This window comes from Hyperoodon ampullatus (assembly GCF_949752795.1).
Source record: "Hyperoodon ampullatus genome assembly, chromosome: 7".
Taxonomy (NCBI): domain Eukaryota; kingdom Metazoa; phylum Chordata; class Mammalia; order Artiodactyla; family Ziphiidae; genus Hyperoodon; species Hyperoodon ampullatus.
In genome coordinates this window covers 110,921,927-111,059,473 of record NC_136920.1, presented here as the reverse complement: position 1 = coordinate 111,059,473, position 137,547 = coordinate 110,921,927, and the positions used below count along the sequence as shown (strand labels likewise).

The window sequence follows — 137,547 nt, the reverse complement described above, 5'->3', positions numbered from 1 at the left end:
CTGATGGTATTATTAAGTTGGCAAAAGAGTAAAGCACAGGGTGTCTTAGTACTGTCTCCTTTTTACCTTAGTAAAATGAATATATAACTTACATTATTTTAATGGAAAAAGTGATTGACATGTATGCCCAAAATTATGATGGAGACCCTAAATGAAATGTTGAAACCTTGAGGAAGGGGCAAGTTTGGAATATGTGTTTCTGAGTTGCAGGAGTAAGGATGATTATCTTGGATTTGAACCTGTGATTGTATCTGGAAGGCAGCTGGAAATTTAGGTATACAGCTCAGGAGAGAGAGTTTGTTTTACTTCTAATACTTAGCACAATGCTTTGGCACATTAATTGTTTATTGAATGAATATTTTCCAGACATGGTCATAACATAGATTTTTTGTTAAATCATATAAAAAACATAAAATCAAAAACTAAAATGTCCATTTGCTACCAGTTTTGCCGCCTAACACACAGACCCCTACAAGCTGGGGACCCTCTCTTAATCAATAATTCTTTTTGAGTACCAGTTCTGTACAAGGCACTGTGTGATTTACTTTGGGGAAACATACACTCCCTATAAACCTAGTAGAGAACGTAATCTGTAAGAGTTTTTATAGACAGTGATTGTAACATGAATTCAGAGATGGAAGTAATCACTGTGAACTAGGCCTAGGAAGGGTTCATCTGGCTTCTGTAGAAGAACTAGTGGGGTTTCAACAACTAAGAAGGAAAGCAGTCCAGCCGAGTGGAGAAGCATGATGTGGCAGTGTGCTCTGAGCCTGGCCCTGGGAAGAACGTTCAGAGGCAAAAGATGAGAATGCACCTTTGAAGAAAGATTATGCAATTCTCTGTATTGAGAGGTATAATAACATAGTAACAAAGACTTTGGGTTGCAGTCAGATTGCCTGGATTTTTAATTCTGCCATTACTTTCTCTGTGACTTTGAGCTAGTTATAATCTTTCGGTGCCTTAGTTGCCTCATCTGTGAAATGGGGAAAATAATAGGACTCCTTCATAGGTTATTGTGAAAATTATATAAATTCATATGTATATTGGGCTTAGAATGGTGTCAAGCACACAGTTTTTTGTTTTTTTTTTTTTTTTACATATGTTCCGATATCCCCTCCCTTTTGCATCTCCCTCCCACCCTCCCTATCCCACGCCTCCAGGCGGTCACAAAGCACCGAGCTGCTCTCCCTGTGCTATGCGGCTGCTTCCAACTATCTATCTACCTTACGTTTGGTAGTGTATATATGTCCATGCCGCTCTTTCACTTTGTCACAGCTTACCCTTCCCCCTCCCTATACCCTCAAGTCCATTCTCAAGTAGGTCTGTGTCTTTATTCCTGTCTTACCCCTAGGTTCTTCATGACATTTTTTTTTAAATTCCATATATATGTGTCAGCATACAGTATTTGTCTTTCTCTTTCTGACTTACTTCGCTCTGTATGACAGACTCTAGGTCCCTCCCCCTCATTACAAATAGCTCAATTTCATTTCTTTTTATGGCTGAGTAATATTCCATTGTATATATGTGCCACATCTTTTTTATCCATTCATCCAATGATGGACACTTAGGTTGTTTCCATCTCCAGGCTATTGTAAATAGGGCTGCTATGAACATTTTGGTACATGACTCTTTTTAAATTATGGTTTTCTCAGGGTATATGCCCAGTAGTGGGATTGCTGGGCCATATGGTAGTTCTATTTGTAGTTTTTTAAGGAACCTCCATACCGTTCTCCATAGTGGCTGTACCAATTCACATTCCCACCAGCAGTGCAAGAGTGTTCCCTTTTCTCCACACCCTCTCCAGCATTTATTGTTTCTAGATTTTTTGATGATGGCCATTCTGACTGGTGTGAGATGATATCTCATTGTAGTTTTGATTTGCATTTCTCTAATGAGTAAAGATGTTGAGCATCCTTTCATGTGTTTGTTGGCAGCCTGTATATCTTCTGTGGAGAAATGTCTCTTTAGGTCTTCTGCCCATTTTTGGATTGGGTTGTTTGTTTTTTTGTTATTGAGCTGCATGAGCTGCTTATAAATTTTGGAGGTTAACCCTTTGTCAGTTGCTTCATTTGCAAATATTTTCTCCCATTCTAAGGGTTGTCTTTTGGTCTTATTTATGGTTTCCTTTGCTGTGCAAAAGCTTTTAAGTTTCATTAGGTCCCATGTGTTTATTTTTGTTTTTATTTCCATTTCTCTAGGAGGTGGGTCCAAAAGGATCTTGCTGTGATTTATGTCATAGAGTGTTCTGCCTATGTTTTCCTCTAAGAGTTTGATAGTGTCTGGCCTTACACTTAGGTCTTTAATCCATTTTGAGCTTATTTTTGTGTATGGTGTTAGGGAGTGATCTAATCTCATACTTTTACATGTCCCTGTCCAGTTTTCCCAGCACCACTTATTGAAGAGACTGTCCTTTCTCCACTGTACATTCCTGCCTCCTTTATCAAAGATAAGGTGACCATATGAAGCACACAGTTTAGGTGTTCATTCATTTTGGCTCTTTTCATTCTCTGTGGAGGAAATATAAAAAAAAAAAAAAACCTAGGAGCTAAACTCTCTGCATAATAATGTAAAATGCTGTCTTCCTAAAGGTCAAACTTGCTTTTCTACAGATTATACCATTATTAATGTGGTTAGACATCTGTAAGAGATGGGAACACTGTTTTTCCCCCCTCTCCCTGGGCCACAGAGAATGTAGAGGACCTAAAATTGTACTCCAGGTATTTCTTTGGCAGCAGTTTGCATCCTTAGAATTATTTTCTCAACTATTTGTAGTAATTTATTTTATGTCTGTCTTGAAAACAGGAACTGTGTGTATTTGGTTCATCCCCAGTGCCTAGCACACTGCCTGGTACTTAATTGACCCTCAGTATCTGTTCTCTGACTGAATGAGCCCACTTGCTGGAAAAAAGCCGGCCCTTGAAGTGTGACTGCAGGTGTGGAGAAAAAGAGAGAGAGAGAGTGGGGAAGGGTGGGTGACTAAGGTCCAAGAGTATCAGTAGTGCAGTAGTTTCTCTAGCTATCCCTAAGCCTGGTGTAAAATTTTGCCAACTATTATACTGTAATCTGAATTTAGCTGTACCGTGTGGGATGAGATATGCAGCCTGGGAACATGCCTGGGACAAAATTGTCTCTGGAGAGCAGCAGCAGCCTGTGAATCCAACTTTGAAAGAGCAAGCTGTAATCAACTGAGGGTGAGGATTTTTCTGGGGTGAAAAATCAACCATGGTGACAAGTGACAACAGAATGGTTTTCTGGAATTTGAGAGCATTCTTCAGAAATTCTGATAGTTACTTAAGGAGAGAAGGCTCACTGAATTATAATTTGGACATCCAAAAAAGGGACTTAGGCTGGAGACCAGAGAACTTGGAACTTTTAGGACCCATAAGCAAGAAAATAAATACAGAGGCATAGAAACACAAGGTGGTTTGGGGAAGACATAAGGACACCTGACTAGTTGGAACTGAGGAGTTCTGTCCAAGAGTTCTGGGTAATAACACAGGGAAGACAGATGAATGGGGTCCTGGTTACCGAGGGCTATAGGTACAAAGCTAAGAAATTTAAATCTTTTAAGTAGATGATGTATAGGAGTCAAAAACTTTTGAGCAGGGTAGTAGCATCATAAAAGTGATATTCTGGAAAGATTAGACTGGCAGTGATAAATTGGGGTGAAGAAAGACCAAGGTCCAGAGATTAAATAGAAGACTAGAGTAATTGTCAAAACACAAAATTGAGTAATCTGAGTTAATAGCAATGGAAACCTTTCTGGACATCATGAAGTATGTGACAATGGAGTGCTCATTGGGAAAAAATCAAATATGGCCCCCCAAATGGTTAACTACTGGGTAAATTATGAAGTGTTGGCTATTTGAGGTACTAAGAACTGGGAAGTGGGAACTGTGGTAGGAAGCTGTGGTCAGAGAGGGGAAATCCCTCGTTCTGCCTTTCATCCCTATCCCAGCCCATGCTCAACCAACTTTGATCCTTACAGCTTTGAAAACCTAGGTCTGAAGTTTCTGAAAACTGACTGAAGGCTTCTCAGTCATCCAGTTAATCAGCAAGTATTGCTAAGAACTAATATCCTTCATTTTTCCACAAATACTTATTGATTACCTACTATGTATGTGCTGGGTGGGCACTTTCTAGGTACTGCAGATACAGTGATGAACATAAAAGACAAAAATGTCTATATTAGGGAGTTTACATTCTAGAGCCCATAACACTTATTAGGCTCAGTGAAAGATAGAAAGAAACACCCAATTACTCTTAAGAAACTTGAAGTTTTGTTGGAGAATGAAACACTCATAATTTTTAATTTTTTTCAGTCTGACGGGTATGAAATGATATTTGTTATTTTAATTGTTCTGACTTTTTTATGAGGTAGAGCATTATTTTGCATATTTCCTCAAACATATATATTAATTCTAGTGGGCAGCTCCACAGTTGGGAACAACTGCTCTGCTCTCTACTTCTCTAGTTTAAAAAAAAAAAAAGAGAGAGAAAGAAAGAATAGATGAAAACAAAAGAACAAAGGGAAGAATAAAAGACAGGGAAGTATGTTGTCTCTTACAGTAAAAGCTGCATTAATTAGCACTAAAAAGCCGCATTTAGAGACACATTTAGCAGTGTCCAACTGGCAAACTCTAGCAGCTGGTATACCTGATATCCTCTAATGTAAGTCTTCAATCTCCTGACTTGGCACAAATGTTAAAATTCATTGGGATAGGCAGGCTGAACTGAGTTTCAGTAAGGTTGAAACTTATCATTCCTGTTTATCTTCTTTTTTTTGTGCCTGTAAAAAAAAAATGTCACTAGGCTTTAACAAACACTAAGAACCTGTAAATTATTTTTCTTTTGTTACTAGAAAGGTGTGTCAGAGAAAGTAAAATAGAAACCACCTATGACAATATAAATTAACTTTTATTCAACCAAATTTTTAATCAGGTGTCACCTTTCATCCCTTTAACATGTTGTAAAATAAAACACTTATTTTCCTTAAAACTACTTACTTCCTACATATAAAATAACTGCTTACTTCATACATATAAAATATAAAACTTAACCACTGAAGTTCTGAGGGAACCTGGAGAGATCAGAGTCAAGGATGATCCATAATGAAAGGCCTCCCTGAGAAGGGGATTGAGGTACATTTTAAAAGAAAGGACATCCAGCAATCCCACTCCTGGGCATATATCCAGAGAAAACCATAATTCAGAAAGGTACATGCACCCCAATGTTCATTGCAGCACTATTTACAATAGCCAGGACATGGAAGCAACCTAAATATCCATTGACAGGTGAATGGATAAAGAAGATGTGGTACATATATACAGTGGAATCTTAGCCATAAAAAAGAATGAAATACTGCCATTTGCAGCAACATGGATGGACCTAGAGATTGTCATACTGAGCGAAGTAAGTTAGACTGAGAAAGACAAATATCATATGATATTGCTTATATGTGGAGTCTAAAAAAATGGTGCAAATGAACTTATTTACAAGCATCAGAGATGTAGAAAACAAACTTATGGTTGCCAAGGGAGAAAGGGTTTGGAGGGGTGGATAAATTGGGGATTGGGATTGACACATACATAGTACTATATATAAAATAGATCATTAATAAGGGCCTACTGTATGGCACAGGGAACTCTACCCAATACTCTGTAATGACCTATATGGGAAAAGAATCTAAAAAAAGGGTGGATATATGTATATGTATAACTGATTCACTTTGCTGTAGAGCAGAAACTAACACAACATTGCAAATCAACTGTATCCCAATAAAAATTTAAAAAAAGAAAGGACAATTATGGATTGGCTTAGGGGAGGAAAGATTTCTAAGCAGAGAAAATGTTTCAGTCTGTGGTATAGAGGTAGAAAGTATCAGTACATGTGGGGTTACAAACTTCCTTGAATAGAGCAGCAGATATGCTTAGAAAAGTAGATTATTCACCTAATGTCCACTGTGTACCAGGCACAATGCTAAGCCTGTGGACACAGTGTAAACAAAACACAAAATTGCTTCTTCCAAAAAACATACAATCTAGTGACAAAAAATATGGTAAAATACATAATTATAAATTATGGTTTTTCTAGGGAATAAATCAAGAGTAGTTAGTCTGAGAATGTTCTCAGGAAAAATACAGCATATGTGAAAGCCCTGGAATGGAAATGAGTTTAGTGTGTTCTAGGAATTGACAGAAGTCATTGTGAACAGAGCATAGCAGGCAAGAAAGAGTGACATGAGTTGAAATTGGGAAAATAGATCACGCATATCTTATAAGCCAATAAAATGAGTGTGGAATTTAACGGTAGTGCAATGGGAAACTACTATAAGTTTTGAAGCAAGGGACTGATGTATATTTTCAAAAGATCAAAAGATCACCATGGCTGTTGAATGGTAAATGGATTTGATAAGAGGTGGGGAAACTACCACCACAGTCTGATGAGAAATGAAGCAGTGTGAGCAAGGATGGTTTTGGTGAAGATGGAGTGTTATGGGCTGAACTGTGTCTTCCCCAAAGCTTATATGTTGATGTCCTAACCCTCAGTACCTCAGAATATGACTGTATTTGGAGATAAGCCCTTTAAAGATCTAGTTAAGGTAAAATGAGGTCATATTGATGGGCCCTAATTCAATATGACTAGTATCCCTACAAGAAGAGAAGATTAGGACACAGACAGACACCAAATGAAGACCATGTAAAGACTCCAGAAGAAGACAGCCATCTACAAGCCAAGGAGAGAAGCCTCAGAGGAAACCAACCCTGATGACACCTTGATGTTAGACTTCTAGCCTCCAGAACTGTGGGAAGATAAATTTCTGTTATTTAAGCCATACAGTCTGGAATACTTTGTTATGGCAGCCCTAGCAAACTAATATATGGAGGGAAGTGGATATATTCCAGATGTTATTCTGGACCCAGAACCAACATTACTTGCAGATGGATTGAACTGGGGGATGGGGAATGGGAATTGGAAAAGTCAAGGTTGACTCTCAAGTTCCTGGTTTTAAAACTTTTAGAAAAAAAATCTACTTAAAATACTTAACAAGAAACAATCTTTTGAAATAAAAGGGCTTGAATTCTAGAAAGATGGGAATAAATTAAATGGGATAATGTGTGGGGAAGGCTTTGTGTATGCAAATGTAAGTCATAGCTGTTGTTAGTGTATGATACACACTAGGAATCTACTACAGTTTTGAGTAGGAGATCAAGGGTGAAAATGGCACTTGAGGGAAATGGGTTTTGAATTATAGACAATTGATTGAAGCAGGAAAGGCCAAATGGAGCCTAGGCGATCAGCCAGGAATGGGCTGCAGGAACTGAGGTGTGAGCTGAGAAGTGTCCGCTGTCTCTGGGAAAATCACAGGGACTGAAGATACTTCAGTAAACATTCAGTGAATGCACATTTGCATACATATACAGTGGACCCTTGAACAACACAGGTTTGAGCTGCTTGGGTCCACTCACACCCAGATATCTTTCACTAAATACACACCATGGTATCGTACGATCTGAGATAAGTTGAATCCTCAGATGAAAAATCAAGGGACAAGTGTAAAGTTATATGTGGATTTTTGGACTGCCCCTCCCCCTGCGTTGTTCAAGAGTCAACTGTAGACATTAAATAGCCGGAGGCCAGAAGGAAGATGTAACTAAACCACCTCCCATTTTCTATATAGGCAGTAAGCCCACCTAAAGTAATTTCCTTCAAACCTTCTTGGGGTCAGGATCCATGCCTCCCACAATGCTTTTTATAAAACTTAATAAGCATTGTAGATAGGATAAGTAATCTATTATATTTTGTCCTTTTAAAAAGGTAGAAGTAGTATGGTGGGATATCTCGGGACCAGGAACTAGAAGCTCTGGCTCTGTCACACAGAAGCTGTATGGCTTTGGGCAAGTCGTTTACCTAGTGCTAGCCAGTAGAACTTTCTGAGGTTAGGGGAATGTTCTATATCTGTTCTGTCTGATACTGGAGCTGCTAACCACATGTGTAGCTACTGAGCACTTAAAACGTGGCTAGTGTGACCAAAGGAACTGAAATTTCTATTTAATATGCAGCTAGTGGCTACCATTTTGGACAGTGCAGAATAACTTCTCAAGACCATAAGTTCTTGTGTAAAAGAAGGGAGTTGGGCTAAGTGATCTCCTTTGCCTTTTAGTTCTAAAATGCTGTCATTCTAATTCAGCATAAAAAATTCATGTGCATGTTATAAGGGTTCAAATTTTGACTTCCTAAAACTATATTTCTAAAGAATAAATTATACCCTTTTACACATAGAAAGTATGTAAATAATGACCTTCACAAATTTAAATCAAATGTGTATAAATGATGTTTGGGACACTATGTAGCATATATAGTATCTTAACAACTGAAGAAGAACATGGGGTACTTGGAGAAGAGTCAGAGGACTACAAGAGGAGAATAAAAGTGTTGAGAAACAAGACATTGAGTAAAGGTTAAGAAACTGGGATTGTTTAGAAGAAAAAGACTGTCAGGAGACTTAATAAATGAATTCAGGTATATGAAGAATTATTAGAGATGGTATCCAGATATTTCCCATTAGATAGAACAGTAGAAAATTCAAGAGGAAATAAGTTATAAATTAAGAGGCACTTTCAGAGTTTGGTATATCAAATTCTCAAAAGACATTTAGATTTTAATTGTTTTAAAACAATTTTGTGCCACATCATTGAAGGTATGCATATGTCAAAGTAATAGTCACAAGATGTTAAAACTATAAACAAGTTGGAATCACTGCTTAACAGAGCTTTTAAAATAGGATTAGTGGTTAACTTTCAGGTAAGAATCAAGACATCACTTTCTGAGATCCTTTACAACACGAATATGTTACCAAATAAATAGATTTTTTCAATTCTCAAATACATATTATATACTAGATATAGATACTTCTAGAATAAATGATGAAATTAAAGGGATAGTTATCTATAAATAGTGAAGCATAATGTTTACAAAACATCATATTTAATATTTATAAAATAAAAACAGAATGTGGAATATCATATAGAGTAGTGGTTCTCAAATGTTAATCACCTAACACTGGCTTGTTAAAACCCAGATTGCCGTTTACCTCCAGAGTTTCTGATTCAGTAGGTCTGGGTTATGGCCTAAGCATTTACATTTCTAACAAGTTTTCAGTGATGCTGATGCTGCTGATTTGGGGACCACACCTTGAGAACAATTGCTAGAGAATATATTTAGTATTTTTAGAAGACACCTTTCCATTTTTAGTATAATTCAGAAAAGTATAGTAAATGAGGAGACTAGTAACCTTTACGTTCAAGCATAGATGTGGAAAGTACAAGCCTGAATTTGATAACCTGTATTGCATACAGCACTGGAGAGGTGCTTTGGGGCCTCCATTACACGCCCCACTTAGTTCTGCCCAAAGTCTGAAGGGCTTCATACTCCAAAATTCTTCACAGCCAGATCTCAGACCAAACTTTAATTTCTCCCATATGGATAATTTTAGCTAGATTTTAGAAGAAAAAGAAATCTGATTTTAAATGATTTTTTTACTGCAGTATATATGACTTTACATTAAAAAAAAAAGGAGCCTATTAACCAAAATCCATCTATAGTGCTGAAATATGAAAAAATATATATAATATATATTTTGAAAGGAGTGGTCCTTCTGTAATAGGCCTGACGTCCTCTAACACAAAACAGGATTGAGCAATTTACTCATGCCCCCAACCCTTTCTGGATGGTGTCATACCTTTGGCATATTGTTTATTAGTTTAGGCAACCAGCTCACATGGATAGGAACCGGGAGTATAGTTGCTCATAAATATTTTTTCTGCTATCAGAGAAAAGTGTCCACTATACAACCAGTATCAGAAAAGCCCATTGAAATAAGTGAAAAGTTGGCATTATAAATTTTACAAAGAAATATGGTCACATGCTGTGGCTTATCTCTTTTCTAACCCCAGCTCCCCAGCTCTCTACCCCAACTGATACTGTGTAACTAAACAGGGGTGAACATGATTTGGGTTTTTAAAATAATTACTTGCATATAGATGTCCATTTTTAAAGTGCTTTAAGATGGCCTGTTCTCTAAAATTGGTAAACAAATGACACTTTGTCTTTCTTATTTGCTTAGGCTTATCATAGCTGAAACCTAGGGGAAAAAACCTCAGTCTAACACCGCTTATTGTCACATACCTCAAAATAATGGATTCCGAATTAATGAAGTTCCCCCGGCATTGCAGCATATACCCTTTAGCTGAGTATATAGCTTTGCGGTGACCTGCCTTTAAACACCTGTGTGCTAAATCCCTTTTCCAATTCTGCTTATATCTGTTCAATAAGAAGATCAGTAATTTGTACTAGTTTTTGAATTTCTTTTTAAGAAGTGGGTAGCTTACAGCTCTAAAGTAGAGGTAGGGCTACAAGATTTGGGAATCCCTTCTATCCCCAACTACACTGAAACAGTGTTCAAAAGTAGCCAGGCTCCTGGTCATTATCATATCCACTTATTGTTCACAGTTGTTTCTTGCTATTGTACAAGAATCTCCTTCAAGCCAGAGACTTATAATTATTGATTAGTGTCTAATGTGGAACATGCATAACAATGAACAAAGGCTGTGGTGATAAACATTTTATATTTGAGTATTTAGAACATGAATTAGAATAAAAGAATAATTTCAGGACTATGTTAATTCACAAATACACACAAACTATCTTCTAAATATCAAAGTGGAGAACTCTGAAATAATGTCTCTGAGTTGAATAATGAAGTACTGTCAGGTCAAGCAGAACTTTCTTCAGCAAGCTGTTCCTTAATTTCTCTTCATGCAATTATACCAAGTCAACTATATCTTGGGCCTTCTTAATCCTCATGATGCAATAATAAAAACTTATTCATACTTATTTAATTTTTGTTATTCTATGAAATAGGCACCATTATACCAATTACTACCAATGCCTGGCACATAATCAGCACTCTACAAGTACTTACACAAATGTTTCATCTCAATTTCATCCACTCCTATAGTTAGCAGACAGTAGGAAGATCCAGAAACAGAAGGAAATAAGCAGAAGCTTTGAGACTATTGAAGCCATGAGTGAACAGAAATCATGAGGAAGAGATGGAAGGAAAGAGTTCTCCAGTTTTAGACAAGAGAAGCTGAGTCCCAGTCCTGGGACGCTATGATAGGGAATTTACAAATAGACAGTGATGGATTCTGCAGGATTAAGACATCCCCACCAGTAAGGTTAGGGCTACAATGAACCCCGAGCAAGGTATAATGCTCCATGACGCCAAGCTCCAGGTGCTAGAGCTGTTTCTTTCTCCCTTAAGAATTCTTAAGTTAGACCCTCATTAACTGAGGTAACCTATGTCCCTTGCAGTATGAAAACCCCTAAGAAGTATATTGTCCAGTAAAATTTTCCCAAACATCTCCTCCTTTGGGACAAAAGACTTTGTCTCTTTACAGTTTGAATTTGACTTCCCCAAAATCAAGCCAGCTTTGTCCTTGACATTTAACACTAAGACTTCATAATCCTAAACCAACACTTATTAGTCAATAGAAATAAATAGAATATTCCTTAGGTGACAGGGTTCCTTTTCCCTCTTATCTTTCTATATGTATAAATTTGTCAATAACCCTTTTGAATTATCTGAAATTAAATGTAATGTACCTGATTACATGTAATGTACATTTGTCCCCGGGAGTTTGAGCTCTGGAATAGAAACTGTAGATTCAAATTCAGCTCTACCATCTACTAGCAGTACACCTTTGGGCAAGTTATTAAACCTGTTTGTGCCTTGATTTCCTCATCTATAAGAGGTTGCTTTCAATTTTAATTTTTAATTTTAAAGAGTTGTTATAAAGATTAAATGACGTAGCACAGTGTCTGGCATAATGTTACTGTTACTTTCATTCCATCAAGAACATTTGAAAATTCAGGCAAAGTCATTAGCATTTATTAAATTTTGTAAGTCTTAGAGGTATATGCTATAGAAACATCTGTCCTGTGGAGACTGAATTTTCAAAATCGGAATCGTGGCAGCAAACCCATATCTTTACTTTTGAGTTCTGGGATCCCTCCTTACCTCTCTCCCTTACTTCTTTTCTATATTTACTGAGCACCTATTGTTAAGCATTGCTGGCATAAGAATAAAGAGATGGAAGATATTGCTGTAGAAGCATCCAGAGTGGTGTTGGGGACACAGAAACATAAAAAAATTACAACTATGGTAAACGCCATGATGGAAGTGGTGGATGGATTCTGTGAGATTCCAGAGGAGAAGCCTCTCACCTACTGTGGAGTAGAGACCAGTAAGAAGGGGAGAGCCAAGGAGGACTTCCCATTAGAGAAGCCTTGCAATTTTAGTACCAAGGGAAATCAGGTGAAAAGAAGAGTAAAGGAGCTCCAAACAGCAAGAATAGCATCTGCAGAGGCCAAAGGGTGAGAGGGAAAAGGCTTATTCAAGGAACCACAAAGGCCTGGAAAACAGAACTTATATAAGTGAGTCTATACCATGGTAAGGGAGTCTTGAATGATATCACACCATGATCAGACTTGCCCATTGGAAAAGTCACTCTGAATCAGAATAGATGTCTGATGGAACCATGTAAAACTAGAAGCAGGGACATGATTTGGGAAGCTCTGCAGAAAGTGATGGGAAGTGAAGTCAAAGTGGAATAGACCTGGAGTTGGGCAGCAGACTTTCAAAGATGTGAAAGAAAATTAACACATGTTATCAACTGGTTGGATGTAAGTGACGGTGAGAGGGTGGTGATTAAGAGGACACTCAATTTTCTGTCTTGAACAAGTGGCTGGATCCTGATGCCATTAACTGAGATGGTAAATCAGAAAGAGGATGTGGCTTGGGAGGGTGTGTGTGGTAGAAGGTGGAGGAGCGTAGGGGTAAAGAGTTTGGTTTTAGGTATGTTGGGTCAAAGGGTAAATGAACAAAAGGTGAAGAAGTGAAGAATAGGCACGTGGACTGCTCTTTCCAAAGATGTACCTGTGGAGGGAAGGGCTTGTGAAGTCATATACATGTTTCTGAAGGTTCAGGGGAAGACTATTAGGGCTTTTGTGTATGGTGGCCTCCATTTCCCTGAGCAGTTGGAGGTGATGTGATTTTCTGAAGGGCAGGGGGATGATGAATAAACATGACGAGAAGAGTGGTAAAGTTTAGAATATCATATGAGTGAGAAGCTGGCTCTGGACACAAGGAAACATGGTTAGAGACTATAAATATGGAGGGGCACCAATCTACTAGCCTGTGAGATTACCTCCATTTGTCCCCAGGAACCAGGGTGTCAGCTAGGCTTTCCAGAGGCTGGCAGTGGGAGAGGGCTGGATACTTCCTCTTTTCAAGCCCCCAGTATATTCAAGCATGCTGGGATGCCAGGAGTGGGTTACAAAATCAGAGTATGTTTCAAATGCTTACAACGCTTAGCAAACTAATAACTTTAACACACAATCATTACAGTGCAATATAATTGTGCTATTCATTAATTACAGAATTTACTTAAAATATTAATTTATAATGTGTTGCAGACAGTGTCATTTGGTAACAGGACAAAGTTTAAAGTTCCACAGTGAATGCTTTCTTGTAATCATGCAGGTATATCGGTGGGATGATAGTATAACTTCATTTGGACAAACTGTCAAAAGTTTTGATTGAAGCTTTTAATGAATGTGGGGTCCAGGCCCCCATAAGCCTTAGGTGTTAGAATGGAAACGACAGACGGCTGGATTAATCCAGTTTAATAGATCCAGTTCATTCAAATACATGGGACAATAGAATTGAGGGCACAGATGATTATGAGAGGCTGAAGCAATGAGTTATGATTTCTAAACTGAATTGGGAAAGAAGTGAAAACAGGAGTGATAGGTTCGTAGAAGAGAGAGAAGTTAATAATAAATGAGGTATGAGTAATTAAGGGAATAGTATAACATAGTTTGATTTCACAACTGGAGTATTTCTGGATAATGGTGGGGTGTGGACAGATAAAGTAGAGAAGAGGGTCCATTGTAGTTGAGAAGGCAAGTCATTGTAAGACTAGTGTTTGCAGATAGTGATCTACATGGACTTGAAAATGATCCAGGATAACCTGGGTCTTTGTATGAAGAAGGCAACTCCTTATCTCAAGGTGCCTTGGATTGATAATTGCTCTAAAAGTGGGGCTGGAGAGGAAGAGAGGGGACGAAGGATTGAATCTATGTTATCTCTATCCCTTACCAACCTGTGACTGAAATTTTTGTAGATCAGGAATATTCAATTACAAAATCTTGGTTGATGCTACAGAGGTGCTTACAGAACATAACATCACTCCAAACAGCCTTTAAATCCACTTATCAAAGTCATTTTGTTCTCAGTTGAATGGCAGGTGAAACAATATTGAACAAAGCAACCTCTGCTGCACCCTAAGCCCTTTAATTATAGTGTTCATGGTAATAAATACTCTAGTGAAGGCACAGCTTCCATTACAATCCCAGGTTTTCAAGCACTTTGGTTCTTAAAAAAATTTTTTTTCAGTTGGAAATTTTAATGCATAGTTTCTGCCCAAAGGCTTTGTTTGTGTGGATTGATTATTAGATGTGACAGGAAGGGACTGCCAACAGGGTCCCTGAGGGGGACTGCTGCAAAGGAGAGGCCATGTCACTACATGTGAAGTAATCTGTGAACACGGCAAGACAACGATAGCTGACGTTTACGCGGATCTCACCACACACCCAAAACTGCGCTAAGTACTTGCTTTATGTCCATTGACTCATTTAATTGTCTCAACATATGAAGTCGGTGTCATTACCTGACCCCAATATTAAAGAAATTAAAGAATAGGAAATAAGTAACGTGTCCGATGTCACAGAGCTAGTAAATTGTGGAACTGGGATCTGAACTCAGATCTCTGGAACTCCAGAACCTATAAATCTGGGGTTAAACGCACTTGACATTTGGGGATGGGGGTGGGGATAAATATAAAAAGCAGTCATGGGCATCACGGAGGCAGATCCCTTTCTTCAGATGAAAGTGTAATCCAGAGCAGTTGATGAGAATCTTGCCGTAAAATCTTGAGGCTCTTTCCCTGGCCTCCCCCACCACACCGAGTGATACAGATCCCTCTTCAGATTTATCCAGGGCATGTCCTGGCTGGAGGAAGAGTTTATATTTTTGCTCAGGGGACCTTTTCTTGTTTAATCCTGTTTACACATCTGTTTCACTAGCATTGCAGACAAAATCATTAAAACAGGAAGCTAGTTTTCTTTAGAATGAACCAATGGATTTACAATCAGAGTGATGTTGCATAACCCTTTTAATATATGAAAAATACTGGATTGCTTGAATGGACGCATTGTATGGTATGGAATTATATCTCAGTAAAGCTGCTTTTTAAAAAATCAGAATGTATGAATTAAAAAACAAATTTTGGGGAATTCCCTGGCGGTCCAGTGGTTAGGACTCCGTGCTTCCACTGCAGGGGGCACGGGTTCGCAAGAGGCGCCGTCAAACAAAACAACAAAAAAAACCCAACAAATTTTCATTGCTTTTGAGTGATTTCAAGTGGACTCCTCGCATATATGACACTGCCACAAAGAGAACCAGGTGCCTGGGGTGAGCTCCGCACCCGTTCATTTCTTATTCGGTCAGCTTTCAGAGAATCCACCCTTGTGCCAGGCACAGGGATAACAAAGAGAGGTCGGCTCCAATCCCCTCAAGGATGAAAGACAGGTACACCGAGGAATGCTTGTAACCGAAGTTCAACACCGAGTTTTTCCGTTGAGGTTTTCAAGACTATGTTTCAAGTCTGAGCACTGAAAAGGTTTTCACTTTTAAAAAAGGCAATTTTTGGTTATTTAGTAAATCACACTGAGTCACAGATCTAGTCTTAAAGCTTCAAATCACAGAAATCGTTTATCCCTTTCAAGTGGGTTTTGAATATTGAGTGGAAAAAAATCAAGTTAATGTTAAGAAAAAATGGACCCTTACTAAAATCAATGTCTGTTACGGGTACCATTTTAAATCCAACCTAGTTTGAGGATTTGAGCCCACACTGACACTCCAGTTGGTCAAGTCGGGCTAACGCGGGGAGGGTTTAAGTGGATCTACACGTCCCCTCCCAACTTCTTTCGGCCTTGGCTATTTCGCATCTCGGGGCGAGCTGGAAGCCTTTCAGCCTTTCCCGAGAACTGGCGGGGAAGGGGCCGGGCTGGGAGGGAGGACTTGCTGGGAGGGAGGACTTCCTGCGGCCAAGGGCGGCCGCGTTCGCCGCAGAGATCAGAGCTCCGACCCAGACCAGACCCAACGTTGGTCGTCGGGCCGGCCGCCCTCCCGGCGCGGGTCGCCAGGCACGCTCCCTGCCGCGGCCGCCCCCAGGCCCTAGCCCCGTGAAGCACTGTGGAGGCCCGGCCCGCTGGCGGGCTGGTCACGTGCGGCCGGGAGGGGCGTTGGAGGCCGGGAGTCTGCAGGAATGTAGTTAACTTGCAGGGGAAAGTTTCCCTCCGCGGACGGCCGCGGATCCTGTGCGGGCGGGCGCGCAGAGGAAGGAAGAGCCGGGAGGAGGCGGAGCCGCGAGCGGCTCGGGCGGGCGGTTCTCTCAACTTTAGTTTTGGCGTCCGAGGCGAGTTTCTGTCTCAGTCGGGCGCAGCCGCCGCCGGGGAAAAGAAAGGGAGGAAGGAAGGAACAAGAAGAGGAAATAAGAGAGAAAGGGGGAGGGGAAAGGCAACTAGCTGTCCGGCATCCGTCAAGGGCGTGAAGGAAAAAAAGTTCTCGGGCGCGCAGGTCCGGGGCTCTCGCAGCCCCTCCCGAGGCGCAGCCGCCAGACCAGTGGAGCCGGGGCGCAGGGCGGGGGCGGAGGCGCCGGGGCGGGGGATGCGGGGCCGCGGCGCAGCCCCCCGGCGCTGAGAGCAAGGCGAGCGCCGCTCCCGCCGCCCAGCGCCGCCGGCCCGCCACCCTCGCCGGTTCTCCCATCTCGGCCCGTCGAGCCGGGGCGCCCGGGCGGAGCCCTCGCCCGCCTGGTCGGGGTGCGCGTCGGGGGAGGGAGAAACCATGGATCCCGGGCAGCAGCAGCCGCCGCCTCAGCCAGCCCCCCAGGGCCAAGGGCAGCCGCCCGCGCAGCCCCCCCAGGGGCAGGGCCCGCCGTCCGGGCCCGGGCAGCCGGCACCCCCGGGGTCCCAGGCGGCACCGCAGGCCCCCCCCGCCGGGCATCAGATCGTGCACGTCCGGGGGGACTCGGAGACCGACCTGGAGGCGCTTTTCAACGCCGTCATGAACCCCAAGACGGCCAACGTGCCCCAGACTGTGCCCATGAGGCTCCGGAAGCTGCCTGATTCCTTCTTCAAGCCTCCAGAGCCCAAGTCCCACTCCCGACAGGTAACCTGGCCGCCCCTCTCCCCACTTTCCCGTCGGGCGGGCCCCAGGCCCGGGGGCGCTCGGGAGCGGCGGCCGCGAGCCCTGGCCGCGGAGGGGGGTTCCGGGAGCGCTAGTGAGGTGGGGATGGGGGCTCGCGGAGAGGCGGGGGGACTGGAGGCGCCCCGCCGGCCGCGGCTACGGGCTCCCCACTACTCCTCCCGGAGTCCGGGGCCGAGATTTGTTTTTCCCCTTGTAGTTTCTCTCTGCGGTTGCAGCCCCGGGGGGCGTGCTTTTCCCTTCCCTTTCTTTCTTCCTGGGGTTCCCGGGAGGTTGGCGGGAGTGGCAGGGGAGGTGGGGAGGAAGGAAGGGGGTGGGGAGAGTCGGGCCCGGGCCGCGGTGGGCTTGCACAATGCGCGCGCCTCCGCGCTCCGCACCTTCGCTCCCTCCGCCGCCGCCGCCGCCGCCGCGGGGCCGGGGGGGGGAGGGGGGCCTCTGGCATCTGTGTGTGGGTGAGCTGCCAGCGGCGGCCGAGTTTGTGAAGTTGAGCCCTGGGCCCCCTTTCCTTCGGGGCCTCTCGGTCCACTTCAGTCTCCTGGGGAGTCAAATAATTGTTCTCTTGTTTTCCAGTGTTGATTAGGGATGGGGGTTGAACCAGTCCATTTAGTTTCTCGCTCTTTCTCTCCCTCCCCCTCCCAAAAGCATTTATTTTCTTCGCGGCCCCGGCGCTTTCTGAATACAGGATCCAGACTTTCCTGGAAGTTGTTTATGGAGTTAGTGCTTTCACTCCTGCCCTTAGCTAGCGCCTTGGAAGTCGGGCAGGCTTACTCTTATCAAACTTAGTTGGTTCACGTGTTGGCTTCGCCGTTGGAGACTATTATTTACAGTTTGCCGAAATGCTTTTATATTAGCCACATCTACACGTTGCGCAGGACTTGAGTTGAACTTTACCGTGCTTTGGTTTTAACAGAAGCCTTTGATAACGCACTGCAGGTTGACTCATAGGCCGAGTCCTGCCTAGTTCAACTGTGATTAGAAGTTAATGTTTGGGAAGTGATGACTAATTCGAGGCTCGCCATTGCTCTTTAATTCTTATTGAGGATATGAACATGGCTGTTCCACATACACAACGTTCGATTATTTTGTCAACGTGATCCAACGTTAAAGTGAAACTATTATGAAAGTGTTAACATTCTGACCGGTCCCAGAAGATTTGTTTAGTGTAGGTTTTTCTTTCTGTCCTTCCTTTTTAAAAACGAGCTTGCTTGAGGCTAACCTTCAGCATAGGAACTTTGTCCAGAAGTTAATTGGTTTTCCACATACTGCGGTGTAGTTAGTCCACTCGGCTGTAACTTGAGTGGGAAGAACAGTTATCGTCCCACTTCCATCGCCCCTCCCATTTGCAGCAGGCCTGCGGTGTGTTCTCCTGCCTCAGACCAAGGGGTTTTGGAACTCAGAAAAACTCACTTAACCTGCTGACAAAAACCTGGGTTAAGAAAGAGGAAGGAAAAACAATTTAGCAGCTTACCCCAAATACTTCAATTGGTAAGAAGTAGACTTAGGTATGCTTTTTTCTCTTACCCCTGGAAATGAGTTTCTGGACTCATTATGGGTTAAAATGTGTTGGCATTGCACCCCACAGTCTGCACGACTATGCTGCTAGTTAATATGTTTTGAAAGTATAGTACCCATAGGAGATTGAATTCCCCATTTTGTGGCATCTATAAGCTGTAAAGAATTGCAACTAAAAAGTGCACTTATTTTTCTAGTAAATAATTGCACAGTAATTTATATCAGCAGTTTATGGATTCATACTATGCATAATCTACTGTAGTTTTGTTTGTTTTAATGCCTTTTTTAACCAAGTGTCGTGCATCTATAAGTTTGACTTTTATTTCTGCTAATGAGTCCCAATTCAAATTTATTCTGATTGGAAACTCAGAATGTACATGATTTAACATCAAGCCATAGATGCGTCTGCTGATTGCTTTTAGTCTTCCTTACTTGCCTATATGAATCTAGGAAATGCAAACTTTTTGATAATCAAACCCTAACTCTTCAGTTAAGGAATTTAAATAACTGTACTAGATTATGAATGCTACAAATATGGGTTGTAAATACTATTGTTCACAAATTATTGGATATAAATTCATATACGCATTTTTCCATCATGAAAAAAAGCTATTTAACAAATGAGAAAACTTGAGGCTCAGAGATTATGATATTGTTCAGTGTCACACTAGCCAGCTTGGACTAGAACCCAGAACTTTAGGGTCTGAGTTCAGGATTGTTTTCTGCTACTACACAGTTGTAAATATGTTTGTAAATTCTTAAGTTATATTGTAATGGAATTGTTGGCATCTTTATCATCTAGGTACAAATATATGGCTGGGTTTTTATTTCATTCATTAGGAGGCTTTTAAGAATATTCGGATGTTTCTGGATCTTTTGTATTCCTTAAAAGTTGTATAAATTTTGATGGTTGCTTTATTGATGACATTTGTCCATGGTGAGAAAAAAATGACAACTGTTGTGTGTTTAGGGCTTGGCTTGGAAAAAACATTAACTATGTAAAACCTAGTTTAAAAAAAAAGAAAGAAAAAGAATCCATAGTTATATTCCTTGGGTTTTGTTTATACCTAGAACATTTTAGAACTTGGAAAAGCACCCACACTGCCTTGGCCTTCACGTAAACATTTAAAAGTATCCATCTGCAAACCTATATTCCTCTGTGTCAAATATTAAATGTTGAAATGTGCCTTTGGATTTAGAATTTCATTGCAACCAAATATCTATCTAAGAAATCTAAAGGTTCTCTCTTTGAAAACAAATTTTAAGAAATCTTTGTTTTAATATTCCTAATAGGCCAGTACTGATGCAGGCACTGCAGGGGCCCTGACTCCACAGCATGTTCGAGCTCATTCCTCTCCAGCTTCCCTGCAGCTGGGAGCCGTATCTCCTGGGACACTGACACCCACGGGAGTAGTCTCTGGCCCAGCAGCTACACCCACTGCTCAACACCTTAGACAGTCTTCTTTTGAGATACCTGATGACGTACCTCTGCCAGCGGGCTGGGAGATGGCAAAGACATCTTCTGGTCAGAGATACTTCTTAAAGTAAGTGAAAATAATGGTAGGAGATAATTTTCTGGTACCAAGATATAAAATGTCATTCATTTTTATATTGTACTTAATATTTATGTCAAGCTCAGTTATGTCTTCCATAATTTTTTTTTCAGTTCAGTATGAGCTAAATACCTTCTTTAAGTAATGTTTTGAAAGCTTTATGGGTTCCTGGTTCATAACCTTTTAATAATCTTTATTTTGTGGCCATTTGGATGTTGTCCTTTTGAGTTTGTGCCAAACCTGTTAACTAGCCTAGCTCAAAACTGAAAGGATACCATGAAGAATTTCAAATGGTGAGAGTTTTGGGGCTGGCATAGGTTTATGAAATATGTGCAGTACTACTTACCTTTTTAAATAGACATTTTACTGGTAGAAAAGAACTATAAAAATAAGGAGGAATTCCCTAGGAGTCTAATATTATAGTACCTATTTAGGTTGTGAGATGACAGACCTTTAGCTGCAGTTTGATGTGATTTATCAGTTTGTTTTTCCCTCAAAGGGTAAAGAGAAATATGAATTTTCCCGCTTGATATACAAGCGCAGTGGCAAACTTCTTCGAGCTAGCAGGTCTTCAAAACAGAATCTCTCTTCTCTGGGAAAACAAAAACAAAGCCATTGGATTATTTGTTTTTATCAGCCCTGTTTTTTGTGTGTTTAAAAAAAATGGCAAAATTTCATTGAGACTGAAAAGATCAAAATAGAATTTTGTCCCTTCTTGTTTTGAAATTATAGGTAGGACCTTAATATTTTTATTTGGTGTGTTTGGAATAAGTATATACAAAATGTTTCCTAAAAGTAATTATTATAGACTGAAATTGATGTTTTCAAGAAGTTGCTTACTTAGTACTGTTTAATCATGTTGAGATAATAAAGTAAAAAACAGTCCAAGTTTTGATTGTGATCTGCCCTGACAGTCTACTCCTAAGGGAAATGTAACATTTATTCATTAGATCAGATAATACAATAATGATATTGTTTTGTTGTGTGATTTAGTATTTTATATTGATTGTCTTTTGGGGCAGATTGTTACTTTGCAGTGTAAGATACAGTTTTGTGACAAGCTTATTTAGAAGAGCAGAGGAAAAAGTTTGATCTTAAAAAGTTTCTGCAGTTTTTTTGCCCCTTTTCCTCCAACTTTTTTCTTATATTTTAAATTCGTTTTCTGGTGTCCTGGTATCCATTTCAAAGGGTCAGGTTTCAACCAGAACAATAAAGGGCCTGAGACTGGAAAGTACACACAAGTCTGGCAGTCTCATCTGCATGAGCAAGATTATTTGTTCCCAAGCAGACATCCAGAGTAAATGATTGAAAGAGCTACTAGCTGTGAGGGATGTGTCTTGAAGGGAAAGGAGTGGAAACAAACCAGGTTGTTAGTAAAAAGAAAGGCTGTACTTTTTTGAACCTCTCCCTGCTGGGTCACATGCTGACCTGGGGAGATTTTTAAACAGCTTAATAGCTGGCTTGCCCCTCTCTTCTTTGGTTGATGTTATAGCTGAAAGTCTATGATTAAAGAGCAACATTTATGCTCCTCTTTTAGTCTTTTGTATCTTGTAATAATTGCTTCTAGGTGACATGGGCCTACATTTTTATTATTTTGAATGATCTTTTTGTTTTGACCTGAAATGTTCTATACTTTATTTTTTAGTTTCCAATGGTTCTTCCTTTGAGAAGTGTTTCTCTCAAAGATGGATTAATGAAGGGTATACACACACACACACCACACCACCCCAAGCACCCCGCTCAAGTGAGCCTGTAGCAAAGGTAAACTAGGACAAAATGATACAAAAATTATGCCATATGGGTAATGGTTACCATGGAAATGAAACACTGGGAAGAAGAGAGATAAATATGATTATTCTTTAAGATTTTTGAGGGACTCTCGTGTGGAAGTAAAATTAGATTTATTATATGAGAAACATGAAGATTTTTGACACCATGGAATAATTTTCTCATATCAAACCTTCAGGAATAGAAATGTTTTCCCTGTTAGATGGATCTTGGTCAGTAAAAGCAGGCAAAATCATGGATTATTTGGTACATGTCAGGAAATGTAGAGAAACAGCTAGTTGTTGTCTTGTGACCTTAGATGAATGACTTTGAAGTCAGTTGGCCCATCCTGTTGTTTCAAGGCAGCATAATTACTGAAGGATTATAGGTAGGCAACTATTGGGATTTTTAAAGCCCTGCCTAGGTCAGTGAGATTTTCTGAGGAAGACTTGTACCTTAGGTTGGCAAGTGATAAGGAGGAAGTATGGTACTGGCTACATTTATCAATGACACATATTCAAGTTCTGGTATGATTCTGAAGTATTTTTAAAAAGCTTAATCTGTATATTGGGTATATTTGTTCTACTGAATTTACTGTTTAAAACTAATTTCAACATTGTGTATTGAGCTTTATTTTAAAAGAATTCTTTTATTGCTCTGAGAATTATTGCTTTCTTCATCTGTCTTATAGTTTTCCTACAGGAAATAGTTCTTCAAGTAGTTGGTCAACAACTTCCTATTTCTTTATAAGCTGCTGAATAACTTCCTGAATTAGTATTCTATAATATTTCTTGTTACAAGGAGTGCTCTTACTTCTCAGATTTATTTTATTGACTCTGATGCCTTGCAGCTATTACCACATACAAAGAACTTCTTGTGTAAAATGTACCATATAGGACCTTATAATTTGATTTAAGAAATCTCATCCAGCAATTTTAGAAGTGTGGAGATATGCATTGTTTTAATAATCTTCTAATTTTTAAGAAGTCATTTATGTTTCATTTCTATTATCTATCATTTTCTGAATAACTGGCCTCAGTGTTTTTAATCCTTGAAGATTCAAGGTTTCTTGTGGCTGGGATTTTATTAAGTTATATTGAGTATCTTGATTCACAGTTTAAAAAGGTATTTTTTTTCAGAGATTTTTTTGCATTCCGCAGCATATAACTTAGCCAATATTCCAACATTAAATGAACTTACCTTGCAGGTGTTATTAATTGCTACAAATGGTTTGATTCTTTTTCTTTTGACCATGTGTCTTGTTTCAGAAATGAATGCTCCACTGCCCTAATTAAAGCTACTTCAGACATGTATCAATTAAAGGAGATGAATTAAACTGTTTCTTGTTATAGTAATTTGGTCTTGCTGCTTCTCCCAAACACTTGCCCAGCAGGAGACTATGAACACATACAGTGTATACATTGTTACCGTAATAAAGATTAGATGTTTTAAAAAGTAACAGTTTCATTGAGAGTAAGGCTGTTTTTTTTTGTTTGTTTGTTTCCTTCTATATCAAATGTAACCCAAATGATTTCCCCTTAAAAATGAAACACTTGGGGCTTCCCTGGTGGCGCAGTGGTTGAGAGTCCACCTGCCGATGCAGGGGACATGGGTTCGTGCCCCGGTCCGGGAAGATCCCACATGCCGCAGAGCGGCTGGGCCCGTGAGCCATGGCCGCTGAGCCTGCGTGTTCGGAGCCTGTGCTCCGCAACGGGAGAGGCCACAGCAGTGAGAGGCCTGCGTACCGCAAAAAAAAATGAAACGCTTTTAATATTGCCCTTAACTGTTGATTAAGCTGCCAAAAGAAAAAAAAAACCCATAAACAGTTGAAATTGCAATCACAAAACATTTCCCTTATATAATAAGTCAATAATACTTCAGTTTTAAAAATCCGAAAGCAGAGTATTTCCCTGTTTGAGGGAAGGACTGTCCCTGCCCATTTATCTTGCTGATTGAGGCTGAGTGGAGAAAGAAGATAAAAGTACGCCCTCAGCTCTCAGAAAAAAATGCTTGCTTCTGCTCGGTGGGTGGGCACCCCGGGGAAGAATGGCCCATGGTGCCACAGTGATTTAGGTAGAAAAACGCTGGCGAAACTGTTGGATACAGTGGTAGAAAAAAAAACAAAACAGTCGGAAGATAGTGGATGTGACAGTAAATAGAACATAGAGATTAGTTTATTTCCTGGGGGAAATAATGAGTATTTTTAGAGTGAACTAAAGTACTTAACGTTTATCAAACTAGATGTTTAATTTCAGCACACTCAATTAGCTGCAAGATGGTAGGCAAATTTTCTTTAAGAAGTAACGTTGAAAGCATGTTTCTTCCCCAAAGCTTCATGTTCAGTATAAAGAAAAAAGCCTAGGTAATATTCAAATAGTTGAAACTTTAAAAAGTTTTTGAAACCCTGAGATCAGTCTTCATTAGTAATGTAGAAAAATGTGTTTTACATTATAGTTGGAAAAATAATGTAAATTAGCATCCCCAAATAGTAATACTAGTATGACTCTGAAATGTATTTTACCTTAAGACTTTTGGGAGGAGGTAAACGAACTCTAAACCTAACCTTTTAGTTGTCAAAATATGTAGTGAAGTTTAGGCTTAGGGCAAATCAAAGTGAAGTTGTTTTAAAAATCAGTTAAGATTTAAGATTATTCAAACTTAATTTGCTACCTTCAGTAATAGCATAATTTAGCCATTAATTATGACTTGAAAGTTTAATAATAGTTGAGTAGCATTGTATAAAGGAAGGTCTTAAAGAGCCGTGTGGTTCAATAACTATGGTTACTAAGTGATGCACTTTTTACAAGAGAGGCTTCTGATTCGAGGATTGATCGGAACTTCAAGCGACGAAAGGGACGTTGCTGTTTTTATGAAGAAGAATTGCTTCGTGGTTCTGCTCAAGTACTGTAGCACCACGTTTCCTGGGAACAAGTACTGCTACCGTGGAAGCACTTCTATTTGCGTAGGGCTTCACCTCTTCTAAAAGCAAACAAAAGCAGTTTGGTATAAAGCACAATGGTCTTTTTTTTTTCCCCTTCTCTTTAATATTTTACACAAAAGTGGTCAGTAGTTTAATCCTTATTTGGCTTTTAGCATGAGAAGAATTATAATCTTTAACACATCAAATAATAAGATGTTGTTTCTCTGAATAATGTTGCAAATTAACAAAATAATGCAAATAGGCGTATCTATTTAAAATATTGCTGTTTTCTTCCACCATGTATTTTCAATGCTTTATTTGTGGTTAGTGCTGTTACTTACCTATTTTCACTTTAGTGTGCTGCTTTTTCTCTTCACAGGATAGTGTTAGTCAATAGACTTTTCAGATTTTTCAGCTGGGCCTTGCTTTGGGGGTGGTGAGGGTACATTTTGTTAAAAGCTCCTTTCTTCCTCTTGCAATTTCTTATTAACCCAAGGTGAGGAGATTTTTGTTTATTTTTAAAGTAAGGTCTTTCTTTATCCAGTAAATATACGTTTTAGAGAATGAGCTTTTTGATACATGCATGAAAACTTACTATAGACTAGTTGATCTGGGCTTCAGAGTAAAAATGGCTTTCTTCAGAGTGCTACTTTGTGCTTGCACACAATTGAATGTGGATTTAGGAAGTTCTTTGAAATTTAACTTCTCACATATCCTGAAGTGACTGTAGTATGAAGCAGGGTTTTGGGAAGGAGCTAAACCCTATCTAGGAGGTGGGGGTAAGAGGTGGATTTTTTTTTTCTGTACAAGCATGAATGTGGGGTTCTTTTGTTTTATATTTATAAAAGTTCTTCCTTCCTTCGCTTCTTTCCCCAAGTATCTGATTTTGTGGATTTTTAATAAGGTGTATTTTTTTAATTACAAAAGTAACACATGTTCATTAGAGAGAATTGGAAAATTCAGGAAAGGAGAGTTTGGGAGGAAGCACCTAGATTCTTCTGCCAAGGAGAGATGGTTGAACATACTTGTTTATATAGTCTTATCTATAAACATATATTTTGAAATTTAATTTTAGGGGAGTAACATATACATCGATTCAGAAAATCCCTTAGTGCTATTAGGGTTATAATGAAAAAGAGCAGTTTTAACTCACTTTTCTTTATCTATGGCTTGCATTCTCCAGAGGCAAACATTTCCAACTCCTTTGAGATTTCCCCCCTTTTAAAAATTCCATATTTATAGAACATGCTACACTACCATTTAAATTTTTTTTTTTTTTTTTTTCGGTACGCGGGCCTCTCACTGCTGTGGCCTCTCCCGTTGCGGAACACAGGCTCCGGACGCGCAGGCTCAGCGGCCATGGCTCATGGGCCCAGCCGCTCCGCGGCAGGCAGGATCCTCCCGGACCGGGGCACGAACCCATGTCCCCTGCATCGGCAGGCGGACTCTCAACCACTGCACCACCAGGGAAGCCCTAAAATTCATTGTAAAGATTACATTGTTTGGAAACTCAGTCTTCAGTGTGAGTGGTGCCCTTTAAAATTTTGCAGTATAGTTGCCCTAACTGTCCTTTGGTCCTAGGAAAGATTTTTTTTATTAGTTCCTGGATAATTTCTTCCAGTCTTTTTAATCTCTTCGCTGTTTCTGTAATTCCTGCTTGTCAGACTAACTCTTGGATTTTCTTATCTTTCCTGCCTTTTGTTATGCTTTCTGGGAGATTCCTTTAACTTTAGCTTTTAATTTTTCAGTTTTTTTCCCCCCAAAAAAGGTATTTATCATTCTTAATTTCCAGGGAATCTTTTCTGAGTTCATTGTTCCTTTGTTATTTTTAATAACATGCTGTTCCTATTTCATGGATGTAGTAATATAATATCTCTCTAAGGATATTATAGTGGGTATTTCTTTTTAAATTTTTTCTGCTCTCAATGTCTTAAGTAGGCTTCACTGGAGAGTAATATAACAGGAACCAACCAGGCCCTGAAGTTGTGGGAGGCCCTAAATGTCATTATCTTTGTTAGGTTCTCTTGTAGTGGTCAGTTTTTCCAGATGAAAATCTGTCAGTCCCCTCTCTAGAGAGCATTGCTGGTGGTAGTGGGTGTTAAGATGGAGAGCCAGTGTTTTAGGGTTGAGAGTGTGGGGTTTCATCCTTGCTCTTGGCTGTGCCAGGTATGTGAATACAGATCCTCTTAGTCTACTTCTCTGGAACATAAATTCCCCATTTCCTGCTTAGGTCAGGGAGGGGGTGTGCAGTAGGTTTTAAAAAGTTCTATGTAGGCTTGATTTTTGTGAATCCAATTTTGCAATTATTAGGTTGACTATATAAAGTTGCCAGTTTTCTAAGCCCCAAACAGTAACTACTGACAATTTTATATTATTTGACTTAAATATTACAGGCTCACTTGTTTTTAACTAGTTTTTTTTTTTTTTAACATATTTATTGTTTGTTTGTTTATTTATTTGGCTGCACTGGGACTTAGTTGTGGCGTGTGAACTCTTAGTTGCAGCGTGCCAACTCTTAGTAGAGGCATGTGGGATCTAGTTTCCTGGCCAGGAATCAAACCCTGGGCCCCCTGCATTGGGAGCACAGAGTCTTAGCCAGTGGATCACTAGGGAAGTCCCTACAGGATCACTTTTAAATCAGTACTTAAAGAAATGCTTTTACCAGGCAAATGATTACTTCAATGACATTGGTCTTCAGCATCAGTTTTGCTACTTTAAATCTTCATATGTTAGATTTCCTTAAAGCGGGGAACTGTGTACTTTGACACCGGGGTGCTTGGCATCCAGCAGTGTATGAATTTGTTCAGAGGGTTTGGATTCTGAAATAGCGTGATGGGGCAGAGAGACTGGAGACTTAATTCCTATTCGTACATAGAATAATGGAGCTGATCCTGTCTGCTTTTATGTCATTTTCAAGTTTTTTGTCTAGTATACACAACTTTAAAACGTTGGGCTTTAAAGTAAAGTAGCCTTATGAAATCAGTTCATCTGTTTTCTTTCATTCCTTCCTTTCAGCTGGTTTTCATCAATATAGATGGTAGGATAAAGAAAATATTTATGCATATCTAAGTTCATTAAATAGTTATTGGTATACTTATGTAGGTTAACCCCCAGAGGTGTATAACTTGGTTTTATTGTTGCTTTCCCTAGCAAGTGCTCTTTTGATAGCTCAGAAAAGTAGCCTGTGCTCTCTTCAGTAGGCCATTGTAGATGTCATAGAGTAACAGTAATAAGAGTATTTTTTACATATGAACTTACCATGGAGATGTAAGTAGTTAGAATTTTATGAAAACTGGGTTTAGGTTAAAATGGATTCACCATAGGTAGTAACAGAAATGTGTTAGGACCCTTTGTTGTTGATCTCAAGTGAAATTTCTTCAGATCCACTTTTCCAGCAATCTCTTCCTTGAGTATTTAAAAAGCAGTTACATATGGAAATTTTTTATAGAAGAAGAGGAAGCAAACCTTTTAAAATCTGCATAAAACCTTAATTGACCAATGCAAAATCAGACCAGAACACTCTAACATCAGAGAAGAGTGCTAAATGATACTGAAAAGGCGGATACCTGGGGGTTTTAAAAGGTATTAAGTTGAATGGGGTAGAGGAATGGAACAGAATTAACACAACTTAGTTAAACAAGTAAAGAAGTGTGTTAAAATAGCAAAGTACTAATGTTAGAAATGAGCTAAATGAGATTTCTGAGGCCTTGCCTGGAACTAATCCTTATCAGTGATAGGGTCACAGTTAAAATTTACCAAGCTCTCCTGGCTAATATTTTTTTTTTCTAAGATGGAAAAAAAAAAATCTGGGGAAGAGTGGGCCAAAATACAGATGTTTCTGTTTTTCCTCTACACATGTTCAGACTGATACAGGTTATGTTTCTGAAATTGTGTAGTCTGGATGAGCTCCAGATGATGTAATAGGATCACTGTTAACCCCTCCCAGCCGGAGGGTGTGCAGACTTTCCTGTTAAGACTGGTACAGATCTCTTCTTGTGGGTGATACAATAATCACTGTTTCTGGACAATGATATGTGAAATTAATATTATTGTCCTCAAACACAGAAGACAAAGCATGCCCTTTGTGTACCTGTCTATTCTTCAGTTTTCAGTTAATGCCCATCACACTACAGATAAGAATTTTTTTTTTTTTTTTTTTTTTTTTTTTTTTTTGCGTTATGTGGGCCTCTCACTGTTGTGGCCTCTCCCGTTGCGGAGCACAGGCTCCGGACGCACAGGCCCAGCGGCCATGGCTCACGGGCCCAGCCGCTCCGCGGCACGTGGGATCCTCCCAGACCGGGGCACGAACCCGTGTCCCCTGCATCGGCAGGCGGACTCTCAACCACTGCGCCACCAGGGAAGCCCTACAGATAAGAATTTGCCCAGCTCCTTCTACTCCCTCAAACGCAGGGTGAGTTTGCTCAAAAAAGACCCACTTGGTTCTGGGTGGTGTGTGTTGGGTCACTTACATTAACGTGGCTGTGGTTTCTTTCACTCTGCTTATTCTTAGTTATCTTCTTTGAATTCAGTATGTGTGCTTAGTGGTCTCTTCATTTCATAAACACTTAACCTCTTGGTTTTATGTAGCAGGCATTGTTTAAGGGTTCACTGGGTTCCCCTCTGTAGAGCTGGGACAAAGTTAATAATATATCAGTCTTGATAGACCAGGTGGGTCTCAAGACACCATTCATTGCAAGTCATCTTGTTTACCTTTTCATTGCTAACTATCTCTCAATGGAGAAGCTGTGGAGGCTAACTAACTATAAGCTCAGTAAAGATAGATTTTGCCTTCTCTGTTCAGCCTTGTGTATGTAGCTCTTGATGTATTTATTGGTAGATGATGTCCCTTAGGCTGCTCATTTATTTCAGTTTATTGGTTGATAGTCACCCTGATTAATGCCTATAGTCCCTGCTTAATTATTATTGCTGTGTAACTCCATGCTAAAAAGGTGCTAGAGTGTTTACTTGTGTATTTTTAAAGTTAATTTTGTAAATTTGAGATTACTCTTAAACTCAAATAACTACAACTATTAAAAAAGATAATTGTGGGACTTCCCTGGTGGCTCAGTGGTTAAGAATCCGCCTGCCAGTGCAGGGGACACGGGTTCGATCTCTGGTCTGAGAAGATCCCACATGCCGCAGAGCGACTAAGCCCGTGTGCCACAACTACTGAGCCTATACTCTGGAGCCGGCGAGCCACAACTACTGAGCCCGCATGCCTCAACTACTGAAGCCCGTGTGCCTAGAGCCCGTGCTCCACAACAAGAGAAGCCACCGCAATGAGAAGCCCTCGCACCGCAACTAAGAGTAGCCCCCACTTGCCACAACTAGAGAAAGCCCGCGCGCAGCAACAAAGACCCAATGCAGCCAAAAATAAATTAATAAATAAATAAATTAATTATTTAAAAAAGAAAGATAATTGCTTATTTTCAGGGTATAAATGAATAATAGTTCTACTTTAGGGTTACAAATTTGTTCCATGGACAGGGAATATTTGACTGCTTTAGAATTAAATGAATAAGAAATAAAATTATGTAGGTGTAAAAATGATACCAGTGAGTAGATTACTATGGGAATTCAGGGGAGAAGTAATGAGGTGGTGGCAGTGGGACCTCGAAGAGACAGTACTCAAGTTATGCTTATAGAATTAGCATTTTCAGCTCAATGAATGTGGGGGCATAGGAGGTGGGGAAACAAAGACAGCTGCAAAAAGATTTTCTGGTAACAGCCAAAGAGCTTGCCCTTCCCGCCTTGAATTATGTTTGCATCTAATATATTATGTAATGTTAATGTATTTTAATATAATATATTATACAATATATAAATTATATTTGCATTTACTTTCATCAAAATGAAGTTATTAATTGTGGTTAAATCTGCACTCTGACCTTGGGCATTTAAAAAAAAATTCTAATATCAAAACACTTGAAAAACCACTAAATGGCATGGTTTTATTCACCGCTTGGGAAAAAACAAAGTTTTAAAAGTGAAGACCATCTATTACAGACCATCATTACATGAACATTGTCAAATATAGTTGTATGCCATATGCATTTTTTAAGTTTATTTTCATGTTACAGCCTATTTAAGATTTTTTTTTTTTTTGCTACTTTTTGACAATAGTATTTGTCAGGAAATGCTAGTTAAAAGGGATTGTTTTCATTTTTCTGGTACATTTAAGTTTAGCTTAATGTTTATTTGTTTACCAAGTAAACTTTATTAGAATTCACAAAATGAATATAAACCCTTTTCATTCCTTGATATTATTGCTGGACAAATTGAATTAATAGTAAAATATGCTGTTAAAAGGTACAATTTTTACTTTTTAAAGTTGGTAGGAAAGCTGCTGACTGAAACTTTTCTTTCAGAGATTTAAAGAAGTTTTTAAATTAAGCTTTAGAATTTGTTTTAGACAAGCAGAATCTGATAATTTAGTCCATTGTACATTACCAAAACCAAATAAACATTTGAGTGCATATTAATCAATTTTATTAAAATAAATTGTAAAACAAACCTGATATTCTGCCTATCACTATTATAAGCTAAATTGTGTCTTTTAAAACACTCAGATTTTAAATTTATTAATAAAACTTCTATGGGACACAGAGCAGCCAGAATTCTTTACCTAAAACTCAGTTTAACATGGTTTTGGAAGGATGTTGAGAGTTTCAGGAATGCTAGTAATTAAGAATTGAGTATAGTTGACAGCAACATATTAGGCCATCAAGATTTCAGCTGTTTTATATTAAGCCACATGGAGGTCATTTGCTCTCACTGGTTGACTTACTAAACTGGGCTGCCATACAAAAAACCATGGACTGGGTTGCTTAAACTACCACCTAGTACTTCTCACAGTTGTGGAGGCTGTGGAGTCTAAGATCAAGGTAGGTTTCATTCTGAGGCTTGTTCTCTTGGCTTGTAGGTGGCTGCCCAGTTGGGCACAGAGGTTTCCTTACGTGTTGGTGGGAGCCTTCTAGGGGGATGAAGGCAGAAGCTGCAAAGCCTTCTGAGGCCATTACATAATGTCACTTCTCCTACATTCTGTTGGTTGAAGCAAGTGACAAGGTCAGACAGATTCAAGGCCTTGGGAAGTAGACTGCCTCTTGATGAGAGGTACTGCAAAATATGGTGGCCGTGTTTTTCAGCCTACCACACTTGGATTGGAAGTTTTTTAAAAATAATGTTCAAGATCGGTGAGTTATCTGAGACCTGAAAATCTCAGGGTAAAGCATAATGTCATCGGGAAAACAGTTTATACCGTTAACATGTAAAATCTCATTTTTGGTGAATAATATAAGTTGGTAAGTGTTTCCTCTTGAGATGCCATCAAATCAGTCAAGTTATTTATAAACCGTTCAGTAAGTTAGCCAGAATATGGGCTTTTTGATTACAAGTCAGCATTTATATTTAAGACCATGAATTCTAATTGACATCTAATTGTAACTCTCCTCTAAAACTTGACTCTGGTGTTTTATTTTAAAAAACTGCCTTATTTAAATTAACTTAGGCATGAACTCACATGGAAAATTGTAGCAGAAATGGAACCTGGATTTCCTGATACCTACTTGTGTTTGATTTAAACACTACATTGCTGCTTTCTTTCCCTACCTGAATTCAAGTAAGAACAATCTTCATTGTTATTGCAAATAGATTTGAGTTTGTTAATTGACTGATCATTGAATTTTTGTTGATTTACAGACTAGTAAGTTATCTGAATTATCAAGTTACATATATGTGAATATCTATAAACATAAGTAGTGCAGGAGGTATGAGTGCTCACAGTTACCTTAGAAGTTTATATTTATGGGGTTGCTGCTTCTCCAAAGTGTTTTCTGTGACCACACCACAAGTGTCTAGGTTTCCAGGTTGCTTATGAATGGACATGTAGGAGCACTGCTCCACTGGGAGTTAGTAAAGACATTCTCAAACATTTAATTTCAAACTTAGTATATATCCCTTTTTCTAAAGGCCTATAAAAACAACAGTTCTTTTTCCTTTTCATGAAATTGCATGATTATAAAAACTGACTTAATCCCTTGTAATTTTTGTTACCTAAAAGTTGAATTTAAACAGTGGATCAGATTTCAGCACTGTGATTCATACTCCCAAAATGAGTAACCTGGTTAGCAGGATATTCCTACTTGTTCACTTGAGGGTTTTTTTTTTTTTTTTAAAAGGTCCATGGTTACTCCTCCATTTTTGGTAGTGGAGTTCTATTGGGTCTTTGAAGAGGCTTTACAAGAAAAAAGAGCAGCTATTTTTGGAGCATTTCCTCAGGCCTGCAATTTGAAGCCATTACAGCAAAGTTGCTGAGCAAGTCGGTGATGACATGCCAGCAGTCACTAAGGCCCCCACCCTGCAGCCTGGGCAGAGTAAGAGTTCAGGACTGCTGCTGTGCAGAGTTTGCCCTCTTCAATTATTGTCAATTGCTTACTTTTTAAAGAGCGGGAGGGTTTCAAGCATTCTCAACCTACTTTCTTAACAGATTATTAAGGGACTATAGAACAGAAGCTAGTTTTTAAGTTTTCAGGAAATAGTTCAACATCCAAGAATAGAGTGACTCCTCCATCCCCCCACTCCCTTTTAGTTAGTTAAAATCAGGTCACTTTATCAAATGCAGAACTTGTCCAGCAGTTTTGCTTAAGCTCACAAAAACAGATAACTGTTACAGGAATTCCACGATAATGTATATATAGCCTTTAGATCTGGAGTCTATGTTTGAGAGGAGTTTGATTTTCAAAGTTTAGGTAACTTTGTTGCCTACCTAACAACATTTCTCTATAGAGGTTTTTTTTTTTTTTAATAGTGATAGAAAATAAAATGGTCTCATTGTGGTTTTTTGTCATCAAGGGATGAAATTGGATTGTCTAAAATGTGGTTGGAAATTATGTTTGATTAGTTAACAGCAAATGATTAATTGAAAACCACTAAGCTTCAATCCACTCAGTAAAATTAGTAGCCGTTTTATCTTAAACAGGACACTTCTAATATGTGAATTTTACAAACTTTCCATTCTTTGGTGTCAAACTTTTAAAACTTAGTAGCTTGTCTGTATTATAGTCTGATGTCTTAAAAAATTTAGGCGTTCCACAGTTGTCTTCATCTTTTTAACAAAAAAAAAATCTGTATTTTCCACTGTTCTGGATTCAATTTCAGGAAAATTTTAAATGAGAAAAATCATTTTTAGCAACACCTATAATTTTAATTTTAAGAAAGCATTAGTTGATAAAATCAGGAATTATGTTATAAGAATTGAAATCTGCTTTTAATTCAAATTCTTTGAAAGTACTGACATTTGGAACTATGATAATCTAGGACAGTGGACCCCAACCTTTTTGGCACCAGGGAACAGTTTCATAGAAGACAGTTTTTCCACAGACGGGGTTGGGGGGATGGTTCAGGCAGTAATGCGAGCGATGGGGAGCGGCACATGAAGCTTCACTTGCTCACCCCTCACTCACCTCCTGCTGTGCAGCCTGCTTCCTGACAGGCCGCAGACCAGTACCAGTACCTGGAGATTGGGGACCCCTGATCTAGGATATTTGAAATGGTTTTCTAGTCACAGACATTATCTATAAAAGGTGAGTTATTTCCTAACTTACTATGTCTCTACAACTCCCCTCAACACCCCCCCCACCCCGCAAAAGAACCCATGATAGTCAACAACATAGACTTAAAGGAAAAAGAGAACAGTATCGTTATAGGGTGACCTCCAAATTACTAGGTCTTTTAAAAATGGCACCCTAATCACTGAATAATCCTCTTGAATTTCACAATTAGATAGAGTGAAATAATGAGTTTCTTAATTGTGGTAGTTAAAATTGAGAGAAATTTCCTAGGTCTGTGACCTAAGTTGAGTTTTAGGACATTTCTATATTTTACTAAATGGTAGCTTTTGGGAAACTGCTTTTTGTATTTCTTTGCCCTCCGACCCCCTAGCCCTTTTCCAGGAACTGTTTATTTATTATTTATTTATTTAAATATTGCCACACATTCCTTTTTATTGATTGATTGATTGGCTGCATCAGGTCTTAGTTGCCGCACGTGGGATCTTTTGTTGCGGTGCGCGGGCTTCTCTCTAGCTGTGGCATGCAGGCTCAGTAGTTGCTGCATGCGGGCTTAGTTGCCCCGCAGACATGCGGGATCTTAGTTCCCTGACCAGGGATCGAACTGGCATCCCCTTCATTGCAAGATGGATTCTTAACCAATGGACCACCAGGGAAGTCCCCCAGGAACTATTTAAATGAAATACAAATTTCTTCAAGGTTCAGCTCAAGATGTTAATTAATTCCCCTAGAGTGTCTTCCTAGATTTTTCCTAGCCCCAAGTCTGCCTTGGATTCCCCTCTTCTGGCCTCCCGTGAACCTTTCTGCATCAGGAGTATGTTTTCACTTACAACCTGTTGATACTGTATCCCCCTGCACCTAGCATAGTGCCAGTACATACTAACTGCTCACCAGAAAATGTTGAGAATTGCTTTTCAGTGTCGTTCCCAGTCATTTTGGAAGCACTGAGTTATTTTCATCTGTTTTGATGCCTTCAGAAAGCTTCAGCACCGTGCTTGGAGCTACGGAACATACGGATTGAGAACCAAGTGGTCCCTGTCTCATTTAGGAGGCAAGGTGTGTGAAATAAAAATGGTACAAGGAAATGTGTAGTTGACTGCTAAGCAATATGGTAAGCCCTAGGTAGTCTAGATTAGTAACCCAGAAAAAGAAGAGATTGTTGTGCTGAGTTGTTAGAGGTTTGTAGAAGAGTTTGGTCTTTGGTTGTATTTGAAGGATGGGATGGATAGGATTAGATAGAAGAGGATTTTATTCTATACTGAATATTGAGTCCTTTTTTGACTTTGCTTTATTTGTAAATGGTTTTGTAACTTGACAACATGTGATTTTAGTAAAATCCTATGTCTGGTAAAAAAAATTTCCCTCTTGAATTTTAGTTACCTCGTTACTTGTCTCCCCCACTGGATATTACAAGGCCCAGTCAGTTCACCATTGTGTCTCAAGCACTTAGTTTAGTGTCTGGCATATAATAAATGTTTAGTAATATGGCTGGGTGGCTAATTACCTACTCGGGAGCCTTGGTTTCCTCATCTGTAAAATTACTGGATTGGAATATATGATTGCTAAGAACTTTTCCACTTCTAAGATGCTGTGAAAATCAATGAAAAAATTCACAGAAATTCCCAATCTATATATAAATGTTAAATTAACTTCTTGATGTGATGTTGTATTTACAGTGCTTTACATTTAGCATAACGTATACTAAGTTTAATATATAAATACCACCATTAAGCAAAAACACTTAGTTATGTTGGCAATAGGAGGGGTATATTTAAAGGAGGGATTTTTCTTATTGTGACTTAACTGTAAAGGAAAATGAAAAGTAAAAGAGCTCTAACAGTGACGTTAAGGGATGTAGGTAGAAATTTAGGATGGAATTGGTATTTAGGGCCAAAGGAGTTAGAAAAGAATTAGAAAAGAGAGGGCTGACCTTTCTAGATAAAGAATCAGTGATTAGTTTGGGGGTATGGTTTTGTTAAGAATACAAACTGATTCTAAGAAATATTTTGTATGAGGAAATACTAACATATCACTAATTGTTTATTATCTATTAAACTTAAAATAAATATTAGAAAAAAGAAATTCGAGATTTAAATCAGGTCTTTCTCATTTGTAACTACTCTGTAGCACAAAAACTGAGAGGCAGTCACTGTCCCTGAGAGCCAAAAAAAACAAAGGCTTTAGCTTCTGAGAGAAGAGCCAATTTATTTGTCAGAGTCACAGCATAGTAGTCCCAGACACTTGCCATATTTTCAGAATCTTTGCTTTATAGTCAGTTTTAACTTTGGACTGTTTTTTTTTTTTTTAATTTATTTATTTTTTTGGCTATGTTGGGTATTCGTTTCTGTGCGAGAGCTTTCTCTAGTTGCGGCGAGCAGGAGCCACTCTTCATCGCGGTGCGCGGGCCTCTCACTGTTGCGGCCTCTCTTGTTATGGAGCACAGGCTCCAGATGCGCAGGCTCAGTAGTTGTGGCTCACGGGCCTAGTTGCTCCGCGACATGTGGGACCTTCCCAGACCAGGGCTTGAACCCATGTCCCCTGCATTGGCAGGCAGACTCTCAACCACTGCGCCACGAGGGAAGCCCTGGACTGTTTTGATTGTCAAATACAGCTTAAATTTTTTTTTTTTTAGCCCATTGTCAGCAGTGTTTTGATTTATTTGTTCCACTGTATGGAAGGATGTTAATATTTTGTGAGTAGGATAGTGATCTATATTTATATTAAATTTCAAAGAAAAACAGTTACAGAAACTTCCTTTTGAACATGCAAAAATTTTTTGTATACTACATTTGATATTAGTGCTTTAAAGTTACATGCCTTCAATACTTGCTGTGTGAATACTTAACAATGAATACTTACCATACTTTATCTCATTTAGTCCTCTCCATAATCCTGTAGGTGTTTCCTATTTTATAGATTGGGCCTCTGCCTTGAAGAGGTGAAGTAACTTACAGATTCACCTCTCGAGGCCTGTGTCATTCCATCGCGTGAGCTCTTTCTATTAAATCTCTTTACGATCATAAACTTTTTTTGTTTTTGTCCTACAGGTTTTTTTTTTTGTAGACTGAGCTAAATCTACACTGTATTTATCACAGAGTTTCATTCAATATTTTGTACTCATTTGGTAATCAGTAAACACTTGTTGAATTAAACTAGGATGTTTTAATTTCTTTACCATGTTCCTTAAAAGAAATGACACCAGAATGGAGGAATTATCTACTCTTTCAAAAGCTTCCAGAGCGATTCTGATATATGATTCTACTTATTAAATAGTTGTTGAATTAATTGAAAAGACTTTTCAGATTGAACGTATTCTTATACACGTACAGTTGACCCTTCACATCCACAGGTTCCAGCATCCAAGGAATGAAAATTTTCAGAAAAAAATATTCCAGAAAGTTGCAAAAACCAAATCTTGAAGTTGCCATGCATCAGCAACTATTTACCTAGCATTTACATTGTGCTAGGTATTAATAAGCAATCTAGAGATGATTTAAAGGATACAGGAGGATGTATGTAGGTTATATGCAAATATGATGCCATTTTAAATGAGACTTGAGCCTCCTCATATTTTGGTATCTGAGGGGGTTCTGGAGCCAGTCTCCTGAGGATACTGAGGGAGACTGTACTCTTTCATATCATTAAATACATACATCAATCTATGAAATGAGTGGATCCTCATTTTACAGATGTTGAAGTTTAGCCACACTTCCTCCCCACCCCCCAGCTGCTGCTGATTTTTTTTTTTTTTTTTTTTTTTTTTTTGGTATGCGGGCCTCTCACTGTTGTGGCCTCTCCCGTTGCGGAGCACAGGCTCCGGATGCGCAGGCTCAGCAGCCATGGCTCACGGGCCCAGCCGCTCCGCGGCATATGGGATCCTCCCAGACCGGGGCACGAACCCGTATCCCCTGCATCGGCAGGCGGACTCTCAACCACTGCGCCACCAGGGAGGCCCTTGATTTAAGGTCCCTTTATTAGTTTATGTGTTTGTGATAATGCATGCAAGAGTACTGCATAAACTGTAAAGGACCTTATAAATGTTGTCTTTTATTACCCAGCTAAGAGCAGGTCACATGCTGTAGATACTAAGGGAGAAGAGGTTACCTAGACACCTTGCTTTATCTGAAAACCAGTGTTTTAGTTGAACAAATTACATGTTAGTGCTTACACATTGGATTAGAATTTGATAAGGATTTGAGTTAGGCTCGTGTTCCTCTGCCTTCATGTAATAACTGAAAAGACTAGCAAATTCAAATTGACACTCATTTATTATAACTTTCTTAATGGAATTGTCCTAGTTGGAATTTCCCACATCTAGGGATGTTAAGCAATAGGATTCATTTCTTTTATAGTACCTGATTAAGATAAAGTGGCCTTTATTATAAAGACATTTAAAGAATAAGCAAGTGTGTGATAGAGGGCATTCCAGCATTGGCAATCCAGTGTGAGAAGAGGCAGGATGACCTTATGGATGGATGCCTTCTGGCTCCAGACCTGTGATCAAGAGTTCATAACTAAAGCTGTTTGAATGCTGAAAATAATGATACCAGACAAACCTATTTAAAATGAAAACTGAAAATTCATGGCAATCTAAAAGATTATTTACACTCACACACATAGATAATTTTTTCCCAATTATGTACAAAATTAGTTCAAGTTACATAGTTTTATCCTAGGCTGAATTATTTACCTGGGAGTAAAATATTTGATTACATAATTTTAAGTAGGGGGAAAAAACAGTTTTATTTAGGAAATTTACCTTGTGCCATATTAGGACCTCTAATCTTTAAATTAAGACACCTGGTGTATGAATTTTAAGTAAGGCTTATTGATTTTACTGGGATGCCTATTTTTAAAGTACAGAATAAGTTTCTGCTCTCAGGAATACAGCCTAGTGTTTCAAATGAGAGCTCATGTATTGCAACATTATTTATCTATTTTTGTAAAGGGCTGTTAATCACTTGGTGCCACCCTGTCTCAGTTGTGTGCTTGTGGATTGTCTACATGAAATCACTTGATACGGCCTCTCATTTCTGCAAAAATTTTTCCTATATTTTTAGCCCACAACCCTAGTATAAATCTAAATTATTTAATAGAAATATTTAAAGACCGGAAGCTTACTTTTAATAAAATCTTTATTGCAGATGTTGCCCTACCCTTTTTGGAACAGGGCAGTGTTAAAAGCAAATGTCAGTATAGTTATGAAATATAATTCATTTATCCTACCTTTGGCCAAAACACACATACACACTCCCTCCCTCCCTCCCTCCCTCCCTCCCTCCCTCTCTTTCTCTCTCTCTCCTCCTTTCCCTTTCTACTATTTCTAAGTTACAGTCTTTTGCTTAAAAGAAAGATTAGTGTGTTCATTTTATTTCCATATTATATTTCTAGATTTGAAGTTTTACTGGATACTTGGTTTTTGATGGAACTGTCATTTCATTTAATCCCTCTTGAATTATTCTGCAGTAGTGTTAGCAAGAGTTGTAAACTGGAGTTCTTATTTGAAACGTGAGACTGTGACCTCTTGATCCAGAGGCCAGGAGTGTTGCCAACTGAACCAAACCCTGCTGTTTCCTAAGAATAGAAGTACTCTGCTTAATGATTGGAGTACGACTCAGCGCTTACAGTGTTTTCCTATAATTGGTCAGAATCCCAGATACACATGTTGGTTTTGTATGTCTTTTGAGTGGACAAGCAAGTATTTCTTTGTAGGGAGGAGGAGAGGGAAAATGTGAATAATTTCTTCAAAGAGTTTGGGAAGGAGTTCTAGTGTACCAGAAACACCACTGATACCTAAGACGTGTCTCAGCCAGGACCCCATAGAAATTGTCTTCAAATGTGGAACGAAGTGTCCATTTTTACGTTAAATATAACCAACTTGAAAAGAAACATGTAATAGATGTATAATCTAAGTCTTTCACCTTGGAAAGTTAAGCCCTAGAAATCATAAATATTGAACTGAGAAAAAAATTTGAAGGTAAAGAAAGATTAGTAGGAAGCATGAAGAAATAGGTTCATCTGTGAGTCATGAAATATTTGTAAACTGTTGACCATATTTATTTGAACTGTTCAAAATCAAAACACAGCAAGCCTTACAGGTCTTCAGTTGGTGGACAAGATTAATAATACTTCATAAATTCAGGATTCTTACTCTCATGTCTAAGCTGCCTTACATGTATTTCTACTTTTCCTATTCTCCTGCTTACTCCTCTTATTCTTTATGCTTTTCAGAATTTGTGGTGTTTTGATGCCTGAATATTTGGGAGTCTTTCAGGACAAAAGTGGTTGTGCAAAGCCATGGTCCACCAGAGAGAGAGAGAGAAGAGAAGCCCTCTTCCCTGACCTAGGTAGTTAAGATAGGTCACTTAATCAGAAGTCAGTTAGTTTGGTTAGTTAAATTAGTTAAGTCACATATAAGTAATGCCCTTGTACAAATCAGTGGAACCACCAGCCTAGAGGTTAAGGTTCATAGCCTGGCCCCAGATCTGCTATCTAGCCTCATCTCTATCTACCACCTCTTCTCCTCGCCCTCTCCCCCTACCCATCAAGCACCACCAATCAGTTGCACTGCAGAGACCATGCTTGTTCATGCATTTGTAACTTTGCATGGCATGTTGCCAGTATTTGGGCTGCTTACCCTTCTGGTCTCCCCAACTTCTCCTAATTATTATTTTATCATTTAAGTCTCGGCTCCAGCTCAGATACTGGTGCAAGTTTTTTGGTGTAACTTGCATTGACAATATTTGAACCTTCCCATCTAAACTTTTGTAGCATTAACTTCACTCATTTTTATTCCTGTAGCATTTCTTCAATTCTAGTATGTATATTTTTCACATTTTAACCTCTGAAATTAGGGTACTTCTTACAATTCATGGGATCCTAGGTTTGATTAAGTAAGGTACTTCTGTTACATATTACAGAGAATTGAGGTTCTGTGGTTGCCTCCGTTCTGAAACTTGTACCCTTTGTTGGGGCTGTATCTTTCATTTCTCTTCCAATACAACACCCAATAGTTTATGTTCAAATATTGTTGAACGAAATTGGCTTTTATCCATTCATTTGGTTTTTAATGTATTTAGGTGAATTTCAAGACCATGATTTGTTCTAAATTATATCAACAATAGTAACCGTAATGACTAGCATTTATTGAGTGTTTATTATGTGCCAGGCATTGGTTGAAATTTATATGGAGTAATTCAATGAATTCTCACAACAACTCTTATTATCCCCATTTTATTAACGAGGAAACTAAGGAACACTTCAAGCAAGGTTATATAGCTAATGGCTGTGTCAGCATTATAGCTCTGTCAGTCTGACACCAAAGGCCATACTCTTAACCATTACCCTATACTGAAATATAATCGAGTATTTAGCCAGGCACTATATGCTACGTGCTTTAGCTGCATTTCTCATATAATCCTCAACACAGACCCGTGAGGATTTATAATGTAATATACTAGAACACTCTTGTCTAGTCATCTCTAGATGTAAATTCTAGTCCCTGTTTTGGCACTGCAGAGAGATAAACAAGATAAAGTGATTTCTTACTGTTAAGGAGTGTACTTACTAGAGTACTGTTACTAAAATGATCTCTCTAGGTCTCTTCCACCTTTTGAAATTATTAAATTGCTGAAATAAATCCAGACCTGAAAGGAAATGAACTAACATTGAACACCTGCTACACTTAAAGAAGGTGGGCATCATTCCTATTTTACAAATGAAGAAAATAAGGTTCAAAGAGATTAAGTAACTTGACCAACTGATTGAATAAGAAATACAGGCAGGGCTTCCCTGGTGGCGCAGTGGTTGAGAGTCAGCCTGCCGATGCAGGGGACACAGGTTCGTGCCCCGGTCCGGAAGGATCCCACATGCCATGGAGCGGCTGGACCCGTGAGCCATGGCCGCTGAGCCTGCGTGTCCGGAGCCTGTGCTCCGCAACGGGGGAGGCCATGACAGGGAGAGGCCCGCGTACCGCAAAAAAAAAAAAAAAAAAAAAGAAAGAAAGAAATACAGGCAGAATTCAATTTTAGCATTGGATCTCTGCCTCTGAGAATGACTTCTAAACAGGCAGAACGTCTGTGGTGGTGTTTTATTTTTATTTTTCAGGTTTTTAGGAAGCTCTTTATTCTCCACCATCCTTTTATTCCACCAAAGAATTATCCTAAAACTCGCTCAACAGCTATTACCAAAAATTTTATAACCTGTAGTTATATTTAATATTAGCCACATAGTATCTCTGCCAGCCATACCATGGACTTTAAAAACTGATTATTTAAAAAAAAAAAAAAACAACTTAGAAAGATAGTCATGAAAAGGAGAAGGAAAACGTTTACTATTTATGTTTTAGAAATTACGTGAGAATATTGTGGAATTTCAGCAAAATAAAGCTTTAGAAAAGTCTTATAAAAGCTTTTAAAGCATTCTTGTGAATTTTATAAGTCTGTACTAACTTTGGCTACCCTTGATTATTTATAATAATTAAAATACCGTTCAGTCTGTATTGGGAAAAAAAGAATTTTGAATGTTTTTAGTGTGTTTTAAACTCTAGCCCATTTCATAACATCTGAAAATAATAGAGCATGCTTAAACTTGGGAAACTTAGTATTTCTTAGTTGACTCCTAAGAGAGTGCAGCTTTGATCTCTAAACTGCAAGTAATGTCTGACTTATCTGTAAATACCTGGTTTCAGGGCTTTCTGGGAGCCTAAGAAGACCATTGGTTTCAAAGCTGACATAAGTGTACATTTATGACAGCCTGTGTTTCTGCAAAAGGAAAATAGGTTTGGATTTAATTTCTCTCTCTGAAAGATCTTGTATAATAGAAAAGAACTGAAAAAACAAGACCTGCAACTAAGACATAGTTTAGCAGTGGTTTATTCAGTTCAGTAAGTCCCATGTGCTCCCTGTGTACCACACACTGGTGATTTTGGGATGGCATTAATGTGCCAGGTTTAAGGATCCCATAAGAGTTAATAGTACCTGCTCATTGTTGGTGTCAATGTTGGGATAGCTGTGCAACACTAGAACCATTTTAGAGTATTTGATATGCTTTTTAAAATACTGTCTTACTAAATGTCTTTATTCATCTTCTGCCAGTTCCTGATCATTGTATAAATCCACTTTTTTTTTTTGGAGATTATTAACTTTATTTTTTTTATTAGTTTCTGCTTTATAACAAAGTGAATCAGTCATACATATACATCTGTTCCCACATCCCTTCCCTCTTGCGTCTCCCTCCCCCCCACCCTCCCTATAAATCCACTTTTAAAAACAAAAACAAATTACATTTTTTATTGCACAGGTAATGGAGCTGTTTTGGAGTCAAAATTTGAAGGTGCTATAGGATGATAGAAAGAAGAGGCATGGTTTATACAGAGAGATGGAATAAGATGAGCATGACCTGTGTGTATGCTGGATAAGAAATTGACATTATATCTTCAAGAGAGAAAAGAAGCTGATGAGATATTGCCGGGGTGGGTTGTCAAATTAAGGGTTAAGCCAAGGGATAATGAAAGGGGAAGCCAGGTTTATTGTTGTAAAGGAAGGGGAGAGAACAGATATGAATTTGTTTAAGGGAAGCTGGCCTAGCAACTTGTATGGAAGGTGGCCTGTGAGGCAGGGAGTCAAGTCTAAGTCTTTTAATTAAGATGGATGTGAAATGATTGCCCAAACTTGTTATTGCTGAGTATAGGAGGTTAAAAAGGGGGGCGGGGGCATGTAAATATTTAATACAGCTTTTGTGATCATGGAAAAGTGGGAAGAATTTGTTCGGGAAAGTTAAAATGATTGCTTTTGTTTGCAGTTATAAAACATTAAATTTATTTCCTTCCTAGCCCTTATTCTGTTGAGTATTAGGACTCTGGTTGGGGACTGAATCTCCCTTGTTCTGTACCCTATGTCACTCCCACATGACGGCTTTGCCTGTAGTTGGTGCTCAGGAACCTTCATTGTCTAATTGCCCAAATGAAACAATGTATTTTACTGGGGGATAGTGCAACACCAAGACAGTCCTGTGGAGGGACATGAGGCTATCACTGCATACAGCTTCTCAAGGCTAAATAAATAGGAAAAGCTGTCAGAAATGATGTAGGAAGATGGCCATGGGGCCAGCTGATCAGTGCCAGGGAGAACTCATGAATCTTGATACAATGAGACTGGAGGAGAACACAAACTAGCTTTCTTTACATTTCAGTTTTTTAACTCCTGCTATTATTTGCTGAGAAAGAGATTGCAAGCAGTGTGCTCACTTCTTTCCAGAGAAATTAGAAGTGTCATTTTAGTGTCTTTTGTCTGTCCTACAAGAAGCCTCAGGATGTTTTGATCTTTGGCCAACTGAAGTATTGCCAACCAGTATTTTGGGAACTTTAAAAATGATGGCTTAGGGCTTCCCTGGTGGCGCAGTGGTTGAGAGTCCGCCTGCCGATGCAGGGGACGCGGGTTCGTGCCCCGGTCCGGGAAGATCCCACGTGCCGCGGAGCGGCTGGGCCATGGCCGCTGAGCCTGCGCGTCCGGAGCCTGTGCTCCGCAATGGGAGAGGCCACAACAGTGAGAGGCCCGCGTACCGCCAAAAAAAAAAAAAAAAAAAAAGATAGCTTAGTGCTCAATTATCTGTGTGGCAAATTGTTGAGATATAAAATTTAATGACAGATAGCTTTAGTTATCAAGTTAAGCCTGAGTTAAACAATGTATTTGGTTATTTAATAGTTTCATCCAACTCTCTTTCTCCCTTTTGATGACATCCTCAAGAGAGCAGAGGTTCTATCTTGCGGTATTTATTTTGTAGTTCCCACAGTGTCTATAGTTGTGCATGGCCTGCAGTAATTGAAAATACCTGTATACTGGTCTGATGTATGCTTTAATCCTTGAAAAATCCTTACACATGCGTATTTTTTGTCCACGCTTCCTTATGAAAACATATCTAAACAATAGTTGAAATTTTGTTTTATTTTGATGAAATTATCATACCATTTTTTCAATCTACATAGAGTATGTTTATCACTTTTAATGGCTTTAGGATTCCATTAAGAGATGCTTATTACTTGATTTTGATGATTTTGTGGGAGTGTCACAGAATTATGTACCCAATCTTTCACCCTACACAGCTTAATATTCTACTTTGTCTTGTGCCCAAATCCACTGTATTCAGAGTCAATTAAAATTATGCCTCTTGGGTATGAAACGAGCCTGAAACCTTTACCTGAATGGAGTATATCTCATTGTTGATTGTCCACAAGGCTGGTCTTTCTGGTTTTGTGTCTACTTTTCTAGTTTTGTGGCTAGAGCTCATTGTTTATAGCTCTACTTTAGTTCATCAAGAATTTCTGATGCCTTACTTGCTTGTCATACTTGTTGGTAGCTGTCAAAGGCTACTACCAATGTCAGTGGTATCAAGTGAATTTATGAAGTCAATAGAGATTGCATAGAGATCTTGATTTTCATGAATTTTTCCCTGTTTGCAAGTTTACTGAACTTCCTTTGAGGCAGTTCTTGGTAGACAGGATTGGAACTGTGGTTCATTACTACATCTAGAAGAATTTCACCAGGCCTTAGGTTGTGAAGGAAAAAGAAACGGCAAATAGTCTGCATGATTAATTTTTTACCTTTAAAATTTTTTTTTATAATTGTGGTATGTAACATACATACCATAAAATTTACCATTTTTAAGTACATAGTTCAGTGGTGTTGAAGTGCATTCACAATGTTATGCAGCCATCATCAATATCCATTTCCAGCATTTGTTCATCATCCCAAATAGAAACTCTGTACCTATTATGTTAAACAGTAGCCCTCCATTCTCCCCATGGCGGGGTGGGAGCGGGGGAACCTTTACTCTTTATTCCGTCTCTATGAATTTGCCTATTCTAGGTCCTTCTTATAAGTAGAATAATACAATATTTGTCCTTTTTTTTGTATGTTATGGCTGAATAATATTCCACTGTACACGTACATCACATTTTGTTTATCCATTCATGTGTTGATGGACACTTGGGTTGTTTCTACCTTTTGGCTGTTGTGAATAATGCTGCTTATGAACATTGATATACACATGTCTGCTTGAGTCCCTGCTTTCAGTGCTTTTGGGTGTATATCCAGAAGTGGAACTGCTGGATCATACGGTAATTTTATGTTTAATTATTTTTTGAGGAGCTGCCAAATGTTTTCACAATGGTTGCACCAGTTTTACATTCACATCAGCAATGCACAAGGGTTCCTAATTGTTCCACATCCCCGCCAATACTTGTTTTCTGTTTTCTTGATAATAAGCATAATAATGGGTGTAAGGTAGTATTTCATTGTGGTTTAGGTTTGTATTTTCCTAATGGCTATGATAATGATGATGTTGAACATCTTTTCATGTCCTTATTGACCATTTGTATATTTTCTTTGGAGAAATGTCTATTCATGTCCTTCCTTATCTTTTAAATTAAATATAGTGTTCATAGTGAAAATTTTTGAACACTTATTTTGTGTGTGTGTCATAGGTGTGTTTAGAGACCATAAAGCTTCTTCAGGAAGTACATACTCTCATGTCTCAAACATCTGAATGGACATGTTGTAGATACTAGCAGCGCTTTTTTGTATTTTGTATTGGGACAGGCTAGGTTATGCTGGGTAACAAATGACCCAAAAAATCTCAGTGTCTAAGGGCTTTATTTCTCACTCACAAGAGACTTTTTGATTTGGTGCTTTCCAGGGTGCTTCCTTCTTAGTGGTGATTCAGGCATCCCAATATGTATCTCTCTTGTGACTGCCATTATGACACATTGCCTTCATTGTTATCACACAAAGGGCAGAGAAACATGGAAAATTCATACATGTTGCTCTATGCTTTGGCCTAAAACACGGAACTTAGCATAGCCTACTTACTGGCAAGGACAAGTTACTAGGTTGCTCCTCATTGTAAGGGGCATAGAAGTGTGGGGGAGCATTGGGGAATTTTTTTTTGGTGATCAGTAAATGTTTCTGCCACGTAGAGTTAATAGGGACTTATTAAGATCATTAGTGTTTTCTAATAATCTCTCCTACGGTGGAAATTGAACCATATCTGTTCTTATTAATAATATAGATGTTCTGTGTATATTCTAGAGGTGTATAGCCATCCTTATCCTGGTGATTCATGTATTCCTAGATCTATTTTTATTTTTAAAATTCTTCCATGTTTATGTATATATGTGTATATATGTATAGATGTGTATATATGTATATATATGCATATATATGTATATATCTATATCCATTAGCCTAGTATTTGTTAAATGATAACATTTTAATATAACAGGTACAAAAAAGCTTAGCTGAATCAACATTATTGAACATATAAGGGACTCTTAGGAACTAGAGGTCCTACAAAGTTGAACAGAACATGATCTTTATTCTTAAGTCTAGAGCAGTACTTCTCAACCAGGATAGGTTTTGTCCCCTCTCTCTCAGGGGGCATTTAGTAATGTCTGGAGACATATTTGATTGCTAGAGTCATGTTAAATCTTTTTCAGCCAGAGTAGTTTAACTAAAATCTACTCCATCTCTTTTATTTAAGTGGACAAAAACCACACTTATGTGATTTAGCCTGTGTTTCCCCCCTCTTTGTGGAATGCTTTTCCAGCCTCATCAACAAGCTAATTTTATAGATTTTTCAGCACTCAGGTCAGAGGTTATCTCCTCTGTGTGTCCTCTGTATCCCTAGGTTGGACCAAGAACCTTTGCACAAACACGATGAGCCTCCCTTTCTATCATTTTTTATTAAAATTTTATCTTAGTGGATCTTCCCCACTGAAAGGAAACTTTTCCACGTCAGGGACCATGTCCTCTTCATTTGGTGTCAGCAGTACCTTGACTTAGTAGTGTTCAGTAGGTGTTTCAAATGAACTGTAGTGCAGGCAATATTGTTTGGCTTGGGTTTAGGTTTTGGTTTTTTGTTTGTTTTTGTCTTGGTTTTTTTGTGGTATGAGAGAGGGTTGGGGTTGTGGAGAGAAAAGTTGCTTGACAGGAGACTTGAATTCTAGTTCTGCCTTTATCACCCACTTAGTGTCATGATCTCAGCCAGGTGGTTGAATGACCATCAAGAGTCTCAATTTTGTCATTTACAAAGTGAGGGAAAATTGGACTTACAGGAAGATCAAGAATAGTGCTCAACCTGTAAGCAGTGTATCACAGCCCACTTACCTGGAGGCCACACAGCTGTGTGTCCAGGAGTAAACAGAAGAGGCCTTAGTGTAACTTCCAGACATTTTCCCTGTAATTTAAGGTAGGGGATTATAAATAGTAGTTAATAGTAAATTAATACCAAAAACTGAGAGTCCAAATAAAGAGGGCCTTGCACCTATCTGTGAAGTAACTTTTAGGGTACGCTTTCTTCTTTATCACTGACCTGGATAAGTGATGTGTATTATACTCAATCTGGTCACATTCAGTCTTCAGTAAGCACCTGGCTGATGAAGAACTCATAAGATGCTGATGAAATGGCTTTGTCCTGAGTTGTTTTTCATCTTCTGAGTCATAGGCACCGAAGCAGTTGTAGATGCTTCTGCCAGTGACCAGTGACCTTGATGTTAGCAGTTGTTGGACAGGTAAGGCAGAGCCCATGTACCTTTCACTCTGGCCTTGCTAGGCCAAGCTCCTTGATTTAAGAGATCAGTCTGGGTGTCGCCAAAGGAAACTATACTACTCTGTGAGTTAGAAAATCTGTGTAATAGTGCCATTGCACGCATTGAGTTAAATGACTCTTATCTGTCCATTTCCTCATCTATAAAATTAAACAAATTGGTCAGATGGTCCTCAAGTTTCCTTTTCGTTCTAACATTGTCCTGTTCTATGTAAGTTTGCCCTTTGGTTTCAGCAGTTCTTTTATTTGTATTGACTTAATCACCAATTTAGTGATTCAAAAGATTCTAGTTATGCCTAGAACACAACTGAATGATCTGAATATAAGTCATTTACTCTCATTAACATTCATATGTGTCATACAGTAGTGTTAACTGTAGTCACTGTGTTGTACATTACGTCCCTAGTACTTATCTTTTTTTTTTAACCATTTTTTTTATTGGTTTCTGCTTTATAACAAAGTGAATCAGTCATACATATACATCTGTTCCCATACCCCTTCCCTCTTGCGTCTCCCTCCCTCCCACCTAGTACTTATCTTATAACTGCAAGTTTGTACCTTTTGACCAACTTCATCCACCCCCCCCCCACCTCTGATAACCACAAGTCTGATGTAATTTTCTGTGACTTTTTTTCCCCTTAAGATTCCACATATAAGTGAGATCATAACAATATTTGTTTTTCTCTGTCTGACTTATTTCACTTAGCATTGTGCTCTTAAGGTTCATCTATGTTGTTGCAAATGGCAGGATTTCCTTTTTTTTTTCGCTGAATGATATTCACACACACACACTACATCTTTATTTGTTCACCCATCATTGGACACTTAGGTTGTTTCCATATTTTGGTTATTATAAATAATGCTGCTATAAATATGGGAGTACATATATCTTTCTGAGTTAGCGTTTTTGCTTTCTTTGGATAAATACCCAGAAGTGGAATTGCCGGATCATATGGTAGTTCTACTTTTAATTTTTTGAGGAACCTCCATAGTGTTCTCCATAGTGTCTGTATCAATTTACAATCCCACCAACAGTGCACAGGGGTTCCCTTTTCTCCACATCCTCTCCAGCATTCTCTTGTCTTTTTTTTTTTTTTTTTTTTTTTTTTTTTTTTTTTTTGAGGTACGCGGGCCTCTCACTGTTGTGGCCTCTCCCGTTGCGGAGCACAGGCTCCGGATGCGCAGGGTCAGCGGCCATGGCTCACGGGCCCAGCCGCTCCACGGCATATGGGATCCTCCCGGACCGGGGCACGAACCCGTATCCCCTGCATCGGCAGGCGGACTCTCAACCACTGCGCCACCAGGGAGGCCCTCTTGTCTTTTTAATGCTTGCCATTCTCACAGGCATGAGGTGATATCTCATCATGGTTTTGATTTGTATTTCCCTAATGTTTAGCGATGCTGAGCATCTTTTCATGTACCTTTGTATATCTTCTTTGGACAAATGTCTACTAAGGTCCTTTGCCCATTTTTATTTAGATTATGTAGGTGTTTTTTGCTATTGAGTTTTATATTTTGGACAGTAACCCCTTATCAGATATATATAGTTTGCAAATATTTTTTCCCATTCCATACGTGTCTTTTCATTTTGTTGCTAGTGTCTTTTGCTGTGCAGATTTGGGATCTTTTATGCTGCCTAATGTTGATGAAACGTTTTTGCAAGGCTTTTACATGGTTTTGAAGATTGCTTGAGCTAGCAACATTTTTTTCTTCCTTTTTCTCTCCTTTTCTCTTCTCTTCTCTTCTTTTCTTCCTTTTGTTTGCCATTTTCCTCATCTGTAATATGAGTCTGTTGGATTAAGTAATTCTGAGATATTGAGGAACTCTTCTAGACAAGTACTGGGTCTTCTAGCTGATGCCACTTGGTTGATCACATAAAAACTCTTGATACAGGTGTGTTTCCACTTCAATTTATGCATCTGAAATGTTCATATAATAGAATGAGAGTTTGGCCTAATGCTAATAAAACTAAATTCTTAGACCCTTAGATGTTTCTCTGCCTTAATATAATATTTGTTATGGTGGTTTAGTACTTTTTCCAAAAAAATAATGCCTTACACTTCATAGAGCTTCATAAATCTACAAAATTCCATGTATGTCCTCTTTTGTTTCTTAAAACATTTATGAATGTATATTACAGTGGAGATTGAAGAACATGTACACATAATAACCCCTCTGATCAGTATGGTAGTAATTCTAAAGAAATTTCCATGAAGGCAGGAGGGGGCAGTTAGACCTGTTAAGGGGTCAAGTGGAGGCGGGGAGAGCCCAGGGAAACCTTCCTAGGAGCTGACATTTGAGCCAGCTCAAAGGCTTTTGACAGGAGAGGAGTGGGGGAGAAAAAGGAATTGAAGGCCAAGGTACTATATGAACGAAGGCATGGAGGCATGAAATAGTGATTGGTGGCTGAAATTTTCCTTTAGGTGCGAAGTGTTTTTCATATTTTGAGAACTTTGGAATTTTCCTTTCCATTTGTGATTTTAATCATATCTCCACTTGGACTTCATCTTTATAGACTGAAGCATTCCAAATAGGCCTAGTCTGTTCCATCCCTTAAACCATTTTAATAGTTTGTCTTTGTCCAACAGCTCCGTTTTGTCAGTCTTAAGCAATAGTGACAAAAACTTTCCACAATTTCACAGATATAAGTGATTCATAATAGGCAGACATTATAGCCCATTCTACCGGTCAACTGCTGCTCCTTCCCAAAGTTGTAGTGGGCAAAATGTTTTAAGAAAACTCTTGTATAGAGGTGGGTTTTTTTTGTTTTTGTTTTTGTTTTTTAAGATACAAAGAAACCTTTATTTTATACTTCAGGTATTTCAGTCTTACTGTAAAATCCAATAGTATGTTCTGATATTGTGTTAAAGAATCAGTTATTTTCTATATGTCCATTATATGTGAATTAGAAGTTTAACAAAATGACTTCCACAGATAACCAAATTAAGTTCCTGCTTTGGGGACCCTTTTTTAGTTATTAATCATTTTAGTTATTGAAGGAGAATTTCAGTAAAACTCCCAATCTAGTAAGTAGTCTCTTCATTAACTTTTTAGATTCCTAGACCTTGGATTTTTTCTCAGTAAGCTGGTGGGCATTTCTCATCTTAATCAGAGTAGAGGGAGTACATAGGAACTCTCAAAGAAAAAAACAAAACAAACAAACAAAAAATACCTAAAAACTAGATACCTAAGAAACTACTCTTTGGGCAGCGTCTCATGAAAATGAGGATTCAACCTATGGGCATGGCTCAAAGATTGAGACAGTCCCTAAGTGACCATGTTACTTAGTGTTTACAGTATAACCTTTTTGTTAATTTCCTTTTAATGACCATGACTAACGTTTTCTACAAATATCCATAAAAATCCGCTTCAAAAAGGTGTTAATATATTTCATAGTATAATTGAATTTCATAGTCATTTAACTTGGAAGGTTCAAAGAAGAAAACTGTATTTTCACTGACAGGATCACATTTCAGTTGCAACTTAGAAAAACCAAATTGAATCCTAGTTTTCAGCCTGAGCAAAAATGTTCTGATTCTGATGAACTAGGCAATTTATAAAATGGGTTTTTTTTTTCTTCTTTTAATAAGCCCAGAGGAGACAGAAAGGAGACATTTAATCTGTATTTATAAATTTAGTATAGATAGACTACTGAGTATTCTATGTAAGTCAACTCTACCTAATAAGGTAAACCTGGGTTGGATGACTGTCTAGCATTTATTTTCTTTAATTAAAAAAAAAATTAGCAGCATGGCATGACCATATAAAGAGAATTTACTGGATGCAAGAAAGGTTGGGTGTGTACTTGGCCGTGAATGAAAGAGTCCTGCTTCCCTTTTGCCACATTTAAAATACACAGGCCTGGCAAACCACCTTATTAGTACCTGCAAAAGTCCTTCATGTAAAACTTATTCATTTATTTATTATTAGTTTTACCAGTAACCTTAATGTAGCTAAGTGGTTATATCACTCCATTCAAGATAATTTTTCTAAGTGTTGCCATCAGATATTTATTTACTTTGAAAATGGTCATATGGATAAAATGCTTGGCTTTTGTACAGTAGGTGTTCATAAAGTGAAGTGTTGGTTCTTATTAAATGGAGGCCTGTCATATATCACAGCTACTGAAGGTGAGGTTCAGAAAAGTTGAATGACTTGACTGAGATTGGGTACCTTAAGTCTCAAGTTAAATAATAAATGTAGCACTTTTCCACCAGTGTCCTGCTTTCTGTTCTGAGAAACCCTTGTGAAACCCCTGAAGGCATTACTAAAATTTCAGTTATCCGAGCAACCAGCATGCCCTAAAATGACATCTTGCAATTAAATAACAAGACATGAAATTAAAAGGTTTTATATAACATTTAATGAAATGCTTACTATTTATTTGTATAGAAACCATCTCTCATTGTTCAACGTGCATTATATCTATTCATTCTGAAAATGGGGTGTAGAGTATATAAATTTAACTGTTTTAGATTTTGGGGTCCTTCCCCAAGTTATTTTGCTAATTTCAGTAAGACTCTTTTTAGATGACTGAAGACATTCTACAGTGTTATCCAACTATCATTAAAAGCAATTTGTGATTAAAAGAAAATACATATATAAGAATAAAATATATATATAAGATTCTTTCATTGTATCATTTCCATCAAAATGGTGGTGGTAGGAGGTCCTGGGGTTTATGTTAAAAGTCATGCCATTTGCCTACTTTGCTTAAAAGTGTTTATTGTGGATATTGTTAACTGCTTTCCTGGTGATTTACCACTTGGGAAATGTTTCCTAGGCTGTTAGACTCATCCTGTGTTAATGTTTTGGGTGGCTGAAGCCCTGTTCTGTTGATAACAGTTGAAAACTTGAATGTAGCCATAAATATGCAATGAATATGGTTCCAGCTTTGAAACTTAATGTGATTTCCTCACGGTAGACACATGAGCCAACAGACTGAACAGATCCTTATTTGGAAGCCAACTGCGTCTGATGAGATGCAGAAGGCTGATTATAGCTTTGTTTGACTGCCTAAACCTGTCTTCCTTGGTCCCTGGTTGAGGGCCTCAGGCCTAAGTCATGTCGTGGTAGATGAGGTCAGAGTTGGTACTCAACAGATTTGTTTCCTTACCTTCACAGGGTTTTGTTGTGGTTTTTTTTTTTTACCCCTAGACTGACAATTATAAAATGAAAGGATGATACTGCCAAGGTCTTTAACATGTATAAGAAAGTTACTTCTTTTTGACATCTGACATATAGTTTCATTTGAAACAGTATTTGCTGAGGAATATCACTTTAAGGATAACAGTGGAATGTGAGAAAATTATCAACCATCTTTAGAAGAGATTGTATTCCTCATCTAGCTCTTGTGGTAAATAAATGTCTTATTGTATGTAAGGATCTCAGATTATGAAAGAATATGCAAAGGTGTTAGATAAATTATTCTCCAGTCTTATTGTGCTTAAAAATACTGAGGAGCTAATAAGTCTTCCAGGTAATTGTGATGCAAGTGGTTTCAGGACTGTATTTTGAATAATGTTTATAGATTTTCTGTGTCTTAATATTTCTTAGAGTTTTGTTTTGTTTTTAATTTTTGGTCATAGTTCTGCCATTCAGCCATTTCTTTTTTCCTTTCTTTTTTTAAGATGACTCTTAATGAAAGAATCTAGGTAGACCTTATAATTGAAAAGCAAGAGACTTGAATTCTGGTCTTTGTTCTATTAACAAAATTATGAGCCTCAATTCATCCTGCAATGACATCTGTCATTTTCTATAACATGAAATAAGGACGAACACTTTTTTTTGAACTTTTGGGGAGAATGTTCTCAGTCATTATCGAAAGAATGTTGCTGAACGTAAGTACAGATAAAAGCCATGTGGGATCAAGATTGGAAGAACTGTGTGTGTTTTAAGAAGCCTCCACTGTAGCTTTGGCATTATTCTCATAACTGCTCCATCCAACCCCTTCCTTAGGGAATAGTCATTTCCAAGGGGAGATGTATATAAGCATGTCACTCTTATATGGCAACATGGTTAAGTTTGTGTTTAAATTGATTTCATACTTCTGAGCAGATACTAATTTTATTCAACCTAAGGCTATAGGTCAGATTGCAGTGTGGTTATACAATTTGTAGAGTGGAGTATAATCAATTGTCACGTTTGCTTTTATGTGTTTCTGCCTACACTTGTTCATAATTTTAACCCATCTTTAAGCCTTTAGTGATAGTCCAGTTATTTAAAGTTCAATATAAGATATTGATTTCCAGTAATTATAAAAACTCTTGTCATAGAAGCAAAGTATGTAAGTTTTCTCATCCTTATCAAGAAATTATAGTATGTGCATATCTCTTAACTTTTGAGGGTTCTAAAAATAGTTCATGGTAGACATATACAAATATAAAAAGCATATGGTTGTGGCTTAGGAACTGTAGCTCATAGAAGGATTAGCTTGAATAATGTATCATTGTTCCTAGGGTCAATTAAGCGTGTAGGTTTGGCTAGCTTGGGAACAGCCTCTAGCATGTGACTCTATAAATAACACTTGCACAACAAACATGGGCTTGATAAGTGAGCAATAAATCTGGGCTGACTGCCCATGCTTCTAAATTTTATAACCAGTCCTGCCATCATAGTATTTAGAGGGCATGACAGCAGTAACAGAAGTTTTTAAATGAAAACATTTTTCATATCTATTTTGTGTTATTCCTGGTTATCCAGTTTTATTCTTATTTTTTGTTGTTTCCTAAAAGTCAGCTTTGCTTGATAAAAAGAATTCTTTAGTTTGGTCACTTGGCTTCTCATTAGATACTTAGGTATTGTGGTCTTACATACACTTCAGTACAAATTTTCTCACCTTCTTGAGGAATGGTGGTGATTTGGTTGCCCAGTTTTCTATAAGCATAAAAACAGGGCACACTTCTATCATTTCATCTTTGTTTAGCTTTATTGGGAAGAATTAGGAACTTCTCACAGTTCCCACAATTCCCACAATTACAGGCCCAAGCAGCAAAAGATAAGTTCACAAAGATGCATTTTGTCAAAGGATCTATCTAAGCAAGTCACTATTGCCAAAAAAAATTTTTTTTATTTTGGTTTTCCCCTATTGCAACACAAGGTCTGAAAGGTGTGTTAGGGATTAAACATTTGTCAGATGTAATTTTTTAAAGTTTCTGTTGGTTTAGTTTGTAAATTATGTTGTTAAATTCTTATGACCAATTTGTGCCATCTGATGTCACAGCATCTTGGCAGAGTTGGAAAGAACCAATTTGTTAGGTAACTGTGAAGTACAAACAATTTAGGACTACACTGTCGGGATTTTGTGAAAAGTAGGTTTTACAGTTTAGAAGAAAAACATTTTCAAAAGTGGATTATGAAAAGGGAATAAACCATACATATTGACTCCATTTAGGATTTAGCTCACAGTATTCCTTGGTGGTTAAAGAATACCCAGTAGAATAAGCTTTCAATTCATCAGACGGGTTATTGAGCATTTATGCAAAGCACTGTGTTCATGTATGAAATGTAGAAAGGGAGGGTGAGATCGTTTACCCTCCAGAAATTCATGATCTGATGGGAAAGACATCTTAGACTTATGATATAAAAATGCTCTCTATTTATATTGATAGTTTATGGTCTCTTAATGCAGTGGCTCTTATCCCTGTCAGTCCCATCAGCCTCTTTTAGTAATAAATATTTGGGAAAGTATTATCCTAAAATGAAATTCATATGTAACAATTTAACTACATACATAATTTTTTAAGTCAACATTATATCAGAATTATGCAATATGGAGGAGAAATAAAGTAATTTATGATAAAAATAACATGTATATTAATTTATAAATGCTTGGGTATTCTATATTTGAAGCTATAATAAAGTAGTCAAGTGCCTGCATCTGTACCTAAAATTGCCATGAACGTGACAGTTTTGAATAAGGATCAAGTGTGTTGAGTTGGTAACTAAAATACCAAGAGGGCATTGCTGTGATAATGTGGTTATCCAAAAAGGATATACTGTTAACAGATTTCCAAACAAAACTAAGTGTAATTGATTGCCTTCCAGAAAAATTTGGTATATAACTAAAATTGTGCAAAACATACTTTGTCTATGTATAAAATGGAGTTCTGTTGTCTTTTTAGAATGTGTGGCATGACATTCAAAGTTGTGGAAGACCATCTCCTGCATTGCAGGAAACCTAGCATCCAGTACCCTCTCCCCATTGTATGTTTGTAAGACTGTGATAATGAAAAATGCCCTTCCCCCAATTTCTAAATTGAGAACTGTTGCTCTAAATAAAAATTGTGAGTACAATACCAAATCACTTTTTGAAAAGCTGCAGTGCTTTTTGTTTTGTTTTAAATTCAGAGTAGGCATGAAAGAGTAGAGAGAACTATCACCAGTGATGTAACACAGTGAGAATGCTGTTTCCTTGTGATGTAAATGGTACTTACAGTGGTACAATCAGTGGCTAGTAGATTTCAGTGTACCCTTCTGCAGTAATGATGCAAATTAAACTTTGAATTTTTACCACAGGTTATTGGTTTTGCTTTAACTGTAATATCAACACCATGTAGTTCTTCATATACACAAAGTATTTACCCTCCAGGCATTAGTCGTACTTAAAACACAGCATAGGTGATCAAGTAGTGTCTAAGGCAGTGTTTCTCAAACTTTTAATGTGCATACAGATCTCCTATGGATCTTGTTAAGATACAGATTCTTAATCAGTGTGTTGGGTGGATCCTGAGGAGACCCTGACATTTTTAACAGGCTTCCTCACAGGTTTTGTCAGTTCTGCTGGCTCAAGGCCCACACTCTTTAAGGAGCAGGGATGTAAGGGAATTGTTAGTTATCCATTCCTTGAGGTGTGTAAACTTTGTCAGTATCAATGTTAATCACTAAAATTATTTTACTAAAACTACATTACCTTAATTCTCTAATACTTTCACTAATGAGTAGCATAAGGTTATCCTAAATTTTGAGGATAGAGATAAAGTCATCAGTAGTTTTCTATCACTATAAAACTCATTTCCCATTATGTTGCTCTGTATCCCTTAAGTAAGGGTTATGGATTTAGTATTTGATAGATGAAACATACAACAAAGAATTTGAAGAGCACCTTAGCATTTGTTGGGATGTGCTTTGCCTGGTTCATAAGAAGTGTAGCTTTTTCTTTGCCTTGGTTTAGATGGATAGAGTTGACCATTTTATGGCTTAAGTAAAAAAAAAAAAATTTGTATGGAGTGATTTTTCACAATGAATATTTTAAGACATTTGGTTATATGAAGGAGATTATTCTTTTACTCCCAAATTATTTTGCTGCTCTTTTCCTAGGAGCCACTATGGTCGTACTTGCATGGTTCCTTCTTATTCTTAGCTGATGGCCTTGTGCAAGTTGAACTAATGGTCCAGAAACATTGTTTCCTACCCTGAAACCTATAGTGTCTACTGCATCTCTTCATCATCTATCCCGGGAAACCAGACTCTTTTTCAGAGCTCTTAAAGCCCCGGACCTGTCATTCTCACTTAACTGCAGTCATCTCATTCTTAAACAGTTTCTTGACTTAACCTGTCTACCATGAAGATTTTCCTATTTTAAATACTATTGGACTAGCACAGGAATGAAGTCCGGAGAAATATTTGAGAGCCTTTTGTGTACTGGGAGCCACAGTACTAGTTACTTTTGTGTATGCTATTGAATTTAATTCTCAAAACCCTGGGAAGTAAATAAATCAGTCTTATTTTAACGAAGATGAAACCGTTTGTTTAAACGACCTGCCTGTACAACCCAGTTTATCGTTGGCAAATTTGAGACTGGGATTTGAATCCATGTCTGCTTTCTTACTATTCCACAGACTTCTGAAAGGAGGGATCTGGGTCTTGAAAAGGTTAGGTAGAAATTAGGTGTTTTATGGGCCAGTTGGGGAAAAGATTACCTGAGGAAGAACAGTAGTCTCAAGAAATGTAGCAGATATTTCAAAAGAATCAGATATTCATATTAAGCATATATAGCTGTTGATTATAGTGTTGATAACACTTGATTTGCATAAAGGATTTTTTTTAAGTAATACACTATCTAAGCCATCTCTCCATGACCCACTTCCAAAGTGGGTTCACTGCTTTCTTAAAACGTTTATGTGCCATTGTGACAATATCTGTTGAAGTAAATAGTAGGGAGACTTAGTAGATACTGAGGAATTACTTTCTTAGGAGATTAGACACTACATTATAACAGGAAGACAATGCCTAGATAGGGAAGCAACTTGCCAATTATCATATCTGTATATTAATTTATACCGGTGCCAAGAATCTTGTTTCTAAAGTAAGAAACGAAGTAGGAAGGAGAAAAACCAGTGTAACTTTAGAGCTGCAGTCCACCAATTTGAGTAGAAATGGTAGGCATAATACCCCCATAGCCAATTTGTCTCTTTACCAGTGCCATCAGGTAACCAATCATTAACACCTCTAATGATTGTGCATTTTTATAATAAAGACAACTTTCTGTTCTGATGGTAGAGCTCATTTGCTAGTCTTGGAATAGTCTTAATAGTTGGCGAATTAAACAAGGAAGCATTTAAAAGGATTCTGATTCTCTTTTTGAATTACATTCCCTGAAAAAATTTTATTCTCCTAATGGCAGATTATCATTTTAGAAAATCTTTTCCTCTTTAGAGACCAATAAGGTAAAGTGAAAAGAACACTGAGCCAGAAGGTAAAAAACATGTATTTTAATCCTGGCTATGTGTGACTGGGTGTTTGGTCTACTGAGTGTTGCAGAGGAGATTTTTGTCTCCTTGTACTTAATTATTGTAGGGATTAGAGGCCGGTAAGTAGTGATGTAGACGTTAGTCTTAAGAAATCTAAACAACATCCAAAATACTCTCACAGCATAAAAGGAAGTCTGATATAGTACAAAGAGTGCAGATTTTTGTATCAATTCTCATTCCTGAGTTTAAATCCCATTTCTGCTGCATACTATTCGGCTGCTCTTGGGCATATCACTTAATCTTAACAAATTGTAGGAAGGGACTTCCCTGGTGGCGCAGTGGTTAAGAGTCCTCCTGCCAATGAAGGGGACACAGGTTCGTGCCCTGGTCGGGGAAGATCCCACATGCCACGGAGCAACTAAGCCCGTGCGCCACAACTACTGAGCCTGCTCTCTAGAGCCCGTGAGCCACAACTACTGAGCCCGTGTGCCACAACTACTGAAGCCTGCATGCCTAGAATCCGTGCTCCGTAACAAGAGAAGCCACCGCAATGAGAAGCCTGCGCACTGCAACGAAGAGTAGCCCCTGTTCGCCGCAACTAGAGAAAGCCCACGCGCAGCAATGAAGACCCAGCATGGCCAAAGACAAATAAATAAATTTTTAAAAAATAAAAATAAATTGTAGTAAGTGATTATTTTGTTCAACCTCTGTGAGAGACTCATGAAACAATGGCATGGTATCATCTTCCTGTTGAACACTGGTCCTGGAGAGATGAGATCTTTGGGTCTCCCCATTGTAGCTTCTTCAGGTAGCATTTCATAATCTTATGGATTTCCCCATAATTGAAGATGTGACAGTAATATTGTTATTCTTTATAAGATCAGAATTCCTTATATTCCCCTCCCACGTTTGAGTTTCATAAGGTTCACATCTCACAGGAGGATATAAAGTGCTTCAAATATTTCTATATACTGTAGCCTCAATTAACTTTTGTGGGATTATGCAAAAAGTCAGTTTACTAATGATTCACTTTGGATTTCTGCCCCTTTTTTGGTTCTACACAGATTCTGCTAAGTCATCCAATATGTAAGGCCAGATTCTGCAGTATAAAGTAAAAGACAAAAGCCAACAGGAGAGGTGGCTCTGTATACGCAGGAGAGACTGCTGCTGGACATGGACCTTGGTCAAAGTATAGCTGCTTATGTTTCATCAGTCTAAACTTTGAAAGGTTCATTGTTTCCCAGTTTTAGCTGCTCCAGAGTAAGATCATAGGGTTTATCTTGGTCATAAATCCAATTACCTTTTCTTTTCCAAAGTAATAGGAAAGAAAATTTATTTATGTATCTTGAAGGGGCTGGAGAATTTCACACTTAACTATTTTCCTGTAGTAAGTTCAGCATCTAGACTATTCTTAGGAACAAGATAAACTAAATTTTAAATTATTTTCTATGTTATATATAACCACTCATATTTTTAACTCTGAAAATACTGTTTTATGAGTTTTGCTTAATTTTATCTCCTTGGTTTGTATATTTTGATTCTGTTATTTATAATTTGACCTTTTTTAGAATCTGTAGTTTAACTGAAAATTCTTTTCAGCCCATTCTCAGATTAGCATTTATGTAAACTCTTAATCACCTACATTCTTAAATAATGCACACTGCTTTAATATTCATTTCATTTACTATTTATTGAGGCCTACTATGTACCAGGCACTCTCCCAGGTACACCTTCTTCAAGAAGCTTATATTCTAGTAGTAGTAGAAACTCTGTTTTGTAATATTTTGTAAATTTTGTAAATTCTTTTATTGAATCTTCAATACCATGCCTTTTTATTATATTCCCTCTTTAGTATTTATGCAATATATTTGTTATTCAATGTAATTACAAAGAATTTACATTTTTGAATATTGTCCTTTTCTTGTGTATGTCTAGTACAGAAATTGTTTTCAGAATTCCTGGGTACCAGATGTAGTCTTGTTGTGTACTGGACATGTGACCTCGTGCAAGTCCCTCAGTTTTTCATAGTGGAGGTACCAATAATGCCAGCCTCCTTAATCCTCTTAATGCTGTATCTCTCGATAAGAGAGTAGAAGTCCTCACACCAGAATGCAATCAACTTTGACCAGTGAAATTATTTGTTTCTACCCTATCCTTCCTTCCTCACCTCCTTACAGTGGAAGCAGTGTCTACATTCTGTTCTTTCTCACTCTCTAATGGATGACTATAACTCTTCATTGATCCTTTAGCACAACTTCAGCTACTCTGTTTTCATTCACATTTAAACACTTGAGTTTCTTCCTCCTGAAAAAAACAAAAATTCATATCCATCCATTTGTGGTTTTGTACACAACTAAATTTGTCTGTTTTCTTACCTCCTATGCACTGTAACCCCCATCATGCCACTGAAGCTGCTCTTGCTGGTGTCACCAATAATCTCCTTATTACTATTTCTAGTGGGTCTATAATCCTTACCTGCAATTACATTTTTGGAAAAGAAGGTGGGTATTGATAAAGTCAGTAAGGCGACAAGGACTTTGGGAGAAAGTTTGATGTTCTTAGGGCAAAAAGAATAAAGCTTTCTTTTCATTAATTCATTGATGAATATTTATCAAGCACTTTATTAATCATTGAAGATACAGTAGTTAATAAAATGGATAAAAGTCCCTTTTTCCCTGGAGCTTGTTAGTTTGAGGAAATAGACAAACAAAATAAGTAAATTATGTGTCAGATAATGATAAAGGATTATCAAACAAAAATAAAGCAAAGAAAAGGGAGTACAAGTTTAAATAGGGTGGATTTTAGATGACATGGCCACAGAAGGCCTCACTAAGAGTAAGACATTTGAGCAAAGACCAGGAGATGAGGGAAGGTCCTGTGCAAATATCTGGGGGAAGAGTAGGCCTAGCAAACTATTTATTTGGTCTAAGCAAAAATAGTTCTTTAGGGCTTCCCTGGTGGCGCAGTGGTTGAGAGTCCGCCTGCCTATGCTGGGGACACGGGTTCGTGCCCCAGTCTGGGAAGATCCCACATGCCGCAGAGCGGCTGGGCCCGTGAGCCATGGCCGCTGAGCCTGCGCGTCCAGAGCCTGTGCTCCGCAACGGGAGAGGCCACAAGAGTGAGAGGCCCGCGTACCGCAAAAAATTTTTGAAATAACTAAATAAATAAATAAAATAGTTCTTTGTCCTATGAAATGTTTTTATAAAGATTTTTATTCTTATGATAAAAAGGAAGACTGGATATTTTGGGGTATACTTCTGCAAATTGACTTTTTAGGATAAAACAGTATTCATGATTTAATCTTACAGAATAAGTGAAGACAAAAACTCTAAAGTTAATTTTATTTCACATTCCCTTTAGCATCTAAATGGTTGCATGCTTTTAGTGTTGGGACAATTTAAATAATGGCATATTTATTCCTTAAAAAAATGTAGATCTTTTTTGAGTAAGTGGAACATTAGCTGAAGTAACATAGGATAGCTTTATAGGGCTCTAAACTAACTTACTGAGGTTCAACAGAAGCCTTTTCAGGAGGAGAAATTTTAGCATTTGTACACTTAGTAGTATTTCAGCAAAATAATCACTTTTTTTTTTTTTTTTTTTTTTTTTTTTTTTCGGTACGCGGGCTTCTCACTGCTGTGGCCTCTCCCGTTGCGGAGCACAGGCTCCGGATGCGCAGGCTCAGCGGCCATGGCTCACGGGCCCAGCCGCTCCACGGCATGTGGGATCTTCCCAGACCGGGGCACGAACCCACGTCCCCTGCATCGGCAGGCGGACTCGCAACCACTGCGCCACCAGGGAAGCCCAATAATCACTTTTTTGAGAGCAGTAAAACTATACATTCTCTGCATTATATTCAAAACCCTAATTTATTTAAAGGAGAAAGAAGCCTTAAGGACAGACTTACGGATTGGCTCCGCTATTTGGGAAGATTCATGTGCTTGTTATCAGAATATGGTCGTTTAGTCATCAGAATAGGGTCTTCCTAAACCCTCAAGTGGACTGCAATCTAGTTATAAATGGATTAATATGATTTACATAATTGGTTAATTTTCAGAGAAACCTGTTAGATATTTAGAAAACCTTCAACAGTTAGAATCCAGAACTTGCTTCTCTCTTCTCTTTTACCCCTCACAAAGGTAACAGATTTTAAGAAGTACTGGAGACAAGGAGTAGGCAGGTGGCACACAATTTCATTCATATTTAAGAGCCAGTAATAATGAATCACTGGCCATTTTTCCTGGTTTCTTAACATTGTAACAGGCAGTGAGAAACAGAAACATTTCCCTAAATTTTGGTTGTCTTACAGGTTTCAAGTTTCTTTCCTTCAATATGACTATTAATTATCATGTGTATTGCTTTATATCTGTAAGCATGAGAAGCACTGAATATCTAGTAAACATTTTATGGTTTAATTTGTTCAGTGGCTCACATGGAGGATGGAAAAGGAATAAACTGTTAACTGAGCTTGATAAGGATGTGATCTTTTAGAATGAGATGTTTACATAAACACTTGAACAAGGTTTTGCCTTGTTCAAAAACTTGAACAGGGTTTTGCCTGTATTGTCTAGACCTGAGCAATGCTAGTGCAACTGCTAAAAAGCATATATGACTGGTAAATAAGTGCTAATAAGGTGATATTTGAGAGACTATATACTCTACTAAATAAATATTCTCTCAGCATTTTTAGTTGGTCTGTAATAGCCTTCAATTGTCAGGTACCATTGTCATTCCCAAGTGTACAAATCTTCCACATTTTTTATCCCCCTGTTTTCATCTTCTTTCTGCTTGCTTGGGAAAAAGAATTCTCCCATCTCCAGTAGATAATATTTAAGGTCCATTCTATTCTAGCCAGAGTCTAAGATCCTTTTTTACTGTGTTATTGATATGGTAACATTATTGGTGAGAGAGCATTCTGGTTCCATTTCAGGAAAATTAACGACAGGATGTCATTTCCTTTACTATTTACATGGGTATTTATCATGGGATGATTCAGGAAGAGAGGAATCAGATTTGAAATTTAAACAGCCATAGAGAAAATGATTTGAGGCTTTTTTTTTAATAACTTATTTCTAATGCCCTCCCCCATTTCAAAGATAATGAGTTCATGATTGTCTTTCTAGGTTTTCCTATTATTAAACAGTTCTGTAATTTTGCCATCTAAACACTTAACACATTTTGATGTCTATCCTTCCCATATGTTTTCAGTACACACACGTTTAAACAATTAGCCTCAATTGTTTTATAATCTACTTTAAAAAGCTGTATTATGAATATTTTCTATGCTATTAAATATTATTCTAAAATATTTTCAATAGCTGCAATATAGTACATTATATGTAACAAGATTTAATTAGTCCCTCTGGTTAGGTGTTGTTATCTGCTTTTAGATTTTTGCTTTTATTAATTATACAGAAGAGAACTTTGCATAAATCTTTGAATACTTCCCTGGCTATTTCTTCAAGATAAATTTTCAGGTGGTTTCATGGGTATAATATTTTTAGTTCTTGTTTCAGCGAAACAATTACTCTTTGCTGGAGGAAGAAAACTGTATTTTTGAATGCTCATATGCCAAATACTGTGCAAGATGCCTTGTAGTCTCATATTTCATATAATTTTTAGCTGTTTTCATCCCCAGTTTTATAGATGAAGACATCTGTATGCATATGTGTAAGATATTTTGCAGTACATTAACAGTATGTAGAAAATGTTTAAATGTTTTGTTTAGCAAATAACAAAGGCCTTCAGCAGTCACAGGAAACAATCAAAACTTAAAGTTTGTAATTCTGTTTTGGCTTTGGAGTATGTACTATAATAAGACTTCATCTTTTCATGTTTTATTTGTTCAGTGTAAAGGGTTTTAGGTCTTAAAATTATATGTTAATTGGCATTTATAGCTCTAGGAGGAAAAAAGTGGGTGATTCCCTTATGAATTTTGGGTTTTGCTCATATGACTACTGTTATAGACGATTAATTTATAAATCACATTTTATCTTTAAATTAGAAGCAGATAATAATTGTCTGCTGGGTGAAAATGGTTTCCCTTCACTTAAAACTCCAGACATAACTTCTTCAAATTTTGCACTTGCAAGATCTAAGAGGGGAAAGTTCAGTGATATAAGGATGAAAAAAGGTTGCAGAGGAAGGGTGAGAGCAGTGAGGTGACAAGACTGTATGCTTTTACAGAGCTAATTTAGAATCCTTTCCCTACTACTTCATAGAGCTACCCTATTTTGATAAGTGAGGTTGTTGTTTTTAGGGCTTCGTATTTGTTATCTAATGCAGTGGATGTTTTGTCTCAGTCACATAGATCAAACAACAACATGGCAGGACCCCAGGAAGGCCATGCTCTCCCAGATGAACGTTACATCCCCTGCCAGTCCACCAGTGCAGCAGAACATGATGAATTCGGCCTCAGGTGAGTGAAATACTGTAATTAGAGCACACCAAGTAATGCTCGTGCATTGATAAAACTTTCTGTGGAAAATAGTAGTTATTCTTTTAAGGAAACTGGAGCATGGGTGATGGTTATTTTCTATCCACTTTGATAAGGGAAACTTATCTTATTTCAAATAACCTGCTGAAAGCCAACAGATTTTAAAGTTTCAGTTCTGAAGTGAATATCTCAAATTCCTAGTTTGGTTAACTTTGACATGCTTGTGTTTTATTGTGCCGCTTTCTTGTGTCTCTTAGAGTTGAAGTTTCCCTCTTCCTTTTGTGGTTTGGATGGGAAGCCAAGCTGTGGTGTTCTTAACTCACCTCTTAAAGTGGATGTTTGTTCTACCTTGAGAATAACTGGAAGGTAGCAACTTATAAACCCCAAAGCATCTTTCTTAGGGCTGGTACATGTTATTTAACACATTTCCACCTTTTTCACAGAAGATAAACCTGAGTATAAATTTTTTTCTGTCTCCTGTTTGGCAGTTTACTTAAATCTGCCATTTTTCTCATCTATATAATGGGGAGTGGTCATGCCCCTTATTATAGAGAGGAAGATATTAAAGGAAATCATATAATACATATAAAGCTTTTATATTACAGTTCTAGTACGGAGTAGATACTAAGTAAATGTTTAGTTCCTTCTTCCCTATGTCAGTTAGATATTGTCTGGCTTCTTCTTTGTTACATGGGCCCAAGGCCATAGCTACCCATTATGCATCTTTGTGCATATTAGGAAAAGGTACCCCTTTCTCTGGGAAGATGCAGCCCTATGCCTGGCATCAAGGATTGGAGCATTTGGGCTGGATTTCTGACCATTCCCCTACCCCACCCAAACACACACAAACACACTTTATCCCCTTTACTGAGTGTCCTGGGTCAGGACACAGATGGCAACTGTAATTGGCAGCCCTAGTGGCCTTAATGGCTTCCTCCTTCACAGCCCATCCATCTTCCCTACCCAACAAACTGATCAACATGATACTATTGGAAGCTGCACTGTAGATTTTCTTAAACAGCAGCCTTTGGAAAGGGATTGGTAGAGTTGGAGAGGGTGGTACAATTCATTGTCACAAGGATTCCTTGACCAGGAAAGGTCACAAAATTTGAAATGTCCTTCTGCCACTAAAGATGATGACAACGTGTTAGAGTGTTTTTGCTGTTCCATTAACTCTTATGTTCTTGCCCTTGGTGGGTTGAACACTTGAAAGGATTCAAGAAAATGAAAGTCAAGGCAAGATTCGTGACTGAGCTTCTCTTGTCATAAAGTTTCTTTATATAAACTCTTGAAGGGTTTATATAATCTTCCATTTTATCTTCCATTTCAGCTAATTTTAATATCAGTACATTTACTTATCCTCAGAACCTGTTTTATATGTGACACTTGAGTTGAAATTTTTTCAAAAGCAAAAAATTATGCAAGTATTTATTGACTGATATTTTTACTTGACAACCATTTTTTTAATTATCAAATTTCCAAATAAAAGTTCTGAAAGCTGCTTCGTATTTATAATCCGAAGAAGATGATGCGCATTTTTCATTTTGTCATAATCCATCAAAAACTGTACCTGGGAAATTAATAACAAATACCTCATTAATTTAAATTTTATTTTGAAAGATTAGGCATTTTGCATCCAAAAGGTTGATTATGATTCTTTTAGAACATTGGTTTGTTTATGTTTTTCCTATTAAATTTTCTAATAGTAATGGTCTAAGGAAATGGGGAGAATTTGTGTTCAGATTTATGTTTAAAACCAAAAGTATATATCAAATTGGTTTTAATGGATTTTAGAATATTTGTGTATCTTTTATTTCAGCTCTGCGTTTTGTAAAATATGAAATGTGTTTTTATATACTGCATATAAATTAATAGACATGCTTACTGCTATGTATTAATTAATTTGAGTAAAGTGGCAAGAAGCACGATTGTAGTGGGGGGGGAGGGGCGGGCATTGTATGAAGAGAGGCTGAGACAGAGAGAGTTGGAGGGAGGACCTGAAATGGGAAAAGCCACCCCCAAGGAGACTTGAGCATGTTTAAATGGTAGTAGAAGGTATTAAATAATAATAGGAAGCCCTGTTTATATGTCAGGCTTTCTGATGAGGTCATTTTGTACAATCTCATTTAATTCTCATAATGGTCATTTAAGTTAGGTGCTGTTATTAGTCTCACTTCACATCTGAGAAACATTGAGTGACTATTTAAAAACAAATAGAAGACTTCTACGTGGTGTTGAAATGCTTGGGAATGAATGTCATGGGAACTATAATCTTGATAACTTCATGTTCACATAAAGTTATAGCCATAATGTCATTTTAATAAGGGTTCAACCCAGGGTCTTCTCCTTATCCATCTGGAACAAACCCATGGAGTTTGGCGGCTGTGCATTCTCCACTGAGGTTATACAGCATGATTTCTCAAATAGCTTTAAGAGAAAATGATCTTATCTCTCAGTCAAGGATTTCTCCTTGAGAAAAGCAGCAAAATTGATGCTCCTCTGTGCTTGGAAAATATCTTCTGAGTTTTTAGAGCCTGGAGCCAGTGAGCAAGAATTGTGAGGGTATTTAAATAAATTTCCAGGGTATTTAATGTAACAAAGCAGCAAGCCTGTTTCCAGTTAAGCAGGGTGTCTACAGACAATTTTCACCCTAAAGGGAATGCCTTCTGAACCTGGTAATCTGAAGCCTTTAGATAAAAGAGGAAGCTACACAGCTCTTTTGAAGCACTTTACTGGGTTAATCAAGCTAAATGCAGCTTGATTTACATTTTTATCATTAATTATTTTAACAAGAACTTTCTAGTGTTAGTCTTTTTAAAAAACTCTCCTCATTCAAATAGTCCAGCTTTGTGTTCTGTTCTAATTATTTCTAATCAGGCCACTTTCCTTTCAAATACTGTATTTTCTCTATACTCTCCAGTTTTCTGCATAATTTTTAATGGAACTGAATAATATTTTAAGATTTCCTCCAGTTCTGAGATTTTATGAAATCCAATTTCTTTCACTCAAATTTGGTTTAGCAAAAATGATTAGTTTAATTTTGCTTTTTATAAGTCCTTTTTCAAAATATGAGGTTGAAATGATGAATTTCATTGCTAGACTGGAGATGTGTGATTTGTAATTGGCCAAATTTCTAAATATATGTAATTGAGAAATCACTTAAAACAAAGCTGCACATGGAAAGGATTCCTTCCTTCATCCTAGGAAGAAATTTATATTCTTTAACTGTCCATTTAATTGGCAAGGCAGTGAACTTTGTGAAAGGAATTTGAAAAGTGAGGAAAAGAAAATTATAAAATAAAAGGAAATTTGAATAATTTAATAAGATAATAGTTCTATTTTACTTTACACTAAAATATATAATAATATATACACATATAAAAGTATACACAAACCCTATTCTGTTAAATTACTTGATGATTGCCCTTTACAAGTTATATTAAAAATGTATTATGCTTATAGCACATTAGTAACCTTTAGATGCATGCTTGGGATCTATATAAAATAGTTCTTCTGCATACTAAGAGTTGGGTAAACAGTAGTGGTTTTTGTTTTAGACATTAGAAGATAAGGACTTGGGGAGAGAAAAGTGGTAATTCTCCTTTAACCAGCTCTATTTATATGAAGATGTTAAGTTTTTTATTAGTAGCTTGTTAACAGTGACCCACAAGATTGCTGAATCTTAAAGCAGCATTAAAGTCAAGAAAATATACTCTGTGATAATCCAGAAATAACTTGGTGCCAAAGGACTGGTGACTGTTTAGGACCATTAAAAATTGTGTAAACCTTGATTTAAATTATACAAAATCAATGAACCCAGTTGTCTGCTTTTTAAAAATTTACCATTGATAACAATCCAAAGTCAGATGTCTTGTTACAGATACATTTTAAGGGATTCATTATTTTCGTGTTTTAAGTCTGGCATTTATTTGTTTGTTTGTTTGTTTTTTGTTTTTTTTTCCTTGGTACGCAGGCCTCTCACTGTTGGGGCCTCTCCCGTTGGGGAGCACAGGCTCCGGACGCTCAGGCTCAGTGGCCATGGCTCACGGGCCCAGCCGCTCCGCTCATATGGGATATTCCCGGAGCGGGGCACGAACCCGTGTCCCCTGCATCGTCAGGCGGACTCTCAATCACTGCGCCACCAGGGAAGCCCCTGGCATTTATTTTTGGCTAATGCCCAAATCTACCAATGCAGCACTTTCTGGTTTCCCCATTATGAAAACCTGTATGGAATTCCTAGGAAATATGTCAAGATGGGTGGAGAAAATGCCCTCTTGATTATGGAAGGTGATGCGTGTTGGAAGAATTTGCTAAGCACCTCCATTGCAGTGGGGAAAATATTCAGAAGCAAGCGGAGTGGGTAGTACAGAGCTTCCTTGATATTTGCCTGCCATATTACTTCTGCTTTGTGTAATCTGTGTCAGAAGACCGAAGACCAAATGGGAAAGAGAGATTGTTACCAAGGAAAATATGACATAGGACAGATGTGAAGTGTAAAAATAACAGGTAGAAAGTTGATATGAGTTTTTTAACTTTAAAAAGCACAGAAGAGGTAAGGATGTATGGAAGTTGCAAAGCTGACCACCGGTTTTAGGAGTTGATAATTCTTACTTCATGTGTTGTAGTTCACAAACTTCTAAGTTCTACTTTTCACCTTTGGAGTGAACTGAGAAGGAATTTAGAATAGGGGTTAAGATCAAGGGCTCTGGGGTCAGGTGGACGTGGGTTTGAATCCCAGCTCTGTCACTTAACTGACTATGAGATCTTGGATAAGTGAATATATCTACCTGTGCCTCATTTCTTCACTTGGAAAATGGGGTGACAATAATAATAGTAACACTGAATTTATAGGGCTATTGTGAAGATTAAATGACACAATCTATGTAAAGCGATGGGTACATAGAAATTAGTATTAACAATATACAGTGCTTGGTATAATATATTGAATATATAAAAGTAAGTGTGATCTGATCTGATATTTTACAGTGTAATCAGTTTACATTACCTGGTAATTACTGTTACTTCATTTAAAATAAGTTTTTAAATCTGTTACCACACTATTTTTTAGGGTTATGTTTATCTCTGTAAGCTTTTTATCATCAAATATGCATCATTGGTTCTTATGCAAGTCATGCGTTGTCTTCTGGCTTTTAGATTCACATAGATTCTCCAAGCGTGAGAGTGTTGATAACAGTGTTAAATATAAATATGGTTTTCTTCTCATGGGTCAAACCTTTTCTGATTCTTAACGTTTTTTATTATTTTAAGATGGAAATTGTTTGTCAGTCTGAAATCGTAATATATGGAACAACACTTAAGTATACCAAACAGGAATAAAACTGTAATAAAGCCCAAAGTCAAAGCAATGAATGAAGTATGAGACGGAGGCAGTGTACTTTACTACTCTCAATCTCTTATCCCAAATAATCTTTTTTAAACCAGAATTACTGCTTGCTTTTTTCTTATCTGCAAATTTTGGTAAATTAAGAAAAGATGGCCACAGGAAAAGGGGAAATAGTAAAAAGCAAAAGCATAATCCAAATGAATATAATCCTTAAGAAACTCTGTTTGTTTTATTTAGTTTGTATCTTGATTGACTTGTTGATTAAGTTCCTGAAAAAATGGTTAGTAATATGGAAACAAGAACCATTTTTCCTGTTTAAAAATATGGACCAGTCCATTTCATTTTAATAAAAGTTATCAGTAAACAATATATAGGGATTATGAAGGTAAAAATATTTATTTGTGAAATAGAAAAAATAATTCAATGAGAATGTCCAATCAAGTTGCAGACGACATAGCTTGCAATTATCATATCTTCAGTATATAGGAGTTCTTCTGAAGTCTTTGTTAAACCCCGTGATGCCCTACACATGGCATTTTTAAATCTTGATGGCTTCATGACTTTGCTGCTTGATAAAACATGCCACTTGTGTCAGAGCAGCTAATGGCCTCTACTTTACTCTGATGGCAAGAGCTTTTCACTCCCTTTATACTGGGGATCAGTCTTTTTTTTTTTTTTTTTTGGCTGCATTGGATCTTCGTTGCTGCACACGGGCTTTCTCTAGTTGTGGTGAGCGGGAGCTGTTCTTCAGTTGCGGCGCGTGGGCTTCTCATTGCGGTAGCTTCTCGTTGCAGAGCATGAGCTCTAGGCGCATGGGCTTCAGTAGTTGCAGCACGCAGGCCCAGTAATTGTGGCTCGCGGGCTCTAGAGCGCAGGCTCAGTAGTTGTGGTGCACAGGCTTAGTTGTGACGCGGCATGTGAGATCTTCCTGGACCAGGGATCGAACCCATGTTCCCTGCATTGGCAGGTGGACTGTTTACCAATGCACCACCAGGGAAGTCCCCCTGGATCACTCTTGATATTAACTGACTCCAGTCATGATTTTTAACTTAAAAGTATTTTCTAAATAATATTAAAACTCAGAATACCTGGGCAAGGCAGCAACATTTAGCAAATGGAACAATAGATGTTGGCTGATAAATTATCATTCTTTATTCTGATTCTACCCAGCTACACTTCTAAAATGACTCCCAGAGCAAGACACCCCTCACCCCAAATATATCAGCAGAACTTTAAATTCAGTTATTCTGGAACCGAGGCATGTGTTTATATATTATTTAAGGTATTGGCGTGTGCGGTATAGAACTATTTCTAAAGTAGTCCTCACTTCTTCATTCCTTTATTAATGAAGCCCAAAAGAATCATGTTGAAAAGTGGACATATAGTTGCTTGGTTTTTCAGTACCTTCAGAACAGTATTTTTTATAGTATTAACATTTTCCTAAGATTGTGTCCATTTGAGAATTGTGATATCCCAAATAATTATCTAAATCTCAAGTGTGTTAGGCAGTACCATATTCATACATTTAGTTATATGCCCTATTATTTCAGACAAGGTAATTCCTTTCTGTCTTTGCTTTACTTTAGGGGTTTTCTTCTAAAGCAGAGGGAGATATATAGAAACTCAAGATTGTTGATGTCCCTTGACCTGATCTTAGAGCATGAATAACAAATATTTTTAAAAATCTATTAGAAGTCTCTTAAGTAATCACTTGGGAAAGTAAAGTTCATTTGAATTCTGAAAGTTACTGAGATTTTATTGTAAATACTAAACCTAATGAAGAAGAAAAGGATATAAGCTTATTTCTGTTATTTTAACCAACAGATTAACTTAGAAGAGTAGGAGAATATTGTAAAGAGTATAAAGAAAAAAATTTGATACATATCCTTGCCACCAGCTTTCTTAGTATAATGACTTATTAGATAGTGGTGTTTAAAAATATAGGTGTCCATGTTCAACTTTTCTCCAGTGATTATTTGTAGTGATTATTTGGAAACTTTGCTCAGCTTTGGAGTAGAAAGGATGAGAAAGAGATTAAATTATTTACATTTAAGAACCAAATAAATGCCTGTTTTGTTTTTTCTCTTGATAAGTGTTGGAATATTATTTTTGTCTTTCCTACTGATTTCTAAATCCTTCTGGCTACTCTCTTGCTACAATAATTTTATGACTCATAAGAGAAATATTTGTGTGAAAGATTAAGATGCTAATTCTTTAAAAATGATATCCATAGACTACCATATATAGGAAGCATCAGTGAAATGAAAAAAATCCTGCAACAATAGAGTTTTCCAAAATAATATTTTCTTTTGATGTCAGTAAGGTAAAGAGGTGATAAAACTTTAGGTTAAAATTTTACCAAAAGGTCATTGCTTTATTTGAACATGTCTGAAGTCTAAATGAACTTATAGAAAGCTAATCTTTTATAAATTTACATACTAAAACTCTATAAGCTATTAAGTTAAAATCTAAAACACTCAAGTTACGCTGAAGAAAATCTGAAGAGTTGCATATTAGAAAGTTCTCTGAACTTATACTTGGCCTTTTCCTCTAGGAAGTTCATCTAGCTATAACAGACAAAGAGACAGATGATTTTTTATTTTTTTTTTTGCGGTAGGCGGGCCTCTCACTGTTGTGGCCTCTCCCCTTGCGGAGCACAGGCTCCGGACGCGCAGGCTCAGCGGCCATGGCTCACGGGCCTAGCCGCTCTGCGGCGTGTGGGATCTTCCCAGACCGGGGCACGAACCCATGTTCCCTGCATCGGCAGGCGGACTCTCAACCACTGCGCCACCAGGGAAGCCCGAGACAGATGATTTTTAACAGTCTTATTATTTACCTTGAGACAATTGAATTGTTCTCTTTCCACATCATTCATTCAAGAAATATCAAATGCTCTACTTTGTACTAGACATTGTAATGGCCACTCAGACTATGGAGTCAAGGTAAAACAAATTTTTTTCCCATATAATTATAACAATAAATGTTATGGGAGACATGCACCAAGTGCTGAGAAAGTGGAAGAGGAACAAGTGAATAAGTGGTCAGGAGGGTAGAGCAGACATCTTGAAGGAGCCAGAGGTTCGTTCATTCCCTCAACAAAAATTGAATATTTAATATGTGCAGGACACGATTCTAAAGCATGAGAGTACAGAATAGAAACAAGTACACAATGTGTCAGATAGTTACAAATGGAAAGAGAAAAGAAAAGTAAACCAGTTAAGGGCCAGAGAGTGACTGACTCGGGGGTGGAGGAGGGAAATGATCATTTTAGATAGTTTCTCTAGGCCTCTATAATTGATGATTTTTGAGCAAAGATTTGAATGAACTGAAAGCCATGAAGATATCTGGGGGAAAAGGGGAGGAATGTTCCATGCATAACACAACAGCTGATTCAGAGTTGCTGAGGCACATTTGAGGAACAGTAAGAAGGCCATTGCAACTGGAACAGAGTCACTGAAAGGTAGCACGGAAGCCCTCTTATATAGGGACTTGTAGGTTTTGAACAGAGGAGTGATACGATCTGAGTAAGTTTTTTTCAAGTAGGGAGATTAGTTAGGGGGCAATTGCAATAACTCAGGGGAAACAGTGAACCAAGGTGGTGGAAGGGAAGTGGTGAGAAGTGGTTGAATTTAGAACCTGAATTTTAGTAAATGAGTGGGAGTTAAGTTTATGGAAGGAAAGGGAAGATAAAGGTAGCATTATGAGGTTACTGAGCCTGACACCCCCAGCACCATGTAAGTAGTGATGGAAGTAGTGATGGAATGGTGGGGAGATGAGACTAAAGACATCTAAGAAGGCCTTTGTGTGATCAACTAAGAAGTTTGAGCTTTATCCTGAAAAATTTAGGAGCCCATTAAAAATGACTCCTCTCTAGTGTTCTTCCCCTAAGGGAAAACCTTCTATGGGTTTCCTATTTTTGTTATTCAGTCATTTCCTCTTTGAGATCCAGGTTTATTTTCTCATAAACCTATCTCAATGTTATACACAAGTTTTCATAAGTTAAATATATTGTTAGAACAAAATGGCAAAACTTCCAGGAAAGAGTAGGGAACGACTTTTCTTTATAAGTACCTACTATAAGCCCTTCCTTTTGTCAAGCACTTTCTCGTTTAATCCTTTCAACAATTAATTGAGAAGATCTTTATCTCCATTTTCTAGATAAAGAAAGTGAGCATCAAGCAGATTAGTAACTTGCCCAAGGTTAGAAGGCTAATAATTAAATATTGGATTCAGGATTTGAAACCAGGTCTGCCTGAATCTAAACCTTTCACAGTTTTCTTTAAAGTATGCCGTCTCTAGAGTTTAATTTCATTTATAATGCATCAAAGATGAATGGTTTTTGTTTTTTTAACCAAGTAACACATCAAATGGTACTTTTGCTATACTGGTAAAATTTGGGTTAGTGGTAGGTAGTTCTATAAAAGAGTTTTAAAGTAAGCATTGTTAGTTTTCCGTATTTTAAATCAGTGCTTCTCAATTTGTAATGTGTAAAGGAATCGCCTGGGGATTTTTTTTCAATGCAGATTCTGATTCTGTAGGTCAGGGGTGGGACGTAAAATTCTGCATTTCTAACAGATTTGCAGGAGGTGCTATAATGCTGGTTCATGGACTACACAGATGGAAGACTCTAGAATGGTGAACTTAAAACCATAGAAATGTTATTAAAGATCCACTTTGTTATTCCTTCTTTTATTTTATTAATATTTCTATTTTCAGTTGAGAAAAAACCTTTACTAAGTGCCTAATACAAATGGATGACTCCACCATTTCATACGAGAGCTCATTTAATATAAAAATGCTGCAAGGGCTTTCCTGGTGGCACAGTGGTTGAGAGTCCGCCTGCCGATGCAGGAGACATGGGTTCGTGCCCCGGTCTAGGAAGATCCCACATGCCGCGGAGCGGCTAGGCCTGTGAGCCATGGCTGCTGAGCCTGCGTGTCCGGAGCCTGTGCTCCGCAACAGGAGAGGCCACAACAGTGAGAGGCCACAACAGTGAGAGGCCCGTGTAGCAAAAATTTAAAAAAAAAAAAAATTGCTGCAAAATGTTACCAACTTATAAAAAAAAGTCTATCATCTATAAAAGCACAAACTAAGGATCGGAGAGACTGACTTGACCAAGATCAATCATTCTTTTCACAGATAAGTTCTTAATCATTTCAGCTCAACAAACTTCGGTTGTATTGGTGGTAGTATTAAGCTCTATGGATATAAAAAGCAAAAAAATCAAGGTGATTCCTTCAAGACTTAGAGCTTGATGGGGAGAAATGTCAGGATGTAGGCAAATGAGTAGAGTTCAGTGAGGCATCTGCTAAAACGGGACATGAGCACAGTGCTTGGGGACACAGTATATGCTAGTGAGTAGAATACAGATAAGTAGCATTGCCAGAATTCCAGTCTAAGCCTGCAGATGTATGGGCCAGAGTTTCATCTTACACTGCATTGTGATCTACTGGGGGTTTGGGCTCATCAGTATGTTCTAGTAGTTGGGCAGAAGAATCTTCTAGCTACTTATGACATAGGAGAACACCTGAACTTGAGGGGGAAAAAAAAGAAATGGCTTGGCTACCACTCTTGCATTTATTTGCCTGAAGCAGATTTTCATCAGTATATTTATAATCTTTTTAGTTTCCAGCCTCTAGGCCAGTACACAAAAATGACAAAACCTGAGCTCATAACTTAGAGCTGCACGCTTTAAATCAGTTTTCACCCTGAGAATAAAACAGTTACTTTGGAAACCAGAAGAGAAATCATTTTTTTAACCAAACCTTGATTTTATAAACGCTTTTTCTTCAACAAATGCATTTATACACGCTTGTCCCGTGTTTTGCTTATTGAAGCCACAAAAAAAGTTAGTGACAGTGATATTATAGTGTTTATTATACATGACAACCTTTTCCATTGAGTCTACCTAAAAATTTTAGTAGTGTGGACAGAATTTTGTTAAGGATTGTTTAGGACTTACGAGGTCAAGCATATGAATTTCAGATGTTAATGGTTATGAAAGACTCCCTTGGAAGCAAAACTGCAGAAGAGTCAGGGGTGCATATATTTTAGTTCTCAAATACTTTAAAAACCACACGTCTTCAAGATCAAAGAATCACAGTCTAACCTGGTGGTAGTTTCTGATGAATGATGCCATCCTTGTACTGAGCAACCTTGCAAAATTGAATATACCCACTCAAAAAAAAAGGAAAACTCTTTTTCTGTATTCTAGGGCAGAATGATAAATTCTGAATTAAACTCAGTGTAAAAGAACAAATACAAGACAATCTTCAGTGAGCATCCAAGAAATCAAAAACAAGTGCCATTTCAGTTCACAGGTGGGGAGGACTCTTACTAGTGGGATAGGAATTGAGAAAAGCTTTGCAAAGATATAGCATGAAAATGGAGTAGAATTTCAGTGGCTAAAAATAGTGGAGGCTAGGAGGAGACAGGCTGGGGTGTGTGCATTGGGGATATATGTGGAGGTGAAAAGTGCATGACCCTGCTAAGTACTGGAAAGACAGGCCATGCAGCAGGAGGACTAACTTTGAATGGATTACGAAATTACTAATGTGATAGGATCATCTTACCAAAGAGAGAGCACCTGGTGCAATAGTAGAGGAAACTACTGTATATGGAAGCAAAGCCCTCTTGAGGAAGGGGCATTCGCGTTGGGGAGGGACGAGTAAGGCGTTAGCTAAGCAAGGAGGGCAGGGAGAAAGGTGCCTGCAGGGTGGTCCTGGAGAGAGGAGAGGAAGAAGAGTTTGAAGGACTGAAAGAAGACTGGGTAAGGAAGGATATGGATGGTAGTGGTGATGCTTTCAGAACCTGTGCAGTGTGCTTGGTAATGCCTGACAACAGAGGACCTTGAATAACCCAATTAAGATTTGAGAATTTTTCCTGTGGGCTTTAGGGAGCCCTGAGTCATAGAGCTACTTCCCCAGAGAAGGTGTGAGGCAAGATGCTCTTAAGGTACATATAATGTTTAATGTTGCAGTTGCTTAAAACCAATTGGTAGGCTACTGCTAAAGTTTAGTCATGGAAATACGAAAGTCTACAGTAAAGTTTGATTTGAGGAACAGGGGCAATTGTATTTTAAAATAATGTCAACTCAAAATATGAGGACATGTTTTGTGAAGTGTTGGTGTCCAGTTGGTGGAGAAGAAAGACCAGTGTTGACCCTGTGAGAAGCATTAAAGATGTAGGACCATCTATATGAATATGAATGAAGCAATGGGATTTCATGAAAGTTCTAGGAAAAGAAATTTTAAAAAACACTACTTTTCATTAACGTTTGTCATATTTGCAGTGTAGTACTTAAGAGCATGAGTTCTGGAGAGCTAGAGCTATCTGGTTTTGAATCCAGGCTCTGCCAGTTACTAGTCTGGGCTAAGTGATCTGAGGCAACTTTTCTGTGCTTTAGTTTCCTCATCTGTAAAGTGGGAATAATAATAGGACCTATGCCATGGGACTGTTAAATGAGTTAATTTGCTTGCAAGAAACTTAGAACAATGCCTTACGTATAATAATACAGTTTGTGATTCATCATAAGTGTAAGAGACCAGAATTTCAAAACAAATTCGTCAAAATTAGATTCCTTTGAAAGATGTATTGCATCTACTTCTCCAGCTACTCCTCTTACATTGTAAGGAAACTACGTCTTGATAGCCCTGTACTTTGAACCATCATAGGGGTGTGTTTAGTAAACTTTCAGTGTCCTGGGTGACTTCTTTATTCCTGAATTGTGGGGCAGGTGAGAGGGAGAGGTTGTTCATCTTGTGGCATAATCAAGACTTTCTGGCTTGATTAGACATTGCAAATGGTTTGTTAGTCATTACTAATGCAAGAAGGTCCTTAGGCAAGAGCAGGAAGTTGATGTTGAGTCACCTTCAGTATTATGACATAGAGTATTTTATTTGTTTTCAAAATATTACAGGAAGTTAGTATTTGTTATAGTAGTTATCATTCAACCAGTAGTAGTAAATCCTACATAAAAATTTATTTCCCCCAAGGGTAAGTAATTCTCATTTATGAATTACTTTAATTATAGCCTACCACTCTCTCTTGCTTGTCTTAATTCAAATTTCTCACCCTCTTTACATCTTATTAAAATGATGACCTCTTTCTCTTTACCTTCTTGATCCAGGGCTTATTTTTTATCTCCTCCTTTTTCCAAAAGACTTTGATGTGGTGGTTAGGCATGATAGCCCAGCCTTGGAAAACTCCCATATCTTTCCCATGTCAAAGGGCCTACCTCTAGTGTATGTAAGCATAATCTGGGATGAAAATGTTTATTGCCCACTCTCACATGTTTAGAGGTTGTCCATGAGTTTGGAGAAATTGTTGTTATCCTTTAGTATTGGTGGTCCCCTTGAGGTATAACCCATTCAACTATTTACTGGTTAAAATGCGGAGAGGTTTTCTGATCAAGTCTGGATCATAAAAACACAGGGAATCACCATACCTCATTCCTTGCGTATTCTACCCCCTTCATACTGGCCTCCTCGCTGTTTCCCCTGACTGGAATGCTCGTGCCCCACATCACCACACGCTGGCTTGCATTGTGTTCGAGTCTCAGCTTTAAGGTCACTTTCTCAGTTTGGCCCTTCTTAGTCCACATTTTTAAAAGACCATTTCCAGGGTTTTGTTTTTGTTTTTGTTCTTTTGTTTGGTTTTGTTTTGGTTTTGCACTCATGCTGGTTTGTTTTTTGTTGTTGTTTTTTTTGCACTCATTTTGTTTTTTGGTTTTTTTCACTGCACTTATCGTTAGCCAACATTGTACTATACACATATCTGTCTGTCTTCCTGGCTAGAACATAAATTCCATGAAACAGGAACTGTTTTGCTTATCTCTCTATGTCCAGGGGTCTAGATTAGTGCCTGAATATAGTAGGGGCTCAATAAATACTTAACTGAATAAAAGAATTTGCTATATCCCTGTGCCTTCAATTTAAGTGATACCAAATAATGGAGAAATTGAACTTACGTGGAGAGGATGACACAGGATATTTTTCTCTTACAAGCATAAATAAAGAATTTTAATTGAATTTTGTTTTGATTACATTAATGTCAGCCAACATGTAAATTCCTGCCCTTTCTGAGTAGTAGGCATTCTACTCGACAGTAAAATCAAAAAATGCAAAATATACACTCCTGTGTTAGGTATTTCACAGTCTAGCCTGGAAGAAAATGCATATAAACAAATAATACTGTGTGATAAGTTTTATGGCATTAGATAATAAAGAAAATATTTTGCCAGCACAGAGAGAGGACTCTTCATTTGAATTGAGAAAGTGAAGAGTTCTCAGCTAAAAATGGTTTAAAGCTAAGTTACGAGTCGTAGTTCCCATGGATCACATCAGTTTACTTGCCTCCAGAGTCCTACTCTTCATTTCCATCTGGTCATTAGAGGACAAACAAGATAATGTATTTTGGTCTACTTCTCCATGATAGTTGCTTGAGCCATTTCAGTTTTTTAAAAAAAAGAAGCATCGCCCTTCTTATGACTTTATTTATCCTGATAGATGTTGAGCCATTTGCCTCATCTTATTCTAGCTGATGTGGCTATGTGCCATTCTCAGACATGCAGTGCTTGATAGTTTGGCCTCTAAACTGCCCATGATGCCTAACAGTGAATAATTATAGTTTTATACAAGTTACATAAATTCAAGAAACAGTTCTATACCAGCCAAAGAATTCTAAGTAGTTATTTTTAGGTCAGTGTTTGTCAAAAGTATGTTCCTTGGGCCAGCAGCATCAGCATCATCTGGGAATTTTCAGGCCCAACCCCAAACCTACTGAGTCAGAAATTCTAGGGGTGGGGTTCAGCTTGTATTTATCTTAAGTAAATAAAATATTGCTACTTCTGTATGCTTCATTTTATATACTCCTTCTTGGAGAAGTTAGAATATTTATGACACTAAAATCAAGATGTAAATTGAACTCAAAGATATTCTACATTTATTTTGATCTGTCCCTGTAGTCTCCTCTTATTACAAATCTAGTTTTGTGAGAAGCCTAGATTTCCCCTTAGACTTACTGACCTTACTCCATTCCAACGCTAGCCCAAACAGATGCTTGCATCAAACTTTCAGTAGCCTGTGCAGCTTGATGATTCAGAAAATATATCACTCTTGCTTTCGCACCTTCTTATGGTTATTTGGCAGTTAGCTTAGTTTAACCATAATGACATAGAAACCTGCATTATCAGGTCACCAAATTTCTTCTAAAGAGAGAGCATTTAACTGAAAATTCTTTTTGTGGATGAACAAAGCCCAGATCGATTGTTGTTTATTTAGTTCACATTTAAGATTGAAGATTTGTTTCTTTTCAGTTTTCTTTTTTCTATTGCTAAGAATTCGATTGTGGTGCAAAGCTGTGTAAAGGTAATCTTTCCTTCTCTACTCCTTGGCCTTTATCAGTCGTAGCTTTCTTTTTTTATAAAGGGGACATCCTATTTTAGACAGTCTCTCTACACACAACATTAAATTTTTATCCAATGTTAAATGAACAGCATAAGTGAATATAAAAGCATTCTTCTGTGTTTAGTATGTATATGTGGTATCAATTTGAGTGCTTATAAAACTAATTATATAGTAATTATTCTATTTCATACATACATTATTTAATTCTTTAATTAGAAATATCGGGCTTCCCTGGTGGCGCAGTGGTTGAGAGTCCGCCTGCCGATGCAGGGGACACGGGTTCGTGCCCCGGTCTGGGAAGATCCCACATGCCGCGGAGCGGCTAGGCCCGTGAGCCATGGCTGCTGGGCCTGCGCGTCCAGAGCCTGTGCTCCGCAACGGGAGAGGCCACAGCAGTGAGAAGCCCACGTAATGCAAAAAAAAAAAAAAAAAAAAAAGAAATATGATGAGAAAATAGGCAGAAATCACTATGCTCTTTATTTGTATACTGGGCTTGTCTCTCCTTTATATCCTCATGTCTAAAATTAGTTAGAGCTTTGTTTTTGATTGTTTGCAAATTTAATGTATGGAAACACCTGCATAAGTTTTGGGGAATGTATTTATATCTTTGGGAAGCAGCGTGTTGTATGGTTTAAAAGCAGAAGCTCTGAAGTCGGACTGCCTGGGTTTAAATCTTTACCTTAGGGAAGTTTACTTTATTGTTTTTACCTTGGGCAAGTGATCTGTCTGAATGTAACTGTGTTTCATCTGTATGATATGGATAAGAACATGGTGTGTGATGGTACTAATGGAGCAAGTTAGTGGTAGAGGTGCTGCTGCCATTACTGCCCCCCAGAGGTTGTGCATTGCACTATTATTTATAACAGCAAAAAAAATTTTTAGAAACAACCCTGATATGTAACACTGGGAAGAGGGATAAATGAATTCTAATATATCTGTGCAGTAAGATCTGTGAAGCCATTAAAAAGAATGAGAGGGGCTTCCCTGGTGATGCAGTGGTTGAGAGTCCGCCTGCCGATGCAGGGGACATGGGTTCGTGCCCCGGTCCGGGAAGATCCCACATGCCGCAGAGCAGCTGGGCCCGTGAGCCATGGCCGCTGGGCCTGCACGTCTGGAGCCTGTGCTCCGCAACGGGAGAGGCCACAACAGTGAGAGGCCCGCGTACCGCAAAAAAAAAAAAAAAAAAAAAAAGAATGAGAGAGACTTATGTGTTGTGTTAAGAAAAGATGTCTATAATATATATTAAGTGAATATAGCAAGTATGGTTCAGGTAGAGCATGACATCAGTGGTTATGCATGTGTGTTACAAAATGTGCACAAGAAAAAAATCCAGAACATATCACAAAACTAAAGTTGTTCAGTTTTTCTCCCAGGGAATAGATTACAAGAAACTTTCACTTTTCCATTATGCATTTCTACAAATCTTAAATATTTTTTTAAAATTCCAAATGAACTGTAAAAGTGAATACACTTATGAACAAAAGGTTTAAGGTGCAAAAAACACTAGATTAATAACGTCATTCACATATTCTGTTTATAAGCTTATTAATTGGAAAAAAGTTGGTTTGGGTTTTTCCGTAACATCTTGTGCCATATTTAATTCTCTTTTTTTCCCTTTTTACTTAATCTAATGTTAGTGAAATTTGTCTTATGTAAAGGGTATTTCAGGGAAATATTTTAAGAAATCTATTTAGAGTCTCTTTAACAGTGTCCCATTGAAATTTTAATTTTTAGAGAAGTTATGAATCACTATATCAAGAATCAGATTGGAATAACAATGAAGCCTTTATTAGGCCACAACATTAAAAGTATATATTGCTCTACTGCCTTCAATACCAGTATTACATAAATGGATGTATCAGAAACTTCATAGAAATTACATGACAACTCTTGTAGCTAAGAGAGTGATTCTGAGGTGTACATTTGTCTTGCCTTATTTATTTATTTATTTATTTATTTATTTATTTTGGCTGCGTTGTGTCTTTGTTGCTGCACGTGGGCTTTCTCTAGTTGTGGTGAGCAGGGCTACTCTTTGTTGTGGTGCATGGGCTTCTCATTGCGATAGCTTCTCTTGTTGCGGAGCACAGGCTCTAGGCACACGGGCTTCAGTAGTTATGGCACGTGGGCTCAGTAGTTTTGGCTCGCAGGTTCTAGAGCGCAGGCTCAGTAGTAGTGGCCCACGGGCTTAGTTGCTCCACAGCATGTGGGATCTTCCCAGACCAGGGCTTGAACCCTGTCCCCTGCATCGGCAGGCAGATTCTTAACCACTGAGCCACCAGGGAAGCCCACCTTTTTAAATTTATAAACCTGCCCTGAAAGGAGATGCATATCTGGGAAACTGAACTGTCTTTATGCAGTTTAGCCTTCATGTACATAAAATATGCCGTTGATTTTATTGGGGGAGAAATTCCATCCAAAAAAATGTTGCCTACAGCTATGAGTTAAGAGTGTCTATACAGTGTGTAGCTTTTATTTTTTTAAATCACAGATAGGGCATGTATATGAATTATAAATATATAAATAGGATTTTGTATTAAAAGTTTTGTAGTTTATGACAAAATCTGGTTCTGTGGTAGGCTCATGAATACAGTCCCTGTGAAGGAATGTTTGTGGCTCATGTCAGTGTGTGACTGCAGAGACAATTGGAAGTTTCTGATATATTTGTGATATTTATCTTCCGTATACATCTTATGGGAAAACCCAAACGAACTTTTTGGCCAACGCCGTATATGTACTATATGATTTTAAGCTTGTTTATAGAAAGTTCAAAGTATTAGAAGGCAGGATATTCATTCTTCCATTAAATATCTAGTGAGCAATTACTCAGATACTGGACATGAGTTAAAAGATAAGTGGCCTGGTCATTGTCAGGAAGGCAGACATGTAAGCAAGTAAATACAGCTCTATCTGTTAAAACATTAATACAGAGTAGAAGAGGAAGTTAATGATTTTGTGTGGGGTAATCAGGGAAGGCTGAATCAAAGAGGTGACATCTGAGCTTTCTCTTTTAAGGTGAATAAGAGTTTATAAGAGATGGAACAGAAGGCTGTCTGTGATAACACGAATAGTACATAGAAGGAGATGGCATGATTTGTGAAAACTTGGGGAGTAGAGTGAGGGTTGGGTGTGTGAAGAAGACTTCCTAAGAAATGAGTCCGGCTGGCATTTTCCTTTTGATGGTAGAGAGCAAGGGAAATGTTTTTAAAGTCAGTGAGTAACATATAAATGTTGAATGGGTAGTATTTTAAGAAGAAAACCCTGGTGGCTGTTTGATAGGAGACACTGGAATGAGGAGAGGAAACAAGAAGTCAGACACCAAGGAACAAAGGTCTGTAGTGGTTAAGAAAAAGAGCTGAAAATTATTGATGGTTGAATTCTTAGAGACGGACTGCAACAGATCAGTCAGAGTATAAGTGGAGTCTGCAGCATGGAGTGGGTGGAGCAGAAAGGGAAAGTTGATCTGTATCCAAGATACTGTTCTTGGTTCTAACTCAGCCAACAAAGGTAGAGAGTGATATTGTTTAAAAAAAAAAAGTAGGGAATCCATTTACTCAGGAGGCAGGTTTGGAGGCTATAATAAGGTCTGTTAGGGCCATTGGGTTGATGCTTCCAAAGGCATCCAGTGACTTCTGTTGACTGGTTCATCATCATGATATCTTAGGAAGTCAGAATTTTAATTACTTGTTTTTCAGAAGCATTTTACAATTGAGCCATCTTCGCAATTAAAGCCAGTAACAAACCCTTAATATTCAGTTCTGGAGGTTCTGTCTTCCTAGTGCGGAAATAGAACCCAAAGTGACACTGAAGCCTGCTGAGAAAAGTGGTTTGTTTGATTTACATGTGTTCAACAAGTCTGCTTCCCATTCACTTTTTAGTAAACACGGGATTTCTGCAGCAAAGTTCAACTCTGGACATGGTTAGCGTTGTGTGCAGAGTTCCATATTCAGGACTGGAGAAGGGGCCTCCCCCTGTGGCCTGTCTAGGAGTACAGAACGCTCCAGTTCCACACGCCTGCATTCCCTAACAGGATTTTAACCCCATCAAAGTAGATCTTTGATAATACTATAGCAGCAAATTGGTCTGTTCCTAATACAAATGAAACTGTCCTAGAATTAGGGCCTTGGGTACCATGGGCCTGTGTGAGCGGTCTGTTTAACCAAAGTTACTCTTTCAGCATTACTCTTAAGGCTGTGTTGGACTGCCAGTATAGAAAGAAGGAACTTGTTCCATTTTTGCGCAGGAAACATACTTAGTCTCTGATCTTGGATGTGGGAGGTGAATAAAAAGAAGTGTTGTTACGAGAAAAATGGCTCAGGAATTAGGCTGCTAAGTTTATCATCTCTGACACTAGCTTTGTGATGTACCAACTAAACCACTCTGTGCCTCAGTTTCCCCATTAGAATGGAGATAGTACTACTGCTTATGTCCTTGCTCACTGTAAGGATTAAACGAGTTAATGTACCTAATATACTTAGCACAGTGACTGGCACACAGTAACCAGTCAATTCGTGTTGGTGCACAGATGGAAAATTTTAGGCATTTACTCAGACTCTCCCAGTTTACCTTTGCCTTTCCTGATTCCTGGTGGGAGTGGGAAGTGGAAGCAGGGGAGTGGGAGAGACAAGGAGGAAATATGCCTGAATTTAGTGGTTTATACTGGGCCTCTCTTTTCATTGCTATCACCTCTTAAAAGCAACTGTCTAGCCTCCCTACCCTCATAAAGATAGAATAATCTTCTTATACTTTCTATATTCTTAGCCCTATCTCCCAGGTATTACTTCCTCACTCTGTAGCTTTGAAATTTGTACCTTTTCTCTTTTTCTTCCTGAGAAATTTCCCTTCCAGCAGTTTTGGTGTTTACTCTGCCCCCTTCCCAAGTCTCTGACAAACTTAAACTTCTAGCCACAATCCCCACCTCCTAGCAACTTCCAGGCTGCTTAAGAATAAGCTTTTTTGAACCATGTTTTCTCTATTATAGTTTTCTTGGTGTGAGTCAGTCACATAAATAATGGAAATAAATGGTACTTGGCAGGCTTAGCTAAACTGTGCTTTATATTAAGCAGAACGTTTATGATACTGTAGGTACTCTGAGAACACTTGCATATATTCCTTATTAAAGAACCTTTTGGGGTCTCTAGGAAGGTACTGTCCCAAAACTGACTGGATTGGGGTATGGTCCCTGAGCTGCAGCACTCCATGTCATATATTAACACTAATAACAGTTATTTGGGTCATGACTTCCAGAGCATTTTCTGAAAATCTGACCTTTTTTACATCTGTGTCTTTGGGGGTGTAGATTTTATTATTGGGTAATTTCCTTTTAGTGGAGAAGAATCAAGTATACAGGTTTACCTTTCTTCTCTGAACACATTGTTAATTCTGCATTAATGAGTTGTTTTATGTCAGGATGTGTTTTCTTTTTAAATTAGCACCCCTCCCACTTTTTTTTTTTTTTTTTTTTTTAGATGCACCAAGTTAAAAACCAACCGTGATTTTTTTTCTGTATTTATAGGTCCTCTTCCTGATGGATGGGAACAAGCCATGACTCAGGATGGAGAAATATACTATATAAACCATAAGAACAAGACCACCTCTTGGCTAGACCCCAGGCTTGACCCTCGTTTTGGTAAAGGTTCATCTCAGAATCTTTTTAGATATTTTTGATTACTGTTTTTTGGTATGTGAATTTGGGAAGGTACATTTAAATTAAATTGCACTACTTTATAATTTTAAAAATGACTGCCCATCCAACTTATCCACGTACTGTTTTTATACCTTTCACTTTAAACTTGAGAAACTCAGGTCTAAATGAGCTTTTTAGCTTGGACTTCTTGGGATGGGGTTGGAGGAATGTTGTGGTGGTTTGCTAACCAGACTCACTGTTCCTTTCACATTTTTGGGAAACACAGTGATCGTGTTTAAAATGATCTTTCTAGCTACAGAAATAATCAGTCTGTCACTTCATCTAAAACCTGGAATATCAACTTTTGTCAGTAACGTGGTGTCTGCTTATGCTTAACTTAAGAGAGCAATGAGTGCCATCCTGTGCCTGGGTATTATGGTGTTTTCTATCCTAAGGGGGGGTGGGTACCCCGTCACCCTAGAGATAGATCAATGAAAGCCTTGTTTTCCTTCCCTTCGCTTCTGCCCCGCCCCCCTTTTTAAGTAAAGGGGTTTTTTCCTTTGTTTTTCATTTAGGAAAGAAACCCAAAAAAAGCCATATTTCCCTCCAAATCAAATGACAAAAATCACCATTTGCACAAAGAAATACTCCCCTCCGAAATGTGCATATTTTGATAATAGTATACAAGCTCTTTAGGGCCTTTTTACACATATTTTTTCACTGTTTTCAGTTTCTTCAGTTGGGTTTCTGAGACATTTTTCCAAAGCCATGGAAAAATGTATTTAAAAAGGAGCAGATCATTGTGGTTTTAAAGCTTTCGTCTTGGACTGGATGCAGCTAAATGAAAACAATGTGCAGATCACTGAGTAGGTCAGACTGAGGGAACTCGGAACCTTTGAAGCTTTACAGGGGTTGACCTAACAACAACTGTGGGGCCCTTATGGGAAAGAGGAATTAACTCTGTGAATGCCATCAAAACACAGTCCTGGGGGAAAAAGAGAAAGAAAAACTCTACCCAGAGCTGGTTGGGTAAAATAACTTCCCCGTCAGGAACGTTCTGAGCAGTTCTCCTATATCTATATGTATACCTTTTTAAAACCCCAACATTTGGGTTTGCCCCAAGCTCACTGATTGGCCAGCTTTATGAACTGATTGAATCCCCTATTCAAGTAAAGTCAAAGGTGGGATCAGGGCAGAGACTGTCATTTTGACAGATATCCGGTTTGGCTTAAATGCTAGCCTTTTGAGTTTCAAGACCTATTTGAGTGTTAAAAAAGTAATGTGGCATGTTAATAATTTGCAACTTCAGATTCTATTTAATGCTTGAATAAGCCCTTGTGGTTGAAACAGGAAACCAAGTAAGGTAGAGAATTTAATAAATGTTGCCATTTGTATGGACTAGAACGATAACAGACATGTTTCCTTAAATCATCTTTAATGAAATGAATTCTGCTTGTCCATGTTTTGGAAATTTTAAAAAATGGTACTGTGGGATTTTTTTCCCGCTACACAAGATTATGAAAAATGATGATTAACCCTTAGCTAACTGTAGAAATCAGCAATTGGAACAAAGCTTTTTTTTTTTTTAAGTATTTTCAGTTAATAAAAAGTGAAATAAAACAACTTGGCTGTGAGCTTAAGTAGATTCATTAATTACACACACAGCTTGGTCTTTTGTTTTAAATGGGAGAAAGTACCAAAAAAAAAAAATGATAATCTCCCTCGCACCTTCAACACATATGTACACACGGTGTACAGTTAGCTATGCCAAGCAAAGTTTTCATAAAATACTCTTACTGCGTTTAGTTTCCCTTTTTGGGCCCACTGTGTATGTGTATTCCAGACAGGGTTGACAACATGCCAAAGCTTTTTATTTTGTGGCCCGACTTTTAATCTGTTCCAGACCTTTTCAGTCAGAGAGCTCAAGTGTAACTGAAGGGGAGCAGGAAAGGGGAAAAAAAAAAAGTGTGGGTTTCTCTGATCCAGAGTGACAGCAAATAGAGACAAGCTGTTAGCTGCTGAATTTGAAGGAGTTTTCCTTGAAATCTGAAGTTCTATGGTGGATTGCATTTTATCTGCCAAAAAAATATAGACTATCCCCTTTCTGACCCTTTGAACCATGCAGACACCAACAAATGATAGGTTATTGCTTTCATGGTTGTGAAATTTGTTTTCCTATATTCCCCAAATCTATATGAAAGTATTTACCATTTTTTACCTTAAGTCAAGTTGACCTATGTCTTTTGACATTTTAGAGTAGAAGATACACCTTACATCTGATAAGCTTGACTTTATCACTCACCTCCTTCAAACACCAGCCTCTTTTATATTTCTGTTCTTTATCAGTTGCTTTAGAATAATTATATTTAGAATAATTCACATCCCACATGAAGTTAATAAATTATCCATGTAATATAAATTCAGGAAATTAAATAATTAGTTATGCATTGTTTCTTTTTTATCTGATCTTTTATTCTTTAACATTTAAAAACTATGTATCTTTAAAAAAATTTTTATTGAAGTTTTTATTTTACGTTGACTTACAATATTAGTTTCAGGTGGATAGCAGTGATTCAACATTTTTAAAGCTTATACTCCATTTAAAGTTATTATATGATAATGACTATTTCCCTGTGCTGTACAATGTATTCTTGTTGTTTATTTGTTTTATACATAGTAGTTTGTATCTCTTAATCCCATACCCTTTTCTTGCCCCTCCCTAAAAACTATATATGGTTGACATTTATATTATTTTACAGCATTGATTAGTAATTTGTAACAAATCATGAAGTGACATCCAGTGCCAATAAGAATTAGCTGATATTTACTGACTTTGAAAAAAGGAGGGCTTTTGTTTGTTTTTAAGGAATCATATTAGGAATGTTTTTACACTGTATTAAAGAAAGTTGATGCTTAAGTATTATGCAGGTCATTAAATTATTTTTTATTAACACTCTTTTTCCTAGAGATTTTATACTTGCGTCTCAGGTTTAAATATTTTCTTGTATGTTGTAAAATTATTTACTGTTTTACATAATAATAGCCATTTGAATATTTTCCAGTAAAAGCCCTAATGAAAACATACACAAAAATTATAATTCCTGTTTTTAAGAATGAAAACTCTATTCCAGAATACTAATGGTCAATGAACTGATCTTTTATGTAATGTTGTTGTCCCTGTTTATATAAAAGGACATAATAAGTAGTGTTAGAATCTGTGTTTCTGGAAATAAGTGCTGATGGGACCACTGGGATTAAAAACACATTTGGTGTAAATAAAATAACTGGAACTAGAGATTTGGATTAAAAGGTGTATCTTTTGAGACTTAAAGGAGGTAATAAACAACCTAGTTGGCGAATTCAGAATATCCTTTATAATTACTATCAACAATTCTGTGCATAGAAATTCTGTGCATGGAAATGTCACAGCTAATTAAAACCTAGGTGTTGCTTGTGGTCCTTGGTTTCAGAGTTTCCCAAAACTTGCTGTTAAGTCAAAAGCCAAAAGTTGTTCACATCTTTCTTATCAAAGTTAAATATTTTGCATCAATAATTAAAGGTCTGTTAAATTTTTTAACTGTTTAGACATTCGTTAACCTTTTTTCTTGAAGACTAAATATTTCTGATAGCTGTTATAAGTAATATTTTACTTTTGATGAAAATGTACCTAAATGTACCTAAGTCTGTTCTAGTAGAGGTAGGAAAAAAAAAACTACAGGCTGTAGAAACTAAATCTGTAATTCCATTAATGGAGTCTTGGGTAGCTAGAATACCAACATCAAGCAAGTCTCTTTATATTCGTGCATTAAAAACAGTTCTTTGTTTTTTTGTTTTGTTTTCCTTACCCTCTTTTAAATCTTGCCTGGTGATCCTAAAATGTCAGTATTTGGTTGTGAATTATATTATTAACTACTTAGGGCAGGGAGGAAAAGATGTCTCAGTGTGTTTTAGGTAAATAGAGCTGTTGCTAACTAAGACTTCTTAAAACAAATAAACCTCATAAAATTTGGCCCTGAAAAGGAATTTGTAATTCTTCTAATCAACATTTCTCAAAGGAGGAGGGAGGGTGTATCCTGGGCACTGAAGAACATTCAACATCCTTGACTGTTGCCCACTAAATGCCATAGTGCCACCCAGTCCTTGTGACTCCCCAAGCCACCAACATATATTTTTTTTTAAAATACTGTTAGAGGTAGGGATTTTGCCCCAAATCTGAGTTTCTCTGAGATCTAGGGAAATTGTGACTACCCACGGTTATATAGTTGAGTGACAGAACTAGAATCTGGACTTGATCTTTTGACACCCAGAATTTTAAAGAAATTTAGATTACATGAAGTTAATCTTTTCAAAAGCACACCTAAGTCACCAATACTAACACATGGAAATTTCAGAGGGAGGAAGATGACAATGGTTGAAGCATTTACTTATATACTGTATTGTGACTCATCTTGAGGAAATTACCCAAAGGTAATGAGTTTCCAATTACAGAAGTGAAGCCATCTAGATGAATTATCATGCCTCACCTCTACCATATCCTTAAGAGATTACCTTCCAACCTCACCTTTGACCTTTCCCTTTCCCTTGACTAGGAGCTTACCGTTATAAGGCAGTCCATTCTATTTAAGGAAGGTTCTAATGACCAGAAAATATGTGTCCCTTTATTACTCAGAAATTTACTTCCCTTCAAATTTGTGAATACATTTCTAATCCCAGAGTGTTCTCTTTTAACTGTGGTTTCTCCAGTTTTTTTATGCATTAAGAGTTCTGAGTTTTTTACCGGTTTACTTCCCTTCTCTGGATGCCTCTTTAAATGTGATACTCAATGTAGTTTTTAAATGCACATTATCCAGTGAGAAAAATAGTTATGACATTTCTCTGACCTGACATTTTATATGCCCTCCAAAAATCCATTAGAAGAAGTTAGCTAGCATCCTCTTTTCTACATGTGAATTCAAATGAATTAAATTGTGTCGTAGAAAAATTTACCTACTCAGTTGGGACTCAAGAGACCCAAGTTCTTCTGGTATCAACAGTGTAACCAACTCATTCAGAAAGATACCTGACCTCTCTTGACTTAATTGGACTCATATACTAGATGCTTTTAAGAATATTTCCAGTCCTTAATTAATTTAATAAAATATGCTAGATTATAAATTCTTCAGTGACTGCTTTGGATCCTTGCTTAAGGTTACTTCTCAATAGCTTTATGGATTTGAGTGCACTGAGGTTTCAGAGATATTTTTGAACTATTTATTGCACCACTTAAGTTTAGCTTTTGGCCCTCTGGTCACAGCTGGGAATTACTTTTGAAGAGGAGACCAGGAAATCTTTCAACCTTTAAAGATAAGCCTTATCACATGGTGGGTATGCCCAGGCAAACAAATCTGATGGGGGATGGGCAGCGCTAGATGGAATAGTTCAGTTTTGTCCACCCTATCAAGCTCTGACACATATAGGAGTTTAAACTGCCTTAACGATGATGCATTTTTAGGATGCCTTGTTTCTAATATTTAGAACTCTCTTAAAGTTACCATGTTAGGAAGCCTGATGTAAGCTGATTTGAAGTATAATTCTAGGCCATGTGCTTAGTGAAGTCCTATTTAAAACATACTGTTGGAGATTGTTACTAACTGTTGCCCTCACTACATTTTTTTTTTTTTACTTTAAAAACAAACGCTAGCCGAAATGAACATTTTAATACGTAAGGTTATAGAATATCAAAATTAGTTCAATATTTGAGGTTTGCAGTTTTAGTTTTTTGGGGGGTTTTTTATGTTACAGTCAGGAGGATGGTGTCAAAATAGTTTATCAATCATGGTAAGCAGTCTCTCCTACTTGCCAAGGGTGAATAGACATACGTTAATGAAGTTAAATTAATATGTAGTTTCTACTTGATGATGGTTCAATGATAAAAATAATTATACAGTGAAGAAATATTTTTCTTTGTTTGCCTAATGAGTTTTTCATATAGAAATTTAAAACTTAAAGTCACTGAATGATAATTTAAATTAATGGTTTATTTGTGTTACTAAAGCCCCTCACATCAAACACAATAAAACTTAATTCATTTTTAAAAGAAAACTATGTTTCAATTTGTATTTGTATCAACTCTGCATTAATAGCAAGTATCTTATAAAATGTGCTGGAGAAGAGAGCCATTTGGTGATGTCACTTTTTGTGACAACCCAGACTCAGTTATAAGAAACAGAAAAAGAGATTATAGACTTCTTGAGGGAAAAGTCAAATAGATTTCTGCTGAAATAAATTGGAATGATTTAGAAGAGGAGTGGTTCATATTCTTTGCTTTGTTTTATACTCATGTTGTTCTGCTACCCTGGTTGCTGAGGTAGCTTCAGAACTCATTCTGGACTTGCTTCAGCTTGGAGATTCTCCTGTGTATTACTAATAGCGTCCTACTAACTAGGGATAGAAACCATTTGAGTATTTATTTACTCATTCAACAGATGAATGCCAGTTATGTACCAGGTACTATGCTAGCAGGCGGGCAGGGGATTGTCAGCTACAAAATAAATAATTATTACAAAATGTGTTAAGTACAATGAGGGATCATAAATAAAGTGCTGTGAGGGACATTAAGAGGTAAGAAGAAGCCAGTCAAGCTCTACACTATATAAAAGGGCCAGTTTTTGTGCTTATCAGTCAGAACTCGGATTCATCTCTTCTAAATTATAAATTCCCCTAGTGAAAGAGGATTAATAGTAATACATTGTATGTAATTAGGAATAAAGCTATTAATGGAACTGTTTACTCATTAATCTAACATGAATTCATGATGGCAGGTAGATTTTAAAATGTTATTCCCCTTCTCTTTAGACTAATAGTTTCATTATCTGTACTTTCTCTCCAAACTAGCCTTTAAACTTTATTTTCATAGTAGAGGGAAAAATCACAGTTATATCCGGGGGACAGAGAGAGCTGAAGGCTAGTTAGACCGCTTTCTCCCTTCTCCTCCTCACCTCATTTAGCAACTCCTGTGTCCTGCCCCAAACTGCTTAATGAGGTGATGAGGAGAAAATGTTCTGTTGAATGTTTTTTAAGCTCCATTCTCAATAGTATTGTTTGAAAAATACCATTATAATAAATTTTCATGCCAGACTTTTGATAGGTGGTTGAAGGATGACAGTGTCGAATTGACCTAAAAAAAGGTGTTATTGGTATTTTTGAACAGTTTAAAGATTAAAATACTTTAATGCAGATTGGGGGGCCTGGAGGTTGATGTTTGGTAAGGGGGAGAAGTACAGAGTGTGGGAGGGAGAGATTATTTTACCTATGGTAAGACCTGGGGTAGAGTTTTAGAGGAGGTTAACTGTAACCACATCATACAAAGCAAAACCACAATGAGATGCCACTTTATTCTCAGTAAGATGGCTAAAATGAAAGACAGGCATTAACAAGTGTTGACCAGAATATGGAGCAGTTGGAACCCTCATACATTGCTGATGTGATTGAAAAATGATGCAGCCACTTTAGAAAACAGTTTGGCAGTTCCTCAAAAAGTTAAACATATAGTTACCATATGACCTAGCAATTCCATTCCTAGATATATATTGCCCAAAAAAGGAAACCATATGTCCACACAAAAACCTGCACATTTGAATGTTTGTAGCCACATGATTCATAATAACCAAAAAGTGAAAATAACACAGATATCCATCAGCTGATTAACAGACTAACAAAATGTAGTATATCTGTACAATGGAATATTATTTGGCAATAAAAAGGAATAAAATGCTGGTACATACTGTAACATGGATAAATCTGGAAAACATATTAAGTGAAACAAGCCAGTCACAAAATTGATTCCATATATATGACATGTTCAGAATAGGCAAATCCAAAGAAACAGAAAGTAGATGAATGGTTACCAGGGACTGAGGGAGGGGCAATAGGACGTGTACTGCTAAAGGATACAGGGTTTCTTTGGGGGATGATGAAAGTGTTCTGAAATTAGATAGTGGTGATGGTTATACAATTCTATGAATATATTAAAATTACTAAAGGGGTGAAATATCTCAGTATAACTTTTTTTAAAAAGTCGTTCCTGGGCAGGTGTTTATCATTTAGGTATAGCTTAATTGAGTGTTGGGAGATGCCTTTTGCATATTGATAATAAAAAGGTATATTCAGTCATGAGATTAGGACCCTGGCCTTTTGCTCCTTTTGTAAGAGACAGATTTTCAGCGTGAATCAAATAGTAAGTAATTTTCACTGAAAAGAAACATTATTTTATATTTAAATACATAAATTATTGTGCCAGTTAGTAGCAACTTTTTGTAGACAATTCAATCCCCTAGGTCATATTGAAAGACTTAGCTAGCAGTGGGTGTTTTGTGTTTTGTTTTTACTGTTTTAAGACTGACAGAGTTGGCCTGTTAGTTTGTGTTTTTAGAAAAGCATTCATTTCTTTTAATAAGCCTACAATTTTACAGTCTTAAGTACCCTTGTAGGTACGGGGGAAAACTTAAAATTTGTTCCTAAATGTTATAAACAAACTAGTATAGCCATTCTAACATGTAACCATGTAATATCTGAAACTTGATAAAATATTAGACAAAGTAAAAAGGTGCTTTCTTGTGTTGTGGGAGATTTGATGTGAGTTATTATTTTAAAAGTTCAAAATAATTTTCTCATTTTAAATTTACACTTAATGAGGTTACTAGGATTGAATTTATTATCTCGAAGTCTACGGTTGATTACCACATCTGTAGTACTTTGTAATATTCCAAGGTTGAAGATACAAATTATGCAAATCTAAAATTTGTCTGAAGTTTGAAAATTCAGATGTTTAGAATAAAATCTGGAAAGAACCCATGGTGATGACCTCCTTTGTTTTTGAGAAGGTCGTCTCTTCTTTTTCAGTAATTGCTGAGTGTATGATTTGCTACCATAAAGCTGTCAGGACTGATTGGTTAAGAAAAACTTGAAACAGTTACTATTTCATAGTTCAGGCAGCAAAGGCTGAATTTAAAATATAGCATTTTTTTAAAAAAATGTGTCATATTTTAGGGATTTGTTTTCTCCTTTACCTTTTGGAAATTTTGTTAAAACTGGAAACATTGGGATTTTGGTAGTTGGTCATGGAGGGGAAGAAGGTGGTAATGCAGTTCTTTTCTTTTTTAGCTGCCCTGCCCCCTTCCCCCAGGAAACAAAGCCTGTTTTGTTTCTTGCCTGCTTGTGAGGTCTCTGCTGCACCCCATGTGGGTGCACTGCTCTGTGCTTTGTTGAAATGCTTGAGATAGTCAGAAGGTAAAGAACAGGATGCTTCTGAAGAGAAGAAATCCCAGCTTCTGTAGATAAACAGCGTTGTTTGAGTTGGTCATTTAAGTGAGCTCTTTATATGGAAACTTGTAGCACTGCTTGTATCCATAGGTAACAGCATTTAGGTAAACACAACCAAAAGTGCTCACCATTATTAGCCAGAGAGACTATTTCTATTGCGTATTTTGTGCATAATTCTGTGGAGTTCTTACTCCATCTTTTGATACCCTATTTTTCCCTTTCTGTGGTTTTTAATAGTCAGATAAGCTTAGATTTGAAAAAGACCTTCCCAACCAATTGAGTGTGCCATCAGCAGTGGTCACTGTCATTAATGATTACTGCTAATGGTATCTAATTCTGAGAAACTGGTGGGAAGCAGAGGATATTTACCTGTTTATTTTCATGCAATACTGTTATTGTCCAATTAGTTTTCACAAGGAATAAATGTTTACATTAACTTGTTAAATGCTGTATTACTTAATAAAAATCCAGTATGGAAAGCTCAAGAGCTTTTTAAAAAATGTTTCTTAATAGATGAAATATTTAACATTGTATAGCTCTAGAATCTGTGTTGAAATCAATCATATTTTATCATTTCAACACTTACTAATGGGTTATTTACTAGCAGTTTTTAAATTTTTTAAATTTATTTAACTGCTTGGAATGGAAAACATTTTTCCCCAGTAGTTGTTTGCACTAGGCTTCAGTTTGTGAGATGTTCACCATATGTGATAGATACTCAGATCAGTCCCCCAATTCATATTTAACTCGTATGATTGAACCTGACATAGCACAATGTAAGAAAACATCTCTTTGGGAAAATAAATATGTTGAGTGCCCTATGGGAATGCCAAGAACATGTTCACCAAAAGAGAAGGATCCCTAGGGAGGTTAAGCTAAGGCTCAAACTCCCCCACCTATTTTTTTCTGTTTAGATCTTACAGGAAAGATAAATATGCATATCTTTATGAATCATAGAATACTTAGGAACAGTGAGTGGCATGGTGAAGTGGAAGGACGGGGGAGGGAAGGTATGGGAATTCAAGCCAAGATGATTATCTGCAGGACTGGTAATCTTAAAGCTTAGAAAGAACTATTCGGAAAAGAGAGGAGGCTAACATTTTTGGAGCATCTGTTGTATTCCAGGACTATAATAGATGCTTTCCATATTACTTATAAGCCCCACAGTGATCCAAAAGGGTGATGTTAATGTCCGCAGATATAGCTGAGGAAACTGAGGATTAGATGAACTACGAACTGGTGTGCCCAACTCTAATCATGGTTTGTTTGACTCTAAAGGCTATATTCTTTATATCATACTATGAGGCCTGTCAATTGTGCATCTAATAATGTTGGTGACAGGAAAGTATAAGCAATTGTATTAAATGAGGTTATTGATTGGCAAATCTTAGCCATTCAAATTTTTTGGCTTTTTTTCTATCCATTCCCCTGTAAAATACTAACTATAAACCATAATTATTAAGGTTTTAGCCATTTATTCTTTGTAAAGACATTTTATAAATGTGGCTTTTTGTGGGGGTTTTTTGGCCATAAAAGAGATTAATAAGGCTTTGAACAGTATGAAGCAGCGAGTCATGTTTTTTTTGACATCCCTTCTCTGCTATGCCAGACAAAACATTTAAAAGAGATAACCAGAAAGACTTAACTGGGATCATAAATTTTAAAAAAATCTCTGTTGGTCAGAAAACAAAACCACACAAAGCAGTGAGCAAGGGCAGGGCAAGGGACCAGTCAGCCAGTCAGGATATCAGGAACTCAGAGTGTTAAGAACAAAGACAGAGATACATGAAACACTCTCAATGGTGAAAGCCAAGCGTGCAGCCGTCTGCCCATGACCTGGTACAAAAGCAAGGACTGACCACATGTCAAGTCGCAAATTTCAAGAATCAGTATACAGACCAGATTCTTTTAATGACAAAGCAATAAAATTAGATCCCACTAATAAAAAGTTAGCTTCAAAAAAAATATGACTTGCTGTACCAGCTATTAAACATAGGTTATAATTGAAACTGTGGTACCTAATAGGAAATTAGTTGAATGAAATACTATGCTATTTGTAAAAGAAAATAGGTGGGGGAACCTGTATATACTGCTTTGGAGTAGTCTCAAGGATATGTTATTAGCAAAAAGGCAAAATGAAGTTAAGTACTAAGAGTATGCCACCATATATCTAAGAAGTATGCTACCGTATCTGTGTGTTTGCTTTGATTTTTTAAAACGGAATAAACAAACGGCTAGGGGCAGTGGGGAGAGGCAAGTAAAGCCCGTGTCTGAAATTCAGAAGCACGTCGCCACAAGTGAGCCTGTATATTGAGTTGGCCGAGTCACACAGAGAAGAATTATTTCAGATGACACTTAACCACAGTGATTTGGCTGGATACACCTAATGAGATATCTTAAGGACCAAACGTTTAATAATCATTTTGTTGATCATAACTTTAATAATCGGTCGTATGTTATTTTGAAATACTTGCATATGTATAGAAGGATAGTACATATTAATGTTATTGGAAGCAAACTTTTCAGCATTAGACAGAAAATAGTTATAAGATCTAAGAATCTAAGCAAAAACCCGAATGATACATATTGTGATTATTTATGGATGAAATGCTGTATTATTTGCTTGAAAATAATTGAGGGAAAAGTCGATGATAATAGATGTAAAACAAAATTGGTTATGTATTGATCATTGGGAACCCGGATGATGACTACATGAGGATTCATCATCTATATTATTTTTTCTGCTTCTCTATTTGTTTATGGAAATTATTTTTAAAAATTTAAATGTATGCTTGAGAGCATAAAAGTGTACTCCTAAGTAACTCATGAGTTAAATGGAAATCACAATAGAAATTACAGATATTTGGGGTAGAACAATCATGAATTTTACATACTATTTCAACTGTATGACATGCAGGAAAAACTGTACTGAAAGGTAAATTTAGTGACCTAAATGCTCTAAGAAAAGACTTAAACTAAGTAAGTTCAACTCAAGAAGTTAGAAAAAGAAATACAGAAAAAATTGAGGGGAAGAGTAAGAACAAAAATACCATCACCTTATATAAATATCTCAGTAGGTTGAATTGAACCAAGGCATTGTAGGAGAGAGTTGGTCTGTAATTTTCCTTTCTTCTAATATCCTTGGTTCTATATCAGTGTTATGCTGTCTCATGGAAGAGTTGGTTAGTCTAAGGGGAGATTGGTAGGATTTCTATATTATCATACATTAAATAGTTAAATTTCTGCCTCGGTGAATACTTAACTGACTTAGAAACATTACAGTGTTTTTTTCCAGCACAAGTTTTGTGCAAAGATGCTGGACTAGGCACTGAGAATATATACACAATTAGGATACTCTCCCCACTCCTGTGGCACTCCAGTCTAAGAGAAGATACAAATTTGTAAATAAAAAATTACAATCAGGTGAGAAATGTCAGTAAACAAATGTCCCAGGGCAGTGCCCTGAAGGAAGATGATTCTTAATGCACATGGCAGACTCTGGGGAAGGCTGGGGAGGTTTGGTCAAGTAGCCTCCAAGAAGAGTTGGCATTTACCAAGCAGCCTCTGTGGCTTCAACAGAGGACACGTGAGAAATCACCAGAAGGAGTTTGCCACTTGGCTGGGAGCCAGTATGTCATGAGAGCTGTCAGTGAATGTCATTTCAGATTTTGGTAGCAAGGTTCATGAGAGAACGTGATCTGTAATTTTTATTTGTTTTAATGTCCTTGTAAGGTATTAGGGTTATGCTGGTCTCAAAGGTGTTGTGGAGTTTCCTTCTTTGCTGTTCTCTGGAAAAGGTTTTAGAAGATTAGTATTATTTCTTCCTCAAGTGTTTGTGAAGTCATTTGGGCCAGAGGTTTTCTTTGGTCAGTATGTATTAAACATTTAGTAGAAACAGTGACCTGAAATTGCACCTTAAAATGTTGAATATGTGTCTGAAAACATGATACATTACTCTTATTGCCATTTTCACATAGTAAAACTTCCATCTGTTCACCAAGGTTACCACAATCCACAGTTTGGTCAATGTTGTATCAGTGACAGAAATTCACTAGTGTAGGAATCCAGTCTGTTTCTAATTGTCAAATGGTATATTATATGTTCAACTAAAAAAATAACAATGACTACCTGAGCTATTGAATGAGACCAATCCATGCCATCCAGATTCTTTTTTAAAAAAATAAATTTATTTATTTGTTTATTTATTTTTGGCTTCATTGGGTCTTCCTTGCTGTGTTCAGGCTTTCTCTAGTTGCAGTGAGCAGGGGCTACTCTTCATTGCAGTGCGCAGGCTTCTCATTGCAGTGGCTTATCTTGTTGCAGAACACAGGCTCGAGACACGCGAGATTCAGTAGTTGTGGCTCGTGGGCTCTAGAGCACAGGCTCAGTAGTTGTGGCGCACGGGCTTAGTTACTCCACAGCATGTGGGATCTTCCCGGACCAGGGATCAAACCCATGTCCCTGCATTGGCAGGCAGATTCTTTTTTTTTTTTAATTAGCTAATTAACTTATTTATTTATTTGTTTATTTATTTATTTTGGGCTGCGTTGGGTCCTCGTTGCTGCGCTCAGGCTTTCTCTAGTTGCAGTGAGCGGGGGCTACTCTTTGTTGTGGTGCACGGACATCTCCTTGCAGTGGCTTCTCTTGTTGCAGAGCACGGTCTCTAGGCACGTGGCTTCAGCAGTTGTGGCTCACAGGCTCCGTAGTTGTGGCTCATGGGCTCTAGAGCGCAGGCTCAGTAGTTGTGGCACATGGGCTTAGTTGCTCTGCAGCATGTGGGATCTTCCTGGACCAGGGCTCGAACCTGTTTTCCCTGCATTGGCAGGTGGATTCTTAACCACTGCGCCACCAGGGAAGTCCCGCAGGTGGATTCTTAACGACTGCACCATCAGGGAAGTCCCATCCAGATTCTTGTAGGCTTAATTTATTATGAGCATGCATCAGATCATTTAGTCTACTTGATTTATTAGAGTTATATTTAAAGATTAATAATCTTGATGAGCTTTACTGCTTAGAATGCTTAGTCTCAGTTACTTTGAGAGATTTATTTTTAATTAAATATATATTATATTTTATAATAAGCAATATATTCACATTATTCAAACTTGAAAAGTTATAAAAAATGCCTCTCTTGAACTCAGTCCTTTAGTCATCCAGTTCCCCAGGTCCAGAACCAACAGATGTTAATTGCTTCTTGGCTGTCCTTCAATTCAGATTCTCTAGATATGCATGTAATATATATTCCACCTGCCCCCTTTTTTTTTTTTAATACTATCTATTCTGTACTATGCTTTTAACTTAGTATGTCATAGACTGTTCCATGTCACTGCCTATTAGAGTTACTTGTTTCTTTTCTTTTATGGCTGCCTTGCATCCTAGGATAATGACAAAGATGACTACAATAATAATAAATTAATGTAACCATTGTACTATTGGTGGATTTTTAGGTTATTTCTAGTCTTACTACAGAAAAGGCTATGTTGAATATCCCCAGTTGCCTTTGAATAACTAAAATCCTTTTTCTTTGCTAGTTTTTTAGGATAGATCTTCTGTTTCATTTCAGCCATGAACCAGAGAATCAGTCAGAGTGCTCCAGTGAAACAGCCACCACCCCTGGCCCCCCAGAGCCCTCAGGGAGGAGTCATGGGTGGTGGCAATTCCAACCAGCAGCAACAGATGCGGCTGCAGCAGTTGCAGATGGAGAAAGAGAGACTGCGACTGAAGCAGCAAGAACTGCTTCGGCAGGTGAGGCCACAGGTTAGAGACCAGCCTTCCACTCTTGGGGTTTTGTTTTCCTACATAAAGTTGGGTGTGTTTCATCTTGGCATTTATTAGTGACAGAGGAATGTTGTTTCTCTGAAACTAGAGTGACACAGAAACATTCTGTCCAGCTCTCGTCTTAGTTTCTAGTTTCTTAACTGGCCTTTGATCACATAGGCTATGACTTGTCAACCTGTATCAGAAAGAGAAGTTTTGGTCGTATTCATTGCAGTCAAGCAAAAATCGAAGGAAGCAAGGGTGCTTTTCCTCAAATATACAGGCATACCTCGGAGATATTGCCGGTCAGTTCCAGACCACCACAATAAAGCAAGTATTACAATAAAGTGAATCACGTGAATTTTTTGGTGTCCCGTTGCATATGAAAGTTAATGTTTACACCGTACTGTAGTCTATTAAGTGTGCAATAGCATTATGTCTTAAAATAAACAATGTAAATTGTTTATTGTAAAATTTAATATAAATTTAATGTAAAATTAAATACCTTAATTTTAAAATACTTGATTGTTTAAAAATATTAACCATCATGTGAGCCTTCAGTGAGTCATCTTTTTGCAATAGTAACATCAAAGATCACTGATCACAGGTCACCATAACAAATATAATAACAATGAAAAAGACTGAAATTTTGTGAGAATTACCAAAATGTGACACTGAGGCATGAAGTGAGCAAATGTTGTTGGAAAAATGGCTCTGATAGACTTGCTAGAGCAGGGTTGCCACAAACCTTCAGTATGTTTAAAAACAAAAATTGCAGTGTCTGCAAAGTGCAATAAGATGAGGTATGTCTGTACATGGAATTGCAGACTACTATATATCTGAGGATTTCACTAAGGGGGAAACTCTGGGACATCACTTGGGGAGAAACATCTTTTACTTTAAATGAATTATTTGTCTAGGGGAATACACAATATGATATTTCTCAAATGATAAATGTTTCAGTATTGCTGAATCTAAGATGTTTTATTTAAAACAATACAGGCTATCCCAAGTTTAAAAGATCCCACAGTGCTTTAAAATTATCTACTTATGGATATTTTTTCGTGTTGGGATAGGTAGTTTCTAACATTAGAGAGCTGGAAAGCTTTACGACCATTTTTATCAGTTTTCTTTCAGAAATACTGTTGGTCTTTATGTGCCATAAGAATATATAATCCCTCATCTCAAAATGAATTTTTACTTTATCTTATTTCAGAGTGATAAAACCTAAGTTCAGATTTTGGGAGTGTGATCTTCTCAAAGCAGTATATTTTAAAATTTTTATGTAAATATTTTGGATATCAAACATGTGATTTTGAAAGTGTACAAAACGTAAACGTACAGTGAAAATGAAATCTCCTTTTCCATTTCTCTAGTTCTCTTTTCTGGTTGTAAGTAGCTATCAGTTTCTTGTATTTTTTTCCCCCCAGAGACATTCTCTCTGAGAACGTGAAATCTACATATCTGTAATATTTTCCTCACCTAAATCATAGCATACTAAGTATAGGCATTAAAAATATCATTATACTCTACATTTTTGTAGCCAGGATGTAGACATTTAAAAAAGGTACTTTTTTTTCATGAGTGTTATATTTTAATAGTGTCACGTGTTAATGGAAATACATGAACTTGATACAGTCATTGAACTCAGATTTGGGATTTGAAGAACTGGTACCTAAGAATTAAACTAAGCCATGGAATCCCAGACAGGCACACCTTTAAACTGTTTGTGCTATCGGTAACCTGCCAGTGTAATTCTAGTGTGGTTGGCACCAAAGTGAGTAAGAAAGATGATGCCAGCATATGATGTCAAGAAGTGGTCTTGAAAGAAATATTCCCTCATCCTCCTTTAAGAAGGTAGAGAAAGGAAGCACATTAACAAGATTACTGTATCTCTGATGGACTTTTTAACATATTACTATAAAGGAAAGATACTTTTCATTTAAATGAAACTTTATCATCGGAACAAGGTAGCACCATCAAAATTATAGTTATATAGTTCTTATAAGAAATAAAGCAATTTACGGGTATGTTTTACACAACCTGTTTTCATTTTGTTGTTACTGAGTACTAGATGGTGTATGCAAATATAATTTCACATATGAATTAAAGACTACCAAAACCAAGAAACCTTATTAATAAGAAAGTTTAAAGTTTGGGAATGGGCCATCCATCATTTTGTTGTTGCCGTAGATCAGCTCTCCCCCACCCCCTTCCCGCCCAATGGGCAAAATGCTGCTACTTATAAAATTCTTCATTCTAAAGAATTTTTCTTAATCTTATTCTCACTCTTACTCTGGGTGATGGGTCCTAGACAGAATAGTTTCCTTTCAAGGTAACTTCTTTATTTCTTCTTTACTACCTACTGTGTTGTCTTTTCTTTTGTTGAAGTGACAGACCTGCTCTATTCTTATACTAATGGTGTGTTTTTTAAGATTTTTTGGTTTTGTTTTTTAGCAATCAGTATAAATTCAGTATATCTTAAGCCTTTTGGCTTCCTGTGAACTTCTTCCATTGATAGTTTCTCTTATCACTGAAGCATCAAATTATATTTTTCCTGCTTCATCTAATATTCAGAAGTAAAGAACCTACCTGACCAATATCCAGTTTTATTTGAACCCTGACACCTAAAGTCTTACTGTCCTATCCTCAATTCTGTTTAACACTTCTGAGGTTTCCTTTTGTTATATGGCGACTCCATTGGCTCCTGTCTTCCTCAGTCTGCTTCTTCTTGGGCTAGCTTGGGAATTCTGTGCTATGGTGATATGTCTGGATACAATTTGTAAGTCAGCCTACACAGCCAAACCATGTGGCTTAAAGTAATTTTTATCCATCTTATTTTTCACTCTTAGGCAATGCGGAATATCAATCCCAGCACAGCAAATTCTCCAAAATGTCAGGTAGGCTCTTATCTGATGTTTTAGCATTGAAAACAGATATTAAATTAGGAAAGAGAAAAACTTGTGCTCCAGGGGCCTGTCCTCACTGAAGATTAGCACAGAGTAACTTTGAGGCATCTTTCTACCATGATACTTAAGTTAACATTGCTGTTCCCAGAAAGTTTACACTATCTGCTCCCTCCCCACTCCTCCCAGAGTAGTATTCAAAACTCCTTCGAGGTCTTTTTATTTTCCCCACATTTGATATGTAGTATATACACCCTGTCAGCCTTGAAGTGTCCCTGATTTTTTATTTGCGTAGCCTACAATACTACTTACAATGATTTATAGAGATTAATAATTTGAACAGTAACAAAGGTAGTACAGTTTATTTACTTGGGTAGGCTACTTTAGGAAATCTTATTAAGAATTATAATCATACTACTAGGAAAGGAAAAGGTTCTTTTAGTGAACACTCCAAAGAAAGAATATTAAAATTATCAGAAGAGGGGCTTCCCTGGTGGCGCAATGGTTGAGAGCCCGCCTGCCGATGCAGGGGACACGGGTTCGTGCCCCGGTCCGGGAAGATCCCACATGCCTCAGAGCGGCTAGGCCCGTGAGCCATGGCCGCTGAGCCTGCGCGTCGGGAGCCTGTGCTCCGCAACGGGAGAGGCCACAACAGTGAGAGGCCCGCGTACCGCAAAAAAAAAAAAAAAAAATTATCAGAAGAGAAAAGGATCTACCTGAGTACTGTTTTGGGTTTCTTTGTTGGCTTTTATCAGCATTCCTCCCTGGTGAACCCAAAGGAACACTGGTTGTGAAGGTACCTTATTTAGATGGAAAGATTGTGGCCATTTTTTCCTTCTATAACATAGGCACTTATCTGACTCAGGGAAAGAATCTCATTCTTGAAACCAAAGAGATTCTCTTTGTTCAGCATTCACAGATTTGAAGGAATTAGGAGCTGGGGGATTATTGCACTTCTGTCAGATTGCCAGAAGCAACCATGAAACACCTCATGTTCTGTGGAGCTCTTCTGCACTAGGCTAACAAGTGCATTGTGTTAGACTGAGCTGTGGAAGTGGGAATTGGCAGAGTTCCACTCATTTTAGATACTGTTAACTGGTCCATTGGAGCACCAGATAGAATCTTCACAGAGACCAGTTTACTTTGTGAGAGGAAAAACCCTATTCATTGTCTATCTCATAAATGCCTCCTTTAATCAAGAAATCCAGGGAATAACTAATGAACGTCATCTTTGCTAAAGCAGAGCAGACATTCTTACAATGGGGACCACTAATACCACATTTGACTGGGAAGAGCACTGTAGCATTGGATCTTTATATAAAGTGAAGACATTTTTCCTTGCTTTTTCTCTGAAGTGTTTCTTTTATTTGTAATAAATGAAGTAGAAACATAGGAGCAAAAATTAATTCAAATGAGATTTGGGATCAAGCAAAAAGTTCTCCATGTTAAAGTGTTTTGAAATTGTTTCCTTTTTATTTTTTCCTACTAAGATCTTAAACTTTAAATCTGATAAGTAAATTAGATACCTTCAGGTCTTTATTTCTTATATCAGTATAAGTGTAAACAGTTGCTCATTAAAATTATCAGGAGTTTTTAGATACTTCTTTTAGTAGTAAAGCTTTAGAAAAGTTGAGGTTTGTAAATTGAATTTCTGTTAAATTTGTATGGTATTAAAATTACAGAGTTGATTCCTTAGATTTGTCTAAGCCAGAGCAGGAAACCTGAAAGAGATAGGTTTTATAAAAGGTTTTTTTAAATTTAACTTTGCATATGTGGATAATAAAATACTGCCTTGTTATATAAGATTCAGTTGTCAATGTATTTACCTGGCACATTGTGAAAATGTATGAAATTCCAGTATAGGGCTAAATTTGGAGTTGCTCAAATACCCAGAATCTGGTTGTATTTGTATCAAGCAAGTATCTGTGTTTTTCTCATCCTACATATTTTCTAGATTATCTTAAGGTAGATGCCAGGAAAGATTCCACAAAGAAGGGTCATATCTTTAAATAAGGTTACCAGGATAATCAAGAAAGCCAGAAAGAGCTTTCCAGTCTCAAAAAACAGACTGTAAAAAGGAATAATGAAGAAAAAGGGATGGATCCATTCAATACTTGAGCGCAAGGCACTCCTGTTCAGTGCTGTGGGGGATTTGGGTTCTGTTTGTTGTTTGTTTTTACTTTTCTAATAGAAATCAGTGCAGATGAGTTAACAAGCAACATGAAATCAGTGGCATTGTTTTGTAATTATATACCGCATTTGCTGTGGGAAGGTGCCAGACTTCAGAATGTTCACAAATTACTTGTTTCAAAAGCTATCCTTAAGTACTTCTGCATAGGATTAACAAAACCTGTCTGTATTGTAGGATTTTCTGGTCTTATAAACTGTCAGTATGGGTGAGGTTAATACAAAATTCTGAAAAATTGAGACAACTTTAAAGGGGTTAGTACATTTTCTTAGTTAAAAATGGAAATTATTGCCTTAATTTGTTAGGGTTTGTTGGCAGAATTTTGGAAAAACTTGTCCTCATAGAGCTTTAAATTTTATTTTGATTATTCACTATTTTTGTTTCTAAAGCAATTTCTGGTCTCAGAAAAAGAAAACTTTTTAAAAGTATAAACATCGTCTTTGCTCCATGAGGTTGAACATGTATGGAATGCTCAATCTTCTCTGTATAACTCTTTCTAATACATCAGTTTCTCCTCTGTGACTGGAGGGAGACCTTTGAGAGAGTGGGTTAGGAATGCATTCCAGCTTCTGTTTCAAAGTCTTTTGAAACTAACACTTTGAGGAAAGATAGTTCCCCCTGAGTGTGAATGTTTTTACCTTCTCCTGTGCTTAAGAATGTGGTTCTTAGTACCTGCGGTTCCCTAATACCTATGAGATCAAGCCTAAACTCTGCAACCTAGTTCATTTATGGTCTGTGGTCAGTAGCCTTCTTTCTCTCTCTCAATTCTGGTTAAGCCAATTACCTTCCTTCAGCCAAGTGCACCCCTCTGTCTTATTGCCATGATTCCACTCATGAGCTTTTCCCCATAAGGAGTACCTGACTTTTCCCCTTCCCTTTTACTGATTAAGATTTCCATTTCCTTCATAAGGCCTAGGTCAAAATGCATCCCCAAGTGCCCTCATCAGAATGCTTGAAACGACCCAGAAAATAGAAACAAGACTGCTATATATAGACAGCTTATCTCTGAGCAAATAATTGCTTTACTCTTCATAGAAATTATAGCTATAAATTTTTTGCAACTAATGAATATTGTGTAGTTGCCATTCCTTATGGATAGTAATAAATACACACCAGGGTCAGTTACTGGGTTAATGATGGATAAAACCCACAGTATTAAAGTTGAGGATATTGTACTACACTGTTAGCCCAAAATGGTGAAGAGAGTCAGATGTCCATAGTTTTAGTCAAATAGAGCAAAATAGTATAGGACCCCTGTTCAGAGCCATGTGAAAATAATCACCACAGTTTTTTTTTTTTTTTCTGAATTTAATAATAGCAAAGTTTTGGCTTTTTTTTCCCTCCAAACTCTCTTTTATGTTAGCAGATACTAGAAAAGCTATTTCAGAATCCAATTAATACCTTTTCCAAGTTTATCTCTCTTCTTTTTGAAGTCCTAATATTGAATAAATCATAGATTCAAATGATTCTGTGAATCATTCTATGAATTTGAATCATAGATACACATCTTCTTAGTCAAAAAGGTTGTTCTGAAGTTGAAGATACTTTGGTAAATGGCACAAATATTAAAAAAAAACATTCTAAACATTGGCTAAATGTTTTAATAACTTCCAACATAATTAAATATTCTGTGACTGTTTAAAGCTGTGTTGGAAAATGGGGTATGGCAAGACTTATCTTGAACAGTTGGAAGAAATGGCTTTTTGTTTGTTTTTAAAATTGTTGACATAAATTGCTATTACTAAGACAAACTGTTTAAAAGATGTGTATTTTCAGAGTTATTCTTCATTTCTAAATTTAGATTTCTAGTTTGCTAAACTAACCTACCTTAAATAAATTGATTAGGTTGGAGAGGGGGGACCTTCATTTGTGTGCCATATATTATCCAGAAATGAAACACTCTTACATAGTATTTGCTGAAGATAAAATTGCTTTAAGAAAGTAAAGTCGACATTAACTTTATAGAATTTTCTATAAATGGAATCATAACTTTTTCACTTTAGCATGATTATTTTGAGATTCATTCATGTTGTATTTATAGTTCGTTCCTTTTTATTGCTAAGTAGTATTCCATTGTAGGGATATACTACAATTGTTTATTTGTTCACCTACTGATAGATATTTGACTTGTTTCTAAATTTTGACTTGTGTAGACATATGTTTCCATGTCTCTTGGATACTCTAAAGAATTTAATAACCTAGAGATGTTCTAAATCCAGACTACTGACTTCTTCTACTGCCTTTCTCCTTACTTTTCTAAATGATGTGAACCAAAGCATCAGTTTTATATGGAGCCAAAATACTTTACTACCAGATATATATAATCTTAAAGTATCTTTTTTACCCTATGAGAAATGATTCTCCTATTTAAATGAGAGAAGGGAAATACAAAAAGGACCAATGGCTCATGGCTGGATCCTGAGTCCATAAAAGTCCACTATATGAACCAGGCAAATCATGTTTTCCTTTATAAACCATCCTGGAAAGTTGCCTCCAGACCAAGCTGGGACCATCAGTTTTACTTATAGTTTCAGATAGCTCTGACTCCACATGCGTCCCAGATTAGCTAAGATTTACAAGCTCAATGGGAAAAGCCACCACATTTTTGTATTATTACAGAAGAAAATGAGCTAAAAATATTTGCTTCCTTTAGAAGAAGTGAAATACTCTAAAAGAACTGTTTGACCTTTGAAATACAGAAGCATGATAAATTTTGGCTGAATTTCCTATAACTTGCTTACTTCTCCATTTTTGAAAGTCTGTCAAACTGTTTATTCTGACTACCTTTGGGAAAAAGAGAAGCTTAACGAACTTGTATTTTTAGCTCAGTATTCTAATATTAGACATTTGTTCAGGATAAAAAACTCCTTAGAGATAGACATAACTTTCAACATGAAGTGTTTCAACTGAAATCAGTTTTTGTAGACAATCCAATTATGTCCCAAGGCTGATTTTTAAAACAGCTATGCCAGATTTACTCAATTACAAAATGATGTTCATATTCATCCAAAATGTGTTTTAACAAAATTACTTTATTGCAGTAGAATGGGTTTATTCTACATAGGTACATGTAGATATATACAGGAATTTTTTTTTTTCTTTTGCTGTATGTGGGCCTCTCACTGTTGTGGCTTCTCCCGTTGTGGAGCACAGGCTCCGGACGCGCAGGCTCAGCGGCCATGGCTCACAGGCCCAGCCACTCCGCGGCATGTGGGATCTTCCCGGACTGGGGCATGAACCCGTGTCCCCTGCATCGGCAGGCGGACTCTCACCCACTGCGCCACCAGGGAAGCCCAGGAATTATTTTTAAATGCATATAATGGAGAAAGTTTATATGAGATATTTTTGATTTAAAAATTCAGATTATTTAACTTCATTTCATACTTATTCATATTAATTATTTTTCTCTAAAGTCACTGGCAAAAAGTCTGTACAACTCTGAAACAAATTTTTAATATTTTACTTCTAAAATTATTAATTCTATGCAGTGTGTTCACTTTCACATTTACAATCCTTGGCTAAGGATACAAGGAATTACAAAGCTTACTCACAATGAAACCCATGATTTAACTGTTCCTCACTGGCAGCAGGACAGCTTAGGGAGGAGCTCTTTCAGTTAGTTCTGACTCCACATTCACTCTCCTTCAAAGTCTGACTAGGTAAAGCATGGAGTAGGATACTTCCACAGATTTCCACATCTCTATATGGGGGTGTGTGTGCATGCATGTGTGTGTGTTTATGTGGAAGTGGATGTTACTGTTTTTATATTCAGTTGAACTCTGAACTTATTGATGTTATGTTAAGGGGAAGGGGAAGTTGGCCTGTTTTCCTACATAAATACATATGGTTCCCCCCCAATTTTTGACAATTTCCTTAAAATATCAACAAAAATGTTTCATCTTCCTTATTGAACCCAGTGAAACAAATTATGTTCACAGATGAAAATATTAACAAAAGAATTAATTGGGATTGACATATATACACTGATGTGTATAAAATGGATGACTAATAAGAAAAGAAAGGAAGGAAAGAAAGAAAGAAAGAAAAGGAAAGAAAAGAAAAGAAAAGAAAAGAAAGAATGCCCTGGGGAGGGGGCTACCAAGTAGTCAAGTTTAGTTAAAGTAATTTTGTTTCTAGCAAATACTGAGCTATGTAAGAATATACCCATTTTTGGATGATGTATGTGTAAGTTATTATATATCAATTATACCTCAATAACACTTCAAAAATTACTTCTAATCAACCCTGGTTGGTTGGTTTTGGGGTTTTGTTTGTTTTTCCTGTAAGTAGAAGTTTCAAACCTGAGCTGAATATCCATACCTGGTATATGGGTTCTATAATCTATGTATATGTTATTTATATCATTGGCCTTATCACATTACATTTGTTTTCATGCCGTATTCTTCACTATTTGATTGATAATACTAACACCGTCCTACCACCACCACCAGTAAATAAAGTGGCATTTTTTTCCCCTTGTTCCTTTCAAGTTCAGTTTACATGAATCCCTAGGTTAGTTACTCTTAGTCCTGGCTCAAATATAGATTTGATGAGAATTATTTCCATAGCCTTTCAGGGGGTTGGATATCTTCTTAGGCAACTTGTAAAGACTGGCCTTCTTATTCACATCTCTAAGTTACCTTTCATTGTAAATGTGGATAGTTGATTCTTTAGTGTCTGCTGACAGTAGAAATTCAGTTGTTAAAGGCAGCAAAAAGTAAAAATCTGATAGCTTCAAACAAGCGATGTGGCAGAATTCAAAGTAGCGAGAACATGGAGATTTTGCACATAACAATTAGCTTTAACTTCATAAAACCTTGAAAAAGTGGAAACCATCAAAAGGGGTAAAATAAACGTTGTAAAAACAGTATGAAAATTATAGCCAATTTATTAAGTTATTTCAGTAATGATGTATTTGCTTTGTGCTGCAAGGTTCAAAACTAGGTACACAGAAACATGAGCATGCCTTCCCTAGGCATCAGCCTCATCCAGAGCCTATAATTTTATTTACTTTAAAATTTATTGCTTTTGGGGCTTCCTTGGTGGATAGGACTCCATGCTCCCAATGCAGGGGGCCTGAGTTCGATCCCTGGTCAGGGAACTAGATCCCACACGCATACCGCAACTAAGACCCAGTGCAACCAACCAACCAACCAAATAAATAGATAAATAAATATTTTAAAGTAAAATAAAATTTATTGCTTTTAACGTCCTTAGATTTTAATAGCAACGTAAATTCTTCAAAGTATTTAGAAGCTCTTGTTTTATGCTCCAAAATAGTCTTTCATTTATTCATTTTGTGTCCTTAAGGGACAGAGAAGAAATAATTACAATATCATGTGATAAGCGCTAAGATCATGTTACATACATATGCTTACGGTGTGAAAGACATATTGTCTATCTGTCTAATCTAATCTAATCCGAAGATGGAAATGGGATCATTCTGGAGAATTACCTAGAGAAGGTAACTGTGTCTTAAATAATAAGAAAGAAAAGTGTTCTAGTCAAGAGTATATGGAAAGACATGGTACCAAGAGAAAACATTTCCTATTAAAGACCTGCAGGGAGTGCACTTTGTTTTAAAGTCACTTCTCACTCTGTAAGGTGAAAATGGGGGCGAGGGGCGCATCAAAGCTAGAAGATAGAGAAGGCAAGTAAAATGGATCCCCAGAAGCTGCTAGGAGTGTGGGTCGGCCTAGAACAGGAGACAGCAGGAGCAGGAGGGAATCCATTTTCTGAGGCTGGAAGGAAAGTTATAAAGGTGATGAATGAAGATGGCTTCGGGGGAGCAGGAATAGTCGACAGGGGGATCCAGAAAACCACAGATTGTTCCTGATGACCTCAGTGTTCTTACTTAAATGCGAGAGAGCTTGAAAAAGGAAAAGCACTTAAGTGAACAGGGTCTTGAGAGAGTGTGCCAGATTTGGAGCAGTAATCATGAGAATGTGAGAAAAAAGTAACCAAGGACCCAAGAAAAAACAAACAACAATGAGTGTACTAAGGAGGGCCCAGCCAAGCCCAAAGACTATTAATTTATAACAGTCTGGATAGTTGTATGATTTTTCTCTAGCATTTCTTAGCCGTCTCAGTACAGAAATGAAGCAAGCACATTTTTAGTATTGATTCATGGTTGGAATTTGCTATGTTGAAATAAAATTATATGTGTATCAGGAATCTGAAAGGTAATCATGTGCATTTAAAATGATCAGCCCTGCATTTAAACTTGTAGGGAAGGAGAGCCAATAGATTGGAATAGTAGGAGGCAGAAGAAACTGGATGGAAAGAAAAAATACGGTTCCAGAAAGCGGGATGAGTCCATGTAAGATTTCTGGGGAAGAAGTTTCTAAACCAGTTCAGGGTGTGACCGAGGAAGTTAATGACTGAAATACAGTGGTAAAGTGGTCAATATCATTGCAATTTAGAGAGCCAGGAATTTCAGCGTTAGATTACTATATAGATTTTGTGCATGGATGTTGACAGTTCCCGGGTGATAGATGCAGTTGCAATGAAGTGAAACAATGATCACTGTCTCAAACATGAGTAAAGATTGTAGAGGTAGGTTTGGTTTTGAATAGCAAGGTCTTGGCTGTACAAGTGGGTGATTGAGGTAGGTAGGGATGAAGATCACTGGAACCCAGAAATTCAAGGAACTCATGTTGCGTGAATCGTCTACGTAATGTATAAGTAATAAGATATAGTGGCATGTCTTAAAATTAATATAATATTGAAATAGTAATGAACATAAATGGTATTTTAATACATTTGCAACAACTAGAGCATGATACGAAAATGTTTTCTGTTGATGAAAAGCTGAAAAGTCAAAGGTATAGTAAATACTACTGTTTGTTGCCTATATTTATAATTGAAGAAAATGCTAGATTTTAGTTATAGGTTAATGAAAATAAAGATGTAATTTTTTTTCTCCATCCAAGTTCACATACGCTCTGCATTCTGTCATGATCCTCCGGTTAAGAAACCCATTTAAGGATGGGGTATCTAGAAGGCAGAAACCTGAGTAAAAAGAAGTGGTTGTTGCATAGTCTAGAAGTGGTTGTGCAGAGCTCAGAGAATATCTCCACTGCGTCTGGACCCAGTGGTGACTGGGAGTGAGGGTGCTGGAGATGGTGTGTGCCTCAGCGAGCAGGCTTGGCTCAGGAAGGCTGCAGGGGGTGAGGTAGTATCCTTTGTGATAAAAAGCCATAGTTCAGGTCAAACCAGAAATGTCGAGGGAGAGAAAGCTGATGCTCTAGCAGAGTTGATGTTTATGAGAGCTTGAGAGGCACAGTGGAAATCCTCAGGGCAGGGAGCAGCGAACAGATGACAAGGTGAGGAAAAGAACTGGGTGGTAATGAAGGTGTAAGAGTTGGCCAGAGTGAGGGGAACTAGCCTTGAAGCCCCAGGCAAATATAAAGCTGAGGCCTGGAATGTTTGGAAGCACGTTGAGGCAGGCCTTCTGAAATGATCAGGGTAGTAGTGGCCCATAGCTTTTGCTCAGTTTCCAGGCAGAATCTTGCTGAGAAATTGTTGGATGCCCCAGAAGATAGTTCAAGATTGAAAAACCTGAAGTCAGAATAAGTTACTTGATACAAAAGTGTAAAACAATGCAGGAGGGCAGTGAGGAGTGTTGGTGTCTTGGTAAATCACCAAATTTTGTTCTTTTGACTTTATTTTTATTACTGGTGCCAAATATATAAAACCATATGAGGGTTGGTGAGTAAAAATAAAACTTTAAGAAGAATTCTCTTTTTAAAGATCAGACTTGCCATCCTACCCCAAAGGAGGGATTTAGGAGTGTCTGCCAGAAAAGGAAAATACCAAAAGGAAGCTAAGTAGTTAAGTATATATGTTTTAGGGTTAATAAGACTAATTAAACTTTCAGTTTATATAATTTAATGTTTAATCACTTGAAATGGATAGAAGAACCTGGTCCTTCTGATTGGGAAACTCATTAACTTTTAGATGTTAATACTTCAATTCAGCTTTATATGTACAAGTTTATTACTTTAAACCTAACGATAAATTTGTTAATCAGTAGATTGATTCTGTTTATTTGTGTTGATTTTCTTCTAGGAATTAGCTCTCCGTAGCCAGTTACCAACACTGGAGCAGGATGGTGGGACTCAAAATCCAGTATCTTCTCCTGGGATGTCTCAGGAATTGAGAACAATGACGACCAATAGCTCAGATCCCTTTCTTAACAGGTTGGTAAGAGTTGCTACTGGCCAACATCTGAAAAAGATCATAGTTTTAAGGTGATTCTCCTTATACTTGTAATAAGCTGTTTGAACATCTTTGTGGGCCAAAAACCATAGCTGTAAATGAATCTCTCCATAAATGGCTAGTACAATAAAACTTGAGGATTAAAAGCTGGCTCATGTGAGAGGAAATGAGCTGTTCAGACTTGTAGAGGGGATACTTATTCACAGTCACGTGTTTGCTTGTGCTTATACTGTTGAAAAACAGTTACTTGCAGAATCATGAAGGAACATGTGAATGCCTTTCTATAAAAGCAAATGAACTGCATCTTAAACCTACTTAGGGCTGCATTGTAAGGATCATTAGAAGGAATTTTCCACGTAAGTGTTCAACCTGAGAGGTTTCACTGCAGGAGCACTGTAAGGCCTCATGTTTTTAAGGGCTATAGGTCAAGGAGATAAAAAGTAAGGTTGTGCTGCTTTCAAATAATGTATTAATATTAAAGAATATTGAAAATAACATAGTATAAGGATGATTTTTAGTGAGTTACCACAAATCTTGGGTTTCAGGAATATTGCAAAGATGTTATTTTATGTAGGGAGGGCTGTGTTGAAAACTGCAAGCTGAGACAGAACATATTCTTTGCCTCGAAGGCCGTTTAAAATTAAGATTTGACTACAGTTCTTTCTTCTAGATTGTCAAATATTTATGGAGTTTCAGCTTTTAAAATAAGGAACAAATGCTTTCTGGTCTTTGCTTTTTTTTTTTTAACCAATTTTGAACAGTGTACTTTTTAAAACATTTAAAGGTATTTTTGTTTAAGAAGGCTATAATGCTACCCTTTCAATTCTCACCAATTGAATTGAAAACATCCTGATCCTAAGAAAAACAAAATACCTTGTCATACCAAAATATTTAGTACAATAGAATTTTCTATCATTTGCTCTGTCTTAAGGTTAGTGCTGGTGCCCTAATGGGTAAGTTTGGTTTCAGAGGCCATCTAAAATGTATTTAAGTTTGCATTTACTCTTCTGACATATGCAGTTTAAAGTTCTGCCAAAAATTGAGTGTATTTATATAAGACTGTAGTTCTAAGCTTAAACTGAGGTTAATTAGGAAAGTTCATAGCCACAGAACTTTCTTTTCCACAAAGGAAATTTCAGATCAATATAATTCCAGTACCCACCTTATTGAAGGCCTGTATTGATCCAGGGATAAAATTAGACCATTTGGGAAAAAATGGATAGGCTGCATATCCTCCTGATAGTCATTTGTGCAGAATGTTTCTTAAAACTTTTGATAAGAGCTGAGCTACAGTTTAAGATTCTGTTTTCTGGTAAAGATCACAGAGTGGAACTTTACCAGTGTTGTTAGTCTCAGGGCAAAATCCCATGTCTACTCTCTGTAGTACCCCCAGTTTCTAAAACACACATCTGACTATAACATTTTTCTTTTCAGAAACTCTTGATGGTTTCCCCACTGCCCATTATTCGATTTATACATATTCCTTAAGCTCTAAACACTTGTTCCCCTAACTTGCCATGGAGTTGACTCTTAGTAGTGGTGGAACATCCCCTCATCTCCCTTTTACTCTGAGGTCTTTCAAGGCCAGCTCCCACATTCCCTTCCATGAAACCTTTCCCCTGTACTTTTCAAGCTTACTCCTCTTTGTTCTGAAAGCACTTTGCTCACGGAGCCCTTGTATATGATTCATTAATGTATTTGTTCACCTCCCTCCCTGAAGTTGTGAGCCTCTCAGAAAGCATCAGTTGTAGATTTTTGTTGTCGTTAATCTCTGTATCCTCAGACTAGTCTAATCCCTGTCACGTAGAAGCAGATGCTCAGTGCATGTTTATTGAAGGGAGGTGGGGGGCTGCAGGGAGCAGTTCCTAACCAGGGAAATGGCCTTGTGAACTCGGTCCTCAGGAGTGCCCATGTGCTTCCCCTGGGGCTTGGAAAGAACTCTGAACAACTGTGTACATTCAGCTCTCCTGTAACAGAGTCTTGAGTGTCTTGATACGTGCTCCGTTCTTAGCAGTGGGAATACAGTGATGACTAGGACCAGGCCCTTGTCCCAGATCAAGACAGGCGAAATAAAAACAAACCACATCCTGAGACCATCTCCAGAGTAGCTGCATTGTATACAAATGGTCTCAGAGGCAAATTCGTGTTCTCTTGGATCTGTGTGAGGCTTTTGAATCTTGCCAAAATCTGACAGAAGCATTAAACCAGTGGCTGCGATATACAGAGGGAAGGGGAGGGGAGAGCAAGGCAAGGGCATTGAGCAACTTAGGAAAGAAGTTTAGGGGCTGAGCTTGCGACCTCGAGCAACTGTTAAAGCTTGTTTTTAAAGCTTAGTTGTTTTTTGTTTAACTTTTGTGTAAGCTAAACAGCTGTTTAAGTGTCCAAGCTGCGGGGGAAGTGAGAGTTTGCACTGTAGTCAGAGGCCATTAAGAACAATTGCCTTGATTTCACACTTTGCCATAAGATTTTCTAGAATTAGCAGAACCCCCAGTTTTACAGGCGATGCCACCTGGTGTCTGCGTACTACTAGGTTAGGAGAGTGTCGTATTTATGAAAGTCATAGTCTAAGGATATTTACCATACTTGTATGTAAATCTGTGAGACTTTTCATTTAGCCTAAAGTAAAAATCTGTCTTGGCTCATATTTTTCTGTTTTTCTCGAGGTATGTGCCTTGTAGTTGTTTTTGTTTTTGTTTTTAATCTTCCCTTCAACTGGGACTCTCAGGACTCCTATCTCCTGCTAAGGTGTTTGTTTGCAGCTCCCCGCCTTTCCCAAACAGAAACAAGGAGATCAAGCGAGGGAGTTCAGTTCTTATCGGCAGTGACTCATCTGTTTTGGCCCAGTCCAAAAAGAAATTCTGGTTCTTTATTTTGGTTTGATTTTTCTGGCTTAAACTCTCTGCATGAGAGCTAGGAATTTAGCATGAATCTAGTGCAGACCTGTCTCACCACCCACCTGGAGGTTGTGTTTTGACCTATGCCTGTGACCACCACCACTTGGGGAATTGAGACCTTGAAACAAATGAGCCATTTGGAGACCCTAGATTCAAATGATACTAGAGAATATTTACACAGAATTTTCTGTCACCTAGGAAAACTGGAAATATCTTTCTTTGCCCTTATTGCCACCAAGCCCAGAACCTTAGGAGAAATTTTGGCCCCCTAAAGTTGCCAGCTTCAATTAGGATTAACTTGTCTGTTTCACCTCATAGCAAAAGAGCTTTGTATGGGCCCTGAAGGAGGGTGCTTGTTTCAGATGCTGCAGGGCAAGAATTTTCACTAATCCTCTTTGAGAATCATGTTGGTACTCAGCAGGTGTTTATATTTTTACCTTGAAATCATTTCTTAAATTTTTGTGTTGGTCTTTAACTCTCATTCTTTGTAGTGGCACCTATCACTCTCGAGATGAGAGCACAGACAGTGGACTAAGCATGAGCAGCTACAGTGTCCCTCGGACCCCAGACGACTTCTTGAACAGTGTTGATGAAATGGATACAGGTTGGTATTCTTTATTCCTCTAGCTTTCAGTGAGAAATAGTCATTGTATTACCAGGTGTAATTTAACTATTGTGAGCAAAGATTATTCAGAAGAAAACCAATTAAGATCCTGTAAACTTCAATTCAAATTGAGTTTGCTCTGTGGGGTTTTTTTGTTTGTTTTTTTGGCATCTTGTAATTAAGTCTTTTCCCAGTTTTTAAATGTCATGAATATCTCAGCTCTATTGGACATGACTTATTTTATATTTTAGCATTTAAAACAGTTAATTGACAAAGCAGTTGAGGACCCTGTTAGAAGTCTCTGTTATATGGATTTGTATTCTTTTTTCTTTTTTTTTTTAATAAATTTATTTATTTTTCTTTTTGGCTGCGTTGGATCTTTGTTGCTGCGCGCGGGCTTTCTCTAGTTGCAGTGAGCGGGGGCTACTCTTCGTTGCAGTGCGCAGGCTTCTCATTGTGGTGGCTTCTCTTGTTGCGGAACACGGGCTTCAGTAGTTGTGGCTCGCAGGCTCTAGAGCACAGGCTCAGTAGTTGTGGTGCACGGGCTTACTTGCTCCACGGCATGTGGGATCTTGCCAAGCCAGGGCTCGAACCCGTGTCCCCTGCAGTCAGGCGGATTCTTAACCACTGCGCCACCAGGGAAGCCCCTGGATTTGTGTTCTTAATTTTGGAGAAGATCTCTATATGTGATTCATATGGCTCTATATGTGATTCATTGTCTGCTTCCCTCTTCTTTGTGAGGGTCTTTGGTCCAACTTAGGTGGTATAGGGCTCAGGAAGCCAGGTAGGAAAGGCTAGGTGGTGGGCTTACCTACTTTATTGTTAGAATAGTTGCGGGGATCTTGCAGGAGCTAAGAAATACCTGCCTCACAGGGGTAATTATAGAACCCTTTTTCCTGTGGCTTACCCGGTGACCCTGGACTTGGCAGCTATCAGAGGGCATGAATTGGCGGGGAAATGAAGCAGTTCTCCAGCTAGCTAGTTCTTTAGCTGGCAGCTTCTAAAAGTGTTTGGCAAGTCTTCTGTACCTGTGTTCATCCAGCTCATGGCTTTGATGCTTCTGGGAATCCACAGCGCCCTCTCTTCATCGGAATCTTAAATCATCCATAGGAGTCACTTCTAACCCATCTCGTTCATAACACCTTTCCTGACTCCTCTGTCCCCCCATTTCTCTCTTCTCTCTAAACCTTTTTAACACTTAATGGTTTATATTAGTTTTTCTGAAAGCATGTTCCATTGAAGTGTTAAGGAATGTTAACATTGTCATGGGCAAAAAGGTTTCTTGGCAAGGTAAGTTTGGGAAACCTAGAAGCAAAGCTAGGAAGACTTATCTATCCAAGGACTTTTTGGGAGGCTTGTTTTTACTGTTGTGAATATGAATCTCCCAAGGGTGGAATAGAGTTTTGTGCAGTTCTTTTATTCTGTTCCCCAGTGTGTACTTCAGAGAAAGACAGGTCTATACCATTCATTTTTATATTTTACCTTATTATGGTGGTGCATACCTGGAAGAGAGTCAAGCAGTGATGCTGTTGTGTCATACTTGTTCTTTCTCTCTTGCTGTATATAATTTTTCAAGGAATTTTTTTTCAGGACCCCCTTCACTGCTCAGCACATAGTAGTAAGCAATCAAGCTTGTTCAATATCTGAACAATTTTGAAGCAAAAGGAAACTTGTGTTGTTACTTTGCTATCTGTGGGTTGTTTGACCTTAAGTAAACTGTGGGCCAGTGGAGGAGGTCGGTCAGAAATGCGTTTCTTTCCCTGTGCATTTATGTATACTCACATGATACGGCTCTGATGTTAGCTTTTCAAAAAGGACCTATTCTTTTTCTCCCTGTTCCATCTAGGTGACACTATCAACCAAAGCACCCTACCCTCACAGCAGAACCGTTTCCCAGACTATCTTGAAGCCATTCCTGGGACAAATGTGGACCTTGGAACACTGGAAGGAGATGGAATGAACATAGAAGGAGAGGAGTTGATGCCAAGTCTACAAGAAGCTTTGAGTTCTGACATCCTTAATGACATGGAGTCTGTTTTGGCCGCCACCAAGCTAGATAAAGAAAGCTTTCTTACATGGTTATAGAGCCCTCAGGTAGACTGAATTCTAAATCTGTGAAGGATCTAAGGAGATACACCTGAAATTTCCAAATAAGCCGGTTGTGATCTTCTGGCTAATACAGAAAAAGATGAACAAACGTCCAGCAAGATTCTTTCATCCACTATTTTGCTCTTCCTTGTCCATTGCTGCTGTTAATATATTGCTGACCTCTTCCATGTTTGGCTCTAAAGAATCAAAAAAAACTTTTTTTGTTTCTTTTGCTATTATAACTACTGTTTGTTTTGGGGGCTGGGGGAAGTGAGCCTGTTTGGATGATGGATGCCATTCCTTTTGCCCAGTTAGACGTTCACCAATCATTTTAACTAAATACTCAGTCTTGGAAGTCAAATGCTTCACGTCACAGCATTTAGTTTGTTCAAGCAATTGTTTCTTCAGCTGCCTTTGGCCAGTGGAAAAACATGACTTACTGGTCTGACAAGCCAAAAATGTTGTATCTGATGTTAAGTACTTATGCTGATTTGAAGAGATAGCTGAAACCAAGGCTGAAAACTGTTTTACTTTCAGTGGTTTTTTTTTCCTCCTAGTGCTATCATTAGTCACATAGTGACCTTGATTTTATTTTAGGAGCTTATAAGGCTTGAGATAATTTCCATAGAAATATATTAATTATTGCCACATACTCTAGTATAGGTTTTGGTGGGTTTTATTGTGGTTTGTTGTTGTTGTTGTCGTTGTTGGTTTCTTTTTTGTTTGTTTTTTGTCTTGGTTGGGGTTTTTATTGTTTTGGGGGTTTGTTTTTTTCTTTTTCTTTATTTTTTGTGTTTTTTTGTTGTTGTTTCTCAGAACTTAGGCAAATTACCATTATAGTGAATCTGTTTATACTTGTAGCTTGGGACAGTTATTGTAGTTCCTTTGGTAAATCTACATGTCCTGGTTTTTTTTTTACCATCTTATTTAAATCTTGGTAATCTGCTCTCTCTATATATACCCACACACACACTTATAATGTTTATGATAGTGTGATAGCAGAATGTATCTTTTTTTTTTTTAAGTTTTCCCTACTTTCCAATTTATTTTAAAATGGTAGCTTTGAATGTATGCATTTAGAATACATGACTAGTAGTTTATATTTCACAGGTAGTTTAAATCTGGTTGGGGCTGCAAATGTTGGTGGTAGTTTAGTGCTCTAGAAAGGGCTGTTATTATGGGTAGTGCCTAGAGGAGTCCTGTATGCCCTCTGGGCACACAATGGATATTATCTGATGAATTTGAAAGAAGCAAACAAGAAATGGCTTTATTATCCCCTGGTTAGTCCCTCAGACTAATTTTAAGTCTTGATGGGAAATCACTGAGTTAGGTTCATAGTGTACATGACAGAAGTAAGCTTTATATAGTGGTTTACCTTCCTTTAGCTTTGAAAGTTTACCTTTGCCTTAGTTTTGGAAGTAAATTCTAGTACTTTAGTTCTCTTTTGTAGTGAACACATTAAGGACTACATTGAAATATTACCTACAAAATCGTTCTTCTAAGACTTGCTTCTGCTTCTGTATGCTGAGAATTGACCCTGGATAGTATATAGAATACTGTAAGGTCATAAGTTAGCTGGTAAAGTGATCAGATTAATGTATATTGGTAGTTGAATTTAGCAAAGAAATAGAGATAATCATGATTATACTTTTATTTTTACTGGAAGAGATATAACTAGAGTATGTGTCTACAGGAGTAATAATGTTTTCCAAAGAGTATTTTTAAAGGAACAAAATGAGCATGAATCAAACCTTCAGTATAAGCTATGAAGTAATACTTGGTTGTGAATTATAGTGGTATCAGCTAGCACCTCTATGATTAAGGGTCTTTCAGTGTTTCTAGAGTAAGCCCTTATTTTCAAGGGTTTATAAGACAAAATCTCTTTTCCTGGCTAAAACTGCTATGAAAAGCCTCAGCTTAGGAAGACAAGTGGTTTTTTTTTCTTTCTGATTACAGAATCTAAGCATTTTGACCCTTCAATTTAGAGGAGTGCAAAAGTTGGAAGTAAGAAGTTTTATATTAAGTAATTTTGGTGCTCAAAATGCAATCACTGTGTTGTATATAATGATTCATAGGCCGATCATTCGTAATAATTGACTCTAAGGCTATTATTAAGAAAACAGAAGAAAGATTAAATCTTGAATTAAGTCTGGGGGGAAATGGCCACTGTGCAGATGTATTGATTTTTTTAGAGGAATAATGAAATTCTGCCTAGAATGCATAATTGAGTTTATGGATGAATGATACAGCATGTTGGCTTTTTTTATGTGCAGAAGATCAAAGCTACTTGGAAGGAGTGCTTACAATTTGCCATTAAGCCACAAATTAAGATCGCATTTTATATATCAGCAGAGTAGCTTTAGATTAGGGGAGAGGGTGGGAAGGTGGGAGGGGAGTTGCGAAGACTTAGTGGGACCTTGATAGAGAACTTTATAAGCTTCTTTTTCTTCAATAAAGACTTGTCTTACATCTTGCTGTCATTAAAGTCAGTTGTTCCTAAAATTTTAATCACTCAAGTACACCCACAAGACAAAAATATGGAGTTCTTCATTTCCTCTCACCTTTAATTTACCCAGTTATACCTCAGTGTTGAAGCAGCACCGTGGTACCTAACAGACATGGTGCTTTGATCTTATTGTACCCTCTGTACTCACCTGAAGGAGACCTAAGCCTTTCTCTTTCTGAGTTTGAATCACAGCCTTGATGTGCTCTTCCTTGTTTTATGTGCTTATTCCTAATGTAACGTGTTTAACTGCTTCTTGGTTGTATTGGGTGGCATTGGGATAAGATTTTAACTGGGTATTCTTGAATTGCTTTTACAATAAACCAATTTTATAATCTTTAAATTTATCAGCTTTTTACAGTCGTGTTCTTTTTAGTTAGTGCTTCTTAGATCTACTTATGGTTGATGGAGCACATTGATTTGGAGTTTCAGATTTTCCAGAGCACTATTTGTTATAATTACTATTTTCTAAATATAGTGCCTTTTTTACAAAAAGGAAAAAAAGAATATAAGGAAGTGACTTTTATACAAACGATGTTGCTGTTTTAAGTATTCATACTAAATAGAAGCAATCTATATGGAACCTTGGCAGAAACACTGAAAAACTATTTAATTGTGTAATTCATACCAATCAGTGTTGAAATTCAAACAGTGCAGAAGTGGGAGGCAATATCAAATGATTTACAATTTCAGAGCTTCTGCACATCTGAGAAGGAATGCTCAGATCAATTTTATCTTCCATAAGCACGGTTTTAAAAGAGTTGTGGGTGTGCCTATCTTAACAATTGTTTTCTGTATCTTGAAAAAGTATTCTCCACATTTTAAATGTTTTATATTAGAGAATTCTTTAATGCACACTTGTCAAATATATATATATAGTACCAATGTTACCTTTTTATTTTTTGTTTTAGATGTTAAGAGCATGCTCATATGTTAGGTACTTACATAAATTGTTACATTATTTTTCTTATGTAATACCTTTTTGTTTATATGGTTCAAATATATTCTTTCTTTAAACTGTTCTTTGTTGTTTTTAACGATTAATATATTTAAAACTTTTTTGGCTTCTTAATGGTCTTCCAGTAGAACAAGTACTAGTAATAAAAGGTGATTACAGTGGTATCTGGTAGACAGATTAAACTTAAGGTTGGTTTGGCATTTGGAACTTTTGTAGTATGGATATAATTCTTTGAACTTTATGTTCTGTACTCTTCCTGTAGACCATCCTCATCAATAATAGTGTGTGTGTAAGCTGAATTGTATCAGCGTCATTCTTAAATGATTTTACTTCATGTAACAGCACAGAAGAAACTGCGGTTTCTTTCAAAATAGCCTTTGGTTTTATTTCTCCAAAATATTCTCTTAATGATCTCCAAAATATAATACTTATATTAGTGAAAATTATTAGTTATTATTTTATAAATAAAAACACACACAAATTTAAATGGTAGGTCCTAAACTTTGAATAAGAGGTAGATTTGATTGTCTTTGAAAATGGTTTACTTCTGTGTTTGTGTATATAATATCTTCAGTTACTGACACATCATTTTTGTTGAGGCAAATCTGAAAACAGTGTTTTATTATGTATAATTTCTTTATGATAGTAGAACACTAATTTTGTGGAGCTTGAAATTTATCATTCCCCTTGTGCAAAGTGTAGTGGCTGTAGATTTTAGCTGAAAAACCATATCTTGTATCTATACACATTGCACCTCTTATAAGGGAGTTGCTCTAAGAGGTGGTGTGCTTTATTTTGGATGACTTGAAGTCATTCTGGAGCCTCTGAACCAGAATTGTACAACCTTTTAGGTAACTGATTTAGTCAGTCTGAGTCAGTAAAATACTCAGGAGAAATAGCCTCTAGAGAGAACAAGGACTGGTAATAAAAGGAAACACTGGTGATAACTGCAGGGGGTGGTCAGCAGACCAATGAGTTACATTTAATCTCCCTTGATTTCCATCTTGTCAGCTGAGGTTGTAAAAGAAGAGCAGCCCCAAGGACCCCCATCACATTTTCTTACCTCCTGTAATGGCAACTAGACCACCCCTGGTCCTGGCAACTGTCAATTATATTGAAAATCTGGCTTTATTTAGTATTTATGGGTAAATTCACATACTGCTTTCCCCTGGGCTTCAGGGTTGCATGTGCACTGCTGCTTCTGGAATCAACCATGTCTTTGGCAGGGTGTCTCCATGTTGTCCCTATCCTGCTTTAAACTGTTGGCATTTAACTGCTTTATTTAAGTAATCCTGAAAAACTTGATAAACAATCTTCTTCAATTAAAAATTTACTGAATTAGATATCATATGAGAATTCTGTGACATTTAGTACTACAGTTTTTCCAAATCAAACATGGAATATTTTTTTTCCAATATTTGGATACAAAAAGCTCTGATATAAGTAAAATTAATATTTTTCTAACCATAAACATAGCCTTAAACTGGCAAACTTAATACTACCACAAATGAAAACAGTTGCAGAATCAAGACACTAGCAAAACAAGATGATATTGAAAAGATACTCTGAATTTTTTAATCTGTCATATTTTAACCAAAAACAAAACTCCTGAAGTAGGTGACTTGACATCTAAGCTGTGAGGACCCTGTTAGAAGTTCAAAACAAAATGAAACAAAACTGGATCTGTGTGTGTGCTATTTGGAGATAATCTGAGCAAAGAGTCTAATTCTGTAAAATTCCTAAACAGCTAACCTGGCACTTGGAAGTTTTTTTTTAAGTGAAACTATTAAATACTAGAGTTACTGTAACTTTGTGAAGTTGATACTGGTTTATGTGCAAAGTAAATGAATGGACAGTGCTTAATTCTTACTAAAGGAAACCTCTCTAAGAAACAACAAAAGAAATAGCATCTAAGTCAGGAAGATGTCCTGTTAGTTAACGTGACTTTTAAAGCTGTTAAATTATTTCTTAGGGTTAGGACACAGCTTTACCCATATTTCCTTATGTCTCAAGTGTATTTTATGTTGAGACTATAGTTCCTATGACCTTCACAGAGTCCCTATAAGTAGCCTATGAGCTAAACATCACCTTTTTTTTTTTCCCCCCTCGGTACGCGGGCCTCTCACTGTTGTGGCCTCTCCCGTTGCGGAGCACAGGCTCCGGATGCGCAGGCTCGGTGGCCATGGCTCATGGGCCCAGCCGCTCTGCGGCATGTGGGATCTTCCCGGACCGAGGCACGAACCCGCGTCCCCTGCATCGGCAGGCGGACTCTCAACCACTGCGCCACCAGGGAAGTCCCTGAACATCACCTTCCGAGTATAATTTTCATTGTAGGATATTATTAGAAATCACACCTCAGTTCCATTTAAAGATGTTTTTATTAGTTACAAATCAAGTTCTTGTGTATAGTGGATTTACACAGGATTAAAATGATGTTCTATGTACCCAGTTAGAAGAGAAATTCATTTTCTCAAAGCTGTGGATTAAGTGGCAGAATCTGAGGAAAAAGCACTGCTGCATTTCAGTAGTATCTCTATGAGCTACCAAAGCCAACGTAGTGATAAATGGACTAGGAAACTGGGCTGAAGATCATTTCTCCTTAAGTGAGCCTTGTAGCAACTTGTATTTAAGCACCACTTTCTACCAATTAAGAGGTAAGCATACCTATAGCCAGGGTTCAACAGAGGCATCTCATTGGCTCAGTGATGAAGATCTGAATGATGATCAGAATATCACAGCTGTACGAGATTCCAATCACCGGGGTGACCATGAATCAGGACCTTAGATTTTATGAAAGATACAAAGGATCATATTCATGAACTGTCAGCCCACTGAGTAGCTTGAAGTCACACCGTGCAAAGCTACATGTGCAGTATCTTCTGAAGGAGGCCATCTGCTGAAGTGTTTTCTATGGACAGCAACAAGTCTCTTGAGCCCTATAATATAACTTCAACAAGACTGGCCAGAGTAGAATATGGACTTGAGATTTAGTTGTCTTTTACAATCTAAACCTTTCACAGCATGAGCCCATGTACTGTCCAATTGAAAAACAGCTGATGCCTCATGGGACATGTGTATGTTAAACAGCTCCGAACTCCCCTTTGAGGGCACATCTTTGATCTGGAATGGAGTGGAAAGCCCTGGCTACATCTGGAATGTTGTTTAGGAAATTTAACATTGATTTGAACTAAAAATTAGCTATTGACCGAATCCCGATCAGTCTTCCAAAATCATCAAAGTTCTCAAGGCCTGAACATTTCCAACAGTTTCATCGTTGTACCGTGCTAAATATGGCAAATTTCAAAAGCAGGTTCTTCCCCATGAAGCTGACATCCCACTGCCATCACTTACTGTGGGGCTTGAAGACTCTGAAACTTTTGCTATCAAGGGTAAAGTGAAAATACTATAATTTACACAGCCTCTGACACTGGTTATACGGACCAAAACAAAACGTGATAGGGATAACTGGTAAACTATTGACATTCTTTAAAAGCAATAATGTTTTTCAACATGAATACGATCTTTCTCATCATCTTGTTTAGAGACTTATGTTGTTATTGGATAATTCAGAATGGTCCTTCAAACTTAAGTCAGTCTACTCAGGGTACTTGCATAGGTACATGAACCTCTCTGCCTGCTCTCGTTAGTATACACAGCAAGTAACCTACCCCTTGCCATTTTTATGTAAGTATGCTGTTTGTTTTCAACAATAATGAAGAATATTCTATAATAATTATCAAAACACTTGTACATGTTACCTTATTTGATCACGCCAAGTCCTATAGGATATGTTATAGGTATTATTACTGCTATTCCTAACTAAGTGCCTCAAACCTAGGTCCAAATCCCACACTATGTGAAGTGACAGGTAGAAGTTGAGGGCATAGCCCATAACTGCGAAACTTGTGTGTACAGGCTAACCATACTCACGAGGCCTCTTCCCTATCCCTTGCCCCACTGCAGACGGGACTGTGCCTTCCACACAGAGGTAATCCTAGAAAGACTGCCACAACAATGACAATGCTCTAATAAGTTATTAAGTCTTCTGTCCATTTTTAAGAATCATGTATACGTAGATTCAGCAAACACACTACCAGGTAATATTCTAGTCTTGAGCAATAAATGGTAGGGTAACTTCCTCAAGTTGCTCACAAAATAGAAGAGATAAGACTGCTAAGTGCTGAAGAGTAGTTCACAAATGTACCATGAGAGTATTGTCTAGGGAAAGATTACTCCCTCCTGGGACTACGCTCTTATGGTAGACACAAATCCCTGCCATCATGGAGTTTACCACACTCCATGGCCAGGACCAGATGATAATAGTATGTATTGAGTGCTCACTATAGGCCAAGCACTTTCCGTGTATTAACTCATTTAATCCTGGCAACAACCCAGTGAGGTAGGTCCTATCCTAGTTCTGCAGATAAGAAAACTGGCATAGAGTTCCCACACCTTTGAGTAGTGGATTCGGGCAGTCTGGCTCCAAAACCTGACCTCTTACCACCATGTGCTGTGTATGGCTTCAGTTCTTGGGTGAAAATTTTTAATATTCAATGAACAATGGAGGCCTTTGAAGGTCTTACGGTACCATCAAAAATTATTTAAAGTACAGGCTATCCAATCATAATTTAAGGACATTATGATTAAACTTACCCAAAGGGTAACAAAATGGGCTGAACACAAGAGAGAAAAAAATATAGATACCTGCATATACAGTCCCAGAGGTTAACAGTGAACTCAGGGTACCTTTGATCCACTCCCATAATACTATGGGTCAGTTTTTTTCTACATGGCAAATGGAAGACAGGAGGGGAAGTCATTTCAAAGGCAACTGAATTAGTTTCTCCAATGGTATAATCAGACTTTGCTCAGACAGTGAAGTACTGTAGATGGTAATAATTCTATTTATCATACAGAGATAGAAATTAGGAAATCTGGTGTCTGAACAGATTCCTAACTTGTGAAACTTACCTCAAGCAAAGAAAAACTATGGAAAATCTAACCTCATGAGTCCACCAAGAGTAGCTACTCATAGGCTAAAAGGCCATGACCCCATTGTGGTGGCGGGGAGGGGTGTGGGTCTTTGAACAGAAATGGACCAACTAAAAGGCCTGAAGAAAACTGAAGTCACAGACTTACTGTCAACAAGAGGCAGTAGTACTTCCATATGTGCTAAAGCAAAAATCCAGTCGAAACTCTTCAGCACTGCCTATGAGTTGAGATGTGATGTCGGCACTTCAGTGACAGCACAAGCATCTCAGCTGGTGTGCAGCAATCACAAGCCAGTATGAGCAGAGATGACACTTGAAAAGTATCTTAAAGTACTACCTCAGTTTAACCTCACTTCTGTGTGGCTCCCTGAAGACCAGTGGCAACAGACCAGTGCAGCTGTGCCACCAGAGAACAGGTGATAGGTGATAGGTGGTTCCAGAAGCTCTCAAAGGTGGCTGCCTATAAGAGGAGTCACAACAAGACCTCGGTGGCTCGGTGTTGATGAGTTCCTAGTACCCTTCACAGTTCACTCCTCCAGAGAGGGATAAGTCCTGAAGGAATTGTCTCCAGTCTTTCCATTCAAGAGAAGACTGAATCGTGTCCGGGAAAAAGATAAATGAATTTGTAGAGTAAAACAAATGCCAGAGAGTAAGCCACCCACATAGGAGAAACTATTCCGTCAATGTACAGAGAGAGCACCTGCTAGGTGGAAGGTATTCTGTTGGGTGTGGAGTCAGAGTGATGAACAGGGCGACATCCCTGCGCTCATGGAGCTGACCGTCTCAAGGGAGAGGCCGACCTGAATTTCACAGTTATCTAACTATGATTGTGATCGTTGTTAACCCATAAAGATTTTGGGAGCCATGAGAGATGTGTTGGCTAAATGGAGATAAAAAATAGAGGTTGCTGCTCTGTTAATCCTGTTTTGTCATGAAGAACAACTGATTTAGGTGATGAAGTTAATGGGCAACTCTAGAGTGTGTTTGATCTCATTAAACTCTAACATGACACCCAGGAAACTCCACAAATAAGCTCAATCCACAACCCCTTTAAAATCAAGAGCAAAACCGAAAGAAGCCCAAACTAACATACAATACTTCCAAATGCACAACATGGATCTAAAAGATTTGTCACTTCACAGTTTTTAAGTTCAGGTCAAATCCCGTTAGAACATATCTGTACATAGTTAAAATAAAAATCCCTGGTCCTACCCAAAGATTCTCATTTAAAATTTTAAGTACAAGAGAATGTTGGCAATTCTGTTATTTCATCCTAACAGGAATTGACCTCATTTCTCCGATTGGCTTTGTGTATTTTAAAATTGACCAGAATGCCATGTGTGTTTGATGAGCACTTCACACCTTCTTTACAGTGTATGGCGTTTGGGGGTTGGGAGGGCTGCTGTTGGCATCTGTCCAGCTGTTCCTGATGAGGCCGCCAGGCTGAGAAACCTCCCTTGATCGGGACAAGTAGGGCAAAGGCCAAGCTGACTGAGTAAAACATCAGATGGTCCCGTTTTTTCCTTTTTCTTTTTTAAAGAAATGCCCTAAAGCCTGAGCTGGACTCCTAGAGTTCTCTTTATTCCCCAGAACCAGCATCTAGGAAAGAAGAGACTTGTTTATGGTACTGCCCTTTCCCCTTGGCCACAGCAGAGTGTTTTTCCTTTGGGCTAAAGGTGTAAATGGCAACTGGTTTCCAAGACTATTCAACTCACATGGCTGCTGAACTATTCAGGACCGATACTAACAACTTCCCTTGCACCACCCCAGGCGTGGGGAGGCCTCATGGGGCATTGGTGGGGAGAGAGCCTTGCCGGGCAAGGGGGCAGGGTAGCCGGGAGTGAGGTCAGCACAGTCATGACTGGGGAGCATGATCCGTCAGACTCACAGAGGCAGACAAGATGGTGTAAGACAGGGTTCATCCAGGTTTCAAAATCAGAGAACGGAGGAACTCGGGAGAGAAGGACGAGGCCCAGAAGTTCGGAGAAACTTGCTCAAAGCCATACAGCTAATAAGTGGCAGAGCCAGGAACAGGACCTCAGACTTTTGACTCCCAATGAATTGATCCTGTTAACTACATTGGTAAAAATCACATAGAGTCAAAATTACGCTCAAAAACTCCTTAAATTGCCCATATATAGGACAACAAGATGCTCATTTGGAAAGCAGGCACTTAGGGCTACGACAGAGGGAAGGAAAAGCCGACCCAGATCACCAGTTGCGTGATTACTCTGGCACCTATGTTTATAGACTGGAAGGGTCCATGGAATCACCCAGGCTTCTAAAACATTATTTTTTTCGTGCTCTCTTTTCTTTGTCTTCAGAATATATAGTTTGTGTGAGTTCAGTGGGTGGTAAGGTGCCCACTATGCGTCAGGAACCCTACTGGCCAGTGGGGAGTTACTGCTACTGCTACTGCCAGTGTTACTGCTGATAATAATAATAATAGTAACCAAGCTATTAAGAGCTTGAGTATATGCCAGCACTATTCTAAGAGATTTATTAACTCCTCTAATACCGTTGATGAATAAGCAAGTGCCCGCTTTCAAAGAACTCATTGTTTGGGGAAGTGGTTGAATATTAGAATCCCTTAGGGAGCTTTGAGAACACCCTAATGTGTGGGCTCTACCTCCAGAGATTGTGCTTTAATCGGATAGGAGGATAGCCTGAGCACCAGGATTTTTTGAAGCTCTCCAGAAAATTCTAATGTGCAGCCACAATTGAGAACCACTGAGCCAAGGTAAAGCACACAGATGTGTAAACCTGCAGTGACAGGTGAGTGTGCCACAGTCTGGGTCATCCCTGTGTGCTAAGAGAGCCCATAGGTGGGACACCTGACCCAGATACCGAGAGTCAGGAAGAGATTCCCAGAGGAAGTGAAATGTGAGAGAGCATCACTCCAGGCCTATCTCACCAAGGTGTGTCCAAGGGGAGTCTGTTCCCATCATGCTGCTTTGACTCACAGCTACCCGATTGGCCTGTCCCAGATGGAACCTTTTAGTTTTAAAGAGCCTGAGCCAGTTAAGGTCAAACCAGCACTTGTGACGGTAAGAGGTCCCCCTACAAAGCCAGGTACTGGCTTTCACACCCGACAGGAGGTGCCTATTTTCTGCCTGGGTTTGCAGTTCAGCAGCAGAGCCTCTGTGCCCAGGAGGGACTGAACAGGACTGGGCATCAGGGAGAAGGGGGCTGGCTTGTTTGAGGAACTTCCCTTCTTGGCGTAACCTGAGTTGGGGTCTTGACCACAGAGCTCCTGATTAATATTACAGCTGCACTATAAATGAGATGGATTTTATGTGCTAATTTAGGGACTGAGAACCATTCATAACATTGCTTTTGATGGGTAAACATTCTAGTTCCAAACAATCAACGGGCAAAGAATTCTTAGAATATATTCCAGCTACAGAAATTGAGTCTGTATGGTATACATTACATTCTGAGATAATAATCAGAACTGATAAAGTGGGTATAAGATGTAAAATATTGTATTTTATTTTATTTTTTGGTCCCACCGTGAGGCTTGCGGGATCTTCATTCCCCGACCAGGGTTTGAACCCAGGCCCTCAGTGGTGAAAGCACGGAGTTCTCACCACTGGACCGCCAGGGAATTCCCAAAATATTGTATTTTAAAATCCACATTTGGCCTAACTACATCAACGTGCCATACACCAAATTGTTTAACATGTAGAACAAAACGGGAGGCTGGTTAAAAATTTACTTGAAAACATTTTGCAAACTGACTAAAACTTTAAAATTTTCAGACTTTCTTTCTGTTGATACATTTTGAATATTTTGAAAGCAAATTATACACAACTGACAATGGATGAAATGAAACCTCCTGGCCTTACTGTAAGTGACCTTCAGTCCTGGAGGTGAGAGACGTGGGACGTGCAGATCTTCTCCGAGGCAGTGGTGCATGTGAGCATGCCCTTCATCTGCATCACCGCAGGGAACTCAGTAGCCCAGGGGCCCAGGGAACAAAGATGAGTGGTGAGAGATCCGATTTGAAGTTGTCTAACAAGATTACCAGTAGTTTCTGCTTCTAGCACCTTATCCTAAGAAAAGAATTGAAGATGTGTGTAAAGATTTAGCAAAACAAGAGCAAAAACTCTGGGAATAATTTACTTTTACAAAATGGGAGATTTGTAATTACAAATTTGTAATTTGTGATTACAAAATTAATTATGTAATATCCATAATATAAAATACTATGCAACCATCAGGAATGATGTTAAAGAAGCATATTGATTGACATGAAAAGATGCTTATAATATTGAATACTCTTTGACGAAAAGACAGGTTACAAAGTTATATTCCTAGGACCAACCTCATGACTAACACAAAGCAGCATTGAGTAGCGAAACAATAATATTAAACATTTATCTCCATTTTTGTTTAAAAAAAATAGCTAAATACATCTTTAAACAAGAATTATAGACATTAAAGTGTTTACAGAGATTATCTCTGAGTGGTAGGATTATATGTGTTTTTTTTCCTTTTTATTTATCTCTATTTGCTCATTTTTCTACAATGAGTGTGTATTACTTTTGTTAAGTTAAAAAGTAAAAAAGCTTCAGACTTGTGACTTATAAATACGTCTTTGAGTAGATGATATTCCTTCAGGGGATTTATATTTCTGAAGACCTTGTAAAGTGATAAATCTCCAATCTGAAACTTTGCTCATTACTTGCTTTAAATAAGGACAGTTATTACACGTGATTTACATCTCATAAAGCCATTTTTAAAATGTTACCTCTAGATTTTTTAGGGTACGAATTCTGTATGATACTGTAATGGTGCATACATGACACTGCACTTGTCAAAACCCATATAACTTTACAACACAAAGAGTTAGCCTTAAAGTATACAAATATTTAGAAGATCGTTTAGGAGGTAAGGGATCCCAGGATGGAATACAGAAAGTGACAAAGAATCTAAAAGTGTTACAAGTCTATGAAACAACCTCACTGAAAGGAATGGGGAAAAGTTGCTGACCTATGTAACCTTGGAAATGAAGTGAGTCTGTAAGACTAAAGGAAAAAGGAACTGCACACAAACCTTGTAGTCTGATTGATAAAGTTGTTTCCCACAGTGTTATGTGTTAACAATTCTGATACCACCATGAATGTCTGCTGAAACTAAATAATTAACTAAATTGATGAGGGACTGTGAGAGCCAGGTTCTCACTGTTAGAGCAGGGGTGACAGAGAAGCAGGGGGAGGAGGCTAAAGTGATCCACGTGGTAATGGGTTAGAATTGGAGACACTGGTATGAACTCATGTTTAGTTTAATTTAGACACAAGTGATTATGTATTAAAATATTTATAGATATGTGTATATACATGGCTTAGTATACACACATGTATTTCCTTGCTCTGTCAGCTAAGAGGGGCTTTAAGCCCTCTTAAGCAACAGCAACAAATATTCTTAATCCCCCTCACCTTTCTTACACAAATAGTAGCATATTATACACACTGTTCTGTACCTTGCTTTTTCACTTAGTATATCCTGCATATCTTCTATATCAGTATATAAAACGCACAATTTTTTTCACAGCTGCACAGAATTGGGTTGCGTGGATATAACATAACAGCTTCCTATTAGTAACGTATTATTTCCAATCTTTTGTCATTTCAAATAATGCTGCAATAAGTTCCCTGATACAGGCACCATTTTGTACATACACAAGTGTATCATAGGCTAGAGTCCTAGAAGTGAGAATGCTGAATTAAAGTGTACAAACATTTGTAACTTGATGAATGAATACAAACAAATTTTAGAGCTTAGAGGTTGTTCCATTTTCATACTCCCCCCAGTAAATTATGAGTGCCATTTCTACCTTACCAACAGAGTGCGATGTCCTGCTTTTGGCATTTTGCCAATTCAACCGGTAAGCAATGATACCTCTGCATGTTTAATTTGTATGTCGCTTATAAGTCAAAGTGAGCATCTTTCATAAATTTAAGGCTCATTGGTATTTCTTTTAATTTTCCATTCAGGTCATTTTCCCATTTTATTCTTGAGTTGCTGGATTTTTTTCTCATGAATACGAAACAGTTCTTTATGGGAAATTTGTTCTCGGTCTGTGATACAAGATGTAGAAACGCTTCCCAGTTTGTCCCTAGTCTTTTGACTTTGCTTAAGATATTATGTTGATATGTGAATATTTTTTTTACAGTCCTATTTAACAATCATTTAAATCTTTACTTAGGAGAAAATATCTCAACTGCTCCAGGCCTCTGGACCCTTAGAAACATCACATGATGTCAGGCCCCTGTGTTTTTGTAGGATTTATCTACCTTTCTGGGATGCAAGTGTCTTGCTAACGCATCTAGATCATCAGCCATTTCCTGCTCACCAGGTCCAATCACTTGTGAATCTAAGAGTGATTCAAGACAGGCCTCAGTTAACCAAACCTGGGGATTTGGGTGTTTTGTTTTGTTTGTTATTGTTATACAGATCATGTAGGACCTGCATGGGCTGCCCTATAATTTGGCCATGGGGAACTCGAACCATCAGCTTCTGTCAGACCTGTAGGTCAGACTATTCTGAACATGATTCTGACCCTTGCTGCCTATTTTTGTCATGATACTTACTTTGCATCCACCCATTAGTGGCCTCTACTGAGCCTCTGCCATACGCCATGTGTCATATTTTTTCTCCCCATAGAAATCAGGGTGCTCATTTCAGTTGGGTTATTTCCTGACAGCACTATAGCAGTATTCAAAGATGCTGGTGCTCTCCTTTCCAGTACTTCTTAAGGTCTTGGTGGTTTCCCATAGCTGTTGGTGAACAGTGTCTTCCAGCCCTTCGAAGGACATAGCTAGGAGATGAGCGAGCAGCTCACCATTAAAAATTTACCCCAACATTCCTATCTCCTTAAGTCTTTGAATTATTTCCTTCACATTACACTAAGGAATTTCCAGCTTCTCAACTTCAGTTGGCACGGGTAAGCCAGGGCAGTCCACAAAAGCGGGTCCATGTTTGCACATTGGTGAGAATGACAACTCAGACGTGGCTAAGACTTCCCTCACTTAGTTTCAGAATTGCTGCAAAATATACACAAATGATTAAGGATACATGTTGGTGTGAGCCGTCAGATACCTAAGGATCCCCACTGTTAATCACAGAGGTGTATCCTAAGTTTGGTGGTCTCAACAGCTCTCACAGGGTAATGAATTCATCAGGTCAACAGAGTTTAGAAACACAGCTGGCTATCATCTTTCATATCAATTTAGGCTGAAAGAAGCCCATGCCATGATTCAGGTGTCCACTTATTTCCGTGAAAGGAATTTCTTAGTCAACTGCAGATACAATAACCTGGTTC

The 137,547-nt window shown here is 37.7% G+C and overlaps 1 protein-coding gene across 9 annotated transcripts; it reads left to right on the top strand.

Annotated features, from left to right (window-relative positions):
* The first annotated feature begins 16,600 nt into the window (after positions 1-16,600).
* YAP1 (Yes1 associated transcriptional regulator) lies at positions 16,601-121,916 on the top strand. 9 transcript variants are annotated; one of them, XM_079709056.1, is made up of 9 exons: positions 16,601-17,356; positions 20,198-20,448; positions 66,305-66,420; positions 87,701-87,814; positions 102,675-102,856; positions 105,721-105,768; positions 116,033-116,163; positions 119,568-119,680; positions 121,527-121,916. In XM_079709056.1, the coding sequence occupies exons 1-9, from the start codon at positions 17,033-17,035 to the stop codon at positions 121,763-121,765; spliced, it is 1,518 nt and encodes a 505-aa protein (XP_079565182.1). In that variant the 5' UTR covers positions 16,601-17,032; the 3' UTR covers positions 121,766-121,916. The 9 variants fall into 9 exon arrangements, with proteins under 9 accessions (XP_079565182.1, XP_079565180.1, XP_079565181.1 ...); XM_079709054.1 differs by having other exon boundaries at positions 102,675-102,868; XM_079709055.1 differs by having other exon boundaries at positions 87,701-87,820.
* Positions 121,917-137,547: the final 15,631 nt, after the last annotated feature.

Excerpts from the sequence above, each read along its gene's own strand:
- YAP1 (XM_079709054.1), top strand. The coding sequence starts at position 17,033 with ATGGATCCCGGGCAGCAGCAGCCGCCGCCTCAGCCAGCCCCCCAGGGC. Across the intron at positions 20,449-66,304 it reads GGTCAGAGATACTTCTTAAA|TCACATAGATCAAACAACAA; the intron begins GTAAGTGAAAAT and ends GTTTTGTCTCAG. Across the intron at positions 119,681-121,526 it reads TGTTGATGAAATGGATACAG|GTGACACTATCAACCAAAGC; the intron begins GTTGGTATTCTT and ends TGTTCCATCTAG.